General features: G+C 38.4%; 2 protein-coding genes across 3 annotated transcripts; both read left to right on the top strand.

Annotated features, from left to right (window-relative positions):
- Nucleotides 1-379: 379 nt before the first annotated feature.
- LOC129763475 (homeobox protein abdominal-B) lies at nucleotides 380-67,192 on the top strand. 2 transcript variants are annotated; one of them, XM_055762574.1, is made up of 8 exons: nucleotides 380-1,391; nucleotides 36,338-36,393; nucleotides 37,849-37,900; nucleotides 50,743-51,132; nucleotides 51,445-51,614; nucleotides 57,285-57,441; nucleotides 64,479-64,693; nucleotides 64,793-67,192. In XM_055762574.1, exons 1-8 carry the CDS (start codon nucleotides 1,376-1,378, stop codon nucleotides 64,979-64,981), a joined length of 1,245 nt encoding a protein of 414 aa, XP_055618549.1. In that variant the 5' UTR covers nucleotides 380-1,375; the 3' UTR covers nucleotides 64,982-67,192. The 2 variants fall into 2 exon arrangements, with proteins under 2 accessions (XP_055618549.1, XP_055618548.1); XM_055762573.1 differs by having other exon boundaries at nucleotides 51,427-51,614.
- A 39,246-nt stretch (nucleotides 67,193-106,438) lies between these two features.
- On the top strand, nucleotides 106,439-113,445 carry LOC129761263 (uncharacterized). The gene is made up of 4 exons (XM_055758978.1): nucleotides 106,439-106,735; nucleotides 106,802-107,023; nucleotides 107,252-107,344; nucleotides 113,377-113,445. Exons 1-4 carry the CDS (start codon nucleotides 106,439-106,441, stop codon nucleotides 113,443-113,445), a joined length of 681 nt encoding a protein of 226 aa, XP_055614953.1.
- Nucleotides 113,446-121,896: the final 8,451 nt, after the last annotated feature.

Raw genomic sequence — 121,896 nt, 5'->3', positions numbered from 1 at the left:
TGTTTTGTAGCTCAAACGCGTTGCAAACAAGAATTCCTTTCCGAGGTACGTCTCGTATGTTTCACAAAGCACCCGTCGTAGCAATCCTCCAGGAGAATACCAGTGCCAGTCTTGTAATTCAATACCGCGGGAATAGCATCAGCACCAACAGCTACCAGAGCTAGCCAGGCTCTGTTATGTATCCGCGCTTGTTTTCCTACCCGAAATAAGGTACATACATACAGTTGTCCGCGCACCCAAGCGTCAGCGCTGTATTGCATTTACTATACAGCTTTTTTTGCTTCCATATAAAATCGAAATTCGAGCGGAGTCATGGCGGCCATGTCACGACCACAACGATCTACTCCCTCTCGCGCAGTACGATCTGATGAGTTGTTTGGTGAACACATGCGTTTAATTCCGATGGTGTTCTTTGAGTTATCGAGTCATCGTCGAGACGCTTCGCGCGCTGTTTTTCATTAATTCTCGTTGGAGAAGAACTGGACTTGTTTGAAATCGTTACTATCAAGGGGTTCCGCTGGTGTGACAAAGACAAGTACCTACCAAAGCGGAAAGACTGAGCGAGAGAGGGAAAAAGATCGGAGAAACCGTACGGCTCTAGAACCCAAGGAAAGTCAGCACACAAAGAGCGGACAAAAAGGAGGAAATTTTTTACCTTTTACAGTGCTTCGAGTGAATCCCGAACCGAACAGTCGCGTTCAGATCCGAGCGTGATTCGGGTTTTTTTTTCTACTGCGGAGTGGCGACGTTCAATAAAATTTTATATACTCCATCATAATCGTTTATCACACTCGGTGAGTGAAGGCAGCGAAAAACGGAAGCAGCGGGAAAAATCGCCGATCAGCGGCAAGTTCAACGGAGAAAGAGGCAGCAAGACGGCCAAGGCACCTTTTCAGTTGTTGTTTTTTACGTATAATTTCGTTTTATAGTTTTGAGTTATATTGTTGCTATCAATAGCTAATAGTGCGGCAGACGAAAAACAAATGTGCAGTTTGAACCATGGTTTAAAATATTTATAATGCCCGAGAAAAACACACTTTTACGAGGTGATGATGGTTAAAGCGTGGATGTTTGTGACATCGCAATTATCATAAACGAACGATTTACAAACATTTAAACGGTCCGGAGAAGCGTGAAAACTCGAACGAATTCCAATACTGTGCAATCGAAGAAGCATATTAAAATAGTAGTGATATTTCAACCTAAACCTTCTGTATTCAAGTGATTGTGGTTGAGAAAAAAAGTGATCTTTGGGCTAAACCAAACCATGACCTGACTAAGCATCGTAAGCGTGATATTGAGTTACAAAATTTGCTGCGATTAAATTGTGAACTGTTTGTACGAAGAAACGAAATCTTAGAAAAAAAAACTAGTAATGATCATTAAAAAAGGTAAATATTTTTGTTAGCGCTTATTTTCAGTTTCAGTTTGTATGTTTTTATTGGATAATGGAATTTGATGGACTGTATGTTAGATGTTAGATGTGAATTCGGCTGTTAATAGCCAAACATTTCGAAAGACTAACTTTAAGAATGAATACGAAAAACAAAGTAAGTACCAATTTTCGTACTTCGAATCGATAGTGTTATGCGATAATAATGTACACATTATTATTGCCTTTTATAATTTATTTCGTTCTTGTTTTTGAATTTGTGTTTTGAAATTGAAACGTGAGTGATTTTTTAATTGGTTTATTAGTCAGCAGCGCCGACATTTTTTCAAAGATCATGCGTCCCCATATTCTACATTTTAAATGGAGCCGCCATATAATTAGTATGTTTTATACTATTTTTTTATTTTTCAATTGGGTCAAAACAGGAGGAACTCGATGGAATCATTCTCGTTATCAAGATACCATAGTACTGACAGCTAACCAAATCTGGCCATACATAGCAAATCTTGTGTGATTTGATATATGGTAGAATGGGTTTTGGGTACTTCTTGCATCTTACATCTATGTTCTTCTGTTCCTGTTTGGAACATCTTCTTTTTTTTTGTCTGCAGCTGCAAATACCTTGTCAGATCATAATTTTTCTAGCGAGTTTATTGGCAAAAACAATCACAAACAAATGAGGCGTGGCAACATACAATTTTTTTCGTAGGTCTGCTTAAAATTCATCTTCACGAACGCTTCGTTGTCCATGAATACGCAAATTTGTTTGTACTCTGCTCTAAATCCTCCGAATACGTTTGGGTCACTAAGTTTTGCTTCAGCATCAGGATTAGATGCTTTCTGGCACGAAAAGAATGATAACTTCTCCGCTGACTGATCCTTCGGACGGTATTGTTGGAATTGTATTTTTCAGTAGTAAAACCATCGGAGAGTCCTGGGTTTGCTTTAATTATTCTTAATACCATCCAGAGGTGCTACCGATCGTGAGGTTCACTACGGCGTTTACTGTAATTCATCTGAACTATATTTTTTAACGGAAACATTTGAGAACACCGCAGACGGTAGATTTATCTTTGACCTTACTCCGACGGATTTCCGTCATGGGCATCCATAGTTGATTTTCTTTCCTCGATTTTCATCTGTTATAACTTGTTTGAAACTGAATGCATTGCAACCAAACTAATGATACAACCAGGCCATTTGATAGAGGAAACGGTAAAGTAATATTGTCGTTTACTGAATAAGGACGTAAGAATTCAAAGGAATTTCAAAGGAATATAATAAAGGAATAACGATGAAAACGCAGTTACTGTTTTTAACTGCTCACAGAAAAAAAAACTTATGCTTACATGTAAATAACTATATCCAAAGTTTTTTTTTAACTACATTGCACGAACTATTTCTGTTTTATGGTTTGTATTTTTTCAGATCAAAGTTACAAATTAACATTTTTGTTCAATTGTTTGACGATTGTTCACAAGTACAGAGAGTGCCCTTGTATACTCACGCGAAAAATCGTAACTCGTATACTTACAGACTGTGCGTGTCTCTGTAATATTGCTATTGTGTATTTTCAGGCGTTGTTGGTATTTATTTGAAGAAAAAGATATAATTGAATGAAAAAACTCCAGAAAATATTTTGATTTGGTTTAGCCATCTCATTGATTCTCGATCTGTCAGACCTATACGCGTGTATAGGAAGGTTATTAGCAATACACGGCAGATGGTAGAGTTCAACATTCGATGAAGTAATACGACTAATGCTTAATTGTACCGCATATTTAAACGAAAGAGAATAGACGCAGCAATTGTGCAGTACTACATGGGATGAAAAGTCCGGAGATTTTTCAACAGATGGCGTCACTAAAAATGAACAAAATTAATTTCGAGAGGTTTCACGACATTTCGTTTATTTGTTCACAAGCTTCAGTGGTTTAAGTGTCACTACCTGAATATTCGTATAGGAAATGGATGAAGAGGAATTATCGTATTTCGATCAAACATTGTTTTTTGATGGGAAAAACTCCTGAACAATCAATGCAGTTGCATCTCGCTCTGGAAGGCCAAAAAACGCTACGAATCCATAAATCGTTAAACAAGTGCATCGACTCGTTTTGAACGATCGTGAAGTGAAGTTACGCGAGTTTTCCAAAGAAATAACCTACACATTATCTTATGCAGTACCTTGCGCATAACGGCTACAGAAATCCGTACCGAACACAACTCTCACCGCTGCTTAATGCCTTCATCACATCCGACTTGAAATGCGCTACACATTGACGCCAATTTTAATCCGGAAACAATGCTCGAATTCACGAAAATTAAATGATCGATTGGAATTATTCCACTAATAAGTAATTCACGATTCTTCAGTCATCCAGCTAGCGACCAGACGGCAGTCGTAGCAAGGATTTCCGAATGACCTTTTCCAATGCTGAGAGTTTAGTTCAGTTTTCAGATTTTTTCAAGAATAGAGACGAATGGACTGAGAAAATAAAAAGGCTCTGTAGAAGCAACTGAATATGGGTTTCATGACTCATTATTATTCTTGCGAAAACATAACACGAGATTTTTGTCCTTCTTGCCAATGCACGTAGCGCTCTCAGTATACACCTCTTCTCCCATGCCCACTTCATGTTCCATCATCGCCATTTTCTGCCTTTGCCAATGCATAAAATCACGGTATATCATATTTTTCCATCTAGATTCCATCGGTTTTGAGAACAAAAATTTTGAAAAAGGTCAAAATTGTATTGTGGAGTTATTTATTTCATTCATAGCACACTATCAACCTTCATAAACTTCGCGTCGCCCAGAAATCAATTGATCGGAGCTCTGGACAGTTTGGTGGCTTGATGTTTTTCTCGACAAATTGGATATTATTGTCTAAGAGCCACTGTAATACTGGCTTAGCCTAATGTGCAGATGCCAAATCTGGCCAGAAGAAAGAGGGAGACTGATGCTTTTTATAGAAGGGCAGCAATCTTTTCTTCAAGCATTCATCTTTGTGAATTTTAGCATTGAGTGTACCTGTTGTGAAGAAAATAGGAGACCGTAGACCACAAGTACAAATAGCTCGCAATATTGGAACCTTCTTTACACATTATACCAGCGCAATCAAGCTTTCAGCATCGTCCACCTCCTCAGGTTTTCGTCCACCTGGAACCAGGTTTTCTACCGGATCTAGGCATAGCATTCAAGGAGAACTCGTTGTCATACTTGTGGATCATATTTTTCACACTTGGCTGGTGCACTTCAAACCGTTTTGCGATTTGGTTGAAGGAAGCACACTTTGAAGCACAAAGTGTGCAGAGTTTTTTTTTCTTGTATCAATATCAATTCTAGTCATAGCGAAAATGAACAACTTAAACGGAATGAATCGATTGCACAAACTTTTGTTGACATGTAAACAAACTTTTGCTTGCATGCACACTAAGACAAGTTCACCCATTTTTTGAGTAGAATCATTATGAAAGTTGCTAATTACTTTTCGATACAGGACTTAGGTATGTGAAAATTGGTTGTTCGTTAACTGAAACAGGACTAGAATTAAATTGGAGACGAAATATTTTGTTTGAACGGGCCTAGTAAATATTTCTATTCAACTTTTCTTCAGCACGTCAGCATAGCATAAGTATAGTACTTTGTGCGTCTTATTTCAGTTTTCCAGTTAATGAAACAACATTTTGGGTCAAGTTTACCTTTTGAATAATGTGATTTTCATTTATTTATTTATTTATTTATTTATTTGAAGCAGAGAAAAGCCCATTTTAGTGTGCTTGAAGCTTTTTTTCTAAAATGGAAATAAATACTGCTCACCTTTTCCGTCAACAGAAAATATAGTCCAAATGACATAATCTTAATCATAACAAGGTACGACTTATTCTAACTTCACACTAGGCTAGTATGTACACCCCACGGAACCTACTCTTATTGACGTGACGAGACAAGTGATAGTCAAAAACATGAAAACAACGATTGAATACACGACACATACTACTAATAGGCTCGTTATAGCCATAATTAGTAAGAAATGTACGAATTCGGCGGAAGTCATGGGTTCTCAGACTGAAACGGGAAATACTCATGTTGAATTCATTTAGCACAGCATGGCAGTCTATTTGCGACTGAACAACATCTGAAACGAAAGCAGCCTTCACTATGTTCCGTCTATTTTCAGAAGTTCTAGATCGATTAATCGACAACGATTTTTGTAGCTGGGAAGGTTGAAAGGATCATTCCAAGGCAACCGTCACAGAGCAAAGCGGAAAACCTACATTGTATTGCTTCCATTTGTTGTATGTTGTTTTGATATTACTGAGTCAATACAACAACAGGATACTCCAAAATAGATCGGACTAACGAACAATACAAAACTTTTAGATAGTGGATGTAAAGTGCACCCGTGGCCGAGTGGTTAGCGTCTCACATTATCATGACGGCTGTTCGGGTTCGATTCCCGTTCTGGCCGGAGGATTTTTCGTCAAAGAAATTTCCTTCGACTTGCACTGTGGTCACGCGTATTCAAGAGTTTGCCCCTCGGAATTGAGAAATCTCAACTAAGCATTAATAAATGACGCTAGTTAATGCATACGTTGAGACGGAAAAAGTTCCACAGGGAACGTTAACACCATTCAAGAAGAAGATAGTGGATGTCTTAGAACTCTTTAGCAGCTCGGAAAATGAAGCCCAGCACTTCGAAGCTTTGTAAGTAATGTGAGCTATATGGTCTTTAAAATTGTGCTTTGAATCTAAGAGCTTAGTTCAGTCAGCAAAGAGGTACACTCTGTCCAACTTCTATAAGACCACCCTGATTCTATTTCGTTGCAACACAAACAGTTAGAATTTCAACAAGATACATTCATACATTGTAGACTGCTTAGAATGAAGTATATTTAACGTCAATTTCGTTCAAAAGCGTTGTTTGTTTATTTATTGTGCTTAAATATAATAATTTCAGCTGTCCAGTTTCTATAAGACCACTTCAAAATTCATAAGTATTATCAATGAAAAATTCGAAACGATAGGCTGATTTACGTGTCAATAATTGTTAGCCTTGCCATTTCGACTAATAACCTTGAACATTCGTGTTGGAATACTATTTACCAAATTCTGCTGAACGAATTTCTTTATATTTTTCCATTTTTCCGAAATTGCGACCATCAGTTCTTTAATCGTGGTGTACCGTTTTCCCTCAGTGTAGATTCAACGTTCAAGAAAGATTTTCAACAGGATTCCAGACTGGAGAGCGAGCCGGCCAGTCCAAAAAATTAGGTTTTTGGTCCTTAATCCATTTCTTAGTTTACTTGCTTGTTTGAATAGAAGCATTGTTTTGCTGGAATGTGATTTTTTTTGTGACGATATCCACGCGAAAACGGTAGGAGAGAGGATTCCAGAACATGTGTGTAATCCTTGAATGATTTGAAAGCTATTTTGAGCTTCCCGGTTGCGCACAATCCCACCCAAACCATGCACGAGCCTCCACCTAAATTCTCTAAGTCTAAGTCTAAGTCTAAGATAGTCTAAGGAGACCGTAGAATGGCGCGCACGTAAAAATATTGTTCCGACGCAAATGGTGAAAATCACGATTATTTCCCAAAAACAAACCACTATATACCGGTTATCGCTATCATTGACGAATACCTGAACGTTTTACTGTGAAGTTTGAGAAGTTTTCGCCAGTTGTAGCTGTGAATCAGGAAATTATTTTATTCGCTGCTGTATTCTGAAGAACAACTAGCATTTTTGAGCAACCATGGCCGACGACCACAGCTCTCGTCGCCCTCTTCGCAGTCAGTCGGCGAGCAAACCAGCCGTTGATGATATGAGTGTTTCTGAGCTAGCGAAACAAATGAAATCACAGCTTGCAACAAACCAACAAAACACAGTCGAAGAGATTCGACGTCTGGAGCATTCGCTTGAAGCCCAAATCAACAAATTGCGATCGGATATAACATTGGACTTAGACAACATTCGAAAGGAGACCAACAATACCACTACCAACATTATAAATACTGTCGATAAAAATAGAGCTGAGTGTCTTGCAGTCGCCGATAGAAACACACGCTCCAACGATCTTATTGTGAGTGGAGTACCGTACACCACAGGAGAAAATCTGGCAAACTATTTCGTTACTTGGTGCCGATCTCTTGGGTATGTGGATGAAGCGATTCCGTTAGTGGATATCAAAAGACTTTCCAAAACCAATCCCAAAAATGGAATAGTCTATTTGATTTTGATTCAGTTCGCAATAACTGTGCAGCGGAATGAATTCTATGCACGTTATTTGCGTTCAAGAAAACTCTCGCTCGCTGACATCGGATTCTCAACAGATCGACGAGTTTTTGTAAACGAGAATTTAGGACCTGCTGCGAGAGAGCTCCGTGCGAAGGCTTTGCAATTGAAGAAGAAAGGAGAGTTATCTGGAGTCTTCACGAGAATGGGCATCGTTTACGTCAAAAAAATGCAAAATGATCAAGAGAAACCCGTATTGTCAGAGGACGATCTTCAGAAACTATTTTAACCTTTCCTTATCAGCTCTTGTTTACTCCTTCCATTCCATCCATATCTATTCCCTGCCTCCCTCCTGAAAGCCAAAATATTGTTGTTGTCGTCGCTGTTGCTGCCTGGATGCTGTTGCTGCTTGGAATGCTGGGGGATGTTGAAAATTATTAGTTTTATAGTGAACGCGGTTTGTAATACAAACAACATTTGCGTCGTAAAGAAATGTGAATTAGATTGAATTTGTAAACAATATTATTATACATTGTAGTCGATAGCTAGTAGGTACTTTTTGATTCATGCTCTTTCATTTGCTCGGATCATCGTAAACACTTTTGGAGAAATGGCTAGTGTTTCTAGTGGAAATGTCTCATCGGATTGGTGTCTGCCAGGGATTATTATGAAAAGTGCCCTAATTAAAAATAAGCTTTCAGTATGTAGTGTAAATATCCAGAGCATCTGTGCTCGCAGGTTTTCCAAACTAGACGAGCTACAACAAATAGCCCGATTGAGTGGTGTTGATATCATATGCGTGACTGAGACCTGGTTAAACGAAAGAATCGACAATTCATCGCTGACACTTGAAGGCTACAATATTATCAGACACGATAGGGAAGGGCGATTAGGGGGCGGTATTTTGGTGTTTATGAAAGACGGAATCCACTATAACCTCCTGGAGAAATCCATTCATCAGCCAGGTGTCCCGTATTCTGAGTACGTCGCGGTGGAAATTATTCTAGATGGTGAAAAGCTGTTTCTTGTTAGCATGTATAATCCGCCTGAAGCAGACTGTGTGGACGCTGTTGATTGCTTGTTGTTAAAATACGGCACGCACTATAGTAATATTTTTGTTGTAGGTGATTTAAATGTCAACCTATTAAATCATAGTTCAGCAAAGTGTTCACGACTGATGACAATGCTTAGCATACATAACATGTTTAGCTTAGGTTCTGAGCCCACATTTTTCTATCAATATGGATCATCACAGCTCGACCTTATGCTGATGAATTCAAGGTCACGAGTTCTCAGATTCAATCAAGTTGATGTCCCAAACTTTTCGAATCATGATCTTATTTTTGCTTCACTCGATTTTGACCTCGTTCACCTACCTGAGAAGGTTAGTTATCGCGATTATCAATCTATGGATGTTGATGGTCTCGTGGCAGCATTCAATTTACTAGACTGGTCTAGTTATTATCATTCAACCGATCCAAATTTTTTACTCCGATTTTTCAATTGCAATATCGTTGCATTTCATGATAGGTTTGTGGCAATACGATCATTTGTGCCACGAAAAAATCAAAATCCATGGTTCAATGACATAATAAGTAAAGCAATTGTAGATCGAGATCTTGCATACAAAAGATGGAAGTACTCAAAGTGCTCTGATGATTTTCAATTATTCAAAACTCTTCGTAATCAAGTGACTTTTAGAGTTCGTCAAATCAAAAAAGAATATTATGAAAGAAATCTCAACGCTAATATGCCACCGAAGGAATTGTGGAAAAAATTGAAAAACATTGGAGTTGGTAAGAGTACTACATCGCCAACAATAGAGTTTGAGTCTGATGAGATTAACGAATGCTTTGCAAATAATTTTTCGGAGAGTATTCGTGATTTAAATATTGACGTAGTGTCCAACCATCAAAACAGGGTAGATTCATTTTATTTCAATCAAATAAGTGAAATTCAAGTAATCAATGAACTATATTGCATGAAATCTAATGCCATTGGGCTTGATGAACTACCCATTAAATTTCTAAAATTAATTAATCCGCTTATAATCAAACCCATCACACATTTATTCAATTGCATAGTTGCTACTAGTATCTTTCCAGAGGAATGGAAGAAATCTAAAATATTGCCATTGAAGAAAAAATCAAATTTGAATAACCTGCAGAATTTACGTCCAATAAGTATATTACCGGCATTGTCAAAGTTATTTGAACGCATAATCAAAACCCAAATCTGTCAGTATATTAACCGCGAAAATTTATTAATAAGTCAGCAATCTGGATATCGTGCGAATCACAGCACAAAAACTGCAATGCTGAAAGTCTTTGATGACATAGGGTTAATCCTAGATAAAGGAAGACCAGTTGTTTTACTGCTCCTAGACTTCTCAAAGGCATTTGATACAATTCCCCATAACATACTCTGTCAAAAACTCAGCGTAAGATTTGGGTTCTCCAGTCATGCAACAAATCTTATTAAATCATATCTCACTGGACGAACACAGACAGTTTTCAATAAAGGAATTTACTCTACTTACCTTCCAATATCCTCAGGTGTGCCTCAAGGATCAATCTTAGGACCAATACTTTTTTCAATTTTTATAAATGATCTTCCAGATGTGTTGAAGTATTGTAAGTTCCATATTTTCGCGGACGACGTGCAATTGTACTACGGTTGTTTGGATGATACTTCCACAATTGTTTCGAGGAAAATTAACGAAGACCTAGCCAATATTCATGTGTGGTCCGTCAGGAATGGACTCAAACTAAATGCTAATAAAACGAGTGCTCTATTTTTGAGCCTCTCCCACGTCAATAATGTTCTGAAACCCTTCTTAAAGTTGAACAATGCTAACATTGCTTTTGCGGAGGAAGGAGTGAGCTTGGGGTTCACAATTCAATCAAATTTTAAATTTGAAAAATTCATTTTCAAACAATGTGGCAAAATATATGCAAGTTTGCGTAACCTCTATGCGGCATCATCATTCCTAAGCAGTGATATGAAGCTTAAACTTTTTAAAAGTTTAGTTCTACCGCATTTCATAGCTTGCGATTTTATTCTGTCAGTAACGACAGTGTATGCAGAATCAAGACTGCGAATAGCATTGAATGCTTGTGTTCGATTCGTATTTAACTTGAGTAGATACGATAGAGTTACCCACCTTCAACATCGCTTAATCGGGTGTCCGTTCAACAAGTTTTCTCAGTTTAGATGTTGCCTCTTTTTGTTCAAGCTTGCGAAGTCAAAAGCTCCCGGGTATCTACATACTAATCTGAAGCCATTGAGAAGTTCGCGTGCGAAAAAGTATTCTGTTCCTCGTCACAATACATCCTCATACGGCAGTTCGTTTTTCGTCAGAGGCATTTCCTATTGGAATTCTCTACCGAATGAGTTGACCTTAGTAAATTCCACATCAGCTTTTAAGAGAGGATGCAAAGAGCACTTTAATAGTTGAAGTTATCGATTTCTTTAGAAGAAGTAATGAATGAATGAGTCAATGAAATGTTTGTATTCACGAATAGTTTAGAAACTACGGCGCACCTTCTTATGTATTTACATAATGTAACATTAAAAAGAGACTGAAGTCTCATGTTACTAATTATAAATAAAAATAAATAAATAAATAAATAAATTCCTAGTTAAAAAATACTGTTCCTTCTTCCGTAAATCACACCCAAGTACCCGTTGAAACCATCAGGGCCATCCAAATTGAACTTGTTTTCGTCAGTGAAGATAACCTATACATTGAAGAACTTTTCGTTATGGTATACAGCAAAATGTATTCTTTTGGAAACATTTTTGTCACAATATACCATGTCCCACTGTCGTTTCATGAGAGCTTTGGCAAAACTCAGACGTCTTCCGAGGTGAGATGGTGTAAGATGAGGAGTTTTAACCTTTTAAGCCCTCTTTATGGGAGTATTTTTACCAAAATTTGATGAATTGTCACACGAGCAGTTAAGTAGTTGAAATATTGATTTATTTGCACATGCGATTGTGAGGTATTCGAACCTGTTCTAGCTATTTCCTGCTTATCCCGGTCAGAGACCTTCGATTTACGTGGAGCTCTCTTCTTCTTACCGTATCCTTGAGGATTCGCCAAATAATTGAGCACTACTTGATTGGATCGTCCAATTCTTCTTCTTCTTCAATGGCACTAACGTTCCTAAAGGAACTTCGCCGTCTCAACGTAGTATTACTTGCGTCATTTTTATTAGTACTTAGTTGAGATTTCTATGCCAAATAACACGCCTTGAATGCATTCTGAGTGGCAAGCTCTAGAATACGCGTGATCACAGTGCAAGTCGGCGGAGGAAATTTCTTTGACGAAAAATTCCCCCGACCAGAACGGGAATCGAACCCGAACACCCGGCATGTTAGTTATGACGCTAACCACTCGGCCAAGGAAGCACCCCCAATCCGACGAGAAATTTCTCTGATACTAACATTATCTTGGTGAAATGTATCGATTTGTCTCTCTACTCTCTCCGTGAGGATTTTTCCCTTCGGAATTTTCCAGATTTAATTATTCAAAACAACTAAAACAGCGGAAAGTGTAACTGATCTTATAGAAACTTGACAGTTGAAAGCAGGAAAACATTCGTTTACGCTCAGCGCTTGCACACACACATATGAAGATCATGCAGTGTATGGTAGTCACCAATACCTACACACTAGAATATAAATTGAAGCAAAGCAGCAAGATCATCACCTGGTCTTATAGAAGTTGGACAGAGTGTATGAATGTTTAAAACCTTGTACTCCAAATGTAACGTTCTCTTTCCGATATTTTAAACTTCCTTAAATCCCCAGTACAGAAAGAAAGATATACGATATGTTTTTCGGAAATTTCAGTAATTTAAATTAATGGATTTGGCAAGTGCGCGTTCATAATGTTTTTTATTCTTTTTTTGAAAGCTGGTAAACTCTACACCATGTTATCTTGAAATTATGGAAAAAGTCGCTGATGAAGATTTATTTACTAAAAACTAAACACTATCAAAAGATTCCAATTCTGACAACCGTAGATACTGCAATCGCCAAAAGTGGGTGTCCCATTTCCAAGTGAATTTCTAAAACCTTTGATGTTGGATTGAATGTAATCTTTGGTTATTTTTATCAGTTTTCAATGTTTCGGCCTTTAGTCGAAGATGATTCCATGAAGTTATGACACATACAGCAAAAGATAGCGTAAAAGAATTCGATTGGTGTTCTGAACCGCCGGAAAAAATGTTGCCTCAAATGCTGATCAGTGATAACAAAAAAATATTCATCCCTACCTGAAAGACAACAATCATCATATTTAGAGCCCTCAATACCACCGCATTCGCAGGAAGGCATCTTTACGATCTCAACACATTAGTCAAGCCCTAAAAGTTATTTTTTCCCGAACAAATTTCGAACTACACATGTTTTGTTGTTTTGTAGTCGGAATGCCTATTCCTGGCGATAGCGTTAGGGAAAAAAAACTAGAGCAAAACTCCCACCCAATAAAGCAAAAAATCGACGAGCCGTTGACCTCGAACGTTGGTATAATTGCATCAGCATTCTGTTTTTCGAACGTTTCTCCTATCCCGACGGTTTAACCTTGAGCAGTTAGAAAAATTAGATCAACCAGAGGATATCCCTTTCCTGAAGGCGAAGCACAAACAAAAGAGTTTTGAAAATCCTTTCCTGCCGCTGGGTCGGAGCAAGCATTTCAATATGTATAGTAATGTGTTACCATTCGGCCGCCGAGGACGGTTTCGGTGTGTAAACAGCCTGTTCTAGTTAATTTTGTGTGCCGTTGGCGCGTTGCATCCGAATCGACCGTGGAGTATTGTTTGTTTGATCGCCAACATCGTGACTTTCATGAGGCCGACACTGCTGCCGCCGTCGCCGTTTGTTAACTTATTTGAGGTGTTAAAACTAGCGATGTGTCACACTGAATGTGAATGCATTCCGCCTACAGAACAGCTTTGGTCTGTACTTTGAATCGGGCAACATTTTAGTCTGCTTTCGTAATCATTGTGGGTGCGTGGACGGAAAGGTTGTGACATTTTTGAAGTCGTAAATTTTTTGCACAGACTTGGTATTTCTGCCTTTCCAGTGCGCATCATAATTCGCTTGATATACGACAGAGCGCTGTGGTAAAGTGGAAAAACGAAGAATATCTTCGCGCATCGATAGATTGGGTCCCTATATATTATGTACATCCATCCGAGTAGCGTATAAAATATGGATTGCAATTAACATCACATACCGAAGGATGGTCGTAAATAACGTGAAATTTTTTTATGTCGTCGTAAATATGCATTAGCGGATTCTCGTTTCGGTCTGTGCCCTCCGTTCTTCGTAGGCACCGCAATGCTGTGACGTTCTGTGATGTTACAAAGCTGGACCTGATGAAAAGTTTGTCAGCTCTTGCGGAGGAAAAATCATCAGTTTTCAGGCCGTAAGAAAATTTCCTCGTTTATTTATACACTTTATATATTTATGACGTGTTTGTGTTTCCATTTGAGAAAACGAATTATTAACTACTGGTTCTCTACCGTCTCCGCCGTCGAACGTCGTCGGTAGCGGCGGTCACGTTCAATTAGGGCTATCGTAAAAAGACTCATTTGGCTGCCAGGTACATTAGCGCTAACGAGCAGCGAAAGATTCAGTGGCACCCTCGCAGGTAACGGCTCATCGTGACGATTAGCTTTTCTTTTTTTTTAAGCTTCCGCTCTCTATGGTAAGAAGGTGCAGTCTATAAAAATTAATTTTGATTTGTGTGCATTGGTAACGCCGATAAAACAAAGCAGCGGCGACGGGCCTTCCGATTGAAAATACGATCCCGTCAATGAATGCTCTGAATAAATATTTGTCGAGTGATTTGTGAAAATTCTCACCCAACTGCGATCGTGTGATCGTTTTCATTCAGTTCGGGATCGGAAAGTTAAGGAATGTGAAAAAGGCATTTCTTTCCCATTGCCCTCTGCGTTGCGCTTTAACTCTTCCGCCCGTGTGTGCGCTCTCATTTTACGATTATTGCCTAGTAAATATTTATTCAAATATTTATGATGACGAAGACGGTGCACGAGAGCGTGTGATGGCGTACACATGTAGTTATTGTTATAATTTGCTCCAGCGGAAAGTCACGGTGTGGGAGGAAAACGATGTATGTGGAAGTACAGTCGATGTTTTGTTTTGTTTGACTTATTAGGATCCAGATGGGTAATCGATTTAAACGGGTTATAGAGTTACAGTGCATCTGATTTAGCATAGCGTGATAAAAACACTAACGAGTGTACAGCACATCCCCGACCACATCCAGTTTTATTCACGGTGTTCCAATTTATCGAGACAAAGCTAAAAAGTCTAATAGTCTAATATGTCGTAGTAAACAAGCGCGCCACTGAAGTGTGTACGACTGATTTGCGCCTGGACAATGAAATTAATTTCAGTACACAGATTGCAATAAATTTTCCGCAGACGCGAAAAATACATAGAAAAATGCAAGAAGTTCCCGAGATTGATACATTAACGTCTTCCTTCTACATTTTTTTTTGTTCTCAGCGTTAGCACGGACAAGACACTCAAATCAATTTGTCAATCCTAAATGGCGCACATTCGGTCGCTCACATCACTGCGACGATTTGCTGGATTCATTCATAAATCGGTTATATGAGGCCATTAACGCAAATTATTGCTACCTCAAGATAGTCTAGAAGCGGTGGCGCTAGTTGGCTGCATTTGTTATTGCCCGTCTCGTGTCCCGGAGCCCACCACAGGATGGACACATCTCACCATCGTAGTCATCCGTCGTCGCCATTAAGTGAGAGTTTAATAGATTTTTAATTTAATTTACCACACGCAATTGACGGGTTTAACAGTTTTTAGTGTCCCCCAGCAGCACTAGGAGTATATGGGTGCGGCGTGTGTACCCGGTTGGATCGCAATGTTAATAATAAGTAGTGCCGTAAAAGTTTCAAGATTACGAGAATAAGTTTATCGCAATTTGTTACTGCTTTCTTAATTGCTTCTTTTTTTCTCTCTCTCTCTCTCGATTCACTCCCAGCTTTTATCGATATCTTCTAAAGTGTTTTGGTCATCCCTATTAAAAATGCTACGCACAGCCATCACAGTTGGTTTTTTTTCAGAAGAGAGTGGTTTCCATTAGTTTGATTAGCATTAGCGCTTCATGGCGGCGCTAAGGGTCGTAAAATATATCAGAAATGTTTTTCGTTGGAATGGCGGCGAAACGTGAAAGAACCGGCCAGAGACTGCGCGCACTGGTGAAAGCATATTATCGGTCGTTGCCTGTCCACCATTTGCTGAGGGTAGCGTTGCTACTTCTTCAGGCAAAACATAATTATATTTCTCAGTTAACACGCATGCGCAGGTTGGAAACGCAAGCCTCTGGTTGGGAGAGCGTTTCTGAATGTGTAGTGGTAATGCATGATGGCCGACGCGTGAATTGCTTTTTGGGGTGTGGCATTGCTTCTTCGTTGCCTATGACGACCGACGAATATGCCGATGGAAGGGAACAGTGCATGAGAGAATGCAAGAGAGGAATATGGTCAGAGAGACGTTCTCTTCGCTATGCTGTGCGTTGTCTTCAGTGAACGAGAAGTGAGTTGAAATACAACAAAGGGGAGTGATGGGTTATGGTGGGCTGCATATCGACACAGCAAGAGATATTCAGTGTATATGAAAAATACAATTTATTGTAGAACAGCGTTTCTCGGCCAAATATCATTCGAATGCAGAAATAAAATGGCAGTTTTGTTTCTTATCGCAAAATATTAGTCCCGTATTTTTTATTAGGGTGCCAATTATCATTTTAAAGTGGTCCGAAAAATATTCCTGGAAAATGACCGTTTCAAGCTGTACTGGGATCGCACTGTTCTGACCGACCTCTCGATCCACCACAACCGCCCAGATATAATGGTTTACGACAAGAGCGACCGCAAAGTCACCATCATCGATGTCACTATTCCACTGAACCAGAATCTGGAGGAGACCCACGGTCGCAAAATCTGCAAGTACCGACCATTGGCCGTGGAGCTCAAGGAACTGTGGGGGCTAAGGGAGGTCCCAAGAATTGTTCCAGTCGTTCTCTCTGGAACTGGAATTATCCCGAAGACACTTCTGGAAGCGCTAAAGGTGTTGAACATCGAGAAGGAATTGGCCGGCATCCAAAAGTCGGTCATCCTTAGCACCTGCGCGATTGTCCGACAATTCCTCGGTCAGGACAGCACGAGCATGCAGATACGTGCATTCCGCAGAGCCTAGTCCCCCTTTGGCATTCAGAAGCCCGGGGGCAGGTGAAAATTCTGGCTAGGTTCGCCTAGTTAAGAAGTGAGATAATTCCCCCCCTCTTTGTTTTTTTTTCCGAAAATGACTTTTTTCAAAACTTCATAACTTTTGAACTACTGTACCGATTCAGACAATCAATATATCAAATTGAAGATAATGACCTTGTCCATAACACTTGCGAAGAGATGGGATTTGGTTTCCGTAATTTTTTATTGTATTTGTTTTTTATTGTTTTCATGGTCTCAGGATCAAGGGCGCTATATTTTTTATATTTTTTTTCTTGAAGGCTGAGGTTTTATTTTCAAAACTTATCTAAAAATCAGAGAATCTACTTCACATAACATATCTAAAACTTTTGACCTACTGAACCGATTCACATGATCAACATATCAAATTGAAGCCAATGAGCTAGTCTTGTCTAAAACATATAATACTTTAGAAAAACGAATTTTGTTTTCGTAATTATTGATTGTAATTATTTTTCATAGTTTACATGGTTTCGGGATTGAGAGCACCAAATATTTTTTTGAGTAATGATTTTTCAAAGTTCACATGTTTTCAGGTTTCGTTTCATATTCCTATACGACTAGACTACATCTATGTGTCTAGAATTCAGTTTTTCGCAAGTGAAGATAACCAACTCATTGGCTCCAAATACATATTGGGTTGGGAAAAAAGAAATGTCGTATATTGTCAATATTTGGCAACACTTAAACGCATCTTGTGTTGTACTTATCGCATCGGGTCATACTATACGGCTATTTAAAGACGACAATCTGTGCTACAAGTGTCGTTTCGACAGTGTTGTGATTGTCCTTTTCAGTCTCAAATTATAGCACGTCAAATATGGAGTCCACCAAGCAAGAAATTCGCCATATTTTATGTTTTTACTACCTGCGAAACCATCGCCAAGCCCGGATTGACGGCCAGAAATGTTTTGCTGTGTGTTTGGTGAGTTTGGAAGGAATCATCCACTATGAGCTGCTCAATTATAGCCAGACCCTCAACTCGGTTCTCTACTGTGAGCAGCTTGACCGTTTGAAGCAGGCAATTGACAAGAAGCGGCCAGAAATGATCAATAGAAATGGTGTTGTTTTCCACCAGGACAAAGCTCGGCCTCACACATCTTTGATGACCCGCCAGAAGCTACGGGAGCTTGGATGGGATGTCCTATTGCACCCACCGTATAGTCCGGACCTGGCTCCAATTGATTATCATCTATCCCGGTCCATGCAAAACGCTCTTGGTGATACTAAGTTGGCCTCAAAAGAGGCTTGCGAAAAAAAAAAGTTTTTGCAAATAAGGAGAAGGGTTTTATAAGGGGGGATAATAATGTTGCCTTCTAAATGGCAACAAGTTTGCGAATAAAACGGCGCATATTTGACTTAGATTGGATAATTTTAAGTATGTTAAATAAAGCGTCAAATTTCGATCAGAAATACGACATTTCTTTTTCCCCAACCCTATATTTCGATCATCTGAATTGGCCCAGTAGTTCAAAAGTTAGGATTTTTTGAAAAAAATCATTTTTGGGTGGGGAAAAAGAAAACCTAAACACAAAACATACAGGAAAAAATTAAAGATTTCGAATGCTTATAACTCGAACATTTCTTACTAGATCGGAAGGAAGGTTGCATCAATTGATAGGAAATATTTCTATGCATCTATCACAATGAATAAAATGTTATGTTTCATCAGATAAGCAATTGAATAACTGTAAAATGTCAAGCGCTATCTAAACGCCCTAACTGTCCCGTTTTGATTGACCCGATTTACGGTTTCCCCAACGCAGCCATCAAATCCAAGATGAAATTGACATTGTAAATTCATGCAAGTTGGGGGAACTTTTGTTCCCACCGACATGTGTTCCCTAACACAGCCTATCAAAGCCAAGGTGCCTTACATTACATGGTGTTTGTTCGAATTATTTTCTTATACAGCTAATATGTTGAATTCAATTGTTGAATTCGAAAAATGTTTCATTCGATCAATAATTTGATCAATACAAACAAATGAATACTTAGCCAATGGTAGTCCCACTTCAACCCTGCGGACATATCATAGATATAACCTACCATTTTTTTCACTTCTAAAATGTTAATTCCACTAATTTGGAAGTTTCACAACTGTGTCATTTTCTCATCTTTCAAATGGAAGCAACAGAATTGTGCTACGTAGCGTAGCGTAATTTTTGAATTAGAGCCAGGTCAAGGCAAACAGAGCCCGGAATAGAGAAAAAGTTCAATAACTTTGTCATTGTTGAAATTCGAACATTTGCCTCATGGAAGAATTCTGATTTTTTTATATGAGAAAGTTATTTTATTACTTTAGGGGGATGAATCAATAAATTATTAATAATAAAAATTGATAACAAAAAAAAATGTGTAAAAAAACAAATTTGAAAAAAAACTGACTCGATCATGTACATGATTCGATTATATATAGTGACTGCATATAATCGAGTCCGCCCTGTATATAAATTCAAAGAGTATTTCTGTTAAAAAAACATTGGAACTAAAGTGTCCAAAGTAGCAGTATCAAAAGTAACCGCACAGGATGGTAATAGTTTGTGTGAAAAACTCGATGAAGTACATTTTCTGAGGATGGACATCATTATTTATTTTAACATTTAAGAACGCACGAGTGATATGACAATACTATTTTACTATAGAAAATAAAGTCAATATCAAGTTAACACATTTCGAGATTCACCATTTTTCTCATATTAGCCGAGAAATTTTCATCCTCTATTTTCACCTCTGATGATCGAACAGTGCCATCTGGTTTTCTCCGATACTGAAAGAGATCTGATACTTCGCAGTGTAAATGAGCTTTTCCATCGTTTGTCAAGCTTCCGGATGATGGGGAATGAAAGAGTAAAAATAGCTTCAAATGAGAGTCGCTTGCATTCTTTTCAACCAGATGGCACTAGTAGTCGACGAAGGCAAAGTTCTAAGCGCATGTCGCGTCAAAATGAATAACAAAGAATAGAGTTGTCTACCTGTTTTATTTACTGTGCGCATAAGTCGTCAAATCTTTCAATTGATGCGGCGTTAAATTATCGTTTAACAATGCGATGATTAGCCATAGCCACAGGTTATGTGTCAATTCAGCACACTAACCTGACCGAGGGAAACAAATTTTGGCAATCAACCCCTCGTCGTAGTAAATCGACATTACGACCCGTAAAAGTGACGAGTTAAAAATCAATAAAGTTTTGCCTATAAAAATAACAACCGGTGGCAAGTAAATTGCCAGACATAACCTCTACAGATCAATCACATCCGTGGAGAAGTGGCAAAGAAAACAAAACTGCTGTCCATTATGCTCCCGTGGTTGGGCGACAATATAAAATTGATTTTTATGGCCACTTCTACTGGTTCTTACAACAAATTTGAAGAAGCGAAATGAATTGCATTTATCTCATGTGTTTATGGGTGTAAGGTGAGAGCACAGGCATTTTTGAACCATCGTTGAGTAACCTAATTGTAGTAAACATTTCATCGTCCATTTTTCTAATTTGTTGATAATTATCTACATCGCTGCTATCGCGGTCGGAGTTAGGGCCCTCGAGGATAGACAACAGCTTGGACAATCGTTGGGAGCTCTATAAACGACCGTATGAGAATCAACAATGAAATTTTTATGATTACGAGCTGTGGTCCCGGGGTGTGAGTGAGAGTGAAATCGCGACCAAGAAAAGCGTATGGTTTGGCAAAGGCGACATGCACATAAAAGCTCATAATTTTTATTGTTTTACAAAATGTTTCGGCCTAAACAGCAAGAAGCGGAGGTTGAAGTGCTCGCGGTGGGAAAAGGAGAGCTCAGACCAAGATTTTCCTTTTTTCCTGTCCGAGTTCTCATCACTTTCCCGGTCATGGCAGCTTGGACTTGGACTCGTAGGGTGTGCGTGGTTACGTGAGGTGTTAGATCGCATACAGTCACATAAAAAAAGCGTCAGCCAAACAAACCATAAACTTTTTGAAACCATCGTAAAAGAAGCCGTTTACGAGGGGTCGATAGGTGGCGGCGGGAGCGTGTGTGATTATCAATTTTTGGTTGATTCAATTTTATTACAACATGAATGGTTGTAAAAATTATGGGAAATTATCATAAAGTACTACCGGGGAGAGTTGACGATAATTAAGAGCTTATTAGGGCAAATTTATTGGTTTTATTGAGACGACAATTATCGTCGTTAGAGCTGTTGGTGACCGAGTTTGAAAAAAATAAGCTGCGGTGATGAATTATACATTGAGAGAGTTGTTCTACCAGTATAAGTTGATATTCTGGTTTTCTCGAAGAACACAACTGAAATCAATTAAGACCATAAAATAGACGCAAACGGTATTCGTGGAGGAGAAAATTATCAAAGCGATTTCATCCGAGACTTATTTTTACTTTGCTGCAAGTTTTCTTCTATCAATTTGGACATTTCCTTTGACTTCATTTGAGCCTTGGACTGCGGTCATTCAGTATAGGATCGAAAGTATTAAGGAAGATATCAGTTGACATTTTAACTAGGTGGATCGTAAATCATTCGTATTATTGCTGCTCCTTCGGAAGTCTACAGCCGATTGTTAAACGCTGGCGGCGCCTTTGTTCTAAGATGTCGACGAGGTCCATTGGTGCCAGTAGCAGCCATTCGAAAAAAGTGTACGGCTGAAAAATTAAGTTTTCAATTAATATGGATGTCAATTATTAAGCCATAAAAGAAGCATTTGTCTCCGTTCATCTTTCTTGATTAGCAATTTGCATGTTTTGGGGATAAAATGTAGGTATACAGATGTCTGATTTCTTCTCGACCGTGTTGTGAGATGAAAGCGGTTCTTTTTGCGCGCAAAGCAATGGTGGTCGCAAAAAGATGGCGAACCCAGGTTTGTTCAGCTTGAAGTGTGTCATGAGGTTTGCACGTTGGATTAGGTCGAGTCGAGCTGCGGATGTACTTGAAACTGTTTGATTGCTTTTAATAGTTCGCTCTTGATTGGCAGCTCTTGTCTCCTGGCCTAAAAGTTAGCTTATCCACAACTCGACCCATCGGTGGTTTAGTTGACTCATGTAGTATTGGAATAGAATAACGAATAACGGCTTTCAGTTCTTCTGAGTCATATAAGACAAGACATAAAAAAGTACTATGAATTACATGAATTCAATACCCATCATGGATTGGTTGCACTGTAAGCGTATGCCCCTTCAGACAACATGGAGGAAATTCATTTAGATAATGGAATCATCAAGCGACTGGTTTGACCATTTTTTCTCCCTTGTCGGACAGCTTTCTGCAGGTGCATTAATTAAACAGAAATAAGACGTAAGCAAAGTGAAACGAAGGTCACTTTTTCATATCCACCGGTGAATATTCATTTATTTTTCTGCTTTCGTCGTCGCTCTCACGAAAAGGAACAAGCTTATCGAGGGAAGTTTTTTTCCCTTCCCCTATCTCAGTGTTGCGCTGCGTCAGCCTGAGAGGACCACGTCGTCTTGGAGCGTGTTTCTCCCGGTATCACTTGAGTCGAGATAAATTTAAATGTAAATGAACAAGCAGCCGGATGAGTTTTCGAGCCGCTTCAAATTCCGGCGGCTGGTTTCCCTGCTGCTGCTGCTGCTGCTCCGGCTTCGTATAGCGCTTTCTCGTTCCCACTACCGGCTGCAGGGGCCAAACACATCACAATCACCCGGGGAGTGGTGTTGCGAGTTGCTTCGCATTTTCAATTTATTTTTTTATCTATTTTTTCTGCCTCTTGACTTTGGTTTTCTTTCTCCTTTTCCTGCAGTCTAGAAGAAATACAACGAGGAGGGAAACTAAATATGGAAAGAAGTAAAAAAAATTACATATGTGTTTCAGATTTTTTTTTGTTTTCGGTGTCTTCGGTCTGACTCTGTTATCGCTCGTTCCATTTATACCCTCCCATTTTTTGTGTAGTGTAAGCTTCATTTTTTGTGTGGAGTGTGTGTATCAGTTGTGGACGTGTGCGGAGCTAGTTTCCCTACCTTTTTTCGCCTGCGCAAGATGTAGGTATTAGATTTCCTATCGATGATCGCTGAACAAGTCAAGTGAATTCCTCGGATTTCGTATGTCAGCTTTTAATGGGAATTTATTTGACAGTTTTTGAATAAAATGTTTAATTTAGATCTTTCGCTTTTTTAATGTTCTCGGTCGGACGGAAAGGTGGATAAAGCTCTTGGAAACAAGGGTATCGATTAACTTGTTAAATTTCGTTCCATGGTGTGATTAGGTCGAACTCATTGGCCCTGGTTCAGCGATTCAGTGCTTTGTTTTTGGAATCATTTTTGATAGTTGTTTTTGATGTTCAGATGCTGTCGCTGCTTCAACAATGTTTCCTGCAAAAGAATTGGAATAGTGTAAAAATGGATAATAGAGGCAAATAGGCAAAATAGGCAAAAATGGATAATAGAGGCAAAAATGAAGATGCATACATATTTTGGAAGTAATTGTTGAAATTTATGACAATATTATTTTCAGGTTAACAACGTTGTTTTCACCCTATTTTTAGAAATTGGACATTTTTCTTTAAAAATCCTCTCGTTGTATTACAGACATTCGCCTTGAAATGTTCAACTGTCAGTTGTGTACGATTGTTTCGAATGGTTTGACAGCTTCTGATTCATGACTCGTTCACTCAATATAGATCATTCATGGTTGGAAGTTCTTCATGTTTTTTATGTTCGTGGTTATCATACTGAACTTATTTCGTTTTGCAAGCACCGAAGTGTTGATGCAGTCACCTGCTGTTCACAAACAACCTGGAGGGTCAGAATATGGGGTTTTGAGGATTTATTATCTTATTTGATATTGAGTCAAGTGTTCGAATCTCTTGCAGCGTGTTTAGGGTATGTTTTGAGATGTATTTAAAAAAAACTGGTGGGTAAAGCCTGCAACATAACCGGAGAGAAGTAGGACAACAGCAAGGGTTGTCAATTTAAATAACTTGTGGAACATTAAAGTGGTTCCTCAGAATCTCTTAGCAAAATAATATCTCCAACGCTACCAAAAAACAACATTCCTAAAGAGATAATCCAAAATGATACTATGCAGCCCCATTCGCAGAACGGCAACAAACAATCCGAACTAGCTGTGTCAGAAACAGCAGCCGAATAAATTTTCAATTGAAGAACACAGCTCTCACCGCGGTAAAATAACTTCTTCACATCCGGCTTAAAACGTGCTGCTCCTCAACGCCACTATCGGAAAAAATCACCAATTAGCCAGAAACCCCTCCTAAATTCACACAAGCTCTCTTCTGTCAGAAAAATTGTAAAAAATCAATTAATAATAAAATTCAAATTAATTCAACAAATGGTGTTCGGGGATCGCTGTGTATAGTGAAACTAAAAGTTGAAAAGAGAGTGTTAACTTATAGAGGTTTTGAACTTTAGCAATTCATTCGATTCAAGCCATAAAAAAGGATAATTCAGAAAACTTCACCGAAACTCTCAGCCTTGAGAAAGACTATTTTGGATGTTTGCTAGCTGGATGACTGTAGCCACCTCATAATTTTTCTGAATTTCTCTCGATTATTTGGTTTGAAGAAATGTAACAAATAGAGGTAGGATATATACGTGATACAATCGATAGGTTGACATAGGACCACCGTTGGCTCAATAATTATTTGTTTAAAGTTGCATCCGAGCAACTCTTAATTAATGGATAAAAAGTGCAAGCTCTGATCTTTGCTTCTTTCGTTCATACTCTGCGAATGAATCCTGGGGTAAACAATTTTGCTCGTCCGTTCCGAGGTAGCAAAATAGAAACGAAATTGGCCCCGGTGAGCAAATTGTCCCATCCAATATTCATGATTCACTCAGTCAAGAGAGTGTTCAGAGATTTTTGTGATTTCATTATTTTGATTCCAAAGTCATTCATTTATAGTAAACAATTTTTTTTCATTAAATTTTTGAGTGAAGTGATGATTTCATAGACCTGTGAATAGTTTGCCATACCACTTCGTTGAGCCGGCAAAAAGATATGAACGCTCAGAATGGACCTCACCGCACTGTGTTGGTTTCTTTAATAAGAATAATCGGCTGATACCAAATAGCATTGTCTTTTCAATATATCCCAACCCATAAGAGCTTCTGCACGGATTTACTCCAAGTGTTCGCTAGCGCTGGTTTACGTGTTTATACAAACCAGGATGACCCGTTTCGGTGCAAGCAGTAGTCAACAGAATCTCTGGTGCAAATTATACCCCACGCTAATTGGAAACGTTGATCGATTACACTATTCGTGAACATTCGATACGGGCACTGTTTCTTTAATAAAGCAATGCGAATTCTTTGATATTGTGTAATATTGTCTATCCCATTGCGTGATCAAACATTCCGTATTGTTCGCTATCAGACCCATCGCGGTTGACACAATTAGCACTCTCGAATTAACATTTGCATTAACAAAATGGACTTTTCTCGGATGGTTCTAAAAAAACTAAGACAGATAATTGAGTTTGATAAATTTCCCATGGAAGGTAATTATATAAGCTTAATTGCAAAAAAATCTACGCTGGCCTTCCGGCAGTTAACCGGAACATTCGCCATGACGGACGAAAACATGCATGTAGCATGTTTTTGAGTTCTTTCTTCGTTTTATTCATCAATTCCTTATCAGTTTTTATGACAAAATTGTTGGAGTAGATCTTACGCTTCAGGTTTGCCCAGAAATTCTCGACGGGACTCGATACCACATCAATATTCAGCCGCTTCATCTCCTCTAACGATCGTTTCGAGTAGAGGGCCGACGACAGATCCGGCCAGAGCACCTCGTCTTCGCCCATATGGTATTTCTTGATGAACGACACAACTTCCAGCAGGTACTTCGTACTATAAATTTCCCCGTTCACGGCAAGTCCGGAGCTAAAGAAGAGCTGCTTTGACATCCCTTTCTCGCTGATTGTCAGCCACAGCAGCACCTTCTTTGGGAGCTTGGTGTGTGAAATAAACTTCACTTCGGAGCTCACTTTCTTCGTGGGGGACGCAAAATACGAAGTGCTCTGCCATTCGTTGCCATCCAGGGTGAGATAGGCCTTCCGGCCAAGCACACGCAGCGATGTAGTCACTTTTCCCTCGATATTCCTCTTCAGCATCCTTTGGAACTTCTTCAGCATCCTTTAGAGCTTCTTCGTTCATGGTCGTCGGCCGTCTGGAACCGGGCTTTCTTTCGATGCTCTGATTGTTGTCCAATAGTCCCAAGATGTTGTAGATGCAGGCGTATCCGGCGTCCACAAAGTGCCGCACGATGACCGTTTTCGACGCGGCGGGGTGCCGTTCTTTGAACGAAGTAGTTTCACTGTTTTCGCCATCACGGTTAAGGTTCGACTGATAGTGCTGTCATTTTTTTTCTGCTGACTTATGGGTTACTATGATTGATGCTGCATGGGTAGTTTCGTCAGTGCGTGTGAAGATAAACCCATGAAAAATTGGCAATTTTTGTCCATTTTTTTAATGCAAACATTATTAGCGATATGTCGTTTTTCGCTAGAGGTTCCGTCCAGACCGGTGCACAGTGTAGAATCACTGGCCATTAGGCAAAAAAAAAAAATAGAAATTGCCTCAGCTGTTTCGTAATATTTTTTTTTCTTGCTATAATATTCAAGTGCTCAAACCCCACATTTGAGCATCATCAAATCTCATTTTTATTATTTTTTAAAGCTTGGAATATTGACGTTTTTTTTTGACAATTTTGACGAGTTATGAAGACGCGCCACTGTGCGGTAGGCGACCAAAGTGTTTAATTTTTACTCTCAGACGACAATTGAGAGTGATTTCAAGCGGGTTCCTATATATAAACAGATTTTTGAGAATCTGGTAATTTGCTTTCAAAAAAGCTTTCAGTCTATTGGAACATTGCACAATGGTCCAGGAACATAGTTCGACAATGTTGTAGCTCCAATTATTTGAAACATATTTGTAGAACAAAGTTTTTCTCTATCTCTTGAAATAACCGATATAGCGCCTTTTTTCTAAGTTACGTTAGGATCACCATGAACTGTGATCCTAGCTGTGTTTTTGCTCTAACTTTTATATTTAAAATTTCACATGCAAACTGTCTTCGAAAGACTTTGAGTATTAAGCTCTCAAAGTCTTTCGAAGACTAACATACAAACATTTTTCGATGCAGAACTTGTCATTATCTCAACTTTTCTCAAAGTTATTGATATTTCTTCCCAAAAAACACGCTCTTTTCAACCAAGATCATGCGCGAAGTCCAGAAGAACCCAATGGTAACTGTCCGCAAGAACCAGGAAACCCTCCCGCTATCAGTTTTCGGTCGAACCCTCGCCGTCTCGTAGATCGGGAGTTGAATAGTAAAGTTGCCCCAAAGCGTTCATTTATCAGCAAAACAAAGAAGCAGTACTATTACAGGCTCCTAGAGTTCAGTAAAACGAATTTCTGGACAAACGAATCAAAATTCTGTTTATTCGAAAGGTATGGTCTGGGGGTGTTTTTCGTGGGGTGGGGTGGGAAGCCTGGTGAAAATCGACGAGATAATAACAGCCGATAGAAATCAACATCCTGCAGGAAAATTTTGGTTTCGCTCTTCAAGGTGAGCATTGAAGAGAAGTCCGTATTTAAGAATATTTCATCAAGTCACCACATGAAAGATTTCGAGTCAGCTATCTGACACTTTGCATAAGAGTGATAACAGAGATCACAATGGACTTACTTCTACTTGTATTACAAGAGCAGTTCCATTGCTTCCTTTGTTATGTAACAGATTTACATGGGTCATTATAAACACTGTTTTAGAAACCTATAAATCATTTAGAGGTTTATTATTGCAAATCCAATAAAAATCGAATGAAAATTCACTTGGTATTTTTTTTTATTTTGACACAATTTCTTTCCTGCCATTCTTTGTGAGAAGAACGACTTCTTTTATTCTCAGATGAGATTGGCGTTCCGAAATTCTTCGATGGCCAACAATTCGTTATGAAAACATGGCCGAAACAAAGAAAACGTCAGAATCTTTTCGGTGATAATTTATGTCTTCGTTACAACCTTGATCTCATTTCTTACAAACGAAGAGAAAGGCAACCCAACAAAAAAAAAGTAGACCTCATCTAAATCTTCCCGTAGGCTCTCGTAAATTACGACAAAAAAAAAAACGACACTCCACACTGTTTTCCTCCATTTGCCGACGCCGTTACGAATTTGTGTTTCCTTCGCTGCTTTGTTTCACCCGTTTCAGCCTCCTGACGCGGTGTGGTGTGTGAGAGGTTCAATTTGAAAATTGGACCACTTCTTTTCGCCAGAAAACAATGAAACATTCCACATGAACGCTGCGCCGCTAGAAAAGCAAGAAAAACATGCTATCCCTGGCATTGTTGAAATTCGTCGAGAGAGTGAGCCATCCGAGAGCTTCAGAGTTTCGGTCCTATTTCTGAAGACTCAGCGAAAACCGAACAACAAACGGGAGGATTTGAATTTCGCCTTCACCCGCGCATTGGCGCATAACGGATCGTTCCGGGAAAGTGGAAAAGCATCAGCAGCCGAGCGAGAATCCCCTGCGGAAAAGGGACCTTTTCTTAGGGCTGTTTTCCTGCGGATGCTGTGCTGACGACTAGAGTCAGCGTTTCGGGGGATTTTCCTCCGAAAAGCAGGAGGGTGAAACATTTGTTTGTAATTTCATGGCGATGATTTTTATCAGGGGGAAACGAGATTATCATTTCCGTTCCGTTCCCCGTGTGTTCATCGAGTGCCGAGCGCTCCGAGGAAGCCATCTTGGTCATGATGCCGTCTGAGGGTGAATGTGTATATAGATTAAATTTTGATGCGGAAAAGTTTTCGCTCTCGATACGAGCGGAGGGTGAGCCGGGAATCGTTCTAGATTGGCTTCAATTCCCTTTTGCCTATGTAAATTCTTGATTAATTAAGATAGCTCGATGCGGAGTGTTCGTATCCTGTGTGCCGGACGGGCGGCGGTCGCGCGTTGATGGAAGTCGAAGGAGATCGCTAACAAGAGAGCGACGGTCGTAAAAATAATGGAAAATTGTACTTACGCCCGAAGCGAGCTGTTCGTTAGGATTGAGGAAGAGATCTTGTGCAAAAGTTAATTGAAGCTGCGATGACGTACGGGCCGACGCGAATCTTTGTTGTTAGCTTGAGTATTTGTTAATTAAATTTCAGCGAACTGGCTTTATTGGAATCATGTATACGTTCCAAATATTCTGTCGTACGTTGAACCGAATTGATGAAATCAATAAGTCTGGAGTGAATACACATTAAAATCCGTTGCCGGTTATCAAACGGTTGCGTCTATCGGCGCTTTTGTATAGGTAATAAATAATGTGCGTGACAATTATTTGAAGTTCTTGAATTCGTTGATTCGATCTATCAACAATCACGTATTTTCGTATACTATATTGAACACATAACGAATAACACTTGTTTCAAGTGTAATTTCTTTTACGGATAAACTGCGCCAATCTTTGGTCGCCCAAGTGGCGGAGAATGTTCAGCCGAACCCAATAGGACTCACAGCCGATTGAATTTTTAATAACCGATGACTTATCGTCGCTGCCGCAAATACAGTCCATTCTGTGGGATCATAAATCTGATTTCGGGAGGCAAAACAAAACAAAGTTTGTATCCTACTCATTGAGCGTCGAGTCATAAAATTTATATTGTTGTCTTTCATCCTCGGAGCTGCGTCTATCAGCGATGATCGGCCGGGCACTTGGAGTGCGCTTCTAGCTCGAAATAGGGTTTTATGGTATTGATTAGAATCGGTGTGGCTAATTAGATTGAACCGACAGCAGAACGGGTTGGGATACTAATCAGTTTGTTGAAATTTTAATGGAAACAGCTTCTATTCCAAAATGGAGACAGAAAATGCTATCTCTTCTCGAACGGAATATCAACTGCCAGGAGTCACGTCTTTGAGACATTCTACAGTCAACCAGCGGAGCCGACAAATACGTTTGACTGCTTGACGTTTCTACATGGGCAGCCAGAAGCTACTTTTTTGTCATCTCCTGTCGGGCGCATCCCGGCGTTGCAATCGATGGCTTGTGTTTCGAATGCGGAGGGAAATTTGTTGCTGTTGTCGAATCTTGCTGGAGTTTTTTTTTTATTGGAATCTTGTTCATCGTCGAAATGGAGGCATGCGAGGTGAATACTCAATTGGTGTCTCTCGCATGATGGAATGTTGTGACCGAAAAGTTGTCAAACGTTTCGATTACATCAGGGATGGATTCAAACATTGGTTTGAAACAAAAAAAAAAGTTGTTCCCAGATTTAATGTCGATAGCTCGGACGGTCTATTTCATTATCACTACATCAATACATCTCTGTCATTGATTGGTTCTCTAGATGGCGACAAGTCGCACACTGTTCCGAAATTATGTTAAATCGGATGGAAAATTATTATTCCCAAAGTGTTCCAGCCGAAACATGTTCTGAGTATAACGATACTGTTTGTTCAATATTTTACCACGCATCATCTTTCCATTTCTCGGTCGTTAAAATGTGAAGTTTGAACGTTTCACATCGGTAAATTTGATAATTCATGAGAGCATGTTTATTCGTGAGGAAAGTGGGAATGATGCTGAAAACCAAGAACATGCGATAATTGACCCGATGATCGGGCTTAATAAAGATACAAAACGTAAGCAATTTCCACTCTTATTTATGATTACGTTCCACGATAAAATGCTTTCACTCTGCCCACATCAGCTGCCTAATTACATGGTACAGTTTTTCGTCCAGCTTGGCCCACATCTGCCGAGTTTTGCAGGCGGCCATAAATTCGATATGCGACATTCCATGATAGCTACCAAGGATCGACGCCAGGGACAAGGCCTGTTGAATGTTAATGATGTTGTTTTCGGAGCGTTCAGGTAGGTAGGCCGTACCAGTTTCTGTTGATGCCCTGGCTCTGTATCGGCCATATTGTTTGTTTGCTCCTGAGAGGGATGTTCGGTAAAACAAGCCGGATCGTATTTTTTGTCGTAAATTATGATAAAAATTATAGGTTGCTTCTCATTCTGATTGTTGAGAAAATAATATCCATTAGTTCTGGAGACAATTCGTTAAGCCCTTAATGGAATACCATTTCCATATTGACGAGTTTGGCTCGAGCTGAACGGAGCTCTCCTATAAGATTATTTATCTAAAAAGTAAAGCATTCGCTCTTCTGTGTTCTGTGTTCGTTTTTCTCAACTTACTTTTCCATCACAAAGAATGGGATGTCTCCTTCTCCTGCTCTGTTTCCAGTCAACAAAAGGATGACTGTCAATGGATACAGTCGAGATGTGATGCTGCTACATCATACATCCGCTTCCCCTTGTTATCCCGAACCAACAATCCTCCCTCGGCATTTATTTATGTAATCCAACGAGCCGTAGATCAGCATCGTTGGCACAACACACATAATCTGAAGAATTTCCTTACTCATCTCCTGTCGATGCCGTTCGTGTGCCTTGCGAGGCTGAGTACCGACGTCTGGAAAGACGAATCGCATTTTTTCTCCCCATATTCAAGTCCCCGCAGAAAAACAAGTAAAAGGAGGAACGCTTCCAACTATTGATTACAAGAAAGTTTTCTTTTCTCGCCCATGTTGTTGTTGTTTATTTTCGTGCTCCATAAATAACATTTTTCTTCCCTCGCGTCAGATATGCCATCGTCTAGAACCATTTGAATGCGTCACTTGAAAAGTCAATAAAATTCCCAAACATTCGTGGCCGGAGTTGATTTCTGTCCCGAGCTCGCTGGAGTGGCAATGATTTGAATATTACATCCATCGCATCCGATGGAGACGCCTAGTGGCACTGGAGGGAATGTAGAATTTTGATCATAAAAATCAATTCTCGCCAGTTGATGGTGGCAGTCTGTGGGTGAATTTCAACCCTTCCCTCGGGAGCAGAAAACCGGCCTTTTGGGAAGTGGCATTCCCCTTATATTCGCCCGGACAAAGCAAAATGAATGCGAGTATGAACGTTCTTCTTTCTGATCCGATTTCTTTCGCTGTATTAATCAGTTCCTACTGATCTCCGCGCTCTGGCCTCTGGCCGAGAATGATGGGATTAACTCTTCGCCTCTGCGAACACAGAATGGATCCATTTAGATTCGTTCAATAAATTAAGATTACTGTGCGTTCACCCCGTGCCGGCTTCCATCTTTGTTTTCTGCTTTCGGTCTTCTGAAGCAACGAGCTCGACGGAGAATTGCACCGCACTCGGAGTGATTTCGTCATCGCCTGGCAAACAAACATTTTCACTCGAGGAAACCTAATCCGATTAAGACCGTTCCGATGGTTTTCCACAGTTTCGAGTCCACGAGCGGGACGTTTTTCTGCACCACATGCGGAAAGGGATTGACACTATGCTCTATGTAATATTCGTTCTGGAGCATTGCTAGGCAGCGGCATCGATCGATAGAGCAAATGTTTGTGTTGGAATAATTGCTCCATAACGTGTGGGAGAGGGTCTTTTTTGTCTGCTTATGCTGCTGGGATTGAGCTGGTTTCCCGCTTTGGACTGGCGGTTCGCTCAGAGGATATCGGGCATGTGTTGTTGATCTATTACGAGATCTGTGTTTAATCGGGTAAACACATGTGGCTGTGGAATAGAATTTATTGTAATTTAAAGGGAGCAAAACACATAGGTTTTTAATCCTTGAAAATTAGAAAAAAAAACTAATATTTCAATCGAAAGAAAATTTGACCCTGGGGATTGATAGGTGCCATCAACTTCTGCACAATCTGCTGGTTTAATTCATCGGCTGCCTTTTCCAATTTCAGGCCATCGTAGTAACATTGTTAGCAATTTTTTCATTCTTCTTCAATGACCGGTTAAGATATGGTTAGTGTTAATGAACGATAATACACGTTCTTCAGGCGTTTTTACACCGGGGCAAGTTGAAACTGTTTTTTTCGAAGTTCAACTTGAAAGTTATCACTAAATCACAAAATTTAAATCTGTATAGCATATACAAGGAATGACAGATCACATTCGTTATAAAATAATGGCTACCAATTTGGAGACGAATTATTTTTTTTGTCTTGGTTTTCCAGCCAACTTCCATTGCAACGATTGGACATGAGATTCGATTAAACCGTCGTCCGTCTGGTTGGTTGGTTGTTCGAAATTTTGGTCGGTTCGGTCGAAATTCATTATTTTGAAACAAAATTCGTTACCGTCTGTTTGCATATGTATTTGTTGGCTATTTTCAGCTTAAGTCATCAAATATCTTGACGCAAAAACGGATGTATCTCGGAACCCTGTTAAGGAAATAAAATGTTTCCCGATTTCCCGAATTCACGAAATTTACTTCGAATACCACTAATCATTTTTTGGACACTCTGTTGGCTAGCTTGAGCGGCCATTTTGTTCCTTCATCTCTTCGTCTCTTTCGCATTCCACGTTACTTTTCCATTCTTTTTCTACTTCTGTTTGACAATCGCCCAATATTTCTAAGTTGGGCAGCCTAGTGGATTGCTGTCCTTTTGTAAGAAAACCACCCTGTTGTCTCGATACCATTGTAGTACTTCTCCGCTGTAGTGGCAGCTTGCCAAATCAGGCCAAAACTTTACAGGTTTATTGTGAGCTTTGATGTATGGAAAAATCCGTTATACAGGAAAACCTGTTTTTGTGCGGTTGCTTTTTGTGCGATTTCTCATTTGTGTGACTGTTTGAGTGCAATATTATTATTTGTGTGATTAGTTAGTGTGATTAAAGACCCGATGTCATACTAAAATCGCACTAGAAGAGCCGCACAAACGAGGAATCACGCGAAAAGGGAACGCACAAAAACAGGTTTGCCTGTAGCCCATAATCTTGTTTATAACGAAAAACTAGGTGTTTTTGTACGCCGTTGCAAATACCTTGCCAGATTAGGAGTTTTCTCGCGAATTTATCAGCGAAAAAGAATTTGAACTTTCTAGGGAAAGTGGCAGTGGCTTTATAGAACTTTTGTCCAGGATCCATCTTCACGTACGCTCGACTTCATTGACTTCAAAGCGCTATATTTTGAGCTTAAATTGTTATATTGATGGAAAAGTGGTTTCACATGATATGTTTTGGGGGTAATAGCCGAACCTGATACCATCGAATAGGAGGACCAACTTTTGAGAAAAACTGTTTTTTCTTGTAGTTTCTCGCAAATGCGTCAAATGGACTTATGGGGTTTCTCAAACAAACGATTCAATTAACCCCTCAAATGGAAGTTCATATCGACCATTATTGAACAGCATTGAATAATTCCAATTTGAAGTTGTATTTTGAAGTCTATGTGGATGACTGACTGTCTGAAACGGTCTGCTCAAAGCCCAAATTTGAACCCTTTTGAAAATCTGTGGACTATTCTGGACTATAAGGTGGACAAAACTGGCGTAACGAACAAGGATACGTAGATCACAGCATTATCGGGAACCTGGAAGAAGATTAACGCACAACATCCGTAGAATTTGATGGAGAACATGCCCAAACGTCTTCTGAAGGGCATTGAGGCCCACAATGTTCGTATTCCATACTGAAGTTGGATTTTATTTCTTGTAATTTCGTTTTACGCATTCGTTTCACTAATGTGCTCCGGAAGCTTTGATTCAAGAATAAATTTACTTCATTTTTTTTTGTTATCTTTGTGTTTTTAAGACAAAAACGAATCCTCATCTCACAAACATTGTTCATTTAAGTCTCATGCTATGATGATGGTTCAAGTGGAATTTTGTCGTTGCTTTTGTTTTCCCAAAAATCGGCACGAAATTTCCGGACAACCCAATATGAGCTATCCTGATTTCTCTCTGATTTTTATTTTCATTCTTCCTGATTTTAGTTGGCAACCCTGTGCACGAGTAAAATTGGACTCCATTTTGATAACTGAGATGCATATCGCAAATTCGAAATAGAGGCCTCATTTTGCCCACAGAGACCTATATGAACATATGAAATGAGGGGTGATTAAAATATTTTTTTAATATTTTCGGGTCAACCAAATTTTGATCTTAACAATCTCTACATGTAATACACGTAAACCTGTTTGTGTGCGAGGGGCAGGGACCGTAAAAAAAATCTTTACAAAACTCTTCGAGTAGCTTTAACAATAAAGTTGCCGCTACACGATTTGAAAACATTTTTTATGTGGTATAAGGTAAAAACCTTGAAGATTCCGATATAGCTCATCGGTTGATTTCCTTCTGCTTCCCTGATGTATGTTTGGACATGCTGCCCTTTCGGTTGCGCGTCGGACCTTCATTGATGCATGTCATTCACAACATATTACATTTGATGGAAGGATGGGACATATTGGGGGGTGGCAAATTCGTATGCGATCCTGCAGAAGCGTTAGGCCATTTAAAAGCAGATTTTTTATCATTATCCAACTTTTAAAAAAATACGTTAGAAAAGCTGTTAATCTCACAAGTGAGCATGGACATTGAATCATACAATCGAACGCATATTGGTGTGCTGTTCAATAATCTTGCTTTTTCGCGTTAGGAACCCTAGAATCTTGTGCTCCCTTGGCCGAGTGGTTAGCGTCATAACTAACATGCCGGGTGTTCGGGTTCGATTCCCGTTCTGGTCGGGGGAATTTTTCGTCAAAGAAATTTCCTCCGACTTGCACTGTGATCACGCGTATTCTAGAGCTTGCCACTCAGAATGCATTCAAGGCATGTTATTTGGCATAGAAATCTCAACTAAGTACTAATAAAAATGACGCAAGTAATACTACGTTGAGACGGCGAAGTTCCTCTAGGAACGTTAGTGCCATTGAAGAAGAAGAAGAACCCTAGAATCTACCATGAAAGGAAAAAAATCACGAGCTTTTTTTTTCTTGTTCCTATTACCGAAACAAAGGTAAAAGGACCCTCTCTCTCTCGAGTTTAAATGAAATAACTTTTTTTTCTGGATAAAATCTTCGAGAAGGACACAAAATCTTTGAAGAAAAAAACGAACTTATAGATTATCAGCTCTTTATGAGCCTCCTCCTTTTTCGGTCAGATCGAAGATTGGTCCGCTCAGTTGATAATGATGGTGTTCTTTTCGGCGAGGCACAATAAAGACATTGTATGTAGTGCACCACGCCTTCATTTCGTCCTTCGATTAAACTAAACCGCAACCAATTCAGGCCGTATTCTTTCGGTTGTTTTTCTCAGATTTCTCACAGCGTGAAAAAGGGGTCACTTCGGGGAAGTAGCGTAGAACTGATAGTATAGTGAAATACACATTAATAAAGTATAACATCAAGTGGGGCAATTTGTTGGCATTAATTTTTTGGTGAGTCGTAAAGCCGGCGAATGAAAAAAAGAGGCGAACCTATTCGCTCCATCGGCGAGGCGGCAGTCGTTAATTGATAAGGCCCCAGCGATTTATGTCGGTTATTTTTCGGCAGAACGAATATTAAACTTTGCTCTTTCGTGCTTGTTTGATGCCGCCTTTAGTAATTGCCCGTTGTTCTCTTTTCTTGCAGAAAGCAATGATAACCACTACCCATCACTCAGAGTGAGTGATTTAATCATACGGAAGGTGAGTGAACCTATTGTTCAGCGTGAAAGTTGTCCCGTTGGAAGCCGATCCTTGTTACGGGGCGATGTCCTGCGCAGTAGCAGTCAAGTTGGCTACCGTCTCAAACACCGCCATTACATGGTCAATCAGCAAGTTCTAGAGTGGAGCGACAAAAAAATCGTCCAATTTCAGCCAATAACGAAGGAAACGGGGAATCGTCTCTTGAACCGAGGATAGAGCGAGGAAAACGGATGCTAATGAATCAATTAAGCTTTTTATGACCCACCGGGCCATCTTCTCCGCCGTCACTCCATCGTTAGCTCGCCCATGGCGATGCATTGATTGTTAATACCGTTATTATTACGATGTCGGCTGCGATGGAGACGCTTCGATATAAATATGTATTCCTTTGCCGTTTCAGATGGAGAGTGCAAAAAGTATAACAAAATGTGCTCCGGTAATAAAATTGACTCGGCGTGACAGTTTTCCACTTTGCATTGGAAATAAGTTCCGATCAACAATGTTGTCTCGCTCAGGGATTATATTCCAATCAATGGCTCAGCATGCAGCATTTCTCGCTTCCATTTAGTGGTCCAGCTGAGCGATCGGTACACGTTTGGCTTATGGAATTTACCATTCAGCTCTTGTATCCACAAGTCTCTTGAACAAATGTTAGAATTATGCATATTTGACAGCGGGCCACAGCAGTGTGGTTAGAAATTGGTTTCACCGAGGAACACGTACATTATAGACATGATTGTAGCAGCCGGGACCAGTCTCGGATAGCCCGGTGAGTGTGGAACAAACATATACTACCTATATCGAGAGTCGAGAGTCGAGAGTTTAGGGAGGAAAAACACACGGATGTCGCTGGCTTTAATTTATGACCTTACAATGCCTTTATTTTTCGCCTTGACGAAGACTAGTCAACTTGGCTGCTGACGTGCTCTTTTGCGTCTTGCCGCGACCCAAATGGAACATAAGCGCGTCTGCCGTTCTGCGCTGCTGTGCGTAGAGCAAAAACATGTCGAGAATTTTAAAATATTTAATAATGCTTAAACAATGTTCGGTAGAGGGGAATAGCGAAGAGCGAGCGACCAGAATATAACATACCAGCGAGGTACAAGGCGCAATGCGATGGCGACGCTGAAAATAAACATGCCTTGGAGAGACTGTCGTGGTTTTTGTGAGGAATGAAAACATGGCCACAGTCAAACAGACACAGGCGAGTGAACGTGGAGTGGTTCAAGAGATGTAGCTGCTTGAGTCTCGAGATAACGAAAAACCAGATCGTGGTGCGAGCTGATCAACCAACACCTGGCATTTGTCATCTCAACAGACGACATTAAGATGCTTGGGAAAGACGGCCATCTTACGGTTTGAAAACAGAATGTTCACACGAGCAGAGGCTTCCAGCGTGGTTTGAGCTAAGGTTTCACATTCGACAGTGAATAAATATTTTCTTTCTATTTCCAGAACATACCAAACATACTCGGTCGAAGCAGCATACTGGCCAGTGCGGCTTACGGTAAATATCATTCGAGATTCTGCGGCTCGGTAGCATGGGGTGAGGATTTTCGCTGGCAATTGCAGTGAGTCAAGTATACATTGTATTTTTCAGAGTTTCGCCTGAAAAGTCACACCTCATGCTATTGATGTATGCAATTTATTGATTTCTAGCAAGTATGAAAAACTGTACAACTTGATGTTTAATTCAAAAAAAAAAATCCTCTGTTCATTGATATTCAAGTAATTTTATCTACATTGAATTGTTGACACCAAAGAAGTGTAATTTTTCAACCAGTAAAGCAGGTCGAGACAGACATCCTCCCATTCTCTTGCACCTCATTAAAATTACTGGACAATTTTCACTTTTCATTCGAACAGACTGAAAATGGCATCTATTGAGAGTTTTGCTTCAACTCATCGTTCCCGGCGCAATTGATTTTCTCTTCTTGTTATTTTTTTCGTCGTGATTTTAATAAGTGTGTTTTTTAAGTAGATTATATTTCCTATGTGCACTACGGGTTATTCCATGTTCTTTTTATCGTATGTCGAACCTTCGTCGCTCGCCAAACACCGTCTCCTCGTTTCAACCCGGTTCAATTGAAAAAAAAAAAGCAACCTGGCTGCCATTTTAGTAGTCTGAACCAAAGGCATACCACCGTGCTTCGGAGCGGCACGGCATCAAAGGAGGAGAGACTCACCGGTTAAAACAATAAATAGAAACAACACTGCGCGAGAGAAGCGACTCGGACGCGCACAAAATGCCAATTCATTTAACTCTGCAAAATTAAAGTCCGTCCAAATGCAACTTGGAATTCAAGATCCCAATCGGACTCATGCCCAAACACGCCATTTTGTGTGTTTGCGGCTTCACGCGGTCTCCACTGATGATGATCGCGAGGAGGCAGTGTTAATACGAAGGAAAAAAAACTCCACCTGAAGAGTACTGGTTTCCGCATTTCAATTTCGTACGACTCGGTGAGGCCCCCTTCGAAAGTCGAAGTGCTTAGGATAGAAGCGAAATGGAAGACGAAGAAAAAAAGCAGCCGAAAGCAAGGCCAAGCCAGCAGAGATGACTTCACGGCGATGATATTGCGCTTATCTGCTATAGTCGTCGAAATAACAAGTCCTACATGCGGCCATTTACTTGACTCCGTTTAATTTTCGTTGTTGTGTTCTGCTCGCAATCAGTCGAAACACGAACACCACGACTTTGTACAAAGCGAACTGGTTTCGTAATGAGGTTCACGTCTACAGAGTGTGACACTGCATTCCACTGAAAGAAATACGAGCCAAACGGAGGGCGACCGATGCGATGGAGTTGCACTGAAAATGCTTGATTTTTTTTCAGAGGAGATAGAGCGAGTGGAGCCGGTTTACTTCGAGTTAGCTGAAATTCTAGGAATTGACGGCGTGTTCCGGTGCTAGGTATGAATGCGACTCAGATTATGACTTCCGTTAGCTTTGAGGCACATATTTGAGAAAAAAGTTAGTTTGCGCACGAGAATAACAGAAAATAATGTCGTTGGGGTAATTGTACGAATTGGTTGGATCAACTAGTTTCCATCCACCAATGCGGCGAAGGACATCTCGCCACATCTAATCGCACAAGGTCAACACGACCATTACGAGCTCGCGACTTCGGTAATCTGGACCGCGAGGCGCGATGGACATGTTTGTTCGAGTGATATATGGAACAGTAAAAAAACGGCACATGCAGCCACCATTGAGACTCAAGTTTTACGGGACCATAAAACATTAAGGTGCCAGTCTGAAATTGTGTTAATTCCCGAGCCTCGGACCGTAAACGTGTTGGAAAACTAATTTACGAGTTGTTAATTGTATATGCGCGCCGGCTGCTGCACTGTATTGACAAACTCTCCGCAATTTGGGGGTGTTTTGTGCAGTGGCATACATTAGCGGCTTACTTTCCTTGCAGGCTCACACTGTGCAGACACAGATTGCCATTGCAGGTACATTAGCAATATCACTGAGTGGGTTTGAGAAACTTTGCCAAAATAGATAAAGATTGTATCATGTAACGTTCGATAATTAGAAGTTATCGAGAGTTTTTTGAAAGTTTTAGTTCAACGATTCGAATTTTCAAAAAACGTTGGGTTATAACCAGAGATGCCAATCTCCTGATTTTTCAGGATTTCAAAGATTTTTTGGCGCGTTCCCTGATCTGCTGACAAACACTAAAAATTGCCTGATGAACTTTATCAGAATAAAAACTATCAGTATTATCCTATGCCAAAGTTTTCCTGGATGGAAATGAGAATTGTCATAATAGCTCTCCTTTCCTTACGGGTATACAGGGGAACTGCGATATAACGTACATTTCACTTTCAAATTTGTACGTTGTATCGAATTGTACTTTGTATCGAAACATAATAAAGAACTCAGAAACAAAGCTCATATAACATTACAGTGAAAACCTGTTTTTGTGCGGTTTTTTTTGTGCGAATTTTTTTATGCGATTTTCTGTTCTTGTGCGGTTTTTTTGTAGGATTTTTTTGTGCGGTGTATGAAAAGAAGCATATTTGACGAAGTTATCGTCCATTTAGTTTTTTTCGATGGTTTATATGCATTTCAGTGCGAAAAAAAGCATATTTGCGTCTCAATTATCTACTGCTGAAATCATTCCCTCCTCTCATCAAATACTTTAAGTTTTCTAAATTTTTGCATGACATGATTTCTAACAGCAACACGTTTCGACATGCAACTATAAGCACAAAACAGCCACGCTCAACCGAAAGGGCAATGTTTCCTATCGCAAAGCAGGGAAACAAAAGGAAATTGAACGGTGAATGGCGTGGATTTGATTTATTTTCTTGGGGGAAACTTTTCTTATGCGGTCCCTATCTACCGCACAAAAAAAGTTTTTTTCAAAATGTGTACCGAACACGATTTTTTAAAGCTGCTGGTGAAGTTTTGCACGATTTTTTTATGCGACTTTTTTTGTGTGGTCCCTATCCCCTGCACAAAAAAAGGTTTGCCTGTATTGTGATGCTGTTTGAGTAGAGCTAGTAAATAATAATGAAAAACACAAACTAGAAGGTGGAGTCAACCTTTATCATGATGTTTCCCTTCATACTGTTGATTGAGGGTAAATAGATAAAATAACCGCTTGCACCTTTGTGCTTCGGCACAAGTGTTCAAGCCATATTTCAGAACATGTAATTAAAAATGCAAATTTCATACAAAAGTCCTGGCTATGGGTTATGGTTCAAACATGAGACAATAATCAGCTTATTAACAATTGAATCGATTGTTTGAGAGTCCATTTGGCACACTTGCGAGAAAACGACAAAAAACTGTTTTTCTAAAAATTTAGACCCGGTCCTCTAATTTTTTGGTATGAGTTGGTTGGTTATTAGACCCAAACAATATTATTTGGGACTACAACTTCATCAATATAACAGGTTAAGCTAAAAAAAAAAAAATAACGCACAACTGGTGGACTTAGGGTGTTTCTCAAACAAACGAGAAATCATTGGTGTATTTAGAGGTTTTGAAGTGTTTCAATTAAACTTTATGTGTAAGAATAGGGTTTTTTATAAGTTATGTTCTGCATTAAAGGAGGGAGGAGTAGGGGGTTGGATAAGTATTGTTGGTTTAACTTTTGGGAATACAACAATACTTTGTGGAGGAAGATAGAGGATATTTTAAAATATTTTTTGTGTAACCTAATGTACGAAAAAAATTTAGTAAGTACTACGGGGCTTTACCTACCACTACCATTGAGATTTTTCTATGCGTTTTCACAATTAGTTTTTATTGTCGCTGCTAAAGATAGGATGAGGCGTGTGAATATTGTGTATTCATTAAGTGGAATAAATTTAAATGTGAAGCGAACTTTTAAATGGTTTTATTGGCAATTCAAAACTTGAACCTTGTTACCTGAATTGAATTGTTCGACATGGCTTCTGTGATAAATAATCTTCATTCGGAAGATAGGCTTTCAACTTCCTGGTGTCCTCGATTCTCTCGATGATGGTATAGTGGGATACTTTTACGGGAGATGACGAAATGTGTTGCATTACAAGGTCAATTACAGTTCTCAGCTTGGGGTTTCCGAGAGTTGATTTGTCTCTCAAATCGTTTGAGTAAAGGCACAGATGGAACATACTGTTCCTTCCTATTTTTATTTACCTTTCCTTTGACTCTTGCCCTTTTTATGACTTTCGCTTTGCATTTCGTTGTTCGCGAACACAACGCTTACATTTCGCGGTCATGTCTGGGTCAAAATCCAAATCAAGAGACATTCCGATTATGTTGAGCTGCGCATGCTTCTTACGAAACAATGAAAGGAATTGTATATCTATCACAGCGCTGCCAATGGTTTCTCAAACAAACGATTTTATTATAACGAAGGTACGTTATATCGAAGTACCCCTTTTATGATGTGTTTGTACTAGTAGCCGCAGTATCATTGACGAAGAAATACGTTTTCAGAGTGTAAAATTACTCTTTTGAATTTCAGGTCTATATGATAAGATTTTGTATAACATTTGTTCGTCTGTTCAAAGTAGAGTCAATTGATGAATGATGAAATTCTAATAAATACTTCCATAAACGAATCACATATCATCAAAACTAGAAAACACTCAATAATTCATCCACTAATGATATACTTTCCTCATTTGATGAGTAAATATTATTTCCAAAGCATGAACGATGAGTTCAGAGATATTCTGAAAATTCATTTCAATTGTGATACTGCAGTTTTTGAGAATAAATATAAACGGCCAAAATATCTGACAAAACACTGGCTTTTCCGTCCCAGCATCGTTAAAACGACTTTTCTCTCAATTCAATCTTGATAAAACAAAGATTAGAAATAGACTAGGAACGGATACATTGAAAGAAATATTACCCACTTAGAATTATGTAGAGCTTAATAAAAAAGACGCAGGTTCCGTTATATTTACCTAGCCAATAACATCCAAATGCAACAAACCGGTGCAGAAAACTTTCAAAAAAGGAACATTTTTTTCGCCGTTTAGAAGCGAATCACCCGTCATGGGTGATGAAAATGGATCTTTTATAACAATGTTGAGCAGCCAAAACCTTGGGATTTTGTGGGATTGGGAAGGAGTTCTGTATTATGAGCTTCTGATGCTACCATGCAACGATAAATTCACATAAGTACTGCTCGCAGCTGGGGGCAAATTAAAGTCAACGATCCAGGACAAACATCCAGAATTAGTCAATTTGATAGGCGTCGTGGTCCAACGTTAAATCTTTGACAACACGACAAATTACTTTGGAGTCTGGCTGGGACTCCAAACACAATCAATATTTTTATTTTCATTCTTCCTGTTCTTCCTGACTTTTGAAAATTATAGATGGCAACCCTGGTTATAACTATGATATAATCCCAAGGTTGACGTATGATTACTGTTGGCTTAGTAATCATTTGAGTGTATTGATTAAATTATTGATTAAACCAGTGATTGAATGAAACAATTTCCGAATTGAATTGCAAAACAAATCCTCATTTGAGTCAATTCACGTATTGTGCAGATAACGTTCTACGTTGCAAGTCTATAATGGCCTTGTTCATTCAAAATATATGAAGGGAAGAATTGTCAAACGATCAATGTATTTTACATCCTCCTTCCGATGTTAGAGTGTCTCCTAAGAATATCTACTTCTCGAACCGCAAATTTCCTTGATTTGATAAACTTCAGACATTTCGTTTTGATTTTGGCATGTACGTTGAATGCATATTGTTCAATAGACTTTATCGAGGTTTTCGAAGAAAACTGTTATCAACATTTTTCCTAATCATCAAACGGTATACGTTAAAGTTCAGTGAGCCGAAGATATGAAGGGATATCTTCCAATGCAGTCTTGAATAACCGAGCCAAAGCGTTCATACTGCTTTTGAAGTCGGCACACATTCCGGAACGCAAAAATGCATGCAGGTACTAAAGTACCCACATCTTGCATATAAAGGGTGTGTCACATCAAATTGCATCACGGAAAAAACGCTGTAGAAACTTAATTTTTAGGAATTATATCTTCAGCTTTCGCTTATAATCAGATAAGTGTGTATAGATCACGTTCGCCTTGCTTCACTGTCAATTTTTCGTAAATTTGGAAAAATGTCGTCGAACGAAAAAGAGCGTCGTGAATTAATCCTGTGCACTCATTTCGTGAATCCGGAGATGTCACATCGGGACATCGGTAAGATGCTGGGAATCGTCCAATCCACGGTCAGCAGAGTACTAAAACGATACTTCGAGAACCTAACCATCGACCGAAAGGTGAAGAACGGCAAAAATGGATGCTCCGTCAGTGAAAAAGATCACAAGCGCGTAGTTAAGCAGTTTAGACGTGATCCGAGAAGTTCGGTCCGGGATGTCGCCAATAAGCTGAATTTGTCAAGTTCGTTCGTCCAGCGGACCAAGCAGCGGGAGGACCTGCGTACATACAAGGTTCAGAAGGCTTCTAACCGCGACGAAAGGTAAAACATGGTGGGGAAGACGCGAGCCCGGAAGCTGTCCACCGAAATGCTGACGAAGCCGCATTGCCTGGTAATGGACGACGAAACCTACGTCAAAGCGGACTTTCGTCAGCTGCCGGGCCTGTTGTTCTTCTCCGCAGTGGACAAATTCAGCGTTCCGGAGGAGATTCGCAAGCAGAAACTATCCAAGTTTGCCAAAAAGTACATGGTGTGGCAAGCGATCTGCTCTTGCGGAAAGCGGAGCGCCCCCTTCATGATGACCAGCACGGTAAACGGGCAGGTTTACCTTAAGGAGTGCCTACAGAAGCGCTTACTACCACTATTGAAGCAGCACGAGGGCCCGACCATCTTCTGGCCGGATCTCGCTTCGTGCCACTATTCAAAGGACGTGTTGGAGTGGTACGAAGCCAACGGGGTCACCTTCGTGCCAAAGGAAATGAACCCGCCCAACGCGCCGGAGCTTCGCCCAATAGAGAAATATTGGGCGATTATGAAACAGGCCCTCCGGAAGAACCCAAAAGTTGTCAAATCGGAGGCGGACTTCAAGAGAAAATGGATTTCTGTTCAAAAAAACTACAACCTTACGTTGTACAGAACCTTATGGACGGAGTAAAGAGGAAGGTGCGAGCATACGGGCTTGGGCTCGAAGTATGAATAAAAAGCAAATGCCAAAAGTTGTTTAATAGTTTTTATTATACTGTCTAAAATTTTCAAAAGGATCGGTCTACTAGGCGAATTTCTACAGCGTTTTTTCTGTGATGCAATTTGATGTGACACACCCTTCATTTGAAATGGCGATTTACTCAGACTCTTTGGTTTAGAAGTCTGTGTTAGGGAAACGCATTCCAACCATCGGACATCGACCGATGCGCAATCATAACTGAGTGGATTTCCGGGTGGGAATTCGTTTATTCGTAATTGGTGATATCACTTGTGAATGCGGAACGTGGCTGAATGACAGTAAAAAAACCGAGTTGAGTTCAAATCAATGGCTTTAACACTATAAGAAATGATAGAATTGGAAAAATAGGAGGTGGATTATTAATGTATATTCGAAAATGCGACAAATTCAAAATTTTGGAATCGACATTTGTCGAACGTCAAAGTCATACAATAGAGTTTATTTTCTTTAAAATTATTATCAATTCTAAAAAAAAAATATAAGTTGGATTAATTTACAATCACCCGCTGTTGGATTGTTCAGAGTTTGTTTACGATAAAATCATTGATTATGGAACATGTTATGAAAATATTTTCCTTCTTAGGGATTTGAACACAAATATTATTTGTAAGAGTCCTAAATCAGAACGTTTTTTCCGATGTTCTGGCTTCATTGTCACTAAAATTAGCTGGTGATGGACCGACGATTTTTCATTCGTTTGGGTCATCGCAGCTCGATTTGACGATTTGACGATTCGAGCTCGACAACTTGAGTTAAATCTTAACATTTGGACAAATTGATGCCCGAATGTGTCACAACACGATCTGATTTTTGCATATCTTTATTCCGATAAAAATACTCTCCCCAATGATTTTTTATCGTGATTACAAACGGGACGCAGTCTGGTCAAATGGAATTTTCTCAAATTTCCTAAAATTATTTCGGGTGTGCCTCCGGTCCGTTCTAGGTCCAATTCTTTTAGTCTCTACATAATTGATCTACCGGTCAATCTTGAAGTTTTGTTCGGTACACATTTTTGCAGATGGTGTTCAACTATATATGAACTGTAATGGTATGAACAACGAGACAATTTGTATGCTAGTGAATGGTGATTTAGATTGTATAAAAACTTGGGCAGATGCTCACCGGTGCTGCTACATTGAAATCTGTATTTCCGAGCTAAAAAATCTTTTTTATCTGTAGAGAAAATAGAAAATCTATATTGGAATCCGTATTGCGGATTCTGCTTGATATATTCTGCTTATCCATATTTTTAAGCTCGTGATCACTTGAAGCTATCCAGTAGATTTCTGAATAAAATTATTTTTCAATTTTCAGGCCTATGCAAAAGTTTACTGTGCAATTCTTTCTCGCAAAGAGATTCAATTCGATAAAAAATTTGTAACATCTTAAATTGAGAGTTGAGAGAATTATGCCAAAAAAAAAATTAAAAAAATTAAAAATGTATTTTTGGGGAAAACAGACGGAAAGAGTTTATTTCATTTAGTTTCACATTATAAACATTCATTTAATGCTCACTTTCCTCGTGGTGTTTATACCTGAACTTGCAGAATTTAGCTTCGATGTCGTTTGACAATTGTACTGAGGCACTTCCCCCTCGGATTTTAACAAATAATTTCGCTTTGATAGTTGCGTTCACAGTTTCTGTAGCGAGACGGTTTCAAACTTTTGTTTTGTTTGCATTATATTGCGAAAAAATATGATTTCCATCACAACAATATTTGACATGTTTGACAATGGTAAAAATAGTTCAGTTCAGTACTGTTTGAATTGTCTGATTGAGTTTATTGATTGTTGCGTAAAATGATCAAATATTTAAAAAATATTCTGTATAAAATCTGCATAGATATCCAATAATCTGTAATCTGTATATACAGATTCATGGCCAAAAAACATGCTGAAAATCTGTATATGTGACAACGCTGATGCTAATTTTCGAAGCTCAATGTACAAAAATCACAAGTCTTGTGGTACTGATAATGTACCACTGAAAGAAAAAAACGATTACAATGGAATATTTTTTTTTGTCTCAATGTGACATGTTTTACGCTACTTTGCGGTGTTTCGAAATTAAAAGGTTTTTTCTTGAATAAAGATACTAATTGTAGAATTTTTAAAAGTTTCATTTTACCATACTACATATCGTGTAACTTTCTTTTGCTTTCGGTTAATGCTTGTGTCGGTTTCGTTTCCAATCTCAGCCGCCTGGACAGCGTTTCTCATCTACAAAGCGAACTTTTGGGTTACTTTTTCCACAACTTTATTAAAGTCGTTCTTGTCTTTTGATTCATAAAATAATCACTACAAAATGCCCTATAGATTTGTATGAGAAATTGATGCCTTTCAGAAGTGACATACTAAATAAATATGTTTTACCGACACACACCACTGCATTATATGGGAAAACATTATTTGTATATGAGAAATCAAAAATCATTTACAACATTTAAGCCATTTACAACTTCAAAAGCCAATTCTACTCGATTCATGGACTCTCAAAGTACAAACTAAACCTAGAATAATAACAAAAAAAGCGTTCAAAATGTTTATCTGAAGGACCTTGAATTACTGATACCGAGCATATTTGCTGCAAGATCAACTAGTTTCTATCCCTTTTTCCACTCGACCGGCCCGAAACCAATGGCAATCGAGAAAATCAGCGCCAGCCAAATTTTCCAGCACACAAAAAATACATGCATAAACGGCAACATAAATGTGTCATTTTCACATAACTAAAACTCTTTATGACAACAAAATACACGCAACATTGTGCGAAGACGCAAGCAGAGGACTCGAAGAAAAACATTTACACGGCAATAAATCGTTAAATTAAATATGACTTTTTTTTGTGTGTACGCGTTGTTAAGCGTTTTATATGTTTATAGCACCACAGTTTCCCCTTCTTCCTTCTTTGCCGTTGCAAGGGGAAATCTTGAGATCTTTGGCCTGTGGGAAAGGGTCTCCGCTACCAACCCGGTGTCGAAAAATCATCGGAAGGTATATTATCATTTGTGCAGCAAATTAGTAGAGCAAACACAAAACAATGACGCGTGACTCCGTACAAACGGGACGGGACGAAAAATGGATGAAATTACATCGCTCAAGAATAAACAGATTTTATACTCTTATAAATGGAACCATAAAACTGGCTCGTCAGAAGATCGGTCCCGCGTTGGGTGTGAATGAAAACGTGTCCGGATTATTGGGAGCAATTTAAGGCCGATAATTAAATTATCACTTTATTGCATGAATGAGCGACCGATCCGCGGTGCGAAGGTGAGTTTTGGTCGTTCGAAAAGTGAAGCGTTGACTTTCTTCCGTTTGACACAACCGACCTGTTGGTGTATTTCCTCCAACCGTTTCCAAACGGAGTCTTTAAACACCTTTACAGCCCGCGCCGTCTCCAAACTTCGGTTGGCGTTTGAGAATTTTATTGGTTTTTAAAAGCCTGGTGGAGCGGAGAAACAATAAACCAAGGCCACCGCAAGGATAGTCTAGGGCGAAAGTAGTGCTGGGCCGGAATTTTTCGCCGTTGGATCGCGAAGTTATAATAGTGAATATCTGTCCAGGGTCACTATTGTTTCTTTCAACGTGGAAATGCTTGTTTGGTTACAATGGGTGTCGATTTGCTCTGTGAGTGGAATGAGAGCCTTTTTACGAGACGATTATTTTATGATCATTGCATTAATTACAGCTGCCATAAATTATAATTGCCGGAGGACCGCTTTTCGCTTGCACTTCACTTTCGCGAGATTGTGACGAGAAATTAAAAAGTATCAAAAGCTATTCGATGCGGTGAACTCTACGGTGTGGGAATTTATTCGCGGCGTGAAAAAATATTGTTTTTTCATTTATGTGGCGAATTGTGCGCCCGAGGAGAAACGTCTCGATATGTTTTTGGTTCTAGGTTCTCGCGGATGCTTTTGTTTGGTTCGTCAACCAGACGCGAGATGGCTTCCGCGGCGAGGGAAAATTCTCGCGAGCTGTCGCGCAATGAACACAATGTAATGAAGGAATAGCCCAAACCGTGTGTATACGGTGTATAGGCTATGATGCACGGCTTTAACAGTGCGATAATGGGAAGGAGAACACTGAGGAGCGCGCAAGCGCATTGCTCAACCCTCTCGCGGTTGCCGTGGGCAGTTCGCTGCGTTCGCTCTGAATTTCTCGTGTAGGCGCCTGCTATGCTTTTGTTGAAGAGCACTCGGCGCACGCATACCTACTTCGATGAATGTATCGCTACGTGAAGTAGGATTACAGTGTGAGCATAAAGAAAAAGCACAGAGGGATATACAATGCGAGAGAGCGTGTAAGCATAGAAGGCAATGTAGTTTACACGATACAAGGTTTCTTCTTGGTGTTGTTTTCTCGCAGTGTCACCGTTGCGTTTTTTTTCCGCTCTCCCCTTGTCTTTTGTCGGTCCATTTGTTTGTAGGTCCATCCGTGTACAACGCGCGGCCTGTGTGCACAGAGAACAGACACCGAGAGACGGATCCGACTGTTGTTCAACATTCTAAGATTTGTTTTTCAGTGTAAGGCTGAACCTCTCCAAGTTAAGACACACAATCGAGACATCTCAGCGGGTTGTTTCGCGCTCACGTGAGATAGTGTGGAGTGCCGCGGTGCATAATCTCCATAAGCTCTGTTGTATCAGCGCGTAGAGTGTGGAGTGTCCGGTGTATATCGAACACGGCGTCGGAGCGCGCGGCACGTCGCGGAGGTTTTCTTTCGTTAGTTTATCGTAAGAGCGTGAGGGAAAAAGTCGTGGTCTTCGACACAGTTCGACTTGGTCGTGTCTTCGTCATCGTCTTGGGGAAAGATTCGGTTCCGACCATATTTTATGCACACATCGTTGCTCTTGACTCGGCTCTACTTTCGGAGGAAACACGGAACGCGAAATGAGTCGATTTTCGGGCGTTTTGTGAAGAGCGACGAAGCGCAGTGAATACCTCAATGCAAATAAGACAGTGCTAGTGATCTTTTTTTTTACAAAAAAAAAAAGGAAAATATAAAAAAATCTGGTTGTTCAAAATAGCACAAGTGCAGTACAACTATAATTTTGTATAACATTGAATATCAACGAAAATAAGAACGGGAACTCAAGATTGTACAGTTTTCGGAACCACTGGAGTATTGTTGAAAATCGTTTTCAAAATTGTGTTTTTATTTTTTTTATTCCATCAACAAATCGGTTTGGCGGTGAACCCAAAAATATCTCAACTCACACCGACTCATCGTGATCAACCTGTCGTCCCAACGCCAACACCGTCATCGCGTGCCGTTGCATTTTGTGAATCATCCTCATAAAATGATAATAATAAAAATAAAATCATAAAATCTATGTTCGACGTGTGGAACGTAAAATCAAACAACTGTGATTGGTGCGTCTCGATGCTGAATGGTGAATGATTGATTTACGATTATCGTAATACAAATTGGCATCGTCGTGAACTGTGAACCCGAACTTGAACACACGTTATTGTTTGTTGTGATCGTTGGCTATATAAACAAAACGAAATTTGCAAACTTGTTGTTGATTTTGGTGACCACGCTTGGCGGATCGAATCCCATCCCGACCGGGATACATTTTTCGTTTGTGACGGTTTTATAAAATCTGCAAAAATTACGATCACTTTGTTAAACCATCCACATCACACCTCTGACCTGGCGTGCGCAATATATCACGATCCCCACGATGTCACGGCAGGGTCGCACGCTGCTGCCGGGGCCTGGTGGGGGCAACACTCCCATTCGGTGCACTCAGCTGGTGCTGCGATGTACGAGGATCCCTCCGTTGGCCAAACAGGTGTTGGCGGTCGGAGTCCACCGTCTCTGCAAAATACCCACAGCGCAAACCATATCGTACAGCAGCAGCACCAGCAAGCCCAACAACAAGCAGCAACACAACAGGCGCAGCAGCAGCAGCAAGCACAACAGCAGGCTCCATCACAGGTGCCTCCACAAGCCTCATCCCAACAGACAAACACCTCTTCCACCGGCCAGCAGCAGAACAATGCGGTCGTGTCCTCCCAAACTCAAATAGTGGCACCTTCGACAGCTAGTGAATCACCTGCCAGTGTGAGCTCTCAACCTTCAGGTAATTATTAACCTCAAGATTGCATTTCTTCTTTGTGTTCTATAAACCCGCCAAACAATCTTTCCCTAATTCAGTTCCGGAATTTTTTAATACTAACCAACCTGTGATACGAATCCTCCCTTTAATTTCCTTCGCATCCACCTTCCGGTGTAAAGTATGTACTACTAACCAAGCATGCGTCTGTTTCATGAGTTTGTTTTACGTTTTTTTTATTCTACCAAAATCAATCAATCTTTTTAATTATTGAATTTTAAAACCCCATCCAATCCCCTCGTTGTATGACATTAATCTTAGGTCCTATTCATATACCAGCAAAACGTCCAGCGTTCGAGACCGATTCGTCCCGCCTGAGGCACTCGTACCCGTGGGGGTACGACTCGGGCGCCGACTCGGCCTACCATCCGCAGTACCCGTACGGGCTGGGGGCCGACATCAAACCAATGTATTACCCGGGCTACCCGACCGATGCCAACTTCCAGCCAGTGAGTGTTAATTTGCTCTTCAGCGTTTTTTTTGCTCTTGTGCTCCGGAAATTGCATTCATTGCATTGCACTGCCTATCATCGGTATCGCGAAATTTCCACTGCAGGCCCACAATAAAACAGAAAATCGGTATTCTTGGTGTTATTTAGATGTTTCGTCAAACTTCCGACAGAACATAAAATGAAAATCTTGCACCAGGAATGACATGATGGTGGTTATAAATTTCTAAATTTGAATAAAAAGACTTATCTATTTTCTAATGATCAAATTATTGATAAAAGTTCCTGGGTAACAAAACAAAGAAAAAAGAAATTTTACGAAAGAAACATTTGTTTTTTTCACGCAAAATTTGATATGATCACCATATGAAATATTGTATTTTGAAAACAAAAAATCAATATGTTTTATAAGTTGAAATCTGCGAACATTACTTGTTAAAATTACGAACTTTTATGGATTTTTTTTCTAATTTTCAAAATAATGATGAAGTACTGACGAATGGTGAAAAATTGCTTTCGTAATTTTTAATATGACATGTTGTTAGATTGTCATGGAATTTTCCATTTACAATAGTCCCTCCAATTTTGGCATACTCTCCCTTATTCTGCGCGGTAGATGACGAGCCGTAGTTCCATAGTCCTGCACCGCGAGTGACGTGAGATAACAAAATCACTCGTTTTTTTTCTGGAAGTCACCTTTTTATACCTATTTTCAGTCTTCCATGTTTCACAAAAAACACTGCGTCCGGGATAAACATGTCCACGCTGCTGTTCGCAGTTTTGTGTTTGAATACAAACATGATTTTTTCGTACCTATGTTTGAAAATGTGACATGTTTGTATTCGTAGTAAGTTTGGACATACGATGTTTAATCCTAATGTTTCACATGATGTTCGAACATTGTGTTCAGTTTCTCTTGTATTTTCACCCCAAGCACCGGTAGTGCGTAGAGTAGAAGAAGCGAATCGGACACCACACCACCACCACTCAACACTTGGTGTGTTGGTATGTTGACATGGAAAAAATGCTTTCCTATCATGACAATGGGTGCTTCGTCTAAAATTTTGGGTAAATAAAATAAACCTTTTTATCTGTTCTGAATAAAATAAACGTCGATTGATATAAGAGTTCTTCACAATTGATATCATTATTTAGTGCACGCATCAATTTATATATTGAATTCATGTAACATTCGCTATTATTAGCTATTTGAACAAGTACTAAAATTGAATAGAGCGTGGCGTGGTAGTTACCCACAACAAATTTTGATGACAATATTTCTATAATTTTAATCGAATATAAAGTACCAGAACTATTCAGCAGTGACACTAACCACTCGACCACGGAAGCAACAATTTTGACTGGATCTTTAGATGTATGCAAATGGCTAATACTGCGTGTTCGCGACGAACGCGACCCGAGCTATAAAACGAGCGAAGAAGAGGAGAAGAAAAGATGATGCAATCGCATACACACATAGTATATGTAGTCTAGTATAAGTGTAGCTTTTAGTTTTTTTCCTTCATTCAATTTGTGATAACATCGAGAAATTAATGGCTTGCTACGGCGACTGATATGTCTCTAAGCGCAGTATACCCCTCATTGAAGCTAATCTTTCCTCAAACACCCATTTATGATATAAATATATAGAGTATCAAGATACAGAACATAGATTGAAAGAGGGTTGATTGTAATTCTTTCATAAATCGTCATCGCAAAAGCTAATCATGAATATGGTACAGATTTTTCCATAATAATTTTGCAGGTAACAATTGGTTTCAACTCAACTGATTTTATGCGTTTGATGCGGAAATTTTTCAGAAACATTACACTGCAAAATGAATTTTTGGGAATTGGTTTTTTGAACGCCCTAAATTGGACGGCCCTAATCAAACTTACATAAAAATATGAAGAATATCTGTAAACATTCCTGAAAACATACATCTAAAACAAATTTTTGGGGATTTTTTATTTATTTGGCCAGCATTTGTACGACGTCGTCCGCTGTGTAGTCGGTTCTCCAGACTTCAATTGGTAACATGCACGCAAAAAAATTCTCATAGAAAACTTCTTTCTATTCAGAGAATATGTTCTTTGCACGAAACCAAAGATTATTTAATCAGACTTGCAAAATGTGCATGAACTCAAAGCCTCTTAGTTCATGCAATTTTTGTAATGCGAACTAAATTTCAAGTTCGTTTCTGTGAAAAAGTATTCTACGAAGAAATGTTTTAGGATGAGTAATTTCTTTCCGTGCATGAAAAGAAACGAAACGAAATCAATAAATATTGCGACATCGGGTGATAGGTTTGTACATGATGTTCTTGAATTATAACATCGTGTTTGTTTTCACATGTTTATGTTTGTGTATCATTGTTCGGGTTTGGGATAGACATCCAACACTAGCGAAAACCATGTTCGAGTTCAAACAGAACCATGGAATTTTCACATCGCGTGGGTATGTGTAAGTGTTTTTCGGAAGACTGCCTATTTTATATCTGAGTCAACAACAGAAGAGGACACGAATTCAAATATTATTCTATGATAATTGTAGTCACTCCATTCGCCTTCAGGAACACTGTAACTCGAGCCATCTCACGTCATCCACGGTGCAGAATAGAGGTGGGCGGGGTGTTGGTAGAATAATCACTTGTGTTACTCTATTTTGAAGACGAATGCGAAAAAGAAAACTCATCTCAAGTCAACACCGATGAACTCTCGCCTCCTTCATAGGGGATTCTAATGTAGAGGTATGATTTTTTGAGTTTTTTTTAGCTCTGAACAAGTAAAAGAGATACTATTTTCAATTATCTTACACAACATCTTATTAATCGTTTTAGAATACTTTTTAAATTTTATAGAAATAGTAAAATTGAAAAAAATTGTTTTCATTAGTTCATGCGATAAAGAGATGTATAAAGAGTTTTCAAACACGAATTGAAATTGATCGCTCCAGTAGAACTTGAATTATCGTGTACGCCAGTTTGGAAAACATAATTTCGAGAAAAACTCGTTAGAAGTTTTGAATCGAAAACGTACTAGATTGGATGCCGCGTCACTAAAATGGCTATAACTTGTTAAATAATTAGAATTTCGAAAAATTCTGGCTAATACATTTTTGAATGTCTAAATTTTAGAAAAAATAACATAAGATTTTTTCGAATTTTTTCACTAGAATGCCCTCTGAACACTTCATCGTCCGCTAGCCTATTAATCGGCTTTTTGAATCATAGTATTAGTATATGTTCATTAAATTTACCTTCCTTTTAAACAAAAGGAATAAGCGTAACACGATATGTAACGAAAAATTAGGTTATCGGGAGCAGTGCTGCCACATTTCATTCTGTAAAAAACTAACGAAAGAAATTAAAAGAGAGGTTTTTTTTCATTTTGAATTTATTTTTATTTTTATGGATTGTTAACACGTTCGTCGCCCAACGCGACGTTTCTGAGTTTTTTTGCGGGCCCAAATTGCGGATAAATTATTAAATGAAGATCAACCATAGTTTGTAGACAATTTTTACATGATCTAGCAACATTTTCTTCAATTTGAAGACGAATTGGTAACCATATACCATGCCAAAGTCATATTCTATGGGTTTCGCAAAAAATGCAGTATAATCCTTCCATACTATAAATTCATAAAAAGTATAGTATAAACATTATAATAATATGGTTGTAATTTCAATATTTTTCAACTTATCCATTACACTTAGGCGCTTCTATCAAATTTCTATAAAAATCCTATTCAATTTGAACGAGGAAAGTATCACCCATATCTCGGGGTGACGAGGCGACGAACATGTTGAAGTCGTATCAATACAACAAAATAAATCATAAAAGGAGTTTCTTATAATCCTCTAAATTATATGATGTTTATACATGGTTTTGTTGAGCTTTGCCTGCATGCCTAGAATTTCATTCTAACAAATGCAAAATGGTATATGGTTCACCATCTGCGTAAATCTAGATATCTGCATGTGTCCACAGGTTTCCTGGTACTGCAAAACTTTAAAAGTGTCTGCCAGGGTTCAGAATAATCGGTATTATACAGATTTTTCAGACTTTTTCAAACCAAGAATCTGTAGTTACAGATTACAGATTTTTGGGTTCTCATACAGATTTACAGATTTTTCAAAACAACGATCCAACATTAGCTATGGCTTGATCTTATTTTTTCCTCATCTCACCAATTTCGTTTATATAGCATTCGAATCAGTCTGAATGAGAGTCATTTTGGCATTCATATGTAGCGTGAAGTATTGCTTTCTCATGTTCAATATAAGGGGAAAATATGCAAAAGTCTGTGTCATCGGCTAGCTTTACAATAAAAAAAAACACTGTACGTCTTTTTCCTACTAAAGCACAGTGAATGCGGTTTTCTACGTGGATACCATCAACATCATCAAATTCAGAACATCTATTACAATCTATTATACTAAAGCCAAGATTATGCTTCAAAATTGAACTTATGAATTTAATACATATTTCGATACAGATTGTTTTTTGAGAAAAAATTAAGATATGAAGATTTTTCGAAACCAAAAACACCGATTTTATTATGGCAACCCTGGTGTCTGCATTTGAGCTGACAGAGCTGTCAGTAGGATACAAAATGGGTTCAAAACTGCATACATTTCAGCTGTTTTGTTCTCGACATGTTTTCTTCAAGAACATGACCGCCTAGGACGGGCTGTGACTCAACAAATTAGTAATAAGTTAGAAGGCACTGTATACTAAACCATTTACGGTTGAAGCATAAAAATAATTCCCTGGTGGTGGAGGAGACTGGGAAAAAGAATTCAGCGTCCGCAGGAGCAAATGGCGGAATTGAAGGAGGTGATCTAAGCTCCCGTACTAAAGTGGTAGTATTCAAATTCAGAGTGCCAAGGAAAACATACCATACTAGTGGTCATTGTTTCTATAAATATACTTTTTTTGGACTAGTAATAATAGGGACCAAGCGGAAATCTGATATTTCATCAACATTCGAAAAACATGTAATTTTGAACAGACCGAATAGTATGTTGAAGCAATAAAAATATTGTGTTTCATTTTCATGATGTGCTCTTTTTTCAATCGTCCGCAAAAAATCATGAAATGGTAAATTCATCAATATAAAACTATAAAACCATTATTCTGCACCATGTTTATTTAAAAAAAATATTTTATGTAACTTTTAAAACTATGACGTAGTAATCTTTTTTATTATAAATGTCTGTTCATTTTGATTACAAAAAATAAATATTCGCTCGATTAATCGAATACTGAAAGACAATTATTCGAATGAATCGAACATTTAAAAATGACCCCACGATTAATCGATAATCGAATAAACGAAAAATTTAGACATCTCTAAAAGAGAGCGAAACCAAGCCGGTATTTAGTGAATGGCGGTCGATAAAGTATTAAGGAAGATTTGAAGTCGTGTCTTCTTCTCATATTAACTCAGGTATAAAATGGGAGCTGAAAGTGATGTGACTTCCTGAAAAGAACCGGTGACTTTGACACTACTGCCGTTTTTTTCATGTCTCTCACGGCGCAGGTTCAGGGACTGTTTCTGAATGTGTTTTTCCACATCAATCCATCAGATAGCAATGCAAACGAATGCAATTTCGAGACTAGCGTAGCCATATCTCACATTGATATATTCCTCCATTTTAACCCACAGCACCACTACTATCCAAAGTATGAAGCGGATGCGTACATTGCATCCACCGAGCGCACCCGGGCGGTAACCGCGGACGCCCCCTCGCTCCAGTCCAGCTATGACACCTACAACACCACCGGACTGCGGCCGTACTCGAGCGAAACATATCCTAATCCTGGTGAGTATCTGCCTGTCCCAAACCGAACCAAAATAAAGTCACTGACCCCGCTCTGAGCACTCGCCCAATAATATCGCGACGCGCGGAACGACTTCGCGAACAATCAAACACCGACCTACAGACCGGCCCTCCTCCCCCCATCCACCTACCTCTTCGCGAAAATCGGCCTCCACCGCCGCCGCCGTCGGAAATCGCTGTACCGCTTCTCTGGACCGCGATTTCCGGGGGGCATTTTGTGTGTATGCTCTCACTCTTTTTATGGTTTAATGGAAAAATCGATCATCGTAAACAAAACCTCTATGAGCACAAGACCGTTGAAATTGGACCTTGGTTGTCTCACAGCTGAGCCAATTTCTGTGCTTCTTCCTTGGCGGGTCATCTGGATGAAAGGATACGTGCGATAAGGAAAAATAAACCATAATGGAATCGAGGAAACGTTTTTTGGGTATGAGTCGGTGCACAATCGCACAAAAAAAAGAGTATCCTTTTTATTGCAGTTTAAGTGATGATGATTCTCAAAGTGTGCATACTTGTCGTGGAAGGTATCGCATGTTTGCATGGTTGATAGCAGGGTTAGCTCCGGGGAGACGGAAGTCGGCGTTAATTGTCGTGCGAAGGTTTTTAATGATGATCGTCTGTCGTTAAAAAAATGATTATGATTTCATTATGGGCAAATGTCTCGTCTGCGTTTGTGGGAACATGAGAACACACTTGTATTGAGATGCAAGCATATGATATCATGTTAAAAGTCGCTTTCTCTGCAAGGTGCAATTTCAATTAAACATAAGATAGTCAGAGAATTATTTTCTTCATTCAACGCCATTCTGCAAAATGTTTTTTATTGTTGTTCCTGATTTTTCTCCTCCGAGTATTCTCGCTGCATTGGGGATTGGAATTTTTGATTTGCTGTCAAGCATGCATCGTTTCCTAATCCCTACAGTGGGTCCCTGAAGATCCTCGGTCAGTGAGAATTGACGGAACCTCGCTCTCTGAAAGTTGGAACCAGAAGCTGAAGAAAAAAAGATGGGAAAATCTTGTCATGCGCACAATATGTCATTTTTCACTGGTGTGATTTCTCAGGAAAGCGTACGATAGACAGAGGACTTTTGCCGTTTTTCTTCTCCAATAGTTTCGCGAAGAAAATTTACTTCCCTTTTTGATGGGACGCGATTTGCTCATTTTGTCCTTTTTTTATAGGGTTCGATTTTGAAAAATGACTTAGTTTGTCGCGGACATGAGTTTACCCAAAAAAATTATATTTTTCTATTATTTATTAACTATCCGCTCCAGATTTGTACAATTGTTTTTGTTTACACTTGCTGGTGTAAACCAACTTTGAGTATCAATATGAAGGGAAGATCTCCGGCGTGTTTTCCCCCGATGAGTTCCATTGATACATTCCGCTCTGTTTACACCAAGATTCAGTAGACCCAATGCCATCCGAAACGCGCGCGGGACGCGATGTTTATTTGTGCTCAGCTGCAACTGCCGAGCGCAAGCCGCAAGGATTGGCGAATCAGTCCGAATGGTTCGTTCTGGTTGGCTGCCGGTTGTCTTATTGACTGCCCCAAAAAATAATAAACCAAAAAACTACAAGGTAATCTTGCCGATGCATTTCAAAGGAGAACGCTCGATGTAGAGAAGAGACACACAGAGCGCCCCCAGAGTAAACATGAAGCGAACCAGCAGTTTTGTACTCGGGAAATGGGGTTTGTAAATATTTATGAATGTTTCCTGTAAGCAACACGAGATGTTAAATCAAACAGGAACACAATTGGTGTAGGTGATATGTCGAGTTCCTGGCGAATTCGGTGCTAAGGCTTTTGCTGCGTCAGATCGTCATGGAGAAGATCGGATGAATTTTGATTTTAGTGGCTATTACATTGCTAGAATTATTTCGATATACTTTACCAAAATTTATTGTAAGACCTGATCTCGTAATTGGTTATCGGAACGCATTTTATTACATAAATTTTGACATGCTTTATGATCAGTATTATTAGAACAACTTATTCGAAAATATACGTCATCCATGTTACCGTTCTTTTACCGATGTACATCCAAAGGGTGAGAAGGTCGAATAAAGTCTTGAAGATTGACATTTTGCCTAGTATTTTTTGCCTCTTCGGACAATTGTTGTGTTTTTCTGACATCTCTGATAGATAGATTAGGATCACGCTTGCCACTCTGTTTCTGGTTGTTGCGGCATCTTGGATTCGGTATCCTCCTGGTTTTCGAGTACTTTAATAACGATTGTAATACTCGATTTGAGTGATTTTGGGAATGGAAATATTTTGGATATTGTTTTCGCAAGATATTTTTTTGAATATGTTATTCCTCTAGCTTTGATGTCATTCAGAAAAGAGAAAATAACAATAAAAGCGAAAATTACATAAATGGAGGGTTTACATTAACGAAATATAAGTGAAAAAAAAAACAAATTCGTGTCGTTTTGACCTATAATTATAACAAAACTATAAGTTGTCAAAAATTTTTAATATGGGCGCCATTTGGACAGCTGTCGCTTGCTTTGTATTTAGTTTGATTTGAAATTTTATCATGAATAGACTGACGGTTGAACAATGTCTGAAAGCTGAAGTCAGCCAACTGTAACAGGTGAGCATCTACAGGGCCATAATTACCGACTTTTTGTTCCACTTTTAATGTGGAGGAGCTGTTGATCCAACACGGTGGTGCAACGTGCCACATGTTACATGTCACAACAGATTTTTGAAAGAAACATTCGGCGAACGAATAATTTAGCGTAATTGATCCCAGACTAGACTTCCAAGAGCATGAGATTTAACACTGTTGAAATATTCTTCGTAAGGATATGTCAAGTCCCTGGTTTACGTCAATGAGCCGTGATTGATGTTTTGAAAGACAACATTCGTCGCGTTATCATTGATATACGGCATCTATGCTGCAAAAAGTCCTCGAAGAACCTGCCAAGCTGAGTATATGTCGGAAAACATATTCAAATAAAATGGCAGAGCATTACCTCACTGATAAATCCATATTCTTGGCAGTCAACACAAATTATCTATTATCGATTAGCGTTGGATTTGGGTATTCGGGATTCAATGTTGTCGAATGCCATGTTAGCGAGCATTTTTGTCAAGTAAGCCATACGTGAAATATCGGAAAGGCGTGGGTGTGTGGAATTTCGATCTCTATTTCGTTCATATTTCTAGTTCAGAACCTCATCTATCGGTTTTTATCGCAAATTGGAACGTTTTTGAAGCAGAATTAATAACGAAAGAAAAAGTTGATGGAGAGAGAATCGATACTTAGTTGAGATTTGCGCGAATGTATTTTGACTGGCAAGCCCTAAGATACGGGTGATCACAGTGCAAGTCGAAAAGTCGACGAATATCGAAGAAATAGTAATTTGTACTATTAGAGGCGACTGAACTGCAAAGTTTGAAGCCTCTTCAATATAAAAAAGTCGAGTCAAGATTTGTATTGAACTCTCGCTTCAGAAAGTGAGCAGGCAACAACCACAAACAGAGGTTCGGTCGAAGGGAAGTACGAGAGCGAAATCGCTTCGGATAGTGTATTGTGAATGAACTGCGTCGGTTTTTATACCGTCAGGTGGAGAGTGTTCGGATATTATTGCATCTCACGCACTTATTGTTGTTTTTATGCTTAGTCAAAGGCTGATAATGGTGTTGCTGATGGAACAAATATATAATTACACAGTGTTTGTCAGCAGCAAAACAATACCACCGCGATAATTGCTGATTTTCATCTTCCAGAAGAAGAAGAAGAATGTTTGCGATGCATATTCAGTACAGTGTGCATTGACAAAAATGAAACAAATTGCGACATATGGTCAGCACTGTCCACGCGAGGGTGAGAATGAATAAAGAATCAACCATTTTATCCGCTTCGACGAAACCGAGCGAGTGGGTGGCTTTCGAAAAACAGAGTGTCACCTTCATGGGACCGGAGGAAGGGCAGCATGCGCTTCTGGAGTTATTCTTCTTTATGTATATGAGCGTTGATGGTGCCTGGTCGTGCCGGATTGCCAGGTCGGGGATCTGCTTGACGTCCGCATTAATGTACGTCTCGTTGTCCATTACGATGCATTTCGGCTGCACCAACCACTCGCGGTACAGCTTCCTAGTGCGGGATTTGGCCACTGTATTCTGTTCATCGGTTCGGTTAGGCGCATTCCATACCTTGAAGACATGTAGTCCAGCCCGCTTCCTTGTCTGTATACGGAAGAATTGACCTTCTTGGCCACGTCCCGAATCGAAAGGTTCGAAGTGCGCTTGAAGTAATCTCTCACCTTCCTTGCCTTCACGGGGTCGGTCGTCTTCGCTTTTCTTTCGCTGTCAGCTCGCCGCTGGGTCGAATGCTCGATTGCTAACTGTTTCGCGATGCACCTGTGAGACTGGCCTGGATTTTTTACGACCGTGCCCATATTTTTTTTTGTCGAAGCACTTCTTGCTTGGAAGCCATCTCGATAAACACTTGAAAGATTGTGTTTTGCATGTAAACATTACATTCTAAACCAGTTTTATTCAAAATTTTATCAATTTTTAAAGCTGAAATGAAAATTTATACACAAAAGAAAGTTTTCGAAAAGTTTCGAGTTTTTTTTCGAGTACAATATTTACGAGCATTGTAGGCATACCGTTTAAAACATCGCGTTAGCTAGTTAGAGTGAGATTATAAGGACTGTAAATCAAACGGTCGCTACATTCTTATGTGCCTTAAAATTGTATCGACATAATTTTTTTTTTCGTTTTTTTAATCATATGATTAGCACTAGAATTATCATTTTTAATTTTGTTATGTTTTAGGCATTGCAATAATCACTTGTTCTAATTTTGTGATACGAATTTTCTTAATTGATTTCCTACTACATATTGAATATTTACGTAGAATTCCTGATTAAATGAAAACGAAAAAAAATATCAGGGGGTTGTTTCCAAGACACGACCGCTTAGGACGTAGGACCACGCATTCGCTTCATTTAATCAGTTTGTTTATCATTTAAGATATTATTCGTGAATGCAAAGGAATTTCATAAATCATTCTTTACAGGATTATTTTCGGTGAGTCTGAAAAGGGTAAATCATTAACCCTTGGCTTTGCAGAAGCAATTCTAGAAGCAGCGTTCAAAGATTATTTCGTTCAACATCTTTGGAAAGTTAGATAAATTTTGTCGAATGATGATAGCAGAGTGAGTTTCTCACATTAGTTCTCCATTGTATCAAATATGATCAATGTACAGGGGATAAACAAAATGAATTAGACTGGAGAAATTTCGTCAATGGTTAAACAGCCTCAACTCTTTAAAAATATATTTTTTATATTTATTGAGATGCAACTGGAGGAGGGGAAAATATATCTAGCTCTATCAGCTTTATTTTTTAATTGTGGCTGGTGGATATTGAAATATGTTCCAGATTTTCTTGTGGTATGCTGAAAGCTGCATTTTTTTATCGCTTGTAATCATTCCCAGTACGAAATTTTATTCAGGTTTTTATTGCTATCAGAACTAGACCCTTTACGAGTTTAATGGGAGATTTTTTCGCAAATGAAACTTCTTCCGACATGTGTATGCTCGAAATTGCCATGCCGGATACATTCTGGCATGTTTTTGACGTTGAAAACTCAACCAGGCACTATGACGCAACGTTGAGACGACGAAGTTCCTAGACAAACATTAGTGTCATCGATGAAGAAGCTGGAGATATTTGATTTCACTTTCATCGATTCCAATCAAGTTAAACACTGACGTTGAACAATGTATGATTTGACGAGTTGATCAGATTTGAAAGCATCTTTGACTGTCACAAATTTCGATTATGATGATTGACTAAAAAGTTTTTTTTTTCTGAAAAATGATTTTTCGCGTCTAGGAGCGTGACATTTATTCATTTTAAAGTTTAGAAAAAAAAGTATTGAGTTGTTGAGTGTCACCAAGTATTCTGTTTAGGGTAAATTAAAATCCACCCAGGATATCATGCACCTGCTATGTTATTCTATTATTGGCTACAATGTATTACCCAATTACCGCCCGTAATAATTTACTTAACCATAACCACCCACCTTCTTCCTTTTGGTGAGCGGCTTATCTGCGCCATCTGCTTCTCCCGCCACTTTATCTTAGCTTCATTGCTCACTCGCAAACGATGTAACTACAAACACGGGTTTTTATTGAAATTATGGCAATTAATTTAATTTTTATGTTTGGCAATAATTCATAAAAATAAAATCGTTTGCACTAAAGCCACAAGTTGCAGGAAGAGAAAAAAAAACTGGGTAAAATACTCGAGGTTATGTTTACTACAAAAGTTGCACCCACTGCCGGAGTGCCAATTACATGTGTGTGAGTAGGATATATGAGTGTGTGTTTGTGTCGATTGAAGCTCAACACTGATGTTCGCGTTTCATTTTTTATGGTCGGTACCGAAACATTTATTGTTACAACCTGTTTATTGTCTATTCTCCCGGGAGGATATCATCTTGCTGCGGGTGCAGCTAATTGTTGACTTGTTTTATCTTAAAATCGGGTTGTTGCGAAAGTCGATCTTCACACCAATGTGACAAATGATCGTGGTCGATGGATGGCTTAAAGTCAGGTGTTGGTCGTTTTTATGTGGTCTCTTTCTTCGATGAATAATTGAAATGTTAAATTAATTTACTACCCACTTGAGGGTAGGCATGAGATGAGATTTTTGTGTGCGTCTGAATAAGTGGGCTATATTGAAGAACCCATATCGTAAAAAGTGGCCATTAAATGCGGAAATGGCTTTTCCAAATGACCGTCGCTTATTGGTTGTGGATGGTTTATTAGCTGGGAGGATATCGGTCATGTTTTGACGGCGATGATTTGTTTTCGTCAACCTTTTGCTTTGCTGCGGTGGTTTCGTGTCACGGATTAGATCTGCTAGTTAATTGCCGCGCGGTGGCTCAAAGTGCTACATTGTAACTAAATTGTACCTATCTGAGAGCCACACTAATGATTTGTTTTTGTTTTCTTTTCCTTTTACCATGCACTCGTCTGGTTCTCGATGTAGTTGGTTCAAGCCTCTCGGTGGGCGTAGGCGGCGTCGGTTCTTGTACACCGTCCAATCCTCTCGAATGGACCGGCAACGTGACGGTGCGGAAGAAGCGAAAACCGTACTCGAAGTTCCAGACGCTCGAGCTGGAGAAGGAGTTCCTATTCAATGCCTACGTCTCCAAGCAAAAGCGTTGGGAGTTGGCCCGAAACCTGAACCTAACCGAGCGACAGGTGAGTAATCATTGAAATGCTCTCAAATTTTTGCATATCTCACATGAACGATGAACATTTCTTCAATCGATAATGCGTTCATTGTCTTCCTCGTTGCAGGTGAAAATATGGTTCCAAAACCGACGGATGAAGAACAAGAAGAACTCTCAGCGACAGGCTTCCCAGAACAATAGCAGCAGTAGCAGCAACTCGAGTCATAACCACGCCCAGCAGCAATCTCATCATAACCCTCACCATCTGAACCTGGGGTTGGGCATGCCACTGCATGGGTCAAAGATGCATCAGTGACCCTTGGAGCATCACCAGGACGACGCCAATGGACAGCTGAAAATGGAAATGTGTGACGTCCCAACGGCTCCCATGTGCAGTCACATTCCGCATCCGCATCTAATCAACTATCACCACTAAACGATGGCAGATGAATGGGTGGATGGATGGGAGTCATGACTGGGAGTGTCCTCCTTGATAATACGTAAAAAACATGCTATAATAACAAAAAACGTGCAAGCCAGGCCACCAATATTAAGCTTTTCCAGTGTGTGTCGTCGATGTGTGAGGGAAATTAAAAATAAAACAATTAATTGAAACTAAAATCACATTGAATGTATATAGTACAATTAAGTTAAACGAGTGAGGAACAGGAAGGAAAGGTTTTGCTTTTCTAGAAAAACGTTTAAATTCTTAAAAAGTTAGTGACTAATTAGGGCATGCAAAATTCATTGATTGAAATTGCGTAAAAAAGTATGAAAAATGGAGAATTCTCTTTCCTCGGTTATAGGTTTACATAAAAGTCAAAAGAGAGAAGAGAAAAAAAACTCGTAGAACAAGTGGAATTTTGCGAGAAGCGCAAAGAAGGCAAAAAGCATGTGATTATTATTTTAGCTGAATAGTTTTCGTCCTTCATTTACTTGTTTCAGGTTTCCTCCTCACACAAGCAGTCAGTCAGTAGCGGAGTTTTCAGCTCGATTTTTTGCTCAGTTTCACTTTGGTTAGAACGTGTGCACGAGCATATGATTCGCTGTGAACCTCTCGTTGATTTTCTCCTTTTTTTACATGGGTTGAAAGTTTTGCACTTTAGAGGGGCAAGCGCGGGAGATAATGCTCGACGCTGAACTTAGTTCAAATTCTTTCGATAACAAAAGAAGCAGAAGACTCTTGTATTAGTTTTATAATATGAGTTGCGGTAGACGAAGTATATCGAAAATCCTTTTCACTCAACTGTCCCACTGTAGATCGAATCAGTAACGTTTCATTAATATTTATTTTATAGTTGTTCAAAAATTTATCCTTCGAGACACAATCAAACTATATGTGCACTTTTCTTCTTCCAGTTTAATTTGTTGAGTTTAAAGTTTGCAAGTTTTTCGTTAGGTTTTAGAAAAAGTGAATGTGTTCCATTATACCTGTTTTTTGCTCACATATATACACATCCGCGAAATAGGAAATCAAAATACAAACACCGTAAGGCAACGCATAAAAGTGCGGAACGATGAATGAAAAAAACTGCCCCCTCCTCTCTTGTTTACCAGTTATCAGTTGTATTGTTTTATAGCTTTTACTATCCAACGTAACATTAGGAACTCTACCGGGATGATTGCAAATTTCTGTCGTAATGAGAAAAACCTTTTATTTATGTATTCTAATTTGTACATACATACTATATATGGAAGCAACCATTTTGGATCTAAGAAAAAACAGATTAGTCTTAAGGGTACTAGTGCTAAAATAACGTAATGTAATCTATAGACAGAAGAGAAAACAAATATTAAGAAACTTAAATCAGAGCAAGACATCATTATTCCTATATATAAAGATCAGAAACAGTTTTGAAATTATAAAATGTGCTCAAATTTTTCATAAAACATACCACAAAACTTTAGAGGAAACGATGTTGTTCGGAAGGAAATCAAGTTTGAAACAAAGAAAAGCAACATAATCGTACTGTTACAAAGAAGCAGCTACCCCCTAAACTAGATTAGTCACCCTCCACCAGCAGCCATAATGTTTAGATTCCGTTTTGGAGCCGTACTAAAACCTTAAACTCGAAGCCCAGTAATCGTGTATAAGAACGTTAAACCTCTCGAGCGAATTTCAGCGAAATAAACGCTACCGTAAAGTTTGTTGTCAAGCTATTGTTTGCATAAAAACGGAAACTTTTCAGGATAAAAAACTTTCATTGGCAACATATTTAGGATGCGTAGTGAAAATAGAAAAAAAATCATGTAAATAGTACTTTTGGTAGGTCGCAATAGAGAGAAAAAAATGAAAATCTCTAGCATTGATGAAAAAATTACAACCGACACAAAAGGGAAAGTTGAATAAAATCAGTAAATATACAAAAATACCGAGAAGAAAATTCAATTAACGGTTCATTCATGCTTAACCTTTCGAGGTAAAATGTGAGGAAGACTAATGGAAAAATAAAAAACAAAGTAACTGATGTAATGAGAGAACATTTTAACTATTGTAATTTAAAATTAATTAGTTTTAATATAATGACTTTAAATAAACGTATTAATATATTAACGGTGGATTTTTTCTTTGATTGGCGAATAGTGGAGTGGAAACTTTAACTTGTGCAGAAGGCAATTAGCAGTTCTTTGCTGAAATGCTCCGCAACAACAGCATATATTAATTGCGTAGCAGCGTGTTCGGAGCGCTTCCTCCCATTGCGTGCAGCTCGATCTACGCCCCTCATTTTCTCTCCGTTAATCAGAAATAGAAAAAGGTAATGGCGAGCGTAGGAAATCGCAGCGATAACGCGACTCCTTTTTCGAAAGTCGCCTCCTACCTTTGGGCAAATGGGAGGTGACTTAATTATACACGAAACTAACGAGCTGTTTGGTGTCGCTACACGATTCAATCGGCGAAATAGTTACAATTTTTAGCGTGAAAGAAAATCTCTTTCACTGAATACGATATTTTGGGGCAGCGAAAGTTTTGGCAATGATTGTGAGGAAAACAAAGTTACCTCAGTTGTTTAATGAATTTTGTGCGAATTTTCATAATACCGTGTTTTGAAGCCGTTGCTAATGTTTGACTAAAAATAAATAATAATATATCAATGAAGTAGCCCAGCAGTTTGGAATCGATTTTTCTCTGTTCGTTCTATCCAAGCTTTTTTGGTTGTTTTTTTGTTTGTTTTTTTTTTGGGAAACAATACATAACATCTGGAATGTTACTGGTAAGTTCTTCCTGGAACCCGAAATGAAATTTCATTGTAAAAAAAACCGTGTGGGTAATGTCGGGGACACAATCGGAGTGACGTAGAACTTGTTGAAAATTTTGTTTTATTTTATTCTTCTGCATGAAGTATTATTATTTCGGGCATCACTTTAAAATGCATGTATTGTAATAACTCTTTTGTGAAAGGTTTGGTGACTCTGGAAAGCGCCAATGAATTCATTCTTGCCAATGCACTTTTCTAGAAAAATTGAATGCAGCCACAGACAATTTTGCATCAGTATAATCAATGTGTGTTGGATCGATTAAACGAAAGCGACGAGCTGTGTTGCCACATTTTTATCTGTATCAGAAGGGTAAAAAATCTTCCTCATCTGTACTTTTCCTTTAAAAAATCTTTAACCAAAAATTTGTACCATCGGCAATATTCATCGTAGATTTACTTACTACAAATACATGCATGAGGCACAAATCTGTTCTTCAACCCAGCTTCACAGATACGTTTTATTTTGTTTTCATCGATACCAAAGATGCATCTCTAGTGATTTCAAGTAATAATACTGACGAAAATAGAGAGGAATTTCACACGCGGGAAAATCTGTACCAATCTGTACTTTTTGACGAAAATCTGTAATTTTTACCGTACAGAATCTGTACCAAAAATAACGAAAAAATCTGTACCTTTCCAGATAAATCTGAGTTACGGTTGTCCGTTGGATGAAAACTCGTTGGTAGTTTTCGGAAAGCAACTGCCAAATTTATATGTTTCAACTGGCGGTAGAATCACAAGGGGGGTGGCTTACAATACATTTTTTTGTCTGTATTCAAATTATATTCCACTGTTACTCTAATTGCTCTTTTTGGTCGGAACCATTTGAGAAGCACGAAACGTGGCACGTAGTGCGTTTGAACAATGCTTGACATTTCACAATTATTCAATTGTTTTTCTCAAGAAAAATAAAATTTTATTCATTGTGATAGATGCGTAACAATATTTCCTACCAATTGATGCAAACATCTACAGTAGAATCCTGATTATTCGCGAAATGGTCGGGCAAGGCCACCGCGTATAACGAAAATCGCGAATAACGCAACAATGGATTAAAAATGGATAGCCACAAATTATGAATTCTGATGTTTAAAACAAGAAAAGCTCTATAAAAAAATAAATAAATAAATAAACCGTTTCAAGCTGTACTGGGATCGCACTGTTCTGACCGACCTCTCGATTCACCACAACCGCCCAGATATAATGGTTTACGACAAGAGCGACCGCAAAGTCATCATCATCGATGACGCTATTCCACTGAACCAGAATCTGGAAGAGACCCACGGTCGCAAAATCTGCAAGTACCGACCATTGGCCGTAGAGCTCAAGGAACTGTGGGGGCTAAGGGAGGTCCCAAGAATTGTTCCAGTCGTTCTCTCTGGAACTGGAATTATCCCGAAGACATTTCTGGAAGCGCTAAAGGTGTTGAATATCGAGAAGGAATTGGCCGGCATCCAAAAGTCGGTCATCCTTAGCACCTGCGCGATTGTTCGACAATTCCTCGGTCAGGACTAAAACAGCACGAGCATGCAGATACGTGCATTCCGCAGAGCCTAGTCTCCCTTTGGCATTCAGAAGCCCGGGGGCAGGTTAAAATTCTGGCTAGGTTCGCCTAGTTAAGAAGTGAGATAAGTCTGCCAAAAAAATATATATTATATTTTACATATTGCAAATTGAATTTTTTTTTGTAAATAAAAAAAGGAATTTTTTTTTCAGTGTATATGTTTTCACGTTTGGACATCAATACTCTATTTTTTTTTGAGATCTAAATTATCAAAGATTTCTCTTACTAATATCGATACACCCTTTTTCAAAAGGTACACTTGAGTCAAAAAATTCCCAAATGCTGTGGAAAACTCATATTTACTCCAAACCAAACGGAATACAAACTTTCGTTCGAATAAAAAATACATGTTTTTAAAATCTGCATTTTTAGTTCGATTTCATTTGGAATTGTACCAATACAGCAATTATTAAACTATCCATCTATAATGTCCTGTGCATCAGTGGTCAGATAATGGGAAAGACATGAAAAAAAACAAAAAACTCATTGGCAAATTCCAGGAAGGTCTATAAATTTACTATGGAACTCGCACCGCGGATTATCCGCTCGCGGATAATCGAGGTTCTGCTGTATTAAGAAATGCTCGAGTTATAAGCATTCGAAATCATACATTTGTTCCTACATTTTCAGTGCCTAGATATTTGTCTTACCTCCTATATCTTCTGGTTAGATGTAGTCCTACGTCAAAATATAAATAGTCACTCAAACGATGCGCGTACGAAATCTGAAAATTTAGATATTTATTGTGCAATGTTGAAAAATATCAAATAATCTATGGAAAATATTATGTACAACCTTCAATATAATCTTCGCACATTCAATTTCATTGCACAAATCCGACTGTTGCGCAATAAAATTGTACGTTTGTGGAAAACCTTCAATGATATCGTGCATACATTTGTACAGTAGTGTTGAGCGGGTATAGACCGCTTTACACTTAGAAAATAATACTTACCAGTTTTTACAAACCGCATACATTGTGCGACAATTGATGACAGGAAATGAAACATGCCTTATTGACAATAGGGGAAAAGGGAGTAAAGTGGTGTTAGGTTTGAAAAACCTGAACGCGAACCATTTTGAACCTACCATGGCGACCGTGACAGGGCGCGAAACTGCAGTCTACGGATCCGAAGTACCGAAGCCTTGTTCATTGAGCCTAAGGATTCCATAAACTCTCATTTCCTGCGTCCTCATATTGCCACAACCCCCATTTTTCGAAGAGTATTGTAACTCTACTTATTGTTGTTCAAGATAGCAAAGTAATCTTTATGTATATAAATGAGGGGTTTTTTCCCACGTACGTATAACTCATCATTACAGGAGAACGGCTGATCAGATCTGCGTCGTCCATATGTTTTGTGAGTTTGTCTTGACCCAAATTAGAATGGTTGAATACTTTGGAAAATTTTTGGAAAGTAGTTAAAAAAATAAAGTTAAAAGTGAGTTCAAGGTGTTTTGTACATAGTTTCTGAGCCTATATTTACCCCTGTTTTTCCTTTTTTCTTTTCATTTGTCCAAAATACTCTTAATTGCTCTAACCGGATATTTGTCTATGATTGCTTCTTTGTTTCGATAATCTGCACATTCATCGATAATCTGTTATTTGTGATTTTTGATTTGTTATTTGATAAGTTAAATAACAATAAATTTCTAATAAAAATATGTTTTCTGTAATTGAGGAGGATTGAAGAATGAGTTGATGAGTGAATGAGAAGGTGTTATTGAAAAGAATGGTAATGCTTTGAGACTGGAAGTTGGGTGAGAGTCAGTTTGTTATAATGTGATGGTGATAGTAAGTATTACATTATTTAGAAGAAATTTTCAATTTTCATTTTGTTTAAGTTCTTTAGTTCCATGCATTTGAAACCTTGTGAGTCCAAAAATAAACACCCTATTGAGGATTTCCCCGTCGACATCCAGGAAATGGTTGATTCTGTGTGTTCCTCAAGTCATAACCGAGGCTCGTAAAATGTTTTATTGATTTTACTACTGAATCATTGCTTCCTCGTTTTTATGTGCAACGCTTTCATCACCTACCAAAAGATGGCTCTGAACATTATTGTTAGTTCGTATGGTGACATCTTTTGAGCATCACGATACGGCGTATTATGATTTTTTTAACAATAAACTATTGTCTTAGTTGAATTATGTGTGCACTTTTCCATTTCAGCTTTCTTTGTATGAAAATGACAATGCTAGTGAGCATGATTAGACTCAAGAACAAGCTGATACCATTATTTCTCCAGAGGAAGAACACAACCGCTTTCCCGGTGGGAGATTTCCTAGATTTGATGGATGAGGAATTTGAATATAAATAAGTAACGAATCTCATCTTCCTTTCGCTTCTTGTTCTCAAATCTCCCCTCGCCTGTTTTCGTTTCACCTCAGCCATAGTTGTAACGTGGAATTATGGGCGAAGAGAAAGAACGTGCACTATTATTATAAATTTCACCCTCGTCCCTTTTCCCGATTGCTGCTCTTCAGCCATTCGTTCGCTCGTGGGACGGATCGTAATCTCATCAACATGGGAGAAAGCAGCAGCGGAGGGCTTCCCAATCGTTGAATATTCAACACTTCGCTGCTTCTCTTGCCCTCGTTGGCCCCAGGGTTGGAAAATTGGAATTCGGTGTTAACAAATCCCTCACGTGCACCGCCACCGCTGTCACCGCGCCGTGTTATTCGCGCCCCCTCGCAGTACCACGTTTCAGGCCATGGCTTAGGGCTACGCAATGTGATATCTTTATTAAAATGACACTCATTCCTAGGGAAGCGCGCCGTAAGCGTCGAAGCGGCATGTTGCTGTTGTTCTTTTGCCGTTTTTCACCGACTGTCGGTAATCCGAAACCCGGCATGAGATGATGTATATTCTATGAGCGGGAGAGGGAGTGTAGCGCTTATGTACATGTACAACGGTCCCAAAGGCTCAAATCCTTGATACAATCCGTGTTTGTGTAATACGAGTATTCGGGTTGGTCCGTCTGCGTGTAAATAAGATGGCGTCGGGAAAAAGGGAGAACAGGAAAATGTTTTTCTTGCGCGCAATAAATTATCGATTTTTTCGACAGCGACATCGGGTTCGGGGTGTTTTTGTTACAAAACGAAAATGTTTTCCTAATGCAATTATCTCGAGGGCGGGGGAGAGTAAGTGTGCTGAGCCAGAAGAAAGAGGATGTTAATAATTGATGGAAACGCGTGGGTCGGAGAAAGTATTAAACATTGGTTTCTAATCAAGCGATTAATTACGACGAGTTTTGTATGTCTTGTGATCAGGCAAACCATTTGTCATGACAATTGTCATGCGTAAATGCGAAAACAGAATAGAAACATACGGTATGAGGCATGATGTCGACGCCAACCTCTCTCAGTTTCTATTCTGTTTACACATTTTCGCATGACAATTGTCATGACAAATGGTTTGCTTGCTTGTGATCAATAGTTGGGATTTGATATGGACTGTGGTTTGGGTCATTTCCTATTAAGTATTCCAGTTTTAGGAAAATCGATACTGCAGATTGCATTTCAGTGTTCAACAGTTTTTTAAAAATAATAATCATTGAGCGCTTCCTTTGTAGTGCATTGGCACAACAACGTGTCAGTTATAATTGAGTGCTTGAAAAATGTAAATATTCAATCTGAAAAATAATGAACCGATACCGCCCGTAAGGGTCACTGATAAGACAATTCAAAGGTCAACTTTGATGAATTTATGTGGTCTAGTTGACTTCTAAACTTCACACATGATTAAATTGTGTGGACGCAAATTTTTATTCTTGAAAAAACAATTTTTATGTATGAAGATAAGGTTTCATGTGAAGAGGAATAACCGTGTTGGTGATGGAACACAAGCACGATTCCATCTTGTAAAGTGGCTTTTACGGTAAAATCTATCTGAAGCATTCAAAATATCAATCTCAACTCAAGACACAAATGTTTGTCAAAAATAATCATTAAATTTCCATCCTGTTTTTCCCACGGGTGATATTCGAACGATTCGTTTATGTTAAATCTATTTCTCCAATTAACAATTAGGTGATTAAGGTGTTCTAACAGTCAGAGTTGTTAGCAGAATATTAAGACGAATTCGCAAACTTGGATTCATGTTGCAGAATTGACATTTTCGCTGAACGTATTAATGTTAAAGGTTGTTGCAAAAAGCTGTAATTCTTTTAAAGTTTTCTTCCCTTCAAATTTTGTAAATCAAATCGTATCAGACGATCATATTGCTATGCATTCACTGTTTTTTTATTTGTACATTTCTTTCGTCGATTGTAGAATGTTTCAAAATCTAATGTTATCTGATTGAATAAATTAGAATGTCTACAATGTAGAATTATCTTGCACGCAAATTTACCATTTATTTATATCACTAAAGGCTGAGAATGAATTTGGACAATTCCAACATCGTTTAAACTCATCTCCTCTTTGAGGACTCTCTCATAACATTCTCGTCCGTTGCGACCTTATACTCAGTCTTGGTAAAGTATGAATCTGGAGAACGCAGTTTTCACGATATTCGTTTAAAAATTTAAAGATATTTTCGTAGTAGAAAATTATATCGAAATGACTTATTCCATGAGTCATGCACCAATGAATCAAATTTCCAATCTAGTTTAGGAGAAAATTGAAAACGTTATTTGAATAAGTACAAATTCTTTGAAACGAATTTGATTTTTTTGCACCAACCTTTGAGAGGCGCGAGCTTAAAAAACTTCATAATTATATTTAAAATATTTTAGTTTTTCACTGTTTTTATGTTTCTTGAGATATCTCCAAACTTCAATGTCTATATACCTTTGAATGGATAATTAAATACTTGTTTGAAGAGTTGTGGGTGGACCTAGGTTTCATTTTGTAACTTATGAGCATTTGAAAAACAGGTATTTTACGGTGTTGCACGTCACAAAAATAGAGCATTTTATTAGCTTATCAGATGCATCTAAGTTCAAACATTTTTATACTTGGATTTCTTTGAGCAAACAATGAGGGTCAATAACAAACAAAATTTGGTTAAGATCGGTCCACAAATGGAGGAGTACCAACTGTCTCAAGAAGTTGTTGTCACGTCACGAAAAGTATACGATAAATTCCAACGTGACGTGACAACATTTTGACTCACTACAAACACTTTTTTTACGTTTTAATGTTTTCCTACAAGAATAATCATTTTGAGAATTTTTTATAGTTAGATTAGCTTGTTGTCAGTCAAATACTTTTGTGAAGTGACAACACCTGACTTTTTGCTGTTTCGTACTTTAATGATTAATTTAATTAATTTCACTTCCGTTTCAAAACACACAAATGAACTGTTTTGTAAGTTTTGCCAACAATAGATGAACGTTGATTCTAGAATATAGTATATAATCTTGTTTCGACTTCCGGTTTACTGATAATAGTATTGAATGATGAAAATTATGGAAAACGCGTCCGATATGGGTGTCTAGTGTCTTACCAGCGGAAGTTGAATATCGTGTTCCGATGCCATTTTGGTATGGACGATGATGTCTTTCGGTTCGTTAAAAACGGATCTAAAAGACCTGAAATGGCTGAAATCCCATAATACGATCGGGAATGGTAGAGTTAGCATATATCCATCAGTGAGCGAAGTCTTAGAGTGATGTGTGTGGAGTTAGACAAAGAAAGGGCACATACAAATGCACACGCAAACGTCAGCGGTTAACAATCAAAGTCAACGTCAACGTAAAAGTAATCTTCAACACCCAAACATGAACGCTATTGCATGGGTATGCGCACATGCACACATAGATGCATATATAGTGTTAATCAAAAGTGTCTGATAGCAAAATCAAATGCGTTCCTCCGGTAGTGAGTGCTGCTCGATGAGCCAGGCTTGTGCGAGCCATTGATGGTAAGCACCAGAGAGAACTGTTAAATAATCATGTTGTCGGTTTAGTTCCACCTTTTGGAAGTTGGTTCAGGACCACCCCGTCTTTTACCGAATAACGGCATGCCATGTACTACGGGATTCAATTTATATAGCATATTTTAATGAACATACCATAACAATTCCTAATGTTTCGTAATCTAAAAGAACATTGAACTCATTTTCCATAAAGGTCAAAAATATTTCTTCTCTGTTTTTGAAGCAAAAATGGCGTCAAAACGATAGAATAAAGAGAATAAAGAGAGCATGAAAAAAGTCACAATATTATCAAATTATCAGCGTTGTGTGTTCATTTGACATTACTGAAAATTCGATAGAAAGCACCGTTCCTGAGATAGAAAGGGGGTTTGTCCAGGATCACCTTCCCCTATAGGATGGATTTTTGGAAGGGGAAGGGGAGATCTCAGAAGAAAGTGAGAAGTATTCGGGGTAATAAATAAATAAAAAATAGTATATAGCTTGCTACAACACGGAGAAATTCCCATTCAAAAAAAACTTATTGATTGTGTGACGTGACAACGCTTTGTGGAAACTATTTTTTCGCACAGAGCATATTGTCACGTTACAAAATGCATGCCGATTTTTACAAAGCTCTTGCGAATTTTTTGACAAACTGAATATACAGGAACCCACGTTTATCTTTTGTTGAGAATTCATTGAACAATGTTTATTTGTACGTTTCGAAACGGAACTGAAAATACGATATTAATGTTCAAAAGAAACCGCAAAAACAGGTGTTGTCACGTCACAAAAGTTGTGCGCTGGCAACAAGCGAATTCAACTATAAAATATTCTCCAACTGAAGATTCTTGTAGTAAATTTTCTCAATTTTACATTGACATTGTTTATTTATGGAAATCGTGTGACCGTTGTCACGTCAATCTGGAATGGGTCAAATGTGTTAGAGAGTAAATGGAAGTGAAACGCTTTTTTCTAGGTTGCGTTAGGGTTACCATGAAAAAAAATTGCATTTCCTCTAACTTTCACATTTTATATTCTACATACAAAATGTCTTCAAAGGACTTTTAGAACTTTCTAATACAAACATTTTGCGATGCAGAACTTGTCAATATCTCAACATCACTAAAAGTTATTGATATTTCTTCCCAAAAAATATACTTTTTCAATTGCTTGTCATTCTTTCTGGGGCAAACATAAAAAAAAAATTGTTGACGGAATTTGAAAGAACAAATTTCACTCTATATAATATGTGATTTTGAAAGATGTGTTATTTTTTGTATTTTAATACAAAAAATAACACATCTAAATAAAAATTATAAATGAAAATCGAAACCGTGAGTTTTTTTGGTGAAAACCCATCAATAACTTTGAGTAGGATTAAGATATTGACAATTTCTGCATCGCAAAATGTTGGCCTTAATAAACTCTAAAAGTCGGACGAAGACAGTTTTGATGTAGAATATGAAATATAAAAGTTAGAGTAAAAAAAAAACGCTTTTTCATGGTCACCCTAATGCAACTTAGGATAAAAGCGCTAAATCGATTATATCAAAAGATAGAAAATAGCTTTGTTCTACAAAGTTGTTTATACTGAGGCTACAACATTGTCGAACTATGTTTATCTCTATCTATAAAGATAAGAAAGTTAGATTTTTTATTTCTATTTTTGATAACATACAAATGAGTGCTCTATCATATGTAACAACTTTGTCGAAGACAGTTTTAGTCCAGAGAATAACTGTCGAGCTCTAAATGCTGATTTCTATAAAGATAAGAAAGTTAGATTTTTTATTTCATCGATAATTTTGATCACCCTATTTTTGATAACATAAAAATGAGCGCTCTATCATATGTAACAACTTTGTCGAAGACAGTTTTTGTCTAAGGAATAAATATCTCCCACTATATCGATTATTTAAAGAGATAGAAAAAAACTTGGTTCTACAAAGATGTCTCAAATAACTACAACATTGTCGAACTATGTTCACTTCTATCTATAAAGATTAGAAAGTTAGATTTTTTATTTCTATTTTTGATAACATACAAATGAGTGCTCTATCATATGTAACAACTTTGTCGAAAACAGTTTTAGTCAAGAGAATAACTGTCGAGCTGATTTCCACTTAAATGCATCTCTTGGACCATTGTGCGATGGTACGCATAGAAGTTTCTACTTCTGGTACAATTTACGATGAAGTGTGATGAAGTACATTTTTCTAAAACACTACAAAAACTGTTTTTAGACCTTTTTCAAAATCGATGTTGAAAATTTTAATAATTTTTGTCCGCTAAATCAACAAATAAATCTTGCGAAAAAACTATTGGAGTTTTCGAAACTGTCTCGCGTTATGCTGTGCAAGTATTTCTAATTAAAATATTCATCTCCAAAGACGAAAGGGTAATTTTTCATTCAATTAAAAATATCTCTGCAGTAAGAGGTCCTAGGAAGTTGATTTTTTTTATTATTTCTCGTTATTTTTTGTCTACTACACGTACACATAGCAAGACAAAAATATTAGCATAGATTATCTAAAATAAGAAATTTAGAGCTTTGAAATACATTCAAGCATTCGTTGATTTTTCATGGCGATATCATCTCCATATCTAGATGTAGATACTCGATTACCGGAACGCACGTATCATGACACTATGATTGGCCCTATCCCGCCCAACTTATGCGAGTCCAACAGCCACTATTAGCAAAGCCATTCGGGTCCTAGTAGAGGATTCTCCCGACATGTAATATGCGGCCAAAACCAGCTACTGATTTACTATCAGAATATTCGGGGACTACGCACCAAAATCGACGACTTCTTCGTTGCTGACTGACAAACATACGAGAATTGATTTCATCTGTCAGTTTCTATCACGATGATATTTTAGAAGTGCGCTCGCTTACACTTCAATTTACTTCAGTTCAGATTACGTAAATATCGAACTCTCCAGTAAGTTGCTGCTGTTGTGAAAATGTTTAAAATTTTCAAGTAATTTCATTCTTTTTGTATACATTCTATTTCAACTGGCTGTATAATATTCTAGACATATCGCGAACTCAACCAGGAAGCATGAGTTTACTTGGAACATTACAGCGACCACCAACCAACCAGCAAACCAGCTAGCCTTGACCACCAAGTTCCCCATCGCTGGCAGTTGTCATGCGTCAGATCCGATCTTCGGTAGAGACTTCCCATTCTCCCTGCATACACAAACTAACTCTGCGCACTGAAATCCACCGACCCGACCCCAGACCGCGGCATTGGCCGAGATGAAATGAGGAATGTTGAAACTGTCACTCTTGCGTACCCCTCCCCGATGCTTAGCGCAGCTTCGTCATCATTAAATTTCATATATAAAATAAAAATTGTAATAAAAGAATAACATAGAGCGAACCCGAGGAGAAAGAGTACTTTTCGTACACACACGTTTGGAGGCCAACACTTACACCACGGAAGAGACCATTAACTTCCAAGCGGGGATATACGGAGGAGGGCAAAATAACATGAAAACGAGAAACACGACAGGCTGCCGTCGCAGCGTTTATATTTTCGTCAGAAATCTAATAAAAAGTTATAATTTACGTTCGGATACCCAATCGGAGTATGTTGTTATCTTTTATGCCCCTGCCTTGCCTGGTTCGCTTGGCTTCGTGCTACCTTCTTATGGGGGAACGAAAGCTAAAGTCGGTCTGTGGTTGTTTTATACAAACACATACACTTCGTCGTCGCTGCAGCGTCACGGCGACTGACCCAGAAGGCACCGATGAAAAATCAACAGAAGATGTTTCTTGGAAAAGTGTCGATCGATTGCCTGACAGCTTCGGATTGACAGTTTTTTTTCGCCGGAGCTTGATTGTGTGGGTGCTTGGGAAAAAATATAATTTGCACCCCCCATACAAAATGCTCCAACGGGTGAAGGGAGAGCGAATGAATTTATCATGTCACATTCAACGGGATCCAGCAAGGGATTCGCAACATAATCAGGTCACAGTGGGTGGCATAATAAGGGGGGTGTGGGGTGCTGAGCTGACGTTTTTTGATAGAGATGTCCTGTGCGAAGTAGACGAGAATATTTGCTCTCTTCTTCTGGCGTGGGAGAACGAATGAAACGGTGGAAAATTGCGTTGAATGCAGTGCAACGGAGGAAATGTTCGTTTCGAGAGTTCACAATGAAACGATGGGTTTTGGTCGGTTAGATTTGCCTCATGGACTGACGGGCGATATTCTGACGCGATTTGAGTTATATATACTTTCCGATTTATTTGTTCAATGAATTGTTGAACCTTTCTTTATTATCTACGAACTTTTGTTACATGTTTGATGGATTACAACGTATACACATACGTATTACATACGTATACACTCAACTAAATACTTCCATACATTGTTGAAGGCTTAGAATAAAGTATATTGAACATAAATTTCGTTCAAACGAGTCATTTGTTCATTTATTGGGATTAAAAATGATAATTTCAGCTGTTCAGTTTCTATAAGACCACTTCCAAATTCATAAGCATTATCAATGAAATATACAAAACAATCAGCAGATTTACATTTCAATAATTGGTAGCTTTGCCATATCGGTTAATAACCTAGAAAATTCGTGTTGGCATACTTTTTACCAAATTCTGCAGAACGGATTTCTCGATATTTTCCCATGCCTCCAAAATTGTGGCCTTGAGTTCATCTACCGTAGTGTACTGCTCTCCCTCAGCGTAAATTCTGCGTACTAGGATTCCCCAAATTGTCTTGTTGGAATGTGATTTTTTTGCGATGATATCTACGCAAAAACGGTAGACGAGAGGATTCCAGAACATGTATGTAATCCGTGCCATTCATTTTGAAGGATGTGAAAGCTATCTTGAGTTTTGCGGTAGCACAGAATCCCGCCCAAACCATGCACGAGCATCCACCAAAGTTCTTGGTTGAAAAATACTGTTCCTCCTTTCGTATATCAGGACCATCTAAATTGAAATTCTTTTCGTCACTGAAGATAACCTAGCAAAGTAAAAAGTAAAAAAATGATTGCAGAGCTTTTCGTTATGGTATATGGTATATCTCTTCTTTTATCGTATCCTTGAGGATTCGTCAAATAATTGAGAACTACTTGATGGGATCGTCCAATCCGACGAGCAATTTCTCTAATTCCAACATTGAAATAAAAATGCATCGATTTGTCCTTTTTCTCTATCCGGGAGCACTTTTTCTTTCGGCATTTTCCAGATTTACTAATGAAACTAACTAAAAACGACCGAAAACTTAACTGGCCTTATAAAAACTTGACAATTGAAAAATACAAAAACAATTGTTTACGCTCAACGCTTGCACACACATGTGAAAATCATGCAGTGTATAATAGTTACTAATACAAATACACTAGAATATGAATTGAAGCGTTGTTTGTTTACAATAACACAAAGCAGCAAGATCATCACCTGGTCTTATAGAAGTTGGACAGGGTGTATATCCAGTCAATTCATCTGCTTCGCTGATGACGTAGACATTGTCGGCAGAACATTTGAGGCGATTAGGTAGTAGTGTAATGATCGACGGCGATGAGTTCGAGGTAACGAAACTCGACATTTTCAACGCAATAAAAATTGAACTAGTTGTACAAAACTCAATGACTTGTAAACAATATTTGGTTGACAGATATCGACAGCGAACAGCGTATAGCGAGCTCAGATAAAAGAGCAACTTTACGGAAATATGACTTTTGAAAATTTTATCATACAATCTGTCAAATTTCAGATCAAAGTTCAGTAATTACAACTGGCACGGATCTTTGTTTCACCTTTTTATCTCAATAATTATAATTCCTTTAATCATTGTCCGTAGATTGCTCCCGTGGCCGAGTGGTTAGCGTCCCACATTATCATGCCGGGGATTCGGGTTCGATTCCCATTCTGGCCGGGGGATTTTTCGTCAAAGGAATTTTTCCGACTTGCATTGAGGTCAAGTATATTCTAGAGCTTGCCACTCCAGGATACATTCAAGGCATATTATTCGCCAGAGAAATCTCAACTAAGTACTACTAATAAAAATGACGCAAGTAATACTTACCTTGAGAAGGCACAAGTTCCACTGGGAACGTTAGTGCCATCCAAGAAGAATGATTGTCCGTTCATCAAACAAAATGTTTTCATCTATCTGAACAGCAAGGTATTTACTAATGCTACTTTGAACCAGTTCTAAGAAATTTTGCCTCCTGAATCAATCACTTTTAAGAAAAAAATTGCACCTCATTAGTCAAAAACATTTCTTCCCTTTTAAGTTGAAGAGTTCTAATAAAATAATCGAAATTAACAGCAATTTCAGCAACAAAGGACAATAACGACCTGTGGTGAAAATAACATTAGTTGGAGACCCTGGTTTCCAAATTAATCGCGTAGTACAACAAGTCGTTCTTCTTGTGAATGGAAATCATCAACATACAATAGCTTGAGCTTGAGCTTGGGTAGACTGTACAATTCGTAGTTGCTCTCCGTGATTGACCTGAACCAACCAAATTGCACAAAGAACACACAGAATGACGCTTGGGACTAGCAAATCATTCTCGTTTTGCAATTTTCGGTGATTCGAGCTTTAAATGATCAATAACGACGCCAGCCACGTCCTTACAGTCACCAGGGGAAGGGAAGGAATGTTAGTATGATATTCGCCGCCCGAAGGCCAGATAGGTCGCCTCTATAGCGTGGTTCCCTAGCGTTTATCATGGAAAGGATAGTTGTTAGTGGGAATGGTTGAGAAAAATCAGGATTCACTGCGGTAAGTGATGTGATTCTTTTTTTTATTATTCAAATCGTTTATTTTTACAGGCTCAGTTACATAAGTTTAAAGGAGCCGAACTCCTTACTGTATTGTTACTAGTATATATACTTTTTTCCTTAATTCTAATGTTAATAATATAGGAAACCGATTACTCGCGGTCGACTCGAGTTTAGGAGGGTGACATATTTTTTTCAGGAAAAGGAGGGGATATGAGGATATGTTGACAATGATCTCACTCACACTCTCAATCATACTCATCACACTCAATTCTTAAACCTATCTTATATCTAATATGTATTTACATTTCATCTTATTCTTAAGAAGGGATCCGATCTCTCACAAAGGAAAAGGAAAAGGAAAAACTAAGGGTATAAGGACAATCACACACGAAGATCGATAGCTTTAAGGAATACATATATTTGGGACATGTAATCAAGGTCTAACCGAGCCAACACGTCTCTCACCGGCACCATGGGCTGCCTTCCTCGGGCCCGAAGGGTGTCTTCTAAATTCGATCTGGCGACAAGATACAGCTCGCACGACCAAACAACGTGCTCGATGTCGTGGTAACCTTGGCCACAAACACAAAGATTGTTGTCGGCAAGATTAATACGAAAGAGTAGCGCGTCTAACGAACAGTGATTGGACATGAGTCGGGAGAAGGTGCGAATAAAGTCCCGACTCAAGTCCAGACTTTTGAATCATGGTTTGAGGCTAACCTTAGGGATAATCGAGTGGAGCCAACGGCCCATGTGATTCTTGTAACGCGAACGAATTTACATAAACACACAATAGGCAGACAAACTCTTTCCCTGCGAACACTCTGAGCAAAGATAAAATCCAAATTCCAATCAGCTCATTCGAAAGAAAAATGTTGATAGTAATGATTTTTTTTATCCCTTTTGTTTATTTTAGGCTCATTAGCATTTCAGCTGTAACAGAGCCGAATTTTAACCGTATACATGTCACATGTTTATCATATCTATAATTAGCACATTGCACAGTTGCCATTTTTCGGAGTAAGAGTATTGCTTCTATACCATTGCATATGGTACATTTACACAGTAGCCATTTACGCGTAAGAGTATTCCTTCTGTTCTTCCATTATCCAGTTAGACCACCAGACAGCGGAGACAGTTGATATGATCATTGTTGAGTTATTAATAGAACAGCAGCCCGATGTGTCTTGCAGAGCAGAGCAGTTGTATGGATGAATCGATCTTATTTCGACAGTGGATCGATCTCCATCGCTGATGATTGTTGCGTGGACGTAGTTATTCTGTAACAACACAAAGATGGTCAATGAGGGCCCTGAGTTTTGAACTCACGATCGATCGCTTACTAAGCGAACGCGCAACCAATGTGGCTACGGAGACCCCCGATAGTAATGATACAGAAATAAATATATATTTTCATACTCAGAATACGGTACAGATTGGTAAAAAGACGTGACAACCAGAAATGGTTGAAAAAACGGTACTGTCCCGTTAACCCTTTCCCGTACAACAGTTTCTCTCGTGGTGTACTTGCATAACATAGGGCTCTAGAACGCTCAGCATAGTAGTGAAATCACTAAATGTGTGACGTATTAAATAATACGGGAAGGGGTTCAAAACGGTTCGTTTTGTTAGCCTAGAAATATGTCACAAACGACAACATTAAGTTAAAGCGTTGTGTAGCAGCTCCAACGGCGGCCAAAACAGGACTTATGGGACTGGAAAGGAATAATTTATTAATTTAGATCTCTACTGTCAACAACTAGACCATTTGAAGCTAGCCATAGACCACGGCCAGAATTGAAGGGGTGTTTTGTTTCATCAGGACAACGACAATGCTGAGAAATGACTTACTTTATGCAATAACTGAAACAGGCTTTATGATAGACGCATTATTAAGTTAATTTTACAACCAAATTATGTATATTTTACCCAAATCAGACAATCTGACACATCTTAAATAAGGTTTTGAATTTCTCGCAAAAATATAGGATTTATTTTTCCCTAACCTAATATCCACGAGTATTTATAGGGCAATGGCAATTGTTGTAGCATACCATGCCGTATACACTTCACGGTGAAGACGAAATAAACGACACGTCGAAGGATTTCGTTTCACGGGTCAAAGATAATAATGGGTGTCCAGGTAGAATGAACAGTTTTCAAATAGAAATTATGAACAAAAATTAACTTCTTCGTATCACATAAGTGTTCAATGTGAATGGAAAATTCGTTTTTTTTTCATGTAGTAAAATAATCTCTTATAAAAATTGTATGTTATTGTATTGATAATTTTATATTAGAATGATAAGATTTAGTGGAAAACTAATTTCGTATCCTCGTATCCGTTGTCCTCGCGGATACACTTCATTCCGTTTTCACCTTGAAGCGTATACGGGAATAAGGCCCTATATGTTTCAAATTCCACTTGGCTGAGGTTGACAGCGTTTCCATGGACATATCTACTTCACAATATTTTATCCCAAAATTGTTTCCAACGGAAAGAAACCGTGCTTAGCCGTGAACTTCCTGGAGTAGGTCTCAACCGAGAAGATAATACACATACTGTTGCCGTACACACGCGAACAGCAGCGGACACGGTGGCAGCAAATGATTGCCGTTGGTTGGTAACACGGTACCGAGAGATCATGTCGTTGCCGCCGTCGCCATCGAATTCCACGCTCGCTCACCCATTACAAAACCCGACGAAAGGCAAATGTTACCTTATTTCTTTTCCCAGGGACTCCGGCCGCTGTGCCACCCCTAAGTGCGCTGCTTCATTTCGACCCGAGAGTAGCTGCTGATGGCGAGGATGGTGTTTGGTGCCGTGTTGATATACATACACAACCGAAGGCGAGTGAAGAGAGCGGGAAAATACATACGGATTTTTATGTTATATACAGCCGAGCGAACCGAGGAGGAAACTTTATAGCTTTTTTGTTTTGTAGGAAAGATTGTGTGGTACAAATTTTGGGCAGTTTTCTATCAGAAGTCTTTCATTCTGATAGCATCTTTTTTCAATCCACTTTCGATTCCAAGAACAACGCGCGAACCACCAGCTTTTTCTAACCGCTCACACTTGTCTCACACACTTGACACACGCTGGGCGTTCGCTGGTCCCTTAGCCTCAGCCGTGGAAGGTTCGGTGGTATTTTGCCTGTGAACTCATCCAAGGATCAATCTGATACACAAGAGTTCTTCCGAGCTGCTGGCACAGCATCGATCGTGAATGATCAACGACTGAATCGCAGATCGACGTTAAAAAGCATCCAAACGAAGGCCCAAACAAAAAGGGAAAGCAATTTCCTCGATCTGTTTTGAGCCGCAATTCTTCGGCAAGAAACGGAACACAGCACCAAGGAGGAAGAGCATCGTCAGTTGAATCTGCTAACAGCAATATGGTCGGCGAGCAAGAGGAGTAAGCAAATTAGTTTCACTAGTGTGGGGTGCTCCGTTAAATGAAACAACGAACAAACGAACAAAAAAACAGTGCCCTGTGTGAATAAGCGAACTCCAGCTTCTGTTGTGTCAGCCAGCCATCCAGCCAGGGAACTACATTGTAATACTTGACATTCGCGGCGTGAAACGTGAAAGTGCCGGTACCGGAATCGCAGTGCTCTCCGCAGAGTAACTCTTTCGCGTCGCGCGTTTGGCTACGGAATATTGTGCAAATTTTTTGAACCGGCTCAACAACAACAACAGCAGGGAGTAGTTTTCGAGTAAAGTGTAGAGTGCTGTTTGGAGGCAGGCCATCAGAGTGGCATATTCCCCTGGTGGAGCATCCGGAGAGAGGCGTTTGGATGTGCATAGTTTGTGTTACTTTGTGAGTATCTTTTTGATCGTTCCGATTCACGCGCGTGTTCGTTTGTGCATGTTGCCAAGTGCAGTATGTGAATGCAGCTTGCAAATTTTATGGTCTCTCCATATTCGGCATTGCGTGTTGCGGAAAGTGCACGGAACAAGTGACTGCTCCTCCCTGAAGCTCGTTTTTCGCAAACCGAAGGCGTGAATAAATACGGCATAAGACAAAAGAAACACTTGGCAGACAGAGAGGAAAGGGAAAATTTGCAAAATTGGTCTTAGTGGAGGAAATGTGCCCGAAAATGAGTAACATGTGCCCGAGAAGGCTCGAACAAAACGAAACGACAAAAAGATTGTTGCGAAAATATGCCAATGGAGTCTATCGCCATGGTTAGCCAAACATGGCGGAGCTGCACAATGATGCGACAAGAAAGAAATCCTGCTTGACTGCTCTTGAACTGCCATGACACCGACAGAGAGAGACCAGAAAAAGGTAAGCCAAACCCGTTTCCGCTTTTTATGATGCGTTGATTTAGCGAAAATTAAAGTTGCGTTCAGTGACCTGGGATATAATTTTTGCAACCTCTCCGGGGAGGTCGCTTGTTGTACACGTTTGGGGTTATCGAAACTGTTGTCGCAGCACGGACGCGTGGATTCCTTCGCAATGGGGAACAACCGGTAGAGGTGACCATCGGAAATTGAATACTATCCGAGACAAACTGGTTTGGTGGGCCAAGGCACGATATATGAGGATTAACCGGGCGTGCGTTCTTCGGCTTTCATAGAAGAAAAAACAAACAAACATTTTGAGCCGTGACTCCGTTGACTCGTTTTTTTACACCTCAGGGTGTGTTTGCTTGAAATAAACATTCTGAAATAGATGTTTACAAACAAGAACGCCGACAAACTGTGATTGTTATGAGTGGAAGTGTGACCTGGCTGATTTGTTTGTTCGATTATCTGCATTAATTACATCACTAACCTATATTGTCGTTCTCAAAGAAGGTCTCTGTAACTTTCGATACGATTGGGTGTGTATGCAGTGCACGTTTCTTTTTAGTTCTATGGAAAGAAGAATAGCGAAATGAGTATGCTGTTCTGCATCGATGAATACCGTACAGAATGCAATTCAGTAGAAAAACGCTTGTAAACGCGTGTTTCTTTGCTACTTGTGAATTAGAATGGAGTCCTCAATCACAATGTTTCATGTCATTTCACTTTTTTGTTGTTATTTAGCTTGTTACAGATTGCGTGATTAGTATCAATCATGACAGCACGCAATGATTTGCTTTGTGGCAGTGCTGAAGTGATAATTAAGCTTTTAATCGGCATGGGATGTGCTTCGCTTCCCACGCCAAATTAAACATTGTTAAACAATGTTTATCGAGCATTCCGTCCGTTTGAACAATTATCGTATATGGGTGGAGAAATTTTTTTGAATTAATATTTTTGAATTGACGATATGCGATTTGTCGAGGTTTGATTTACATTGCCCGAATCGGACTAATTGATAAATTAGAATTGGCTCATCACTAAGTATTTGCATAACTGTATCGTGAGATCTTCGAGGATCAATTTTCGAGCTATGTATATCGAAAATATAGTTCTGTTTTACTATAGACCAGTAGTGAGTTTTGGTAGCATGATTGAGGAAACTAAAATGCAGGTAATCTGATTTAGAACTCTCCACTAATGTGATTGTAATATTATGTTGAGAAGGCTTATTTCGTGTGTAGAACGAAGTACAAATTACTCTGATACTACAGCAATATTTTCATTATTCATAAAAACATATTGAGAAGAATTAAAGACGTATGATATAATGGGCCGGATTCTGGAATACACTTCACGGTGAAAACGTTATGAACGGCCCTCCATTGAACTTCGTTTTACGAGTTAGTGAAGAGTCAAAGATAATGATGGATTTCATGCAGAATGAGCACTTTTCGAATAAAAATTATCAATGAAAATTAACTTCTCCGTTTCAAATTAGTGTTCAACGTGAATGGAAAACTTTGTTTTCTTCATGTGATAAAATAATCTCATACAAAAATTTTATTTGAAAATAATTTGAAGTTTTTGTGGGAAATTAATTTCGTACCCAGATGTCGACACCGTACTGTTGTCATCGCGGAAACACTTCATTTTTTCTTTCCATCGTGAAGTGTATTTGAGAATCAGGCCCAATGTCATTGATTCGCGAGTAATTGATCCAATTTGGTTTTAAAATATTGGTATTTTTGTTGTTATGAGGAATTCTTTGAAGTTACTGAAAATATTTTATCTTCCTTTGCGCCAGAATAAAAAATCCACAAATCAATCAACGAAATGCGGATTTCATCACCGATTTTGATAATGTATTTATCTTGCTTCCAGTTGTTGGTGATAATAAGACTTTGCAATTATTTTTGATGAAATAGCCGGTCTTGGATAGAATCAAATAAAAAATGTTTATAATCGATAGAAAGGCTTTTTGGATTTCTTGCTGACAAATTTGACTGAAGATTTCTGTGTGACTGAATCATTAACTCCACTGTGGAAAAATGAAGCTTCCTACAAAGTTATCGAATATTCTATATTTATATATTACATCCAAAAGCCATTTGGTTATGAATTTGAGGAAGTCAATGTATATTTCTTTACGATGATTCAAAACGTGATCATGTGTTGTTGAAATCGATAAATTTATTTTTTTATGTCACGATCGCACCAGTCAATGTGTTGCCTGAATGTGAGGTTCGGGAAACTGCGGAAAAGTACATCTAACAGTTTACAAGACAAATAGCTATTGGGACTAAAAATAATCTAGTTTTGCTACGTCGAGACGACATTATTCTTAGTACTTATTTGAGATTTCTATGCCAACAACACGCCACAACACATATTCTCAGTGGCAAACTCTAGAATACGCGTGAAGTCTTATAGATCTTGAAATGCACAGCGCAAGTCGGAAGAAGTTACTCTGGCGTAAAATCATTCGTCCACGGGACCATCTTCGTTAAAATACATTGACATTTTATTTTGATTTGTAACAATTTCGCCCTTAAATTGAATATTGTGCGCATTTCCCTAATGATTTTGTTTTTTTTTGTGTATTCTATAATCGAATAACAAGCACAAGTTCGCGGCATTCATTGGTGATGAATATATGTTAACGATGTATTAATCCACGTGGAATATGAATGATTTCTACGTGCTTTCAATAGTGCTAATATAATGATGGATTTTAATGTATCTGAAATACTTTTGAAAATATGAATAAGACTTATAAGGTACGGTCAGTGGAACTGTTCTTCTAAACGTTCGGGATGATACTAATAAATAAAAAGATGAAGTGATGTAGAGTGAGGTAAAATTTGTGACAGGAATCATTTGTATCATGTATATTCTACTGTTACTTGTATTTACATTATATGAATTTTTACTCAAATGAGCTTAAAACTGTCGACAAAAAAAGGGAACACCTTGCAACATTCATTTTTCGAAAAGCTATGACTTCGTGAAAAATCAATGCAAGAAGATGGGATGTACATCATTTTAAAGAGGGGTTAATAATAAAATAAAAAACCTGCTACTTACAGCAACATTTGCAAAATTACAGTAGATTTTCTAAAACATTTCAAATTTTTAGATATATTTTTTGATCGTCAAGGCAACAAATGAACCTCATACATAATTTATTGGAGTTTCCAAATCTGATCATTGTCAATGTGATCATTGCTTAGTGAAATATTCTTCACAAAAATGAAAGGTATTTTTCCATTCATTTCAAAAAATCTTTGTAGTAAAAGATTCTTCAGGAAATCATATAAAAGCTGATAGATATGGGTAATTGAAGTCTATAGCAAGCTTAGTTGGTAAAAATTGTGCTAGCCTACAGAAGGTTTGAAACAAAAAAACAAAGAGAAGTCGATTTTTTTTCTTATCGTTATTTTTGTTGTTATTTGTTATTTTGTCTAGGTGTACCTACATACATGAAGATAAAAAATTAACGTAGATTTTTTTAATACTGGAACTTTGAACCTTTAAACGGACGAGGTGTACCCCATCTTTTCGCGTTGAGTTTTCACGAAGTTATTTTATTTTCAAAACTCACTCAAAAATATCGATGTTCCAAGATGTTCTTCTAATTTTTTGTCGAGTGTATATTGTTACACGTCAGCATCAGTCTCAAATCGGTTTGCCCACTATCAAACTCAGTTCGCATCACTTCCATTGTAAATGTTGATATGAGTCGGACACTAATTACCAGTATGTTTTGCGAAGCGGGTCATATATTTACCAAATAACCGTATTTTATACGATTTATTCGAGTCTGGATCAACCGATTGACATTCATCGATTGATATGGAGTCACTCTTATAATTTGATTTGTATGTTGCTGCAGAATCTAACTCTATGTTTAAAACTTGTTTCAACACAAGATATTGTTTCATATAACCATGCAATCTGAAAGCAACAATTTTGCTTCTGCCCATTTCATCATAGTAAATATTATCGAAACATGTAATAGAAACAGGATGTGGACAGAGCATAAATATTAACTGGCAGACTTAAGTTTACAGTGTTGTGGAAACATTCGAAAAAATATTATTAAAATTATACCGTTCAGAATCATATTTCGGACACTTTGTTCTAATATCTTGAAATGCTTAATGCACTGATGATATAACTATCGAATTAATATCACAATTGCTTCTTAAGAGTAATCCCTTGGTTCCACTATCACTTCATATGAGAACTACATTTGAATTATAACATAATCGGCAAAAATCTATCAACACTGCTCACTATCGTTTGTGTTTGACGTTTGCTTAGCGTGAGCACGTAGAATTTACCCGTTCATCAATATTTAAATTTCTCCCGTGTTTCATCAGTTCTCATCATCGTTAACAGCTTACTGTGCTTGGTTGCTTGGTGAGTGTTTCGCAGTTGACTATAAAATATATTCAAGTGTAATGTAATTTTCTTTCTAAAAAATACAGAATAAAGTGTACGAAATTTGAATTCAATCTGTCCGAAATTTGATTTAGTGTCCGACGTTTGATTTTTATTCGCTTCATTTGAAAAGTATTTTATTCGATGTTTTTTTCATGTTTTTGATCAAATGTGAACCAAAATAGAAAGCTTAAAAGCATATTGAACTAATTTATTAAAAATATCAACCAAATAATATCTGTGCATAAAGTTTAGACCTGTTTTCTGCATCATATGCCTTAAGAATCCTAAATATGATTCAGAACGGTAACAGCCAAAATGCTTCTATCCCATAGCAACTGACTCATAGCCTATTTTAAGCATACCAGTATCGGAAAAGGCCACATTTTCTCTGTTAGGTGTATAGGGACTCCTTGGGACACTCAGCCGCCGCCCGCAATCGGTACCGTACCCAAAGCGGTGCTACATATTCCTCGAACAAGTTTTTGCCCTGCATTCCTGGCAGGCTCAATCCACTCGCACAGCTGGAAATGGAACCATTTCGAAACACCCGAAAAGGGGTTACAATTAACTCTTTGTTGCCCAACCAGGATGCCGTTCGGATATTGCATCACACTGGTGAGCGAGATTTACGATTTCGAAAGTAACATAAAAATATAAAAATATTTTTTTCTCCGCAGAGTCTGGGCCCGGGTCTTGCTGTCGGTCGACCCGGGAACATTCCGTTCATCTTGGGCTACGCTGCGCGCAGCGTTCTCCGTTTCATAAACCCTTTTTTTGCTACCGATTCCGTTCTCTCGGCAGGAGTTTATGGGTGAGGAAAAATAAACCGTTTGTCGGTTGACGCTCTATTTTTGCATTTTCTCAGCTCCCTCCGTGTCCTGTTTATGTTTTTATATTCACGCTAAATTGGAAACGAAGAGAAATTCCAAACATATTTTGACCCTTTTTTTGCTCCCGTTTCAATTGTTTGTTACTGTTTTCTTGTATTGATTTTTTCGCAGTAACAAAATTTGAATACCCGGAAAACGGTTCATTCCCGGAGCGAATGCGGGGTTGGAACGAATTTGGATTGCTTCAAATGTCACCTTTTTTTCGAACGTAAATGTGCACACTTTAACTGATATAAGTATTTTTTTTATAGTTTTTATAGTTTTCTGGTTCATGCAAATTTCGCCCCAGGATAATAGGGGAAAACAATGTGTTACTCTTCTATAGGCCTCGAAAATATTTTTTGTGCATTTTTCAAACATGGCTATAAAATAACCAGGGCGATTTTATCAGGATTCTGTAAATTTGCCGCACATACGCACATCTCTCTCTCTCTCTTTAATGGTTTCAGCATAACTCATTTGAATATAAAAAGTAGAGCCTCGTGCTGTTGCATGGCGGCAGCCGTCACCACTAGCGCTTTTCACAGTATGAATTAGTTGCGTGCAAGGGGAAAAACCTGTAATCAGTCGATGTTGTTAAATGGCAGCTGCGATGGTGATATGGACTGACGGCTCGATGAGGCCCACGAGATATCGTGACCGCTACCGGTTGAGATTAATTTACATTTTTTCAGCTAGCTTTCAGTAGTTTGAACCGTCGTGTATGGCGAGATAAGAGCTTTTATACAAAATCCTAGCTAAAACCCGTATGGGTGAACTCTCACCTCGATTTTTTCGCTATATTTTCTCGTTTTCTGTAATTCCCAGTGATTTTTCATCCGATGAAACAGAAAGCAGTCGCAAAGATATTGTAACTTATCTACTAAACTAAAGGTTTTATTTCAACCAATTTGAGAAAGGGGAAATATATAAAAAATGAACATGAACGCGAGGCTTTCTGTCAATAATACTCGAAAGTGACATCAACTTTTTATTTTGGTGCATATGTTGGAAAAATGTTGGTGTTTTTAAAATGAGAATTACGTCATTTCTGGTTTGGAAGAACGAATGAATTTATACTCAAACAAATGAGAAAAAAGTTTAACAGAACAGGTGTACACCTTGATAGCGAATGACTAATAACAATGAGATTTATATTCTGCAAAAGTATTGCAGATCACCCCGTTCTTCATAAAACGATGTTTTTATGCTCTTTCGGAAAAAAACACCACAAAACTTATTGTATTTCAAAAAACAACATTGTCCCATGTTGTTATTCTAGGCATAACTGTCCCACCATGTATTTTAAAACCGTAATCAAGCTTGATTGATTCAAGTGAGGGGAACTTTTCACATTTCATTGGACAACAGTTTACTGCTTAAAAAAACCCGGTGTATTGCCAAACTACAATGCTTAAAGCTTCTGTTAGAAAAACTTGCTAGAAAACTTTGATTGCGTTTTTTCTCAGTTGCTGATTTTGGAACATGGGACAACTATACGTAGAACGGCAGTATACCTAGTAAAACAAAAAGACTCAATAAAAAACAGCGGAGCATACTTGCACATCAAGGTATTTTTTACGGATTTTATTTTTTGTTTGCAATTTTCGAAAGACTGTAACTTCGAGCTCAATGAGCAGCTCGGGATAAAATATAAATCTTTTCAACGCTACAAGGGGCCCTACGGACCGACACGGTACTCAACGTGTTAAATCGCACAGCCAATCGATAAGTATTTACGAAAACTTGAAAAAAATATACGAGGCCCAATTGTCACTTTGATGAACGGAATGTTATTGAAATTGTCCATACCAGTTTTGAGTGGATACCGAAAACTGTTTTTTTTGTAGTGTTTTAGTTTTAGTGTCTACTGCAATCTTGAAATTACATATTGCAGTAAGTACTAAAGTTAGCAAGTAATTTGTTAAATTATATGGTCGGTGTTCAGTCAGACCGGACTATGTAAGAAAACATGAGTTAATAGTAGCAAACAATCAAGAATCTCTTGACCTACATTATACATTTATCAGATCACACTTATGTTGCATACAGTCAAATTTATGGCGTGAATTTATTTTGACTGATCAGCAAAAACTGATAATAGTATGCATTCAGAGTGGACCAAGTGCATACGACCATAGCGATTAGAGAGCGAATATTGGATTTTTAGGCATCAAAAGATTCTTCCCACGGGAAAGTAACTGTTGGTAACTAATTGTGTTTTAACAATGTATATGCTTCTCAGACAATTCATAGTTATAGCAAATTGTATCGAATATTTTATTATATCTTGTTCAGGCAGAGTGGACCAAGTGCCAGAGAGTGAGAAATTGTAATTACCAAATTTTTCATGGTCGGTTTCAAATCCAACCGTGGTCTTTCATTGACTGCAGGAACTCTTTTTCAAAATCACGCTAACCCGATTGTCGTTTAAACATATTTTTTTTTAGAAAACCAAGAATTGTACTTGGAAATTAAATTCATACTAACGGTTATTTTTGGTAAGAAAAACACTTTTTCAAGCCATAAAACCGGTTTGTTTTATTTCATAGGTCTAGTGGGGGATGTTCTACTGAACAAATGATATGATTTTATCGTATCATTGTTGATTAATAGTGGACCAAGTCTCTGAATAATATGTTTTTGTTCAGTCAGAGTTGACCAAGTACACATAGCCAGTCTTAAAACCTTCTGATTGAGCTTAAAAAGGTTTTCATACGAACTTGCTAAAGAATAACCAAGAGCAGTAGAAGAAAATAGGGGAGATTAATTGGAAGCTACTAAAACTACACAGCTTCAAACTTTTAGTTCGATTCACTAAAAATCATAATTATGTTACTTAGTCCTCTATACCTAAACCTAACCTAACTTAGCCCTAAACCTCTGCAAAATCGAATATCAACAGATTAGATCGTTCCTTACATCAAATATTTGAAAAATTGGAGAAGCACTTCTTCGAAAATTGTATTAGGAGTGAACCATACTAGAAATATTCGTGGAATCCACGATTTGAGATTTTCGATGAAAATTACAAAGCTACTTGCAGATTGAAAATGATGTTTGAAAATTTCGATGTTGCACCTTGTTCATCTAGTTTTTTGGTGAGAATACTTCAGCCTGTGACGGCGCAAAAAATAAAATAAAAATACTCACTCATATATTAAACATTTGATAGAAAATAGAACATCCGATGGAAGGCATCCAATAAATAATTATTATAATTGATCTGTACTTGCTGTGATGCTGTAATTGGTCGCCAATGTAGATTGATATTGCTATCTGCCATTCTATTATACATACTAACCGAAAAGGTGGCGTCCAGTGAGTAATAGATAACGAATTGGATGGTAAATATGGGAATGCTTTGGTAAATTTGGTAAATGCAAAATTTATTATAGATTACTGATTTGATCAATACGTTATTTATGAGCTAATTTTAGCAGCACAAGTACGATTTGTGCCGCAAATCAGAATATGTAACTAAGATATTTTTTGCAATGCTTTAGTGTTTATTGAACTCAGTGAAAGCGATAAGAATTCAGAAGCAAATGTGCATTCAACTACGAAGCATAAAAATTAATATAGACATGAAGAATGTTTAGAAAATCTGAAATTTGTAAACCAATGTCCTGGAAAAAAAATAATGAAGATGATGTGTATTTTATCAGTGAAAAATATACATTTCATTAAAGTTCTTGCGAATTACGAGTATAATGTGGCAGCGTGTAGTGGATTTTTTTGAAATCTCGTCGAAAAATACCAATAACAGTGATATTAAACAGTAAGACATTTTCAAACACCACCTTCCCCCCACGGGTATAGAAACAAACGAACTTTCATTATATTTACGTTACCATATTGATATGACTATGGTTCTCAGTGCCGGTGGGAAAATAGTCTTCAATTAAGCAGCATTTCACTGAAAATGTTACTGCTTTCGAGGACTAAAGGGTGTGTCACATCAAATTGCATCACGGAAGAAACGCTGTAGAAATTTAATTTTTAGGAATTATATCTTCAGCTTTCGCTTATAATCAGATAAGAGTGTATAGATCACGTTGGCCATGCTTCACTGTCAATTTTTCGTAAATTTGGAATAATGTCGAACGAAAAAGAGCGTCGTGAATTAATCCTGCGCACTCATTTCGAGAATCCGGAGTTGTCACATCGGGACATCGGTAAGAAGCTGGGAATCGTCCAATCCACGGTCAGCAGAGTACTAAAACGATACATCGAGAACATAACCATCGACCGGAAGGTGAAGAACGGCAAAAATGGATGCTCCGTCAGTGAAAAAGATCACAAGCGCGTAGTTAAGCAGTTTGGACGTGATCCGAGAAGTTCGGTCCGGGATGTCACCAATAAGCGGAATTTGTCAAGTTCATTCGTCCAGCGGACCAAGCAGCGGGAGGGCCTGCGTACATACAAGGTTCAGAAGGCTCCTAACCGCGACGAAAGGCAAAACATGGTGGGGAAGACGCGAGTCCGGAAGCTGTACACCGAAATGCTGACGAAGCCGCATTGCCTTGTAATGGACGACGAAACCTACGTCAAAGCGGACTTTCGTCAGCTGCCGGGCCTGTTGTTTTCACCGCAGAGGACAAATTCAGCGTTCCGGAGGAGATTCGCAAGCAGAACCTATCCAAGTTTGCCAAAAAGTACATGGTGTGGCAAGCGATCTGCTCTTGCGGAAAGCGGAGCGCCCCCTTCGTGATGACCGACACGGTAAACGGGCAGGTTTACCTTAAGGAGTGCCTACAGAAGCGCTTACTACCACTATTGAAGCAGCACGAGGGCCCGACCATCTTCTGGCCGGATCTCGATTCGTGCCACTATTCAAAGGACGTGTTGGAGTGGTACGAAGCCAACGGGGTCAGCTTCGTGCCAAAGGAAATGAACCCGCCCAACGCGCCGGAGCTTCGCCCAATAGAGAAATATTGGGCGATTATGAAGCAGGCCCTCCGGAAGAACCCAAAAGTTGTCAAATCGGATTCGGACTTCAAGAGAAAATGGATTTCTGTTCAAAAAAAACTACAACCTGACGTTGTACAAAATCTTATGGACGGGGTAAAGAGGAAGGTGCGAGCATACGGGCTTGGGCTCGAAGTATGAATAAAAAGAAAATGCCAAAAGTTGTTTAATAGTTTTTATTTTACTGTCTAAAATTTTCAAAAGGATCGGTCTACTGGGCGAATTTCTACAGCGTTTTTTCCGTGATGCAATTTGATGTGACACACCCTTTATAACTACGACTGCTCTCTGGGCATTTTCATCACAAAATAATAGGAATAAGTGACGCTACAATTGTCATCTATTAAAAGACAAACAGTTGTTAGATTTCATGAGAAATTTGGCTCGAATCATCATTAAATTGTGAGTATTTTGACCATTGTTTTGTTGCTTCCATATATACTGCAAAAGGAACGCAAATAATTACGACACTATATTTTGCTTGCCAACAAAAATATACTTCGCATACGGCTTCACCTCGATATTTACCTCATTGCGACTAAACATATATTTTGATGGTTTAATTCTACCATTTGAAATTAAAAATTACGGAGACTATCAGCTGGACTCCCGGTGAATATGTATTTCTATAATGCTTCGGTTCATATTATCTTATGCTAAAAATTCGTAACAGGTTCTTGGTAATATTCAATGTGTGAGTTACAGTTTATAATCTTTTCATTATACTAATCGAAGAGCTTCTCTAATCCGTAACATAAAATATAAAGTTGAGGTGTATTCATTTCTTTAGGCACACAACAATTCTTCTTTGTATTTCAAACAAACAATTGCATGCTCCAAACACGACGGCAAAAGTCACCCCCGACGGTTCAATGCTTGCCAAAGCCATTCCACTCGGTATTTGCTCACGGAGCATCATTCCTAGCGTTGCTTATGGCACACACACACACGCGGGACACACTCGAGCGCCGAAAGCAGCCGTATAGCCATAATGGAAAAGGCGTGGCCAAAGCGGACGCACTTGTCCGAAGAGGCGAGTGTTAAACGCGGCAACGTTGCGTTTCGCCGCCGCATTGTTTACTTTTCGAATACGAATGAATGGTTGAAAGGTGAAAGAGAGAGATATACTATGACGGGGACAGAACACATGGTCCGAAAAGTGTTGTATATAAAAATCAGCGGCATGCCACGGCTACCATATTGCGGTGATGCACCAACACAGCCAAAGCTGCGCATGATGTGCACGGAACAAACATGGTAGCCACCAGCATCGAGCATCATCGTGGTTTCGGTGCAATTGGTACTTGTTAGTAGAATTATGTTTGTTCCAGGAACTCATTAGAATAATTCATTTGACTGCAATGAAATTCGAATTAATTGCAATGAACATTAGAGGTTCGCGTGGACGGTTGGTTAGCAGCGTAAGTGCTAATCACGAAAATTGTGACGCAAGGTTGAGGTTCAATTTCTATTCAGGGCGGAATGTATCCCACCAACAAAAAAAACTTTCCGCTATCGTAGTTCTATCAAAATAAATATGCAAAGTTTTTTACAAACGTTAGTGTCATTGAAAAAATGAGACCCATTGATTCATGAATGATGGCTCGAAGTAAATGTTTGATAGTGAATTGCGTTAGAAAAGTTATTTTCAGTCGGCTGTAATGATGTGCGTATTTTGTGCGCGGTGTTTTTTTTTTCTCTCAAACAATCATATTATGAAAATTATTATTAAAAATGAAAAATAATGTCGTTCAGATTTTTCTAAAAACTTCCTGCCTGCCAAGAAGCTATCAAATTATTTTAAAAAGAATAATACTGTAATATTCTACAGATATCGTAATAGTTGGTTGGCAAATCATTAACACGGTGGGCCCGCTGAACTTCTTAAATAGTGCGTCTTAGGATGTGTGACTACTTTCTAGTCGATTTTCTGACTATTTTCTATCTATAAAATTAATATCTTGGGAAGCTGGGACCAACATTGACATTGCATTGATTGTGCAAGCGCTCTTGATGCAGGCTGAATGGAAAGCGCAGCAAGAAGATTGCGGGGCTCAACATGTTGAAAGTTAATTTTCCTGTTTAAAATATATTTTTGCTTGGAATATGAAAAAAATGATTTTTTGTGATGTAGAATAAGTATTATAGTCTTTCTTATTGGACATAGTTTTTTCTAGCTCTATCTAAATTTAGGAAGATTCCAACCTGCATGGCCAAAAAACATGGATATTTGACGATTTTCTAAGTCGTTTGAGATTTAGTCAAGTGCTCGAATCTCTATGAAGATGTATTGAAATAAAATGGTACTGTACATTTTGTTTATTAAAGCGGAGACATTTGTGCGCGTAAATGCCCCGTAAAAGTTGATAACTCACTGACGGATATCGGGTCTACAATACGTAAAAATGTATTTTCTAAGGCGTAGCGGTTTTTTAATAACCAAAAGATTGCCAAAATGGTTGCTATATGAATTTTTGTAGCAATCCATTTGCATTTGCAATGATCATATCTACGCTACGCTACGCGATACGTGATATATTTTCACATGCTGGAAAATAAAATTCAGTTGAACATATTGTGAAATAAATGTGGCACCAGATGAAAATACAAAGTCTCACGAAAAACGCATTTTGATCTCATATATACTGCCATACGCTTTATTGAATGGCTCCCTAGCCAATTTAATGTTGAACAAATCGCTAAGTGTTTTTTCTACTCGAAATGTTTATGTTTGTACTGAGAATAAAATGGATTTAAAGAAAAGTTTCTCTCTGGTACAATTGATTTGATAAAGGAAGTATGTCACAATGTTTTATTTTTTATGCGGAGGATTACGACTTTTGAAGTCACTCTGAATGGAAAGAAAAAAAGAATCACTTGTACTGTGTTATTCTTTGTCAATTTGCAATCCATTTATTATTCTAATCGAAGTTTCTGCAATAAACTAAAACAGTCAAAAAATTATATTTCCCCTTTTACGCTGAAAAGTGATTGACAGAAGTCAGAGACTAATGAAAATATATCTATTTACGCAATATTTGGATATAAACTATACAGAAGAACCCCAACTATACGTGGAACTAGGTGGTATGATCACCGTATTTAATATAAAAAGGGGGTAGCACAATCCAAAACTAAAAATAAGGGGCATGTAAAGAAAAATTTTACATCATGAAAACTATGTGGAATCGATATAAAAAATCATTGAAATTTTAAAATGTAAACATACAGGCAGAAATTTCTAGATGGGAAATCAGAGAAAGTCTATAGCATTACTATCAGCAGGAACATCGACAGTAACTTTCAACGATCGCATCACAGGGCCTATTTCACTAATTTTGGGTGTTGGTGCTTACATAATTTTTTAGAGCAATTGTTTCATGTTTGGGACTCATACTCATGTCGTGTCTTTCTGACATTAAAAAGACAATACCCTAGATTTTCTGTTTCAATTTAAAATCGTGTTTTTTATTTAAATTATTATCTGTTTCAATTTGACACATCTGTTAGTGTTATTTTATCGACCGCCATTCACTTAGGTTAGGTTTCGCGTGCATTTACTGCCAGTACTGGCTACGTTTTCGCTAGCCGCTATCCGATTATTTGGCTAGCAACCGATAAAGTGTCAAGATGAAGACGTATAAATAAGTAACATAAATGTTGAAATGTTCTCTAATAATATAAATCAGAATGTCATAATTTCATTTCGACAAGAAATATTTGTTTTTTGGATAATGGTTTCGTTTTTTCCATCATTCCCTATCATAAGCAACTTATAATACAAGGTACGTTAGTGAAAAAGTGCGAAAGTCGTTTAACAGATTTAGTTTATAGTACGATCGTATATGGACAGTCGAAAATAGAATATTCTACAATTGAGCCATTCCAAATGAAATCGACATGAGTATTTTTGATGCGAATGAAAGTTTGTGTTCCGTTTGGCTTGGAGGAAATATGAGTTTTCAATAGCAATTGAGCATTTTTTGCTCAAGTGTAACTTTTGAAAAGGACGTATCGATTTTAGTAAAAGAAATCTTTGATAATTTATATCACAAAAACTGTGAGTCGAGAAATCGAGAAAAAAACTTGGTACTCTTTTTTTTATTTACAAAAAAACTTAAATTTGTAGTATGTTTAATTTTTTTCATATAAAATGGAAGACATGTAAAAAATTTAAAAAATGAGTCCAAGATGGTAAATCTATTCTTGACGAACTTTGTGGAACATCGGATTTTTCCGAATTCTCGAAACTCCCTATTTTTGTATGTTAACACTCATTTTTAGCGACAAATTTTAATCCTGATGTGATTTAAAACAAAAAAAAAACTCGTTATCAATCTCTTTCTGAAAGTAGTAATTCTCGGGATATTTAAAAAAATCTATCTAATTTATTGTCTTTTTTATAGTAAATAAGCTCTTTTAATATGTTCGTCGTGTTATACCGTCATGTTAATGAAATTTCACGAATTTGCTTGGAAAACTCATACAGTGGTAGACATTCGTTTAGCCGCACCCTATTTTTCCTCAATATTTTTAAAAATAAGTCAATTCTTTGTACAGTTTTGCTCATAAAAGACGATTATTGTTTATTTTCATCGAATTCATTCTGAAAAAAAAAATATAAATTCACTTTTTGTTTTCTAAGTAATTCAAATATGTGGAATCAGGATGGACATTCGTTTAGACTGGTAATGTTGTCAAATTGTCGTCCGTTTGCATAGACCATCTCGGCCAAGATTCTCCATAGGTTCTCTATGGAATTGCATTTGACTGCCAGCAGGTCATTCAAGAAGCGGAATGTCCTTCTCGGCAAACCATGCTTCCGATTGTTTGGAAACGTGGATCTATGCATAATCCTGCTGAAAAACGACATCCTCGGTAGCGTTATTCTCAATATGGCCAATCAAAACGTTCTCCAGTAATTAAAGATACTTTTCGGAGTTCATTCGGGTGAAAATGAAACAAATGAGAAGTTTGCTGTGATAGGAAACGGCTCCCCACACTATCAAACTGCCGCCCCCAAAGTTTCGCTTCGATCTCACGACATGCCGTTGACTTAAATTGTACCAATAGCAAGTGTAACAGTCCGGACCATCCAAATTGAACTTTTTTCGCCGGAAAATACAACATTTCTCAATTCTAGTTTCCATTCCATGCCGGGCGGGCGAAAATGAAATGGTTCTGCTTATGGGTGGCGGTCAGCTTCGGCTTCCCTTGAGGTTTCTTCCACATGATGTTTGGTGACTCATTCAAGTTGCGCGCAATACGCCTTTTCGTTACTGGAACAACCGATTCTGCCCTAATGTATGAGCAGGACATCGATTCCTGGTTGCTTCGTGTCTTATTCGACCTTTAAGACGCAAAGTAACTTGGGTGTTCCCATTTGTTGGTCGTTTTTTTTTTTTTTTTTTTTTATCTGCATTATAGTGACTTTCAACTCATTTGGCTGGTTCGTCACTTTTACTTCCATTTTTGAAGAATGTCGGGAGTGAGAATTGAACTCGTGACCTTTAGCGTGAGAGGCATGGATGTTACCACTACGCCAGATCGCCTCCCAAATTGTTGGTCGTTATATCCCATATTTCTGGCACTATTTAAAGAAATTTCGTACCACTTTCTCAGATAGACCAATTTTTGTTACGATTGAGCGAGTAGAAAACTTTTGTTCACTGAATATCTTTATTATTTTCCGCCCCTCTTCCGTCAATAGACTACCTTTCGCCATTCCTTTAAATTCTACGTAAATCACTAATCTGACCAACTTCTTACGTTGCACATGTAATATTTATTTTGTAAATTTAACATTCAAAAAACACAGATAAGGCTTGGTGGTTATGCGAAAATTCGATTTTTATGTCATGTTTTTAAAATCTGCATTTATAGACGATTTCATTTAGAATTACTTTTTTTTATCTGTACTATAGTGATTTTCAACTCATTTGGCTGGTTCGTCACTTTTTACTTCCAATTTTGGAAGAATGTCGGGAGTGAGAATTGAACTCGTGACCTTTAGCGTGAGAGGCATGGATGTTACCACTACGCCAGATCGCCTCCACATTTAGAATTACTCTATTTTACTATTATCCAAAGATGGACATTGCGGTCCAAGTAGAAAAGTATAATGTGATTATTTATGGAAAAGATTTGTTTACAGATTTCCAATGCCAAGAAAATAAGTTCTGAGAAGTCTATTGAGATGATCTTTGACTTTTTTTAATTCTCACACGAATGAACACAAAAAATTAACATAAAATCGAAATTTAACCAAATTTAATCAAATTGTTATTAGGAAGACAAATCAACGAAATTTTTCATTTCACAATTGTTGCATTGAATTCATTCAAATGAAACTATACAGATTAGTTCATTGTATTAACGAAAAATAGTGTTAAAATTTGACGAATACTGGGAAGTTTATAATAACGATGATTAGGAACATTCAGGAACATAATCATCTGATACTTCAATGCTCTACGTAAGCCAACGATAACCAAATAATGAACAGAGGTGAAACATAAAATATAAATAAATTTCTCGTTATCAATATCAAGATTCAATATAAATTCCACCACCAAGTTTATTCCAATTGAGTTGAAACCTTTCAGTGACCTTTGTGGATCCGAATCGTCCGTCTCTCGTGTCTTTATTAGCATTCCTAGTCCAGTCAACGAGTCTCGGTGGTGAAGGTTATCGCTCTCATAAAATAAAATACAAACCACTATGGAGCGAACATTGGAGTCCTGCGGGGAGAAGTCACACATTAGCCACACTTCGTTGGCCCCAAGTTTGGAACGGCAAAGCGTATCTATATCTGCTTTGATTAAGCACAATTTGAGCACCCACACGGAAGATGAGTCGAATCGCAGGGTTCGCCGTGGTGACAGGCATAATTATTTTTCGCCTCCTTCCGTTCCTTTCATTTATTTCGCCATTGTGTCGATATTTTTTCGCCTCGTTACAGAGTGATCTGTTGACAGGTTGTGCTGCGTATGAGGACAACTAGCTCGATCTGACGGACGGTGCACAAAACAAAAGCGGTTAGTGTTGAATGTGTGACATTTTGGATACACTCTCATTTCCCATTAACGAATGGTAGTGTGAGGGGTGTTGCGTATGTGTGAGAATGCACTTGCGAGAGAACTACACCGTGAAATGATCCTGGTCAAATGCGACATAATTTCGTTCACACATAGTTTTATTTTTTCTTATTTGAATTTTTGATTGTCACATTACAGTTGAGAGAATTCCGATAGGATTTTAGGGGCTGATAAATCCTCAGCCGAAGTAAATTATTGTGGGTTCATCTCGAAATCTTGTCAACCTGTCTTTGCTGTAAAGCAAGTCGGAGAGAGCCATTAAATTTATTTAAATCGTGTTTTGAGAGCCATAAAAATTTATTGGTGATGAGTTAATTTGTAATAAAACTCGAAGTTACTACACTAAACGATGTGTGGTGTGTGCCATTAATGTTTCTTTTCGCTGCTGATGATTGCCACTGGTGTTTTATACACGCAATTTGATTGATTGTGGTTAATAATCAGAGCGAAATGAAAGCGAAACTGTGATATGTTAGAAGCAGTGCGTTCCCCGAGGCAAATGTAACGGCAACATTCGACGTGTATGCTAATATAAACTTTACACTTGATTCCCCTCCAATTTTGACGTGTTTGATGGAAAATGTAATGGTTGAAGATAAACATTTTTCATACGGCATGATAAGGTTCGTAAAAATATTACATGGGGTAGCAAATTTCCCTGGAGAGATCAGAATGGTCCATGATACAACCGCAGGTGTGCTAAGAAAAAACGCACGGAGAAGATCCAAAATGGCGATGTACAAATTTTGTCGTTTATAGAAGCCAAAATAAATTGTCCCATGCTTCTATCTGTTTACGCATGCTGCGAATGTAAAATAACAGGATAACCGTATTTGTTTGCTCAAATTTGTTTTGGAGCTCAGTCTTAACCTATGATTTGTGTCCAAATTGAATATAAAAAAATTCTATATAAAACACATAATCTTCCAAGTCGGACTTCACAAGAATTCAAACAAATGACAATTTATTTCACGCAAATTATGCATGTTTGCGTCTCTATTCAGGATTGAGAACCTGTTTTTCTGTTTTTCGGATTTTTTCTCTTCGTTGAATCTTATTACTCATGGCGGCCATAGCTTTATCGTGTAGCGCGAGCGAGTATCTGTTTGAGGGGTGCTTCTTGTGAGGATGAAAAATCGACAATTAGCGGTTCAAATTTACGGTATATTTTCTCTTTGATGTGTTATTATCTTAAATAAAAACAAGAAACTCGTCAGAAATACGCCTCTCTGAGATGCAATGGAACAAGTTAATGTTCCGTGTTGATATGTATAGGCGACAACACACACACACACATACACACACACACATACTCGCGAGACCCCGGTCAAGTAAAGATCACACGAGCGAATCACTTTTCTGTACCTCGGCCTGAATGCTGTTCTCAAGCCGTTTCGTTTTGCGGTTGATCGGACGGTCGGTTGGATTCAATTAGCGGCGAAATTTTAACTTTTATTCGAGCCAAGTGTTCGACGCCAGAGGAGAGAAACCAGCGAGGATTTTTCTGCGGGGAAACTGCGTTAGTTATAATGCGATTCGTTAGCCAATTAGAGATTTCAGCAGATGAAACAACATTTCATCCGAAAGTTAATTGGAAATTTATGAAGCAATACGTTCGATGAATAATCGGTTGCGAAAAAATGCTGTTTTCGGACCGGAAAGCATAACGGGAATGATTTTTTACAATAACAATTTTTCCTAGGTTTTTTGATATTTGAAAATTATTTCCATTTTTTGTTAGACCCCGACGAACGTTCTTATGGATACGCATTGTGAAATTATCGCTTTTGTATGCTATTACGAACATTGAAATATACATAACCTATGTAGTTCAATCAAATTAGAATGTAGATTAAAACATATTGATGAAGCAAAAATTATAATATGGGAAAAGTGATTTCGATTTCGAAGATTTTCTCTATCAGCGGGCTAAATAAATCGCATCTGCAAAACTACACTTGGCTAATAGCAGCATCGCTTCCCTAGTCATTTTCACCGCTCACGGATTAACTTTTTCATTGAGGTAAAAGCTTTTTTACATAAGTTTGTCAATAAGATAAGCTGTTATTCAAGTCATGTTTTTTGAAGACTGACTCGTTAAATAACCTGATACCCTCACCTTCCCTTTTTTTATCTCGGAGTTATTTTATTTCTTAATGCTAAATGCTTGATCTGGCGGATAGAACACCAATTCTAGCTTCAATTCAGTTTAATTCGTTAGCGAACGTGACACTCACCTAACGTACACTGTATCAAAAAATTGTCCGTACAGCAGTGCCTCAAATATTGCAGCACAAAAATGTATGTATAAAATATAATCTATGCAGCGGTTAATCTGTTTCATTTTATAAACAAATATGTCTTTTTTATTGCCCAGCCATCAAAATAACCGAAAAAATTGTTGAGCTCGATAGAATCGTAATATAGTTAAAAAAGTTCAAAAATTCGGCCCAAAAAATTGTCCGTACAGTTACGACTTTTTCAAAAATAAGCAATGTAAATCTGTCATTCAGCACAAACAGCATCCGTTGCGTAGCAAAGAAGTGCGCTCCAGTGTTTTCAGCTGCAAAAACGGTAAAATCTTCCAAATTTGGTGTTTATTTTCAGTTACAATACGATTTCTACGTTTGTTTTTAGAAAAATGGCCGTTTCCCACAGTAAAATCCCAGTTGACATTCGCAAACTGATAGTGGATCTGAGAAATGAAGGCAAAAGCTTGTCCGAAATCGCAGATGTTGTGAATCGACCACGATCGTCTGTTCAATATGTGCTTCAGAACTTCAAGAAAACTAATTCTTTGGAAACAACTCCTGGAAGAGGACGCAAGCCAAAGCTCACAGACCGTCACCATCGCATACTTCTGCGGGAAATCAAACAAAATCCAAAGTTGAGTGCTCCTAAGTTGGCTGCCAGCTTGTCACAAAACGCCAACATCAAGGTTAACCCTCAAACAATACGGAATGTGCTCCATGACAAAGGGTATCGATGATGCGTTGCACGAAAGAAGCCATTCATATCAGCTAAAAATAAGAAGAAGCGTCTGGAGTATGCCCAGAAGTACGTGGTTAAACCAGAGGAGTTCTGGAAGTACCTGATTTTTACGGATGAGAGCAAGTTTAACATTTTTGGGTCTGATGGACAAGTTAGAGTGTGGCGTAAACCGAATACCGAATTGGAATCAAAAAATTTGCGACCAACAGTCAAGCATGGTGGCGGTCATGTTATGGTATGGGGTGCGTTTAGTGGTCCTGGAAACCTGACGTTTATTGAATCTACTATGGGTCGATTCGTTTACTTGGACATTTTGAAGACGCATTTGAAAGCTAGCGCGGAAAAGTTGGGTCATGGATCCAATTTTCAGTTCGTTCAAGATAATGATCCAAAACATTCGTCGCATCTTATCAAGGAATAGCTCCTCTACAACGTCAAGTCAACATTTCCCCATCCTCCCCAGTCACCCGATCTCAATCCGATTGAGAATTTGTGGGACCATTTGGAGCGGAAGATCCGTGAGCACCAGATTCAGAACAAGAACCAGCTGAAGGAGGTTCTGATGCAAGAATGGCAGAAGATCTCCCCGGAAATAACGTCTTTTTTTAAACATTTTTTTTGGCGTCTTTTTTTAAACAATTTTTTGTTTTTATCGTTTTTCAATAAGTGAAATGAATTCTAACATGCTTTCAATTATGCATATGCATAAGGGAGTGTTTTACTATAAAACGAAATAAATATGATATTTCTGTTGATTGATTAAATATGTGTTTAAGCTTATTTTTTATTAGAACAGCAACTGTACGGGCAATTTTTTGATTCACTGTATGTATTATAAATGGACAATTTTCGGATGGCGATGAAAAACAAACTCCAAAATATAATTCAATGGAACAAATATCCTACGTTTATTAAGCCTTCTACTAAAATGCTTCGACGCCCATCCGGGTGGCCTTACGGGATTTGGCCGGTATTTTGCCCATGGCCGCTCAAAAGATAGATAACATACTAACAACTTCAGCTCTTCCGTGGCCTTCACGATCAGGTGTTTCTCCGTTTCGATCACGAAATTATAGGAGTAGATCTTCCGTTTGAGATTCGCCCAGGAATTTTCTATCGGTCGTTGCAGGGGACTTTGAGAGGGTTGGCGGTCTTTGTCACAACCTTTTGCCTTAGTAGGTCCATCTCCTACAGTGATCTCTTGACATAATGGGCCGAGGACAAGTCCGACCAAAAACTACATCCTCCTTCGCGTCATACTTCTTGTTGAAGGCGACAACTTTCGATAGACTCTTCGTACTGTTTATCTCCCAGTTCACCACAAGTACCGAAGGAAAGAACAGTGGTTTGGAATTTCTCTTCTCGCTTCTCGTCAGCCACAAAATAGTCTTCTTCGGGAACTTGACGTGGGAGGTATATTTGACGTAATCGCTAACCTTCTGTGTGGGAGACGTAAAGTCCTTTTTTGTTCAGGTACTTCTTCATCGTTAAACCGGTTACTCCGACCTCCCGTACCAAGGCGCGGAACGATGGGGTCATCCTGTTCTCGGTATTTCTCTTCTTCATCTGCTGCACTTTACGGTAGCGAAGCACCAACGGGGGAACGGAATCAGAATTCTGTTCGAAGCTCTCGCTTTTTGTGATAAAGTTATCTTGGTGGCAGATAGGGTAGGTACGACTGCAATAATACATTAATATGCAATATACATTAACAGAAAATGTGCTACTGTCAAATACTGGTATAGCATTTGTATAATATATATGGTATAGCAATATAAGATCAATGTTAGCGGGCGAAACAAGAGACACATTGCAAATAAGTACGCATTACAGCTTTTCGCATACTTTGCCACTTACAGGATATAGATTCACGTTTATGCTCTCCTTTTTAATCTGGGAAACCCCCTTTTTATTTATTTTACCATCTTTGGTCACAGACCACACAGACTATTTAGACATTCTTAATTCTATCTTTAAAAACTAGTCTACTTATGTTGAAATCAAAAATATCGTGCACATCGTTAAAAAGCCTACAGCATCTATCTAGCGGATTGTTATATCCGTATGTAGTACGGTGCCCTTGAACTCTGAGAAAGGAAATGCTTCGGAGTTGGCGGTTCGGAACGTGAATATTAATATTTTGCAGTATGCTGCCGCAGTCGATGTTGTTGCTTAGTACGTCGTAGATGAACAGCCTTTGCAGAAAACTACGCCGGCTCGACAGAGTTTGGAGTCCGATGAGCGCGCATCGATGTTCGTAAGGCGGTAGATTGTCGGGATTTGTCCATGGGAGCCGCCGTAATGCACTTCTTATAAAACGTTTCTGGATTTTTTCGATACGTGTTACGTGCACACTGTGATACGGGGCCCAGATCTGCACTCCATACTCTAATACGCTGCGAACCAGAGAACAGTACAGTGACTTCATGGCATGTACGTCTTCAAATTGCGCTGTATTTCTTCTCAGGAAGCCAAGCATGGAGTTTGCTTTAGTGACTGTCATCGATATGTGCTCGTTGAATCTCAATTTCCTGTCTAAAAGTAGCCCAAGGTCCTTGATAGAACATACTCTCACAAGCGGTGACTTATTCATCGAATATTCGAACGTGACCGGTGGTCGACTTCGGCTGAAGGTGATGATTTTGCATTTGGCTGGGTTTGCCAACATTCCGTTCATCTTACACCACGATGACAAGCGTTCAATATCAGCTTGCAGAGCCAGGCAATCAACCGTCGTCTTGATAATGCGGTAGAGTTTTAGGTCATCTGCATACAAGAGCTTGCAGCAGCTTAGGTGGTCGCATACATAGTTTAAAAAAAGTATAAAGATGAGAGGACCAAGGTGACTACCCTGAGGAGCCCCGGACGGTAGTTGAAACGCATTCGATGTGGCATCGTGAACCTTCACTTTAACTTAATTTTATAATGAGATGTAATATAATCACACATTTATGTAACAGCACCAGTGGCTATGTGGATAACGTGGTCGTGTAAAACAGCCTTGCAATCATGAGGAGGCGATCAGGCGTAGTGATAACATCCATACCTCTCATGTTAAAGGTCAAAATGCGGTTTAAAACATTTTTTCTTACATTTCTCGATTTTTTAAAAATAGTAAAACTTAAAAATTATTGTTTTAGAGGTTCATGTGATAGAGAGATGCATACAGACTGTATTCATATAAATTCGACATGAGTCGGCTCAGTAGAACTTGAGATATCGTGTACGCCAGTTTGAAAAAGCTAGTTTCGAGAAAAACGCGTTTGAAGTTCATTGTTATGGCCGTACCAGGTTAGATATCGCATCACTAAAATTGCTCTAGCTCGATAAACAATGGGATTTTTGATAAGTCATTTCAAAGGTTTATTCTTGAATGTCTAAACTACAGAAATATGAAGGAAAAAAGTTTTGATTTTCTTCAAATTTCTAGACTAGAACTAGACTGCCTTACGGGATTTTCCTTCTATACGGAAAATATAAGCATAGTCATTTTTTAATGTAAAGATGTGTTTTTTACTTCCTATAATATACACTTTTATTAGTTTCATGCACACATGTACTTTCTGCTAATTTCGTATTCCCAAATAAAGAGCCGAATATCCTGCAAGCATCGAATGGCAAGGCTACCAATTATTGATATGTAAGTCTGACGATTGTTTTGAATTTTCCATTGATAATACTTATGAATTTTGAAATGGCATTATAGAAAATGGACAGTTGAAATAATCATATATAAGCCCAATAATTATACAAACGACTCTTTTAAACCAAATTGACGTTAAATCTACTTTATTCTATGCGTTCAACAATATATGAAAATATCACCAATATTTATAGACTTTTGTGATATAAATCATGTCTGCTTTCACAGCCGTTTTTAAGCTATAGAAAAAGTTTTTGGATTAATAAATAACAATAAGTAACCTTTTATCTTTCTAAATTGATTGCCATACTACTCCTCTCAGTTGGCAAAGAGATGTCAATGCTTTAATCCTTGCACTTTAAATGTAACGCTCTCGTTTTCGAAATATTATATTGATACTCCAGTACAGATGCAGAAATGATGTGATGCAAACATACAGAAGCGCTTACCACCAGACGGCATTAAAATCGACGCGGTGCCTCCATCGAACAAAATTACATCACTGTGTGCAATATCTATCGGCCATTCTTCCTTTGTATCGAGCAGAACAGCTGTTTCTGACATCAGCATTGAGAAATATTGCTGTCTGCTAGCTGGAGGGAGACTAGGAATTGGATAGTGATGATAATGGTTTGAAATATAGAAGCTTTAAATTTTCTCACTTCATTCGCCTCTAGTTTTTTTGAAAATCTTGTTGTCCGTGGGCCGCAGGTTAAGTATGGCTCAGCTAGAGGCTAAGAAAAGCGCTCTAGATGGAAGAAGATGGAAGAAAATACTAGACGGGGACAAAACTGGTCACTTGAAACGTTTCGTTTCAAGTCGTTTTGGCCTGAACTCTTTCTGGTCAAGTTTCTTGTCAATTGTGTCTGTATGGATAGAAGACTGACTTTGCTTGGCAAACAAAATATTTTTAGAGCACTTGATTTATCCGTTGAATTTTGTTTATCGTTGTGGTTGCGGACTTTTTTTTTAACTTTGTATGACTTCAATCCAAAACGGTTCTTTGACTTTTGGACATTCCTGTGTTCCGATTCACAGTTCGTATCGAGAAGCTCGGGTTCCTTTCCAGCATCATCTTCATCTTCACCTGTTCATAGCACGATGCGCTCGTACAATATTTCTGTCACTCGTTGGTTTTCTTTCAAGATTCAAACGTTAAGAATATGTTTTTGACCCACTGGCAAATCTAGCTTTTTTTACAATTGGACGTATCGAAAGATTATTTCAATCTCACGCTATATTCATGCATTGCCATTTTGAAAACTTTTCATGGAATGTCTAAATAAAAAACTTCTTTTTTCCGTACAGATCATTGTTTGTGTGAAATACTTTACCGTTTCGGTCCTTCAACACCGCCTCTCTGTCCGGTTTATAGAAATGTGTTAACCCAGAGCATGTGGTCCACGTTTTAAAGTGACTCGAGCACTCTCTCACATATTGTCAGAGTTGCAGTAGGAGTGGAGAATTGATTAGAGAGCTTCTAACTTTAGCTCATGTACAGTGCAATAAGAATGAGTTATTTTTCTGTGAGTGCATACATGAATGAAATATCTATTAAAATCAATTACGTTTCATACCAATTAAGGATCGATAAAAGTCATATCTGCACCGATCGTGTTTACTTATTTATAAATTATTCATATTTCACAACAATAAACGCTACAATTCACACAAACGGAAAGCCTTTGACGGAACAAATCCGGCAAGTGCAAATCTTCGAAAAAATGTCGCTTTAACTGCTGTAAACAAATCGTAAAATTATTTATTGCTCCACTTAATCATCGTTTAAATTCATCACCACCTCGACATCCGAAGACTCTTGAGGAGATTGATGGGCATGCGTTTTTTTGTTACGGATTCACTTCGCAACGAAGCGATCGTAAAATAGTAAAATAAAAACATTGTTGTCTGACAATGGCTGCATGGAATATGATTTGTAGGAATTATAATGCGTTCCTACGAATATTGCCCACCGTGTGCCACGATAACTTCCAGCCGTCTCAGTTGGGTGCGCGTTTTCGCAAGAGTTAGAGTCCACTTGTTCTCTTATAACCGTTGAATGTGCCACACATACCCCTAGGATTGGGACGAATAGCCAGCGTTTAGGTCTTAATTAATTTATTATTGTAAAACTTGTTAACTGCCGCATATACCAAGAGCCTCAGAGTTCGCGCGCAAATCGTGAGTGTAGTTGTTTCGCAACTTTAATTTTTATTAATAATATAATTTTTATCGGTTTTTAATCTCTCCCCATGCACCGGGGGAATCAGCCATTCCGCCTGTGTTGGCCCCGACGTGACGGGAAACTATCGTCCGGCTCTTGGGTGGGCTGATTTTGCGATACGCCGCCGAGCCTGGTAAGTATGGCGAAATGTCACACTGATTTATGGCTTTGATGGGACTCTTCAATGGTCATCCATCACTTTCGAGAATGGTGTTTATTTCTTATGAGTGCTGTTGATGGAAGGGGATTGGGAACGAACGTTAGAGTAGGTGATAGCCGGGTGAAGCGAATTCACGGCTATCAAACGATATCAGAAGCGGAGCATATTTTACCGTCGTTTAGAGGTTTGATCGTAAATTAATGGGAATTTATTTAATTATTCAAAGATTTCGACGTTGAAAATTTGAGCTGGAAGCTAGGAATGGTGCTCGGAGCTCTTTGGCGTGATTGGTGCCAGCCGCTATTCGTTTTCGGATGTTCACAGCAGGTTCATAAAATCAAACTGCTTTTTCAAATCAAATTAGTGCGTATGGTTTGTATGGTATAGTGAAGAATGCCTCCAACTAATCCAAATTAACATGGATGGCTCCTGTTCCGTTAAGGTAGCAGCATCCGGCAGATCTCAGGTTGATCCACTTTTCTACGATAACTTAGTTTGGAGAGATTCTTTCAATCCACCTTAAAATTGTGCAATCTCTCCGTTGTCGATGTTTCATTCTAGCGAGTGCCAACCATTATAGACGGATCGGATTATCTGGTCATTAATACAGATGGAGCATCACTGCGATAAGAGGAAGATAATGTCGAAGAATGAATATTAGCATTCAATTTTCCGTCTAATCAATGGTTTCCCGCTGCATGATTCTCCGGTTGTCATTCAGTTTTTCAAACTAATTGCAGTAAATTATCGTATTTAATGCCTGCGTGCACAAAGTATTAATTGGGATGCTCGTTAAGTTTCTGAATGCGGCTACGATCAAGCTTTCCTTCATTATGGATAATTATGTTCAATTATTGTCTATCTTCGTTGCGTACAGGTAAAAGCACATTGACTTTGCATGAATTGAGATCGACAATGTTGTAACGGAGACCACTTTTGAGGCAGAAAAAGGGGTGTTTATAGTTTTACGATCACAGCACTGGGATGTCCCTCTATTTCGGGTAATGAGTTTATTGCGCCATCGCATGTTAGTTGCGTTCTCCGAACTCGGCTGGTCCGGGCAGAGAAGCAACGAACTGGAAACTTCACATGCTTTCGAACCGTTTTAAACATGAGCAGATTTTCGTTGGGTGGCCTTTCGATTGAAGAATCTCCCGTAAACGAATCAGGTGTTACACGCTGAAAAAACGACGGGGTTTTTTTAAAATCTACGCAAGGGATGGCTGTGATTAAGGATTATTATTCGAATTCCAATTAAGTGAAGAGTTTTCTTTCTGCTCAGCTGTTCCGAGAACGAAGATAATCCAATCAACACAAGGTTTGCCAAGAGTGTATAATAAATGAGATTGCATCTGCGAATTTGGCGAGAGTTTCATTACAATAAGTCATATTTGAGGAACATCGTCGTTCGGACATTATTATTCCAATTTGTTACGTAGCCACTTCTTGAGAACCACTTCCACGGCAATTCTTTAATTTCAACAGTAGAATAAATAACTAAAATGAAAATATCTGCTAAATTTGAGGCAATCGGACATTGATACAAAAGAAACATCACAAGAAACACAAGGTTCGGCTTTATTCTTATTAATATTATACGTTGCTGTTGTTATTCAGCACCTGTTACTAAACCTTGGGTCGGGGCTCCATCGTCGTGGCATCATATTGTGGAAGAACGAACGACGTGCCCCTAAATCAGGATGATTTCTTTTTCCTGGCGATTTTTCTCACTCTTACGACCGTTGCCGCAACGGGGCGAGGTTATCGATCCGGTTGAATTCTGCCGACTTCTGGCCAGTGTGCGTTGAGGGTAGCTGCTAAAAGTGAGATTAGAAAAGGGGAGAACTCTATGCATTATTTATGGAATAATTAACGATAACATGTAGCCGTAAAATGGAGAATATTTTGGTTTGGTAGCCATGGGAAAGTATACTTTATTGTTTTAGCTGCGCTCAAATTGTTTCGGGAGGTTTAACGACACATGATATTTATTAATGAAAACATAGCTTCTGCAGGTTGATTTTACCCAAAGCGGTCAGTATCTTAAAATTTTACCTTCCAACTATTTGATTAATACAATGCAACGGCCTGCGGCGAACTTATTCTCAATTCAATATATTTAACTGTGGCTGTGTCTTTTCTGTTCTATAGTTACAGAAAGCCTTCTCGAAGGTACTCTGTGCTTTGAAATATTTACATAATTCCAACTTCCATTCTCAGCGCGACATGTGCAGGGAGAGCGTAAAGCCACTTTAGCCTACCAGGGACTATGCTACGAATGCTATGATCATAAATTCGAGCGAAGTAAATAAAAATGATTGTTTTTTTTGCCTCAAAGCCGTCGCTTATTCAAATTGTATCTTGAGAGAGAAGAGGCTAAGCATGCAACGCGAAGTAACTCTCGTAAATCACAAGGGAGTTTGAAAACGAGAATTATTGTTATGATTGCGTTTTATATTTATTGATCTCAAGCACATCCAATCAGGGTTGCCAATAATATTTTTCAAAAAAACAGGAAGAAAACTGAATCCTGTAAACTCGTTTTATTTGAAGAAGATCGATGTTGGTTTATTTAAAATGATTTTTTTATCCATTTCAATGCTTGAGAAAGTAGCTTCGAAGCTTTGTATAGTACATTAATGCTTTTGATTCCGGACTTTTTAATCACTTAATTACTAACACTTTGCATTACATTCAACACAAACGACGTTTCTCACCATTCGAACATAACTGTGGAACAATATTTGAGGATCATTATTTCTAGAACCTCTACACCCAAACTAGCGTTGGCAGAAAACATTTCATCTTTGGCAGAAATGAAGCCATTTCGTGTGCTGGAGAGTCAAATGCGCAAATAATGAGCTGTTTTAAAAGGTTAAAAATGGTTTGTTTGTGTGCGAGCAGACGTCTCTTTCTGTTTTCTTTTCTCATTTAATTTGGGATTGTGCCAAAAAAAGTCCATACGACCATGCTATCCATATAGCTGCCAGCGCTATTATTTTGAAGCGTAATAATATTACACCTCATCATAAAATGAAGTTGAAAAGTGTTTTCTAAGAGCAAAAAGAAGAACATAAACGAGAACATATCTTTCTCTGTCTGGGCCGTGTATTTGGTAAACTATACGAAATGTTTTCATATGCTTTCATTTAAATGTGTCTCCTGTTTCGCTCGTTCATATTGGCTCTAACATATATATTAAACAAATGATATACATGTATTGGGGAGTGGAACATTTTCTGTTATTTTTTAGCTCATTTGATTTGATAAATCGGGATGCCATAATTTGTGCTAAAAATTAACTTTGGGTGTAGAAACACGGTTTATTTGGGTAAAACATGAAATGTCTTGTATTTATTGTTTCATGTCCATAAAATTACTGATAACGAGTCTTTCATTAAGGACTTTTGAACTATTTTTTCAGTCCCACAAAAAAATCCAATGGCGTCAAATCGCATGAACGAGGCGACCAATCGACAGGTTAACTTCTCGAAATAACACGTTCACCAAACATATTTTTCATCACATCCTTTGTAACGTGCGCTGTGTCGCAAGTGGTACCATCTTGTTGAAACCGCATATCATTGGTGTAAAGGCTTCTCGATGGCACGGGAACATGCTACAGTGAAAAGGTAGACTCAAATTCAGTCACTAAACTATGCACAACCTGCCGGCTGGGAAAATTATTATGGCCGAAAATTGGAGTACGCGCTCTTAAAGTCGCAAACACTGACTCCGAATTTCTGTAGTAATTTCTAAGAATTATTAAGCGTTACTCGTTCGTGTACTTCATCACGATGAAAATGATTGATTGATTGATGATTGATTTTGACGAAGGTTTTGACATTGGCAGATCATAAGAATTTTTTAAGGGATTGTTTACATGAAGACATAAAACTGTCAAGTCGCTAAAGGATAACCCTTTGGAAGATCGTCGCAAAACTGCTCGACAATGTGATTAATTTAGGTGTATGGAGGCACGGTTCCTGGTTATGGATCATCGCATCAAACCTAACCTCAATCCTCTGTTCTTTTTTTGACGTAGAACTACGTCTTTCAGGAAGGGTGCCAAATCAGAAAACTAGTCACGTTGTTATGAAGTAAAGTTGACGTTAATAACTAGTTTCACAACGAACGAACTCTGATGATTTGCATACCAATCGAATCGGAAATTCTCTAAGATTTGTTTGATATGCTATACATTACAATCACTTAATCTCTAAACGGTGTAAATTAATGAAAACTGGAAGTAATCCAATTTTCTCATACATTTGTTCTGCCGATTTGTGTGCTTTCTTATCCATGCCGTCAATAACGAGCAACTAATACATTCGTTTCTTCCCGTTTCCAACTTATTCGATATAAATAAGCCATCCGCGATTTGAAATAACAGTCTCGAGGGAGCAAACGAGCGCAGCACAACGAACAGAAGATGCTGATGACACACATATATTCATAATGACTCTTAAAATTGAGTTAAGTTGAAGAAAAAATGTTTTCTGGAGTTTTTTCCCTCAATTATGTATTCTTCTTTGAACAAATATTATAACGCCTGAAAATACAGCCATTTCACGCCAAACCGATATAGTGGTTCTCAGATTTTAGTGAAAAGTAGTAGTTTTGTTCTTTATAGTAAACCATCTGACACGTATTCTTTATTTTTGCAGTAGAGTGACCATTTTGTGACCAAAATTTATGATCGATATATCAAATTAAAGCCAATTATCTACTCTTTTTTGAAAAAATGACACATTTGTCAATTAATTGAATTTTAGTCGCATAGAAATATTGAACGAAGACTGCAGACATGTTAATTCTGAAAAATCATAACTTAAAAACGAAAAATAATACATTTCTGATTTTTAGATATGTTATGTAAAAAAACCTCAGGTTCCAATAAAAAATATAAAAAATATATAGCATCCTTGGTCCCGAAACCATGTAAACTATGAAAAACTAATACAATAAATATTTACGCAATCAAAATCCATTTTTTTCGCTAGTCCAATAGTTTTCAAAAAAGACTATCTAATCGGCTTTAATTATATGTGCCGATCATCTGAATCGGTCCAGTAGATCAAATGTTATGAATTTTTGTGTTGGAAAAAAGAGGGAAAAAATGATTTTTCGAACCATCGGTTAACTTTGAAAAATCATAACTCAAGAACGAAAAAAACGCCACTCTGGTTTCAACATATGTTATGTGAAAAATCCTCATATTTCCAGAAAAAATATAAAAAATATAGCGCTTTTGGTCTCGGGCCTATGAAAACAAAAAAAAAACGAATACAATCAATAATAAACGAATACAAACAACCAATAACGAAAACAATCAATAATAACGATCTGAACCGGTCTAGTAGTTCAAAAGTTATGAATTTCACAGAAACGCGTACAGTCCAGATTACACATATGACGATTTTTCGCACGAGTATAGGAGTGTTAAAGAACCGACAATGAACATTTTGTTTATTGGCCCAAAAAATGACCTGTGCAAGTTTCAGCTCAATCGGACATGGTTCAGCACTCAAAGTTTTTTTTTTGTATTTTTGGGTCCCAAAAGGTCGATTTTCAGTTGAATTTTTTTCCAATATAGCACCAGATCTCGACTTTTTATGTATTTTTACGTCATTTGGCATCGATTTTTCTTCAATTTTTCTAATTTCAACTTCAGCCGATTTTAAAAATGTACGACTTTTTCCACACCACTAAACTGTTCTTCTAAAACAGTTATTTAAAAAGATCGATGCATTCTAAAATAATGTTCGAAGTGATAAATAAGCGGATTGAACGATATAATTCCGTAGTTTTACGTCAAAAATGTGGTCGTGTCCTAGGCACAACCCTTACCACTTATTTCTAACGCAAATTCGGTTTCAAGTTTTCGCGTCGTTTGTTTCAGCTCCCATTAAACATTTGAAAAAGGACATGTGAAAATTACAACGAATGAGAGCAATGGGAGTAAGAAATAAAACACGCAAAAGTGTCAAACTGACGTCTCCGTGCACGGATTTATGCATTGATTTATGTATTAGAGTTCTGGAATATTTTTTATTAGGTTCCACAATGTTTTTCCAACACTAAAATGAGCACATTCAATGCCAAACCAACAGTGCTTAAGTTTAAATTTGGGATTGAAATTATTTAATTTTGTTTTTGAAAAGCTATATATCCCTATTTGTTTGTCTTATTCTTTGGTATTTTACTTTTTATATCAAGCTTGTGCAGACCAAATTTTAGTATCAAAATGATCAAAATGAGGTATCCTTAAGTATTTTCTCCGGCTCAAGAAAGTATTTTCCTCTGGTCGAGAAAGTATTTTTGAAAATATATATAGTAAGTATATATAGTAAATATAGTAAATTTACATCAATAACTTTCGTTAAAAAAATAATTTTTACAACTTGGTCGTTATTGAATTATTGAATTTGAAATCGAAGAAAGAGAAGAAAGATCGATCCAACACACTTTGGATCGATCGAGCGACAAATGGCAAAAAATAAATGGGTGAGGGAGAGATAATATTTATACATTGTGAATTTATTTTACATAAATTGGGTAAAACTGAAGCACACATATAAAAAACTGGATAAAACTAGATAATATTTGAGAGAAAAAGGAAGATTTGAGGATTCAACTGTTGACTGACTGGATAGAGAAGAAAAAATAGGAAGAATCCAACTGGAACATTGGCAACGCTGGATCCAATACACGTTCACGCGTTTCGCTGTTATCAGATGCGGCTCAGATGCACTCGATGTGGTGCTTTTATCATCGCTTTTTTCGTTGGTGAGTGAGGCTTCTTAGTTATTCAGTTCACGTTTCAGTTGGAATCGACTGTCTGTTCGATGGCAAACGATTTTTGGTAGTTCAAGTTTTACTGCTGCTATTGAGGCACAGAACGAGTTTGATCGAATGGGGAAGTCCATGCCATGAAGCAGCAGGGTAGCGCTTTTAGAGTTGTATAACGGTTCTAATATCAGCTATGATTGGCTTATCAAAAACCTAGCACGCGTCAAGCGTTTTCGATTTCCAACAGTGAGTCAAAATAAAACCATCAAAAAATAAATAAACAATAATACCATCAATAAATTAATGTCGGTTATAATTCTCGTCTCTGCACAGACTAGCATAAACAATTCGAGCCATTCAGAGGCACGATTCATAACGAAGTGAGCACGCTATCCTCATGTTGAGTATATACCCATTGGGGTTCGGTTTAACCGCTGGGAAGCGAACGGTTGCAAATCCAGCGTCCGGAAGCGAAAGCGAATCTGCTTCTGTTCATTCAATTTGTCTACACGTTTATAATGGAGTCATAAAGAACATGACAATTGATTGTTTTACATGATCGTAACTATTGTACGCAATTGAATTCCGGGAATTCCTTCGAAGAACAATGATCGATCTGGAAGTGTCAAATAGGGCATGTAGTACTATTCCGGTGCGACGGCTCATGTTCTGCCACTTGTCATGCATCCGAAATCGTAGTGAATGGATTTAGTCTTCATCGGAAAGTTACCTGAGAGGAATTCTTCAATAGAAGAATGCGCGTGTCCCGGGAAATCACTCAGAAAGAAACAATGTAGCTGTACAAATTAATTATGTTCCTTCGTATGGTTGTGATTTTTGTATGAGCGCATTATACTTTACGATTTCAGGATGTACGAAGCGGAAATGGTTCGTTTGTGCCACAGAGCTACACGCTTCCGCGCTACAGCAAAAATAACCATTGCCACATGTAAGTGAAATCAGCAAATCATGATTAGCTTCATATTTTCTCATAGCAAACGAACGCACAGAAATGAGATTGCTTTGAATCTCCCAAAAATTCTGTTTTATGCTTCGGCACGTCTTGTCTTTATGATTCATTACGAGTCCTGTCGCCTCGGGGCTCTTTCCCAGCGCCATCATCAGCGCCGGCAGTATTACTAGTCCGCCAGTCTCATTATCTCCAAAAATATGAACGATGATGCTGATGGCACATTTGTCCGCCTGACGACGGTTAGGGGGGGAGTAAATGAAGGGAAAGTGTAATCAACTTGTTTCATTTTGTTTTCCCCTGGCCGTCTCCCGTTCCCGCACCATTGTCAATCTAATCTTGCTCTCTATGTATGATATCTGATTGCTTCACTCAGTCGTCTTTTCCGTGCCCGACAAGATTATTATCATTGCTTCTTTGTCTGCCCAAAGTTTGACGCTAACGCGCTTCATTAGCGAAAAATGTGCTTACGCCCCCTGGATGGTTGGGTGGCTTTCATGAATAATTTATAGAAACCAGAGCAGAAAAAACAGCGCTTCTATCTGGATTAGTTTAATTTGTGAACACAGTGCTGGAACGAAAATCAACAGCGGAATTAAAGACATTCGATGAAAATGAATGAATTCTGACTGGAGTATGAGAGATTCACCACCATAAAAATTCGCTGCCTAAAACTCTTCATACTCATACCTGCCTCATACACTTTCATCACTCCACGAAACATTCCCGCTGAATGACGAATAGAAAAGATAAGTATTTCATCAATAGGCGCATACTTTCTGGTTAAAATTCTATTAAAAGAGTAGCAAACAAATTAGAGCCCGACGCCCTGGAAGTGCTTCTCGGGCACTACTGAACGGCCATGTGGAAGACCAGATGCGTTTCTGATTCCACTTGAAACCAACGAGGATGATTACGGTGGGACTGCAAGATTCTGGTCCGCTCGTGGGAAGACTATAAATAAAACGAAAAATCCGACAACCCGAATCCAAGCCTGGGGGAATGCAGTTGCTGTATCTGCTCCGTTGCGATCATCCAATGCACCAAGTCGTAAATTCGTCACTCGTTGATCTTCGACAGCATTATCCGAGAAGGTGATCTGACTGATGGTCCTCTGAAAGTGGAGAAAAAGTGCGGGGAAATCGTCAATTGGGGTTTATAAGCATAGCTGTTGAAAAATGAAAATAGTGGAAAGTGTTTACTTTTTACTTTATTATCTTTAGTGTTTTCTGGGGTTGTGTGTTTTAGATACATATCCCTGAAATCTGCTTTAACACGCATAGAACATCGAAAACACCATTGGGGAACAGATTTTTAGA

Source organism: Toxorhynchites rutilus, chromosome 1 (genome assembly GCF_029784135.1).
Source record: "Toxorhynchites rutilus septentrionalis strain SRP chromosome 1, ASM2978413v1, whole genome shotgun sequence".
Taxonomy (NCBI): Eukaryota; Metazoa; Arthropoda; class Insecta; order Diptera; family Culicidae; genus Toxorhynchites; species Toxorhynchites rutilus.
The sequence above is the reverse complement of the archived record's forward strand: the minus strand, read 5'-3'. Positions and strand labels throughout refer to the sequence as shown.

Bases quoted from the DNA above. Each gene is read 5' to 3' on its own strand.
- LOC129763475 (XM_055762573.1), top strand. The intron at 51,133-51,426 runs GTAATTATTAAC...CATTAATCTTAG, and splicing joins TGTGAGCTCTCAACCTTCAG to GTCCTATTCATATACCAGCA. The intron at 64,694-64,792 runs GTGAGTAATCAT...TCCTCGTTGCAG, and splicing joins TGAACCTAACCGAGCGACAG to GTGAAAATATGGTTCCAAAA.
- LOC129761263 (XM_055758978.1), top strand. From the start codon at position 106,439: ATGGCCGTTTCCCACAGTAAAATCCCAGTTGACATTCGCAAACTGATA. The intron at 107,024-107,251 runs GTATGGGGTGCG...CATCCTCCCCAG, and splicing joins ATGGTGGCGGTCATGTTATG to TCACCCGATCTCAATCCGAT. The intron at 107,345-113,376 runs GTTCTGATGCAA...GTTTCATTCTAG, and splicing joins ACAAGAACCAGCTGAAGGAG to CGAGTGCCAACCATTATAGA.